Here is a 121896-nt window from a genome sequence, read left to right as displayed (position 1 = left end):
ATCAGATGACCTGGCCTCCACAAATCACCCGACCTTTGGGATGAGTTGGACTGCAGAGTGAAGAAAAAGCAGCCAACAAGTGTTCAACATATGTGGGAACTCCTTCAAGACCGTTGGAAAAGCATTCTAGGTGAAGCTGGTTGAGGGGATGCCAAGAGTATGCAAAGCTGTCATAAAGGCAAAGGGTGGCTACTTTGAAGAATTTCAAATATAAAATATATTTTGATTTGTTTTACCATTTTTTGGTTACTACATAATTCCATATGTGTTATTTCATAATTTTGATGTCTTCATTATTATTCTACAACGTAGAAAATAGTACAAATAAAGGAAAACCTTTGAATGAGTAGGCGTGTCCAAACTTTTGACTGGTACTCTTAAGTGCAGTTGAAATTTGGCCATAAAATCAATGACAGAAAAATATGTATTTTCAATATCTGTAAATTACATATTTCATTCAGCACCTAAAATGCGCCTGATTTCAACGTCTGGAAAAGACATCTAAAATATGTATTTTCAACGTCAATTTGCTTACTGGGATCTTTGTATTTCCACACGCCATACATTTTCACTGCAATAACAACACATATAAAACAGACTATACAGTTGCACGGCCCTTTTTATATTTTTGGATCTTCAAGGCTTTCAGAAATGTTCTGGGGAAAAAAGTACATTTGTGGTGCTTTTCCAATTAGACTTACCCCCACACCAGTGGGTCACCACTGTTTTATGTTCATGTTTCCTCTAGTGTTATTGTGTTTCCGTCAGGAGTGTGACACTCAAGGCTTGCGGTGAGCAGAAGCAGCAACCTCCGCATCATTCAAGACTGTTGCTTTGTGAGAAGGTGTTGAAGTTCACGGTTAGCCATTGTGATGTCAATGCCAGTTAAAGTACCAGTGGCCTGGCTTTGGTCCTAAGCTAGAGCTGGTCCGCCGGAGCCATGCACGGGTGCCAGCCTGCGTACTGTAGATGGAAACAGAAAAGTCTGAGCCTTTTGGGTAAAACACAGGGGTAAATCTTCATTGGAAATGCACCATTACTAAACTCAGTTTACGCTTACAGTCAGCCAAGGATGGAAATGCATCATGCACAAATTGTAGCAAATGATGAGTACACAGAACCTGTCATGTCACATTGCTATGGGACTGAATGGAAGGGACTGCTACCACTGTTCAGTTCATCAGTACGTCACACTGCATTCTCCCCCATGACTGATCAACTCTGACGTGTGTTAGAAGTGCTGTCTACGTTTTCTTCATGTTTTCATGCTGTTTTTTGATGATTGCACGCACTAGACTGCAGGTGAAATCGAGCAATAAACACTTGGTGCGGGTGGGTATCGTCCCAATTTCACAATCCCAGACAGCATGATGTGAGGGTCCCTCAGGTGAGGACATGGCCAGCCTGACTCTGTGTCACCCTCTGGTGGCGGAAATACTGTATTACCCAAGCTTGACAGCTTCAGGTCAGCATGTGCAAGATAATCAAAAAAGAGCATGGGCAAGCTATCACCTTCACACACATATACACCTGACATGACTGAATAAAAATCAGAAGTGGGTGGACAATATATGATGAAATGTTCCTTCTCTTTATCTTTTTTTTTTTACAAGGCCTAGCTCTACTTAAACACATGTTCATCAATGCGAATGTCAGTCCATTAGCCAGTAAATATGAATGAGTCACATAATAACAGATGTGCAGCGTTTTCTCATTGATACTTTTCTTGTCTCAGAATCTTTAGCAGGGAGCCTGCTCACTCGTCATGTGGGTGGGAAGCTGTTGTGGGGGCTGTGATCTCACAAAGGCAGCTTTTCCGCCAACCAATCCCTCCCTTGCTTTTCGGACCCTAGCACGGCCCCCTCCTCCTCTCTTCCCTATTTTCCCTCTCTCCATCCTCAGTTGTAGCAGGAATTTTCCACTCAGCGGCAGGCAAACATCGCAACCAGCTGTGCTGTCAATTCAAGTATATGCACGCATGTGTACGCGCATACAGAGGCTTCACCTCTCTCTCGTACACTCCTCCCCTCTCTCACTCGCTCGTTCTCTGACACAAACACATCGCCATACTGGACATATAGCACCACTGTGAATCCACTTCCTGCCTGTAGGTCAATGGCACATTTGTTTGGAACCCCATCTTGCCGCTCTTTTTTTGCCCCACGCTCACTAATGTAGCAAAGAGCTCGGATGAAGTGACAAGAAATAAACACGGGGGGAAAAAACCTGCATTCCATCCACTTTTTTTTTTATGTAAGAGTGCGGGGATCTTTTCCCATGATGGTTAAACAGGGGAATGTAAAAACAGACACGGAGATGACTGCCTGTTGCCCGCCCCCCCCCCCCCCCCCCCCCCCCAGATGGTTGTAAACAATCAGGAAAGAATGTACTCTGACAGTGGTACTCTCTCTCTTTCACTCCTTCCCTCGCTCTTTCTCTCTCTCTCGCATACACATAGGCTAAACCCACACAGGTATAAGTCCATTATGAAAGAGTACATAGGAATATGTAGGTTACACCATGCTGGAAAAGTGAAGAGGGAAGTGGGGGATGATTATACAAGCCCTTGGCTGGGACCTAAGCAGTGAGCCAGGGGGTAGAGAATTGAAGGGGATAAAGGATACACAAATCTTTAATGAAGGAGGAGAGGAAAGAGACTTTAGAAGAGGAGGGGGAGCAAGTGGGTCTTGAAGGGAAGGAGATGGTTCTCAGAGACGGCAGTGCAAAGAAAAAGTTTGAAATTCAGGGCAGTTGGGTAACTCATCATACATAACAAAGTAAGACAAGGAAACCTATTCAACCAACTCTAGAGTTATAGAAACCCATTCAAAGAGTGTGTCGTAAGAGAGATGATGCACTTGTGGAAGCAGCTCTTCCTAGATAACAGTGATTCAGTGCAGCTGCGTGTTCAGGGTTGGGCAGGTTGCTTTCTAAATGTAATCCGTTACAGTTACCTGTCCAGAATTGTAATCAGTAACAACTTTTGGATTACCCAAACTCATTTATGTAATCTGATTACTTTCAGTTACTTTCCCTTTATTTAACTAGGCAAGTCAGTTAAGAACAAATTCTTATTTTCAATGACGGCCTAGGAACAGTGGGTTAACTGCCTTGTTCGGGGGCAGAAGGACAGATTTTTACATTGTCAGCTCAGGGATTTGATCGAGCAACCTTTCGGTTACTAGTCCAACGCTCTAACCACTAGGCTACCTGCCACCCCAAGAGGCATTAGAAGTCAAAAAGGATCCATCAAATGCATTTGGTGTGTCATCATAGTGGTCTCTGACCTGTGGTCAGACTCGCTCAGGTAGAACAAACTTAAATGTGTCAATGTATTTAAAAGTGTGTCATTTCTGATTTTAAAAGTCATCCAAGAAGTAATCATCTAGTTTTTCAATGTGTCATCATTTCTGAATATAAAAGTAATCCAAGAAGTAATCATCTAGTTTTTCAAAAGTGTCTAATCTGATGACAATATTTTTGCTTGTAATTTAACTGATTACATTTAGTTTTTTGTAATCTGAATACAGTACATCAGTTACTTCCCAACCCTGTGTGTGTTTATGAATAAGTTATGGCAATATGCTAGACGGGGCATAAGGCGTTTATGGCCCAAGGAGAGAGAGGATAAGTAGACAGACAGATGAGAGGAAGCAGGGGTCCTGGGACTGAGTCAATGGGTGCGGACGTGCAGAGAGAGGAAGCACAGGAGGGTGGGTTATGGTTAGGACGTGCAGGAAGGATGACATGTCTGTCAGGTTACATCATGCTTGCAACATCTCCCAGCCATCTATTACATAACATGGAGAGGGAGAGAAAGATATGTAGAGAGAAGAATGTACAGCTCTCTCTTTTTGACAATGTAATATGTGGCTTTTTCTTGTCATCAGGGCATGAGAGGCCACAAAAAAAAAAAAAACAGAACTGCTCTCAAAAACTACAATGTATGTCACACAGTTAGCTGTGTCCTGTAATTCAAGGCCATGTGTGAACTGACTAGAGCTGTAAAGCAAGGTGTATGTCTGTCATTGTGGCAGTCATAACATTCTGTCAGTGCCCATAGAGACAGTGTCCATCTTGGGAGAGCCCTAAAACCACGCCCCTCGATACAGTTACTTCTTTTCGTAGCAGATTAGGAGGATTTACGCAACAAATTAGGTTTACGCAAGAAATTAGGATAATTAGGTTAAAATTAGGACTAGCGAAAATTCTCTGCTAACCTTACCTGCTACGAAGTGCCTTGTATCGAACTGGAGTGTTTTTAGGTAGTCCCCTTTTTGGAATGGTTTTAGCACCACCAGGTGACAAAATTGAAGAACTACACCACACACTAATTTCCGGCAGAACCGGAAATGATGTCATACTCCATCAAATATGTCTGCGGCTGTTTTCTTCTGAAAACAAAACAATCTCGTGGAGAATGGCAAACATCGGAGATAACGAGCTAGAACAGCTCGAATACCTCTCGTTAGTATCCAAAGTGTGCACAGAACTCGACAACCATCTGGGGATAAGCGATAAAGATCTAGGTATGTAAACTGCAAGTTGTTGTTTAGCAGCTAACTAACCAGCTACATGTTAACTGTCTACAGGCTTATACCCAAAACGAGTCCCAGTAAGTCACTTGGCACTGTTGTGGTTGTCTTGTTGCCAATACAAATTTATCCGGACTAACGTTAGTTAGCTAACTAACACAGCAATGACATCTGTCTGACCTAGCTAGCTAAATTAGTTCTCAAACTCAAGGCGGCATTCTGGCTTCTCCCTGGCTACAGTTCTTAGCCAAAATTAGCTTCGCCCACGACTGCCTCATGTGAAATGCAATCCCGACGCTGTTTTAACGTTTAGAAACTTCAATAATCATTGGCATTTGTCTTCCATAAGCGATAAAGAATCCTCAAATTAAAAAAATATACACTTTACGGTATCAGTTTTGGACAGACCCATAGGTGTAACGTTATGGATGACTCAATTTACGACACACTTCCGCTACACTTACACAGGTGTTATGCGAATGCTAGATTGTCGAACCGCCTGTTGTCTTCTGTCTGTTATTTTTTATAATGTTACATGGATATGGCTGTGTGAAAACTAACTATATCAAGGTTTGCATCAATGTAATAATTTATGTATATACACTACCGTTCAAAAGTTTTGGGTCACTTAGAAATGTCATTGTTTTTGAAAGAAAATCAAATTTTTGGTCCATTAAAATAACACCAAATTGATTAGAAATACAGTGTAGACATTGTTAATGTTGTAAATGACTATTGTAGCTGGAAACGCCTGAATATCTACATAGGTGTACAGAGGCCCATTATCATCAACCATCACAACTGTGTTCCAATGGCACGTTGTGTTAGCTAATCCAAGTTGATCATTTTATAAAGCTAATTGATCATTAGAAAACCCTTTTGCAATTATGTTAGCAGAGCTGAAAACTGTTGTGCGTATTAAAGAAGCAATAAAACTTGCCTTCTTTAGACTAGTTGAGTATCTGGAGCATCAGCATTTGTGTGTTAGATTACAAGCTCAAAATGGCCAGAAACAAAGAACTTTCTTCTGAAACTCGTCAGTCTATTCTTGTTCTGAGAAATGAAGGCTATTCCTTGCGAGAAATTGCCAAGAAACTGAAGATCTCGTACAACGATGTGTACTGCTCCCGTCACAGAACAGCGCAAACTGGCCCTAACCAGAATAGAAAGAGGAGTGGGAGGCCCCGGTACACAACTGAGGAAGAGGACACGTACATTAGTGTCTAGTTTGAGAAACAGATGCCTCACAAGTCCTCAACTGGCAGCTTCATTAAATGGTACCTGCAAAACAAGTCTCAACGTCAACAGTGAAGATGCGACTCCGGGATGCTGGCCTTATAGGCAGAGTTCCTCTGTCCAGTGTCTGTGTTCTTTTGCCCATCTTAATCTTTTATTTTTATTGGCCAGTCTGAGATATGGCTCTTTCTTTGCAACTCTGCCAACCGAACATTTCAAGAACTTTTAAACTTTCGTCAAGTACAGTCGCAAAAACCATCAAGCGCTATGAAGAAACTGGCTCTCATGAGGACCGCCACAGGAATGGCAGACCCAGAGTTCAAATCAAATTTTATTGGTCAAATAACGTGTTTAGCAGATGTTATTGTGGGTGTAGCGAAATGCTTGTGCTTCTAGCTCCGACAGTGCAGTAATATCTAACTAGTAATATCTAACAATTACACAATATATACACAATACACACATCTAGTAAAGGAATGGAATTAAAAATATATGGACGAGCAATGTCAGAGCAGCATAGTATAGGATACAGTATATAAACTCAGCAGAAAAAGAAACGTCCTCACTGTCAACTGCGTTTATTTTCAGCAAATGTAACGTGTAATATTTGTACGAACATAAGATTCAACAGCTGAGACAAACTGAACAAGTTCCACAGACATGTGACTAACAGAAATGGAATAATGTGTCCCTGAACAAAGGGGGGGGGGGGGGGGGTCAAAAGTAACAGTCAGTATCTGGTGTGGCCACCAGCTGCATTAAGTACTGCAGTGCGTCTCCTCATGGACTGCACCAGATTTGCCAGTTCTTGCTGTGAGATGTTACCCCACTCTTCCACCAAGGCACCTGCAATTTCCCAGACATTTCTGGGGGGAATGGCCCTAGCCCTCATCCTCCGATCCAACAGGTCCCAGACGTGCTCAATAGGATTGAGATCCGGGCTCTTCGCTGGCTGTGGCAGAACACTGACATTCTGGTCTTGCACGAAATCATGCACAGAACGAGCCGTTTGGCTGGTGGCATTGTCATGCTGGAGGGTCATGTCAGGATGAGCCTGCAGGAAGGGTACTACATGAGGGAGGAGGATGTCTTCCCTGTAACGCTCAGCATTGAGCTTGTTGTCATTGCAGGCAGTCTGATGCTGCGACACACCGCCCCCAGACTGTGACGGACCCTCCACCTCCAAAGTACAGGCCTCTGTGTAACGCTCATTCCTTCGACGATAAACGGAAATCTGACCGTCACCCCTGGTGAGACAAAACCGTGACTGGTCAGCGAAGAGCACTTTTTGCCAGTCTTGTCTGGTCCAGCGACGGTGGGTTTGTTCGCATTGGCGATGCTGTTGCCGGTGATGTCTGGTGAGGACCTGCCTTACAACAGGCCTACAAGCCCTCAGTCCAGCCTCTCTCAGCCTATTGCAGAAAAGTTTGTATATATATGGAAGATAAGGTCAAAGCTTTTTATCACTAACCCAGTGCTTCTCAATTATTTTCTGTTACGCCCCCCCTAGGAAGAAGTAAACATTTCGCGCCCCCCAACTCTCCGTCGCGACTGTAAATAGTATCATTTGTCTATAAAATTGTTATAAGTACACCTCTGCATAACATTGTATCCTTATTAACATTAAAGAAAACAAAAAAAGAAAGAAATATAGATGAACTTACAACAAAGAATAACTTTATTAACATCGTTTTTTAGTCTGTAACAGAAAAGACTTAGTGCATCGATTTGCCTGTAATTAAATTCAAAAAATTCAAGCCTTATTTAAACTGTAAACATTTTTTTACCATTTGATACTATAAAATTAAATATAATAAATAAATAATACATTCAAATTGATCAGCAACATGAACTCAGGAGCACAATATATGAAACACTTTGACCTATAAAACAAAAATGAATAAAACAATTTGTGCTGTTTAAAAAAAATATATATATTTTTTTTTTAAATCCAAATGAGGAAGTCATAGTTTTTATTTTTGCAGCACTTGCGTCATCCAGCATGACAGAGACCATGTCTAATGCTGCAGGCAGTATCAGCTCCTCTGCTATGGAGTGTTTTTTTTGTTGTTGCACTGAGCAATTTGGTACGCCACCTTATATGATACTAACAGTGCTCGCTTGTTTACTGAAGTAGCATTCACAAAGCGGGACGATTGTTGGCAATATTCGGCACGTTTTCGCTGAAAAAACTCAAGCGGCTTATCAGCGTGATTGGGGTGTAATGTCTAAGTGACGCCTTAATTTATTTGGCTTCATGCTGTCCGCTGTCAACATTTTTAGACACAGTAAACATACCGGTCTTTCCTCGTCTCCCACCGTAGTCACAGTGAAGCCAAGCGCTACATACGCGTCGTCATATTTCCTCGTCTTAGCTTTCGGGAGACTTACGTTTGTCTCATTATCTCCGTCTCTCCGCCTTTTCATCCCTGTTAAATATTTTTCCATGGTGTCTCTTAAGGGTTTGTTATCTGCACTTCATATCTCCTGCTCTGTGCTATGTGCTCTTGTTTGGTGAAAAAAAAAAAACTACTCCCTGCGGCAAAAAAAAGCATGTTCCCCGGGGTCACACTGGCATCGCTCCGAGCCCTCCCAGGGGGGCGTGCCCCACTATTTGAGAAGGACTGCGACTAACCCAACAGACCAGAGCCTGTCATTTCCAATGGGAGCAAATTAATCATAGTGGGCAGAACAAGCAAGGAGGTGGGCCCATGCCAAGCACAAGCTAGTGAGATCCCACTGGCACGTTCTAGCATTTATTTGCATATTTCCGTTAGGGAACGCCTACCCTGATGTGTGCAATAACTCAATTCGCCCTTGCACTCCTTCTAAACAATGCAATGTTTTGAAACTTTAGCAAAGAGTGAAGTCTACAAAACACAGTCCACTCTGTTACAGATTCTGGTTTTGGAAACAGAACTGTATCGCGATCAAATGTTTCATCGATGAGTAAATTTGCAGAATGTTGGCCAAATTCCATGTTCTCCCACTGCCGGCCACTTGGCTTCCTCATCACAATATTTGGTAGTGAGTGGAAACGCCACCTGGAAGCTTCACATTTTATATATCCATTGAACGATCTGCCTCCTTGTTCTATCTGTGATGAGGTCCTTATGCTTCCAATACCCTACCGCAAGCAACGAGTGTTAATGGTCTTATACAAAACGTCCCTGTAAGAGGATGTCTTCGTCCAATGACTCTTATGTGTAATGGAACTGAGTCATGTTCAAGGGCTATGTCTGACCTTAAAGGTGGCTAGCTAGCTGGCGTGATAGCCCCGTTTTAACAAGCAAATAAGGCTACATTCTTAATGTTTAGGAGTAACATTACTTGGCTAATCAGGTTAATCCTGAACTAATGGGTCGTTTCTTTGCCACACAGCCGAGTTTGTCATCAGCCTTGCTGAAAAGCAACCAACGTTTGATGGCTTTAAATCACTTCTATTGAAAAATGGCGCTGAATTCACAGTAAGTACTGTCCACTGCTATCTACTGTAACTAGCTAGATAGCCAGCAGATCTGACCCGCTTGTGTACAGCTGCACTAGGGTTGTACGGACTTTCTGTGTAGATTAAGACACTGCGGAGCCTCCGCAAGATGTTAAGGTTTGGAAAAAGTACCTCAATCCAGGGATAAGAAATGCGTGTGCTGTTACACCGAGAAGGTTGAACTACCATTTTCATCCTCATGCTAACTAGCAGTAGCCACAGCAGCCATTATGGAATCGCATGTCTCGTTGAACAACAAAAGAGTTGATTGGCTGACACTATCATTCCAAAATGGCTGCTATGGCTTCTGCCACCTATCATGAGGACGAAAAGGGCAATTTTACGTAAAAACTAGCAGCCGTTCAATCTTCTTGGTGTAACAGTTGGGTTAATGAAACAAGTCGGGAGTACAACACATTTCTCATCCCTGGATTGAGGTCCGTTTTCCAAACCATTTCTCGCTCCGTGGTGTCTTAATCTACACACAACGTCTGTTCGACCCTAGTGCAGCTGTAAGCTAGCGGGTACGATCTGATGGCTATAGTTGAAGTCGGAAGTTTACATACACCTTAGCCAAATACATTTCAACTAAATTTTTCACAATTCTTGACATTTAATCCTAGTAAAAATTCCCTGTTTTAGTTTAGGTAGGATCACCACTTTATTTTAAGAATGTGAAATGTCAGAATAATAGTAGAGTGATTTTATTTCAGCTTTTATTTCTTTCATCACATTCCCAGTGGGTCAGAAGTTTACACACTCAATTAGTATTTGGTAGCATTGCCTTTAAATTATTTAACTTGGGTCAAACTTTTCAGGTAGCCTTCCACAAGCTTCCCACAATAAGTTGGGTGAATTTTGGCCCATTCTTCCTGACAGAGCTGGTGTAACTGAGTCAGGTTTGTAGGCCTCCTTGCTCGCACATGCTTTTTCAGTTCTGTCCACAAATTTTCTAAAGGATTGAGGTCAGGGCTTTGTTATGTCCACTCCAATACCTTGACTTTGTTGTCCTCAAGCCATTTTGCCACAACTTTGGAAGTATGCTTGGGGTCATTGTCCATTTGGAAGACGCATTTGCGACCAAGCTTTAACTTCCTGACTGATGTCTTGAGATGTTGCTTCAGTATATCCACATAATTTTCCTCCTCTTGATGCCATCTATTTTGTGAAGTGCACCAGTCCCTCCTGCAGCACCCCCACAACATGATGCTGCCACCCCCGTGCTTCACGGTTGGGATGGTGTCCTTCGGCTTGCAAGCCTCCCCCTTTTTCCTCCAAACGTAACAAGTGTCATTATGGCCAAACAGTTTTATTTTTGTTCCATCAGACCAGAGGACATTTCTCCAAAAAGCAAAATTTTTGTCCCCATGTGCAGTTGCAGACCATAGTCTGGCTTTTTTATGGCGTTTTTTTGGGGGGGGGGGGTGGTTTTGGAGCAGTGGCTTCTTCCTTTAGCAGTGGCTTCTTCCTTTTCAGGTTATGTCGATATAGGACTCGTTTTACTGTGGATATAGATACTTTTTTTTACCTGTTTCCTGCAGCATCTTCACAATGTCCTTTGCTGTTGTTCTGGGATTGATTTGCACTTTTCGCACCACAGTACGTTCATCTCTAGGAGACAGAGCGCGTCTCCTTCCTGAGCGGTATGACGGCTGTGTAGTCCCATGGTGTTTATAGTTGCGTACTATTGTTTGTACAGATGAATGTGGTTCCTTCAGGCGTTTGGAAATTGCTCCCGGGGATGAACCAGACTTGTGGAGGTCTACAATTCTTTTTTTCTTAGGTCTTGGCTGATTTCTTTTGATTTTCCCAAGATGTCAAGCAAAGGGGCACTGAGTTTGAAGGTAGGCCTTGAAATATATCCACAGGTACACCTCCAATTGACTCAAATGATGTCAATTAGCCAATCAGAAGCTTTTAAAGCTAGGACATTTTCTGGGATTTTCCAAGCTGTTTAAAGGCACAGTCAACTTAGTGTATGTAAACTTCTGACCCACTGGAATTGTGATACAGTGAAATAATCTGTCTGTAAACAATTGTTGGAAAAATTACTTGTCATGCACAAATTAGATTTCCTAACCGACTTGCCAAAACTATAGTTTGTTAACAATACATTTGTGGAGTGGTTGAAAAATGAGTTTTAATGACGTCCGACTTCAACTGTATGTTCAATTTATTTTCGATCTTTCAGGATTCACTTGTTGGCAATTTGCTCAGACTTATTCAAACAATGCGGCCTCCATCAAAGGCATCTACAAACAAAGGTATGTGAGCTATATTCCACCTATAGCGTCTAATTTATGGTGATGTATGCTTTTCACTTACAATTGCAAAGGTATGGGCTATGTGCAGTGCATTCGGAAAGTATTCTGACCCCTGCCCTTGACTTTTTCCACATTTTGTTACTTTACAGCCTTATTCTAAAATGGATTAAGTACATTTTTATTCAATCTACACAATATAAAAAATGAACAGATACCTTGTGTAATTTTCAGACCCTTTGCAATGAGACTTGAAATTGAGCTCAGTTGCATCCTTTTTCCATTGTTTATTCTTGATGTTTCTATGTCTTGATTGGCGTCCACCTGTGGTAAATTCAATTGGTTGGACATGATTTGGAAAGGCGCACACCTGTCTAAATAAGGTCCCACATTTGATGGTGCATGTCAGAGCAAAAACCAAGCCATGGGGTAGAAGGAATTGCCCGTAGAGCTCCGAGACAGGATTGTGTCGAGGCACAGAGCTGGGGAAGGGTACCAAAACAATTCTGCAGCATTGAAGTTCCCAAACTGAGCAATCAGGGCAGAATGGCCTTGGTCAAGGAGGTAACCAAGAACCTGATGGTCACTGACAGAGCTCCAGAGTTCCTCTTTGGAGATGGGCAACTATCTCCACAGAACTCCACAAATCAGGACTTTATTGGTTGAGTGCTCAGTAAAAGGCACATGACAGCCCGTTGGGGTTTGCCAAAAGGCACCTTAAGGACTCTCAGAAAGTCAGACACAAGATTCTCTGGTCTGATGAAACCAAGATTGAACTCTTTGGCCTGTGATGCCAAGCGTCACGTCTGGAGGAAACATGGTACCATAGCCGTATTCTAAAATTGATGGGAAAACCCACAATTTAATCCATGTGGGAAATATCATAGCGTCTGAATACTTTCCGAATGCACTATTTATGCTATTGTTACTATGTGTAGACTTGCTGACTCTACTCTGATTCTAGCGTCTGAGCCTGTGGTCAAGCAGAAGAGTGAGAAGGACAAACTGAAGGAGTTGTTTCCTGCATTATGCAGGCCAGACGATCCTGCTCCCGAGGTAAGTCTTCTATCTACGGTTCATTTGCAGGTCAAATATACATTATAGACTACTTTGGTTGACTGTGTGACCTACTGATATTTGGCCTACCATTTCTGACCCACCCACCCCCCACCCCCCCAGGCCATACTAGACGAAGACGACGTGAAGATCGCAGACGCCGCCATGAAGGAGTTGGAGATGTTCATGCCCAGTGTGAGTAGATCAGACTCAAAGAGCAAGAGCAGGTAAAGAGATATCCCCAATTAAACTATTTTTGGCTTCAAGTGTACATTTTCCTCGGTTACATAGATTGGAGCTCATAGATTGCATTCCTCAGGTCGGACAAAAAGAGGCGGCACAGCAGAAGTCGGAGCCGAGACCGGGACAGGAGGAGGCGTAATCGTTCTCGGTCCCGCTCTAGATCTCGATCTAGGGACCGCGATCGTCAGAGAGACAGAGACCGTGAGAGGGACCGTGACCGTGGTAAGAAACGCGCGTCTCGCTGGAGTGAGCGCAGTCGCACCCCCAGCCCCCACAGAGACCGAGACAAGGACACCAAGGAAGGTTCTGATCGGTGGAAGGACAAACACGTGGACCGCCCTCCACCAGAGGAGCCTACCGTGGGAGACATATTCAACGGAAAAATCACCAGCATCATGCAGTTTGGCTGCTTCGTGCAACTGGAGGGGCTGAGGTCAGTAAAAGAGTTGTTACTGCTTCGGCAAAAGTCATTAGTTCAATGTAGCGAACTTGGTTCGCGTTTGAGTGAGCAATGTTGAAAGCCTTATCTGTTTTGCGTTGTAGGAAACGCTGGGAGGGGTTGGTGCACATCTCTGAGTTACGCAGAGAGGGACGTGTTGCCAACGTGGCTGATGTGGTCCAGAAAGGTCAACGAGTCAAGATCAAGGTGCTGTCCTTCACTGGCTCCAAGACCAGTCTCAGCATGAAGGTGAGTGTATTCTACCATATTGAGCCAATGTGCCGTCAGAAAGTATTCCTACCCCATCAAATTGTATTGGTCACATACACGTGTTTAGCAGATGTTAATGCGGGTGTAGCAAAATGCTTGTGCTTCTAGCTCTGACAGTGCACTAATATCTAACAAATTACACAGCATATACCCGATGCACACACGTTTAGTAAAGTGATGGAATTAAGAATGTAAAAATATATGGACGAGCAATGTCGGAGCGGCATAGAATACGATACAGTATATACATATGAGATGGGTAATGCAAGATATGTAGACATTATTCAAGTGACTAGTGTTCCATTTATTAGTGGCCAGTGTTTTCAGGTCTACGTGTATATAGGCAGCAGCCACTGTGCTAGTGATGGCTATTTTAACAGTCTGATGGCCTTGAGATAGAAGCTGTTTTTCAGTCTCTCGGTCCCTGCTTTGATGCACCTGTACTGACCTCGCCTTCTAGATGATAGCGGGGTGAATGGGCAGTGGCTCGGGTGGTTGTTGTCCTTGATGATCTTTTTGGCCTTCCTGTGACATCGGGTGCTGTAGGTGTCCTGGAGGACAGGTAGTTTTCACCCTGTGATGCGTTGGGAAGACTGCACCACCCTCTGGAGAGCCCTGCTGTTGTGGGCGGTGCAGTTGCCATACCAAGCAGTGACACAGCCTGTCAGGATGCTCTCGGTTGTGCATCTGTAGAAGTTTGGGGGTTTTAGGTGACAATCCTGGGGTTGAAGAGGCGCTGTTGCGCCTTCACCACACTGTGTGTGCGTGAACCATTTCAGTTTGTCAGTGATGTCTACGCTGAGGAACTTGAAGCTTTCCACCTTCTCCATTGCGAGACTGCAAATGTGGATGGGGGGTGCTGTTTCCTGAAGTCTACGATCATCTCCTTTGTTTTGGTGAGTGAGAGGTTATTTTCCTGGCACCACACTGCAAGAGCCCTCATCTCCTCCCTGTAGGCTGTCTTGTCATTGTTGGTAATCAAGCCTACTACTGTTGTCATCTGCAAACTTGATGATTGAGTTGGAGGTGTGCTTGGGCACGCAGTCATGGGTGAACAGGGAGTACAGGAGGGGACTAAGCACGTACCCCTGAGGGGCCCCTGTGTTGAGGATCAATCTAGTGGAGGTGTTTCCTACCTTCACCACCTCGGGGCAGCCCATCATGAAGTCCAGGACCCAGTTGCACAGGGCGGGGTTCAGTCCCAGGGCCTCGAGCTTAATGATGAGCTTGGAGGGTACTATGGTGTTGAATGCTAAGCTATAGGCATTCTTACATATGTATTCCTCTTGTCTAGATGGGATAGGGCAGTGTGATGGCGATTGTGTCGCCTGTGGATCTAATTGAGAAAGTAAGCAAATTGAAGTGGGTTTAGGGTGACGGGTAAGGTAGAGGTGATATGATCCTTGACTAGTCTTTCAAAGCACTTCATGATAACAAAGTGAGTGCTACGGGGCGAAAGTAATTTAGTTCAGTTACCTTTGCTTGCTTGGGTTCAGGAACAATGGTGGCCATCATGAAGCATGCGGGGACAGCAGACTGGGATAGGGAGAGATTGAATATGTCAGTTAACACACCAGCCAGCTCGTCTGCGCATGCTCTGATGACGCGGCTAGGGATGCCGTCTGGGCCGGCAGCCTTGCGAGGGTTAACACGCTTAAATGTCTTACTCACATCGGCCACAGAGAAGGAGAGCCCACAGTCCTTGGCAGCGGGCCGCGTCAGTGGCACTGTGTTATCCTCAAAGCAGGCAAAGAACGACGTGGCTGGTTTTCCTTTTGTAGTCCGTGATTGTCTGTAGACCCTGCCACATACTTCTGCTGTCTGAGTCGTTGAATTACACTGTTTGTATTCTGCCATATTCCCAGTCACCTTGCCATGGTTAAATGCAGTGGTTCGCGCTTTCAGTTTTGCGCAAATGCTGCCATCTATCTACGATTTCTGTTTAGGGTAGGTATTGAGTACAACATCTCCTATACACTTCCTGCTAAACTGAGTCAGTGTATTCGTCTATGTTGTTCTCGGAGGCTACCCGGAACATATCCCAGTCCGCGTGATCAAAACAATCTTGAAGCGTGGATTCCGATTGGTCAGACTAGCGGTGAATAGTCCTAAGCACGGGTACTACCTGTTTGAGTTTCTGCCTATAGGAAGGGAGGAGCAAAATTGAGTCGCAGTCAGATTTGCCGAAAGGAGGGCGGGGAGGGCCTTATAGGCATCCCGGAAGTTGGAGTAACTGGTCGAGTTTTGGCAGCGCAAGTCCTACATTGCTAGAATTTTGGCATCCTTTTTCTCACATTTGCTTTTTTTAAATCCCCAGCTACAATAAATGCAGCCTCAGGACATATGGTTTCCAGTTTGCATAAAGTCAGCTGGAGTTCTTTGAGGGCTGTCGCGGTATCAGCTTGAGGAGGAGATATACACGGCCGTGACTATAACCAATGACAATGATGATACGGTCTGCATTTGATTTGAGGTATTCTAGATCGGGTGACCAAAAGGACTTGAGTTCCTGTATGTTATCACAATTACACCATGAGTCGTTAATCATGAAAAACACCCCCGCCCTCCTTCCCAGAGAGATATTTATTCCTGTCTGTGCGATGAACTGAGATTCCAGCTGGCTGGACCGATTCGGACAGTATATCCCGAGAGAGACATGTTTCCGTGAAGCAGAGTATGTTACAATCCCTGATGTCTCTCTGGAAAAAGACCCCCTCCCTGAGCTCGTCAACTTTATTATCCAGATAGTAATATGCTTGGAAGCGGTGGGTGATGTCTTTTAAGTCGGACTCAAAGATCACTCCGAGTACCTCTCCTTCGCCGGAGTTGTTTTGGGTTCTGGAATCAGTTAATTTTCCCTGGGGGGTGCAAACAATGGATCTGCTTCGGGAAAGTTGTGGTGCTGATGAATTACCGGCGCTCTGATATCCAATAGTTCTTCCCAGCTGTATGTAATAACACAACATTGTCTGGGCTAACAATGTAAGAAATGGTACATATATATTTTTTTAAATACTGCAGAGTTTCCTAAGCGCAAGAAGCGAGGCAGCCCTTTCTGTCAGTGACATTTTTGACTTATTCAGAAGGTTGTTACAGCCTGAGTTCAAAATGGATTAAGTGGATCCCCCCCCCCCCTCACCTATCTACACACAATTCCCAATAAACTTGTTTTTAGAAAATTTAGCAAATGTATTTATTTCATTAATCTAATTTACATAAGTATTCACACGCCTGAGTTAATAAGCACTTTTGGTGGCGATGATAGCTTCTTTGAGTCGTCTTGGGTATGTATATCAGCTTTGCACATCTGGATTTGTGGATTTTCTCAAGCTCTGTTAAGTTACAATAGATGGAGAGTGGTGGTGAACAACAATCTTCAAGTCTTTCCACAGATTTAATGGGATTCTAGGCTTTGGTGGGACCACTCACTTTCACATTCTTGTTCTGAAGCCATTCCAGCTTTGCTTTGGCTGTATCCTTGGTGTCATTGTCCTGTTGGAATGTAAATCTTCACCCCAGTCTAAGTTCATTTACACTCGGAAGCAAGTTCTCATGAAGGATTTGCCTGTATTTGGCGCCATTCATTGTTCTCCCTATCCTTACCAGTCTCCCAGTCCCTGCTGCTGAAAAGCACCCCCATAGCATGATGCTGCCGCCACCATGCTTCACAGTAGGGATGGTGTTAGACGGGTGATGAGCTGTGCTTGGTTTTCTCCAGACATAGTGCATTTTTTTCAGGCGAAAGAGTTCCATTTTGGTCTCATGGGACCAAAATGGAACTCTTTCGCCTGAAAAAAATGTGGGGCAAACCCTGTGGTATCACGATACTACTTGGTATCACATCATTAGTAAATGTTGGTGTTGTGACAAACCCACTGAAAATAGGCAAATTTCCGTGTGAAAAATGTATCACCTTTTTGGGCGCTCACCAGTTTGCATCCCTGTAATCATGTTGGTAAAAATATGGGCATTTAAAGTACTTTTCCTGTCGAAAAAATTTATATTTATTATCCTAAAAATGTATATTTATTTTTTGACAACTGCAAACTTCAAGGTGTTGGTTTGTCATCGACCACCCCCTTGCTTGAGGAACAAAAAAGCCCCCCCCCCCACACTTGGGTGCTATGGCATGACTTACCTGGACCACAGATTGAGATGTACCCTTTTTGTTAAGAAATCAGCTGTTAAATGAGGTGAAAAGGAGACTGGAGTGCCAATAAGTTTTAAAGACTTTGGAGCTTTTGGAAAGCACTATGAAAGACATGTTTAATTATTACTGAAACACTGGCTCTCCTCTTGGTTGACAGGATGTAGACCAGGAAACGGGGGAGGACCTGAACCCCAACAGGAGGAGGAACCAGGGCCCTGATGGTGAGGAGGAGAAAATCATGAGGAACCCCGACCGCCCAACCAACCTCAACCTGGGCCACGCCCCTGAGTTGGAGGATGACACACTGGAACGCAAGAGACTGACCAAGATATCAGACCCTGAGAAGTGGGAAATCAAACAGGTGTGTTTGGGTTTTTTATCAAGACCTCTTGACTGTTATTAATGTGATTTTTTTAAAAATCTAATAATGCTATTTTCATCTGTTCTCAGATGATTGCTGCTAATGTTCTTTCTAAAGAGGAGTTCCCTGACTTTGACGAGGAGACTGGTATCCTCCCCAAAGTTGACGATGAAGAAGGTAAAACACGACTTATGTTATTGTGTGTTCTACAGCGGGTTGGTGAAAACAAGCTTTGTGATTTGGTTGAGACGATTTCTAAGCCATACAAAAAAACAGTTTAGCACGGGTAAGCCTATCATGCAAAAATGGGCGTCTCGTTTTCTGTTCCATCTGAGAAATCCCTGCCCATCCACTGTCTCATCGGCCCAGCCAGCCAATTCATTAACTTGATCTCAACTGGATAAAAAAAATGTATGGAGACATTATTCCCTCTTGCTTCTAGCCTGTCATTTGGTTTGCAACAACAGGGATTTGTATAAGCGTTGCTGTCAGTCTCTCGATATTTGCATCAATATTGAAATTCGATCTCCACTGTCCTAATGAGAATGAACGTGTCAGGATGAGACAGTCATCTTTTCCCAGTCGGTCATGAATCGGCATAATTTTTATGTGTATACACACACACACACACACACACACACACACATATATATATATATATATATATATATATATATATATATATATATAGCAGCTACTTTGCTATTTTAGCATAGTTTGACGTGACTGTGTTAGTTGTAGTTGGCTAGCTAGCAAGCAAGGGATAATAGCGTTGCCAGCCAGCACGGCAATGGAACATTTAGAACAAACGAAAGGGTCGCATCTCTGGCAACCTAACTGATTGGAAAATATATATCTTTTTTTATTTGACTCGTAACCCATTGTAGAAAAGCAATTGTACACTTGAGGTTGTGTAAAAAAAAAAAAAACTTTGCACGATTGTGCTAATCTACGGTAGTCTGCTCCGCCTCGTACCTAAGGCCGCAGCACAGCCGTGCTAAAAGAGTAATTTACTTGTACATTTGCTTCATAGAAAACCACTATCGGTTTAGATTCACATCAATGTATTGGATGCTGATTTGCCCATGTCTTTCTTTCAGATGAGGACCTGGAAATTGAGCTGGTGGAGGAGGAGCCTCCGTTCCTGAGAGGACACACTAAACAGAGTATGGACATGAGCCCTGTCAAGATTGTTAAGGTATGTTTCCATGTCCTCTTGATCACCCTACTTTCAAGGCAATCTTGTTTGAGTGCTTTCATCCTGTTTAGTAGTGTGAACAATCGCAGCTCACTTTGTTTCCCTCTGTCAGAATCCAGACGGCTCGCTGTCCCAGGCTGCCATGATGCAGAGTGCTTTGGCTAAGGAGAGGAGGGAAGTGAAGCAGTGTCAGCGAGAGGCCGAGATGGACTCTATCCCCATGGGCCTGAACAAACACTGGGTAGACCCCCTGCCTGATGGTAAGTCTGTATGGAAGCACACAGTAATCCAAAACACAGTCCGGTCTGAGCCACTACATCAGACTTCCTCCAGTGTAGCAGCAGCTGCCCTCAGGGTTTTCAGGGCTGGAGATGGTTGTCTGGTTTCCTTTAGCATCCTAACAGGCCGGATAGAGTGGCCTGCTGTAGTGTGCCGTGTCCTCCATAGCCCAGGGTTATAGGGGAGGCTGTGTGGGTGTAAAGGTTCCTCCCAGGGTCCTAGACTGGGTCTGGATCACCAGTCATCTGAAGTGGGTGGAGGTTAAATATCATGCCAGTTCATCTCAATTAAAGACGCTTCTCTCTTACACAGTTGATGGAAGGCAGATTGCAGCCAACATGAGAGGAATCGGCATGATGCCAACTGACATCCCGGAGTGGAAGAAACATGCCTTTGGGGGCAACAAGGCCTCTTATGGCAAGAAGACAGCAATGTCCATCCTGGAGCAGAGAGAGAGCCTGCCCATCTACAAGCTCAAAGAGCAGCTCATACAGGTTTGTGCAAAAGTTTGCAAATTATATATCGCTAATTATTCCTATTTCAACATCAGCTGTTTTTATCATTTATGGCATAACATTTTGCTCACATCTCTGCTTCTCTATTACAGGCTGTCCACGATAACCAGATCTTGATTGTTATTGGCGAGACTGGTTCTGGGAAAACTACCCAGATCACCCAGTACCTGGCCGAGGCGGGCTACACCACTCGGGGGAAGATCGGCTGCACTCAGCCCCGTCGTGTGGCAGCCATGTCCGTGGCCAAGAGAGTCTCTGAAGAGTACGGTTGCTGTCTGGGTCAGGAGGTGAGCGATCTCGCCACACTGCGTATCTTAACACTTGACCATGAGATGATGTCGAACACATCTGATTGCAGAACAATCTCAAACGTCTGGCCCTAGTTATTTCTAACTTGTTCCTTCGTTCTTCTACACCAGGTGGGCTACACCATCCGTTTCGAGGACTGCACCAGCCCTGAGACGGTGATCAAGTACATGACAGATGGTATGTTGCTGAGAGAATGTTTGATAGATCCGGACCTTGGCCAGTACGCCATCATCATGTTGGATGAGGCCCACGAGAGGACCATCCATACTGACGTTCTCTTCGGTCTGCTCAAAAAGGTATACCAGGGTCTTGTGTCCCCTTGACTTCAGGGTCTAAACATCGTTAATATTTTAAAGGAAAGTTTTGTATTAAGCTAACTCCCTGTTTTCAGACGGTGCAGAAACGCACAGACATGAAGCTGATTGTCACTTCAGCCACGCTAGATGCCGTCAAGTTCTCCCAGTACTTCTACGAGGCGCCCATCTTTACCATCCCAGGACGTACCTATCCAGTGGAGGTGCTCTACACCAAAGAGCCTGAGACGGACTACCTGGACGCCAGTCTCATCACCGTCATGCAGATCCACCTGACCGAGCCTCCAGGTACGGTTTTAACGAAGGTTATACCCAGTCTATAGTCTTAACCTTAATTCATAGTCATTGACCTAAATCACTGCATGAATGCAAATCCATTGCTATAAAATGTCAGTTTGAGATTCAACCTTGATTGTAAAGAGTTATCAACCTTTATGTCCTCTCTCGCTCCTTGTGACTGAACTCCTTGATTGACATCCGTAGTTAAGGATTTGGCCATCAGTGACTCATTGTCCTCTCTCGCCCCTTTTTTGCAGGTGATGTCCTGGTGTTTCTGACGGGTCAGGAGGAGATTGACACAGCGTGTGAGATCTTGTATGAACGGATGAAGTCTCTGGGACCTGAAGTGCCTGAACTCATCATTCTACCTGTCTACTCTGCGCTGCCAAGCGAGATGCAGACCCGTATCTTTGACCCTGCTCCCCCCGGCAGCAGAAAGGTTGTCATTGCCACTAACATTGCTGAGACGTCTCTGACCATTGACGGGATCTACTACGTTGTGGACCCAGGATTTGTGAAGCAAAAGGTGTACAACTCCAAGACTGGTATTGACCAGCTGGTGGTGACTCCCATTTCACAGGTAGGCTGGTTAATCACTCCATTCATATTTATATTCTAAATGTACCCAGATTGTAACCCTTCTGTCACTCAAGCCCTTTGCATACCTTGCAATTAGGATTTGATATGCCAATATAACTTCTGTTAGGCCCAAGCCAAGCAGCGGGCTGGAAGAGCTGGAAGAACTGGTCCAGGGAAGACCTACAGGCTGTACACAGAGAGAGCATACAGAGACGAGATGCTCACCACCAACGTGCCTGAGATCCAGAGAACTAACTTGGCCAGCACTGTGCTGTCCCTCAAGGTATGCACACAGTAACAAAAGGGGCTAGACCTTGTTTCACTGTACATGCGTCTGTGATCTAGACTTGTCAGACCTACTCGTCCCGTGACATCCCCTGACTTCCCTTTCTCCTTATTCCTTCAGGCCATGGGCATCAATGACCTGCTTTCGTTTGATTTCATGGACGCTCCACCCATGGAGACGCTGATCACAGCCATGGAGCAGCTCTACACTCTGGGGTCTCTGGACGATGAAGGGTTGCTCACTCGTCTAGGACGCAGGGTAAGAGTTTATACCAAAAAAGGAGACTGTTGTTAAGAAAGGCAAAAGTGAGGATTAATTACCAATTCATTATTTCCATCTCTCTGTCAGATGGCTGAGTTCCCTCTGGAGCCCATGCTGTGTAAGATGCTGATCATGTCCGTCCACCTGGGCTGCAGTGAGGAGATGCTCACCATCGTCTCCATGCTGTCTGTGCAGAACGTCTTCTACAGGCCCAAGGTATGGCAAATCACAAGACTCATAAACGCAAATGGCGTCGTATCACTCCTCTGGGTATCGTGATTAGATCTTTTTTTTCCTTCTTTGCGGCACAGTTGAATGTTTTGTTGAGGTTTACCATTATGGTTGGAGACCTCAATGAGGCAGTTGTATGGTGTGCCGTTGTTGATCATTTGTTGACTAACGGTGCTTTTATTCTGTGTCTCAGGACAAGCAGGCCCTGGCTGACCAGAAGAAGGCCAAGTTCCACCAGGCCGAGGGAGACCACCTTACTCTGCTGGCTGTCTATAACTCGTGGAAGAACAACAAGTTCTCCAACCCCTGGTGCTACGAGAACTTCATCCAGGCCCGTTCCTTGCGTAGAGCCCAGGATATCCGCAAACAGATGCTGGGTATCATGGACAGGTAGGTGCCACTGTCCATTTGATGATCAAGGTAATTGTATATCTGGTAAAGAAACCTCACTTCCTAGAAATCTTCTCACACAAATCCCAAAACCTTTTACCTCTTTTCAGACATAAACTGGATGTGGTGACTTGTGGAAAGGCCACAGTGCGTGTGCAGAAGGCCATCTGCAGTGGTTTCTTCCGGAACGCAGCCAAAAAGGATCCCCAGGAGGGTTACCGTACCCTCATTGACCAGCAGGTGGTGTACATCCACCCCTCCAGTGCCCTGTTCAACCGCCAGCCTGAGTGGTGAGTCAACCCTCCTTTCTGATTACCATGGGGACTAATGGATTAGTCACTAGTGTACATTGAATGTCAACTGTTACTGAGCCATCCTGGACATCCTTTTCCTCTTGCCTGATCCTCTTATTTCTCTCTCCACAGGGTGGTGTACCATGAGTTGGTGCTCACCACTAAGGAGTACATGAGGGAGGTGACCACCATTGACCCACGCTGGCTGGTAGAGTTCTCGCCGGCCTTTTTCAAAGTGTCCGACCCCACACGCCTCAGCAAACAGAAGAAGCAGCAGCGCCTCGAGCCCCTCTACAACCGCTACGAAGAGCCCAACGCTTGGAGAATCTCCCGCGCCTTTCGGCGGCGCTAGGATGTGCATCCTGTATCGCAACACAGGAAGAGAGGGACACATTCCTATATCAGCTGGTTGAGAAATACCATGGAGAGACATTGTCTGCCAACAGGCCTTGTTAGCTGTAACATGCGATTGATAAAGCTGGGTCATTATCTACTTGTTTTGGACATGTGTCAAGTATGTGTTATGTGTGCTCAGCTGTTTTCTATTAACTGCAATTCTAGCATTTTGAGCTGAATTCTGGTAGGCTGAATTATTTCACTTGACCTGTATAGCAGTCAACTAGTAAAATGAGGTCATTGCTCTCCTGTCCTTACAGGCTTACCTGGGTAACATGAATAAAAATGTATCATCCCCTGAGGAGAATCAATCTTATATTTGAGTATCATGGACAACGAAACATGTTTGTTTTACTTGAATGTCACATGTGACCTGTGTGTAAACTTCTGAAAAATAAATTGAATAGGAAGGGGACTGGGCAGTAATTTGACAGTGAACGTCTTTGTTTTAAAAGCAGTGCTCTGAGACAGCCTACTATAAAAGACAAACTATCTTTTTATACAACGAAGGGAAATACCAGGATGGAACTTAATACTTGGACATTAATATTAATTAATTAGTAATACTTGGACAAGCTTTGATTTAGCTTTGAGTGATTGCTTTACTGTGCTAGTGAAATCCTAACATTTTCTGCACTCATTAAATGTATCGCTCTCTTACTTTTTGTTGCTAATGTTTCATTTAGAAATGTTTTATTGACAGCCACACTGGAGACCACAATGTCTGTTTTGGGGCTCTTGAGTGGCACAGCGGTCTAAGGCACTGCATCTCAGTGCTAGAGGTGTCACTACAGCCCCTGGTTCGATTCCAGACTGTATCACAACCGGCCGTGATTTGCAGTCCCATAGGGCGGTGCACAATTGGCCCAGCGTCGTCCAGGTTAGGTGGTCATTGTAAATAAGAATTTGTTCATAACTGACTTGCCAAGTTAAATAAAGGTTTAAAAAAAATTGCTTTGAGTTTAGATTGTCATATTGGCAATGAGTTTACCCCCACCTGGTGACCAATAAAATAATTACCCGGAAGTGTGGTCTAAGTTCGAAGTTCATAACGTAACGTGCGTGTTACCAATGCCTGCGTTTTCTGAAAACAAAACAAACACTGGACACAATGGCAGACTTTGGAGTTGAAGAGCTTAAGCGGCTTGAATACCTGTCCTTGGTGTCCAAAGTGTGTACAGAACTTGACAACCATCTTGGTATTTGCGAGAAAGATCTTGGCAAGTTGAATCGACACACACTCCTTTTGTCACCCCACATTTGGAATAATCTTACGAGCTTGCTGCTAAGCTAGCTATCTTAGCTACCTTTGGTTTTAGTTAGCTAACGTTAATAATTTTACTCCAGTGTTTGACAACCAGAATTCCGATTGTAAAACGTATTTTTTTTGTCATAACGTTATCTATTGTACAGGAGATGGTTACTTTGCCTTGAAAGTGTGGTGGGTGGTGTGGACCCCATAACATGTTTAAGTATTTGACATTTCCCTGAGTTCCATAAAAGCTAGCTAGTTTAGTTTCATGTGAGCATTCTTGGCAAAACAAGAAAAAAGAACTTGCTGCTAATCAGTTATTTATTTTAGAGGCATAACGTTAGTTATCTTAAGAGAATATAGTAGGCTACCATTTTTCCCCTCTTCTGAAGTTCATTATTCTTGCTTTCTCTTTTTAGCTGAGTTTGTCATCTGCCTTGCTGAAAAGAAACCGACATTTGATGGCTTCAAATCACTTCTGCTGAAAAATGGAGCAGACTTCACAGTAAGTCTTATAGTGTGATGTAGCTGTTTGATATGTTTAAAATTAGCCCGCCATTCAATGCACTTTCTGGTTTTGAATCCACTTTCACTCTTTCATAGGATTCTCTCATCAGCAATTTGCTCAGACTTATTCAAACTATGCGGCCGTCAAAAGAATCTGCGAGCAAAGGTTAGTTGATCATATTTCTGTATATAACTCTGGTTAGTGTCGAATGCAGCTGATGTCTGACATTCAAGTATGATTTATACAATGCTGGTATACAATTTGATACACTGCATCTGATTATTTGAACTATTTCAAAATGTCATACTGAATCTCTTTAATTTTATGGCGGTAGCCTCTGAGCCTGTGGTCAAACAGAGTGAGAAGGACAAACTGAAGGAGATGTTTCCTGGATTGTGCAGGCCAGACAATCCAGCTCCCGTAAGTCTCTCAGAAATGAGTACATACATAGTGGCTAAACAAGTACGATTAAACAAGACACTGCTATTACGTCCCACTCCCCACACACAGCATATGGTTGTCAGTAGACCAATGCTCTCTAACAACACCCACAGATTCCGCTCGAAGAAGATGATGTGAGGGTAGCAGATGCTGCCATGAAAGAATTGGAGATGTTCATGCCCAGTGTCAGTGGAACAAACTCAACGAGCAGGTAAGGACATTTTGATAATTCACAGGGTTTGCAACAAAGTTTTACTGGTGCGCTATGAATAGCAAAACCCTGAATTGGATGAAAAATAGGTATTTTTTTAAATTTATATGGCTCTTGTTTTAGGTTGGACAACAAAAGGCAGCGAAGCAGAAGTCGGAGCCGAGACAGGAAGAGACGCTCACGCTCTCCGTCTTGTGACCGTGAGAGGGACAGAGACTTCAAACGCGGTCGAAAACGTGTTTCCCGCTGGAGTGATCGCAGTCCGAGCCCCACCAGGGATCGAGATTTTGAGGTTGGTTCTGACCGCTATAAGGACAAACACGTGGACCGGCCCCCACCAGAAGAGCCTGCTGTAGGGGACATATTCAACGGCAAAGTCACCAGCATCCTGCAGTTTGGCTGCTTCGTGCAACTGGAGGGACTGAGGTCAGTAAAGAGAATTGGAAAATAATCGATGTATGTATCCAACACGTTCTGTCTCTTACGGTGATCCAATGTTTTGAAAACCCGATGTTGAAAACCTTTTTTGTTTTTCATTATAGGAAACGCTGGGAGGGGTTGGTGCACATCTCTGAGTTACGCAAAGAGGGACGTGTTGCCAACGTGGCTGATGTGGTCCAGAAAGGTCAACGAGTCAAGATCAAGGTTCTGTCCTTCACTGGCTCCAAGACCAGTCTCAGCATGAAGGTAAGACAGCAACACAGAGCAGGAATGAATTCAAAGCCTACTGCCCTTTGGTAAGCATAATGAAGGACATGAAGCTAAATTAAATTATAACTGAAACTTATACTCTACTCTTGGTTGCCAGGATGTAGACCAGGAAACAGGGGAGGACCTGAACCCCAACAGGAGGAGGAACCTGGGCCCCGATGGTGGGGAGGAGAAAATCATGAGGAACCCCGACCGCCCAACCGACCTCAACCTGGGCCACGCCCCTGAGTTGGAGGATGACACACTGGAGCGCAAGAGACTGACCAAGATATCTGACCTCGAGAAGTGGGAGATCAACCAGGTATGTGTACACATGTAGGGTTCATCAAGACATCTTGGCTCATTTTATTAGTGTTATGTTGATCTATACATGTTTTTTTCCCCTGTCCTCAGATGATTGCTGCTAATGTTCTTTCTAAAGAGGAGTTCCCTGACTTTGACGAGGAGACGGGTATCCTCCCAAAAATTGATGATGAAGAAGGTAACATTTTAGCATGTTTTTTTTGGGGGGGGGGGGTGCAGTGATCTACTGAAAGCATTAGGTGTGTAATGATTCATGGATACAGATCGGAATCTGGTTTAATTGTTTAAGATGCATCGGTCAAAAACAATCCAAATGTAGCATGAATCAGTATGAAAATCTATTCAAAGTTACAACCGCCGGTTCACTAACGTTTTCACTAATTGTACTTTCTTTCTACCTTATGAAAACACTTCTCATCTTTTGGGGTGTGTCCCCAAACTGTGTACGTTTTTGACAAACTCCCTAGTCCCTGCCGGTGACCAGCATACCCATAACATGATGCTGCCACTACAATAATTGTAAATACGGAAGATCAACAACATTGCATTCACTCCATATTACTGGCTTGTATGAAAAATGTAAAAGAAGGAAGCCTGTGTTAAAAAATACACTTAAAATCCCCCATTCTGTTTGCGATAAGGCCGTTAAGTAATACTTAGGGCTCAGCGACTAGCAAACATTTCTGTTATTTTGTGTTTTTTAAACAACTAAATGACCGACGTCGGTTCAATTATTTGAATTCCATTTCGTTCAGTTTTTTTCCATGAGCTCAATGCGCACATTGCAAAGTTTCTCCACAGAGTTTCTAAACCCAGAGGCGCAACATCGTGAGACTTCCGGAAAAGCTTGTGAAGCAGATCAAGAAGACCAGGCTGGGGTTTGGGTTTTGTCAATGAGTGAAGTGAAATATTCTTCCTTAGTTGTTAATTTTCTCGAAATCTAAAGGCACAACCTAGATTCGAACCAATGTCTTAAGTAGTTGAACATGTTATTACTCCAACCTCGTGGTCGTGACAAACTGACACGTTTTCAATTCCGTCAAAAAACAACTTTATATCGAAGGAGTGCCTTTGATTTGACGGCCTGCACATGCTCAGTTCGGCGTGACCAGATGTCATATTTCTACGCATGAGCTTAGCTAGCCAACGTCGCCATGACATCGCCTACATGTGTGATCTATTGGAGACGCAGTTTCAGCCTGTCTTCATACTGTACTCTCTTTGGATTCTCTACAGATAAATCAGATCCAGCCTGAACTGTGTGATGATGTAGTTTCCAACAGGCCAATATTCTACATAGTTTAGCGCATAAAACGTGGTAATTAACTAGGACCATAATCCATTGCTCATCTACTTGTCCGTTCTGTTTCTTTTATGCCTGCTACGGAAGAGAAAAGAAGGCGCGATCGTGAGGGGATTTAGAGAGCAGCTGTTGATATTCAGCAGTCATAAAAGTATGCCTTATTTACTTTGAAGAACTACGAAATAGTGATTTTGTCAGACAGGATAGGCAGTAGCTCTAGAAATGAGAGGACTTGGAATTAAATGATTAAGTCATCAAAACAAATGTAATATACACAACAATTTAAATATTTTATTTAAGTAATGTGAATAAATGATGGTTAATAAGTGATCAGCAGTAACGGGCAGTCACTACCTTTATGGGACTTTTATTAATTGTTTTATTCTGTGTTACAAGTATTCAACCCAAATAATCGAAACCGAAATCGAAAACCGTGAGTGTTTTTATAATCGCACTGACCTCAAAAAGCACTAGTCGCTCAGTGCTATTAATACTGCAAGACAACACCGCAAATAAAATAAATAAAAATTGCCAAAATTAAAGATTTGGGTCAAATCCAATACAACACAGAATGAAACCCTCTCTATTTTTAGGTATTGTAGAGGCAGCATTATGTTATAGGTATGCTTGTCACCAGCAGGGCCTGGGGAGTTTTTCAGGATCAAAATAAATATGAAAGCTCAGGTAAAAATGTAGAGGAGAAATCACCTCAGTCTTCTGAAAACCTAATCCTGGGATAGTTATATTTTTCAGCTGAACAATTTAGACACATTTTAATGCCAAAAACACACTTGAATGGCTTTTCAAGAGGTTTTGAGTGGTCCAGTCTCAGTCCTGTCATAAATTTCCTTGAAAATCAGAGAAGGTTTGAATTTTGCTGACTATCAATTATTCCTTACCAAATGTAGTGCATGAGCAATTTTGACAAAAGCAATGGATTAACAGTGCCTTCAGAAATGATTCACCCTTGACTGTTGCACATTTTGTTGTTACAGCCTAAATTCTAAATCGATAAAATACATAATCGCCCAATAATGACAAAGTAAAAACATGTTTTTTGAAAATGTCCCATTTACACACCAGTGGCGGTCGGTGCCGTTTAAGATGAGGGAAGACGATTATTTTTTGGGGTGCATGGCCTTATTTCTATTACAGCCTATTGGATGACTGTCATTCATATTCCATTCACCCTGCTCAGTGTAACATCAATTGGTTTAGGTTATTACATGATACTCACATTTTCCCTATACCCATCATGTTGCGCCAACCTATCCTATGAATGAAAGTTTTCAACGTAGATACACAGGTCGAGAGAAACGTTTGAGTAGCCTAATCAAAGTGACAGATGGTGACATATTCAATACCGCCTTGCACACTCTTCACTGCATCTAGCTGATCTAGGGTGTAATCATTAGCCCAACAGTTTTAAATTTGAGTTTCTATTGGACAAATTCAGGTATGTTTATCCCCATTTTGTCAGTTTGCTTCCGTTAAAGAAACATTTTTCAACAAAATTGCCCGAATGAATACACTCCTGATCACACGCAAACACAGTTCACTTTCATACTAGCCACATACAAACAGCATGATCACTTTGCTCGTTAATTCCTTCTTGCATCTACATGCTCTCCTCTCACCTTTTCCCTTCGCTTCAGTGCACTACACATCAGCTGTCTGTGAACAGGCGAAAAAAACTTTCCAAGCCAAACCTTCATATCATAACCACTAACCACTACACACAGCTTACATCGTTGTCACCGTATTAGCTGACGTCAGTCAACATAGCTACTAGAACTAATGCATTAGTATACTCGCTACAATCATGCAGTACATTGTACAGTTAGCAAGCAGTTTAGCAGTTACTCCGGCGGGCTCCGGAGGCAATAAATTAATAAAACCAAAAGCTTACTTTGGATAGCCATAGCTAACATGGCATCCCTCTCTGTTTGGGTTGGCTAAACTAGCTAGCTAAGTAAGTGAAAGTCAAAAAGAAACCCCCCCCCCCCCAAAATATATAGCTAGCTCTCTCTCTTGCTTCTCCTTCATTTTTTAAGAAATTAATTTGTTCAAAACTGTTCAACTATTGTCTTTCTCTCTCTTTGAGTCAACTATTCACCACATTTTGTACTGTAGACCTTCATTGCAAAACAGTGTGTTTTAATAAATTATTGGTCACGTGACTAAATTTAGTATACTTTTATCTAAAATTGATAACTTTTTATAACTTTCACTATTTTTATTTTTATGAAATTCACTGAGGAGGATGATCCTCCCCTTCCTCCTCTGAGGAGCTTCCACTGATTCACACCCCTGAGTCAATACTTTGTAGAAGCACCTTTGGCAGAGATTACAGCTGTGAGTCTTTCTGGGTAAGTCTAAGAGCTTTCCACACCTGGATTGTGTAACATTTGCCGATTTATAAAAAAAAATATTACTAATAAAATAAAAAAACAATTTAAAAAAATATATATATATATATATATATATTTTTTTATTATTATTTTATATATATATATATTTTTTTTAAATGTATTTTTTTATTTAAAAAAAAATATATTTTCTAAATTCTTCAAGCGCTTTCAAATTGATTGTTGATCAATTCTAGACAACCATTTTCAAGTCTTGCCATACATCTTCAAGCAAATTTAAGTACAAACTGTAACTCGGCCACTCAGGAACATTCACTGTCTTCTTAGTAAGCAACTGCAGTGTAGAGTTGACCTTGTGTTTTAGATTATTGTTCTGCTGAAAGGTGAATTCATAACCCAGTGTCTGGTGGAAAGCAGACTGAACCAGATATACCTTTAGGATTTTGTCTGTGCTTAGCTCCATTCCGTTACTTTTTTTATTTTGAAAATAACTCCTCAGTCCTTAACGATCACAAGCATACCCATAACATGATGCAGCCACCACTATGCTTGAAAATATGGAGAGTGGTACTCAGTAATGTGTTGTATTGGATTTGCCCCAAACATAACACTTTGTAATCAGGACAAAAAGTTAATTGCATTGCCACATTATTTGCAATATTACTTTAGTGCCTTGTTGCAAACAGGATGCATGTTTTGGAATATTTGTATTATGTATAGGCTTCCTTCTTTTCATTCTATCAATTAGGTTAGTAACTACAATGTTGTGATCCATCCTCAGTTTTCTTCGATCACAGCCATTAAACTCTGTAACTGTTTCAATTGGCTTCATGCTGAAATCCCTGAGCGGTTTCCTTTCTCTCCCGCAACTAAGTTATTTATTTTATTTAACCTTTATTTAACTAGGCAAGTCAGTTAAGAACAAATTCTTATTTACATTGATGGCCTACCAAAAAGCTGAAGGCATCCTGCGGGGACGGGGGCCTGGGATTTTAAAAAATATATATAGGAAAAAAACACATCAGGATAAGAGAGACAACACTACATAAAGAGAGACCTAAGACAGCAACACATGAAAACACAGCATGGTAGCAACACAACATGGCAGCAGCACAAAATATGGCACAAACATTATTGGGCACAGACAACAGCGCAAAGGCAAGAAGATAGAGACAACAATACATCACACGAAGCAGCCACAACTGTCAGTAAGAGTGTCCATGATTGAGTCTTTGAATGAAGAGATGGAGATAACTGTCCAGGTTTGAGGTTTTTTTTTTGCAGCTCGTTCCAGTCGCTAGCTGCAGCAAACTGAAAAGAGGAGTAACCCAGTTCAAGAAATAGTTAAGGGCTTGTAAGCAGGGTTGCACATTTTGGGTAATATTCAGAGGTGGAAACGTTCCGTGGGAATTAACGGCAATATATGGTAATTAACGGAAATATATGCAAATTAATATTGATACCATTTAAATGTAGATGTTTTTTGCATTGGTTATATTTACCATATCATATGGAGACAGAAACATAAACCGTTTACCTTATCATAAGTTAGACATAATTGCAAATGATTAAATCCTTCCAATAGAAATAAAAATAACTTAGTAATTTAGTTACGAATTGAACTTTAGTTAAATTAGTTGACTCTTCACATGGGATGATTTCACTGAACAACAAAAGAGAATATTGAATGATCCCCAATGATCAATCGCATCTCCCCCCAAAAAATGTCAACATACATCTGTAAAATGATAGTCTAGAAACTAAAGCTTTGGTTGTCTTCCTCTCAGGCTTCCATGTCTTCTCTCTGGACCTCCTCAATGTCCACCTCTTGAACATCAGACTCTGAGGCCTCATCTTCACTTTCACTTTCCAACCTTGTTGAGGATGGCTCGTTGTCAGGCTCAAAAAGCCTCAAATTTGCCCGGATGGCTACCAATTTTTCAACCCTTGTATTGGTCAGCCTGTTGCATGCTTTGGTGTGCGTGTTCCCAAACAAGGACTAGTTGTGCTCTGAGGTGGCTGATGTTGGTGGGATTTGGAGGATGATGGAGGCAACAGGGGAAAGAGCCTCAGATCCACAAAGTCCCTTCCACCAGGTGGTTGATGAGATATGTTGGCATGACTGCCATGTATCTCTATCCCAAAGCCCTTGCTTGGAAGTGTACTTCGCCAGACTGCCAAGAACCATGCCCTCATCCAGGTCAAGGTGGCGAGACACGGTAGTGATGACACCATAGGCCTTGTTGATCTCTGCACCAGACAGGATGCTCTTGCAGTATACTTGGGGTCCAACATGTACGCTGCGGCGTGTATGGGCTTCAGGCAGAAGTCTTCACGATTTTTGATGTATTTCAAAACTGCAGTTTCCTCTGCTTGGAGCAACAGTGAAGTGTGCAGGGTAGTACGGATTTCTTCTCTTACATCTGCAAGCAGAGTCTGAACATCAGACAGGATGGCATTGTCTCCCTCAATCCGTACAATGGCTACTGCTGTAGGTTTCAGGCTGCTTACCACTCTCTCCCAAAATACATAATCCAGGAGGATCCTCTCGATGGGGCTGTCCATATCAGAAGACTGTGATATGGCCATTTCTTGGAGAGACTCCTTCCCCTCCAGGAGACTGTAAAACATGATGACAACACCACCCCAAACAGGTGTTGCTGGTTAGCTTCAATGTGGTGCTCTTATTCTTCTCACTTTGCTTGGTGAGGTAGATTGCTGCTATAACTTGATGACCCTTCACATACCTAACCATTTCCTTGGCTCTCTTGTAGATTGTATCCATTGTTTTCAGTGCCATGATGTCCTTGAGGAGCAGATTCAATGCATGAGCAGCACAGCCAAAGGGTGTGATGTGAGGGTAGGACTCTTTAGACCAAGCAGCCTTTACGTTTGCAGCATTGTCTGTCACCAGTGGAAATACCTTCTGTGGTCCAAGGTCATTGATGCAATGAGTGTGTCTGTTGTCCCTTGTGTCTGTGCTCTTGTAGAATATTGGTTCAGAGGTGGAGATTATGTAGTTAATTATTCCTTGCCCACGAACATTCGACCACCCATCAGAGATGATTGCAATGCAGTCTGCTTTCTATATGATTTGCTTGACCTTCACTTGAATTCTGTTGAACTCTACATCCAGCAAATGAGTAGATAAAGCATGTCTGGTTGGAGGGGTGTATTCTGGGGGAGGAACATTCAGAAGTCTCTGCCAATACACATTGCCTGTGAGCATCAGAGGTGAAACAGTTGCATACACTGCTCGAGCAAGACATTCATCAGCATTTCTCTGACTAGGTTCCTCCATTGAGTCAAAAAAAACTTCTGATTCCAGGAGGACCATGAGCTGTTGCTATCGATAAGGTGTCTGATTCATCATTTTCACCTCGAATAGAAGTAGAGGGACTTTTGTCAGAGGTTGCTTGTTGTGAGCGCTGAGGGAACTTTATGCACTTGGACAGATGATTCTGCATCTTTGTTGCATTCTTCACATGATTTGGCACAGTATTTGCAAATGTACACAGCTTTTCCTTCTACATTAGCTGCAGTGAAATGTCTCCACACATCAGATAATGCCCGTCGCATTTTCCTGTAAAGATGAGAAAAAATGAGTAAAAAAACAAATACAATTCCTTGTACAGATAAATAGTTAAGCAGTTAGATTAAACAACTCCTTTGTAAGATACATGTTTTAAAATGAAACATGTATGGAAACAGGTGAATTAACACTCCTCAGTTAGCAGGCTCTAGCAAGCTAAAACCCACATGGTAGCAATAACTAACTAGCCGAAATTGTTAACAAGTTATAAATGATTTAAACGGACTTTGCTGTGTGCTACTATTTACTAGTTAACAAAAAATCATGTATGTCATATATATGTATATCATGTATGTCATATAAAATATAAAATATACCCAGCCAGTATTGTAATATAAATTTACCAGAAAGCATGTAGTCCATGGCTCAGACAGTGTCGTAGTGTGGGCTCAATAGCATCTCAGTGTGCAAGATCTTGAGAATCAGCTGTACATGTGATGGAAGAGTGCACTGTGCATGTAGAGGGTTGCAATTCCATTGAATTGGGGATAGTTTAACCAAAATATGCCACAAGACCTAGAATTGCCTTACGTGTATCCCACAAAAAAGGTTCACTGTTATAAGCCACATTTTTTGATGAATTTAAGCAACATTTCCAAAATTCCTGGGCGTAACTTCCCATGGAAAATTTCCGGGGAAAATTACCAGAACTTTTCCGACCCTTTGCAGCCCTACTTGTAAGTAAGCTTTTCACAATAAGGTCTACACATGTTGTATTCGGAGCATGTGACAAATAAAGTTTGATTTGATGTGGAGGATGAGGGCTGCAATAGGTATTTCAGATAGGGGGGATTGAGGCGTTAGAGGGTTTTATAAATAAGCATCAACCAGCGGATCTTGCGATGGGTATACAGAAATGACCAGTTTACAGTGGAGTATAGAGTGCAGTGATGTGTCCTATAAGGAGCATTGGTGGCAAATCTCATGGCCGAATGGTGAAGAAGATCTAGCCGCTCGAGAGCACCCTTACCTGCAGATCTACAAATTCCATCTCTGTAATCTAGCATGGGTAGGATGGTCATATGAATCGGGGTTAGTTTGGCAGCTGGGGTGAAAGAGGAGCGATTACGATAGAGGAAACCAAGTCTAGATTTAACTTTAGCCTGCAGCTTTGATATGTGCTGAGAGAAGGACAGTGTACCGTCTAGCCATACTCCCAAGTACTTGAATGAGGTGACTACCTCAAGCTCTAAACCCTCAGAGGTAGTAATCACACCTTTGGGTAGAGTGGCATTCTTCTTTCCAAACCACATTAACTTTGTTTTGGAGGTGTTCAGAACAAGGTTAAGGGCAGAGAAAGAGTGTTTAACACAAAATCTGGGGAGGGTCCAGCTGAGTAAGACTGTATCATCTGCATATAAATGGATGAGAGCGCTTCCTACTGCCTGAGCTATGTTGGTGATGTAAATTGAGAAGAGAGTGGGGCCTAGGATCGAGCCTTGGGGTACTCCAGTGGCTTAGACAGCAGATGTTCTGACTTAATACACTGCACTCTTTGAGAGAGGTAATTAGCAAACCATTCCAAAGACCCCTCAGATACACCAATACTCCTTAGCCGGCCCACAAGAATGGAATGGTCTACCGTATCAAAAGCTTTGGCCAAGTCAATAAAAATAGCAGAACAACATTACTTTGAATCAAGGGCAATTGTGACATCATTTAGGACCTTTAAGGTTGCAGTGGCACATCCATAACCTGAGCGGAAACCAGATTGCATACTAGAGAGAATACTATAGACATCAAGAAAGCCAGTCGGTTGATTATTGACAAGTTTTTCCAACACTTTAGATAAGCACGGCAAAATAGAAATTTGCCTATAACAGTTAGGATCAGCTTGATCTCCCCCTTTAAATAAAGGACACACCATTGCTGCCTTCCAAGCAATGGGAACCTCCCCAGAGAGGAGAGACAGGTTAAAAAGAGATGGGCTTGGTGAGGATAGGCTCAGCAACCTTAAAGAAGAAAGGATCTAAACCATCTGACCCAGATTTTTTGGGGGGGTCAAGTGTAAGGAGCTCCTTTTTTTTAGCACCTCGGAATCAGTGACTACCTATAGGGAGAAACTTATCAGAAGGGGCAGGGGAAAAAGAGGGAGGAGCATCGGGGCTAGTCGCATTAGAAAGGGTGGGAGATGAGGAAATGTTGGACGGGCAAGGAGGCATGGCAGAGTCAAATAGGAATCCTGACTTAATGAAGTGGTGATTGAAGAGCTCAGCCATGTGCTCCTTGTCAGTTACAACCACATCATCAACATTAAGGTACATGGGCAGCTGTGACGAGGAGGGTTTATTCTCCAAGTTCTTTAACCGTTTTCCAGAGTTAGGAAGGACACCTGTATCTTTGTAGTGACTGGGTGTATTGATACACCATTCAAAGTGTAATTAATATCTTCACCATGCTCAAAAGGATAGTCAATGTCTGCTTTTTTTATTTTTACACATCTACCAATAGGTGCCCTTCTTTGTGAGGCATTGGAAAACCTCCCTGGTCTCTGTTTGAAATTCACTGCTCGACTGAGGGACCTTACAGACCTTACAGTATGTGTGGGGTACAGAGATGAGGTAGTCATTCAAAAATCATGTTACACAATATTATTGTACACAAAGTCCATGCAGCGTATTATGTGACTTGTTAAGCAAATGTTTACACCTGAACTTATTTAAGCTTGCCATAACAAAGGGGTCGAATGCTTATTTACTCAAGATATTTCAGCTTTTCATTTTTTAAATTAATTTGTAAAAATGTCTCAACATAATTCCACTTTGACATTATGGGGTATTGTGTGTAGGCCAGTGAATTTTTTTGAAATATATTCCATTTTAAATTCAACACAAAATGTGGACAAATTTAAGGGGTATGAACACTTTCTGAAGCCACTGTATGTTGCCCTAAGAGTTGTGCAAAGTAGGTAGAATCTTTAAAAAATTATTCTCCGCTGTAATGGCTGCCAAAAGTGCTTCCACCAAGTATTAACTCTGGGGTACGAAAACATACGCAATCCAGACATTTAACATTTTTAGGTTCTATAACTTTTCTTTCACTTTGAAAATGTGTAGATTGTTCGGGGGGGGGGGGGGGGGGGGGGGGCGAATTATAATCCCTTTTTTAGATTGAATTTTAAGCCCGCAAAAATGTGAATACTGTGCAAAGGAAGTAGACTTTCACTTGCAACTGTAACTGCGTATGACAGTCGTTGATCTACAAGTCAATGCATGCCGAGCAACCTCAATGCCTATCAGTAGCTCTGTACAACTTTGCGCAGAGTGCGCGCTGTCCAACAAAAGGTAGGCCTCTCTCTGATCTACCTGCTGATTTTGGGATTTACGTCATTTTGATTTGATTTAGATTGCTCAGGTTCACCATCAGAAATAGCTTTTGGTAGTGTTGCCTTAAAGGTGCAGTCTGCAGTTGCTTCATCCATTTTAGGATGATTAATGAAATGAATTCTTGATTAAGAAAATTGATTCTTGAAGAATATAACTTATAAATAAATGGCTCATTAGTACCCCATCAGAACCCAAAATATAAGCTTGAAAAAAAAATAAGCGTAAACAAACACAATATAGCCTCAAAACAAGATCAAAACTATAGTTTTGATATCATGGATGGTCAGTCCTTGCATCCAATGCTCTGTCCGTGAATTTGAGTGGTTACATTTCTCCAGCTTTTTTACTGAAACGGGTGGGGAGAACACTTTGTTTTTGTTCCAAATTCTGATTACCACTTTAAACCGTCGGTGTATATGGTCATCTTTACATGAATAGGCAAAGTTGGTAGCTCATTTTGTAAAAAGGACAGCAATCATTTTTGTTAGCCCAACTGCATTGTTGGAGCAGGAGGAAAATAGAAGCTCACTCTGTACAACATTTACTTGAGATGTTCGACTTCAAGAACAACATATTTCAGCTTTTTGGTATAAGAACCGTGTTGGTTTCACTTTAAAGTTATGGTTAGACGTACCTCTGTCCTTTGAACACACACTCTCCTGTCCTCATTACTACCTGTTCCATTTTAAGACTGGGTGTTCTCTCTGAGTCAGGGAAAATTCCGTTCTGTATGCAGCTACAGCCATGCTGCATTCTCATACAGGCTTTCACAAATAACCCATAACGCACACACCTAACTTTCCATCAACTGTGAAATCAAGTCTCCATTGTGTGGGTAGAATGGGTTAATTTAGTAAAATTGCTACAATTTAGGCGATAAAAGGGGATTTCAACAGTATCCCCTTTCAACCTTGTCAACGGTCTTTGTGGCTTTAGAATGCAGGTGATTGACTGAGAATTATACCTGCAGTGATATTATGCTTAAAAGAACATTAAATTGATACATTATAATATATTTAAAGAGGCAGACAATTTTTTTTTTTTCTATGGATGAATAGAATCAGCCACCAATGAAACAACCTGGGGTCTGTTCATTAGTCGCTCACCGTAGCAAAAGTTTTTTTTACTCGGGTAAAACGGGTAATGTTAAACGGGTAATGTTTTGCCATGTTTGTCACATTTCCTCATCTCCCCACCCACTAGTGCCTACTGCCCAGTAAGCTATTTGCTCATACTAGAAAGCGCAACTTTGGCTATAATGTTAACCTTATAGAGCAACGGACACAATCAGGACTAACTCACAGAAATTCAACAGTCAAGTCTCCATTGTATGGATAGAATGGTTTAATTAGTCAAATTGCTACAACTTAGACAATAAAAGTGAATTTTATCGCCTGACCATTACCTGCTGTGATCTTTGTGGCATAAGAATGCAGGTGATTGACTGCAAATTATACTAACCTGCAGTGACATTATGCTGAAAGAACATTACATTGACTCATGATGATATTTGCCTACCATTTAGTGGCGGAGGAAAGAATTGACATGAAATGGAAAATATTTCTTCAACAACAAATATGAACATTTTTGTAGCTTTATGGTATAAGAACCATGTCGGTTTCACGGTTTAGACATTCCTCTGTCCTTTGTAGCATGACCAGATAGTAGAAACTGGCAACCATGTCCACATCCAGGCTGTTCCATACACACTCGCTCAGAGAAGTCCCCTCAGAGAAGTCCCCTCAGAGAAGTCCCCTCAGAGAAGTCCCCTCAGAGAAGTCCCCTCAGAGAAGTCCCCTCAGAGAAGTCCCCTCAGAGAAGTCCGCTCAGAGAAGCTCTAGCTCAGAGTAGCCCAGCTCCTGAGCTCCATCAGAAGCAGATTTTAATTTTCGAATGGAAAATGAATGTCTTCATGCAATCAATTTCCTCCTCCTAATCAAACTGGATCGCTTCAAACTACAACGTATCGTTTCTGTATCGTATTGGAGCCCGTGTATCTAGATGTGTATCGAACCGTCTTTGAAAGGTGAAGATGCACACTCCTAGAAAGCATACATTGACTGCAGTGTACTAATTGCAAATTTTATTTCATTCAGATCAGGACCTGGAGATTGAGCTAGTGGAGGAGGAGCCTCCGTTCCTGAGAGGACACACTAAACAGAGTATGGACATGAGCCCTGTCAAGATTGTTAAGGTATGTTTTATATTCCTCTGCACTACGCTACTTTCACCCTACCTTTTTTTAGGCCTAACTGTTTTCTATTGTCCCGTGTAGTGTGAACAAATGCCGTTCTCTCGGTTTCCCTCTGTCAGAATCCAGACGGCTCGCTGTCCCAGGCAGCCATGATGCAGAGTGCTTTGGCTAAGGAGAGGAGGGAGGTGAAGCAGGCTCAGCGAATGGCTGAGATGGACTGCATACCTATTGGCCTCAACAAGCACTGGGTCGACCCTTTGCCTGACTGTAAGGACCTGGACCACACACAAACAGTGCATTAGGGATGCCAGACATACAGTATGCTTTCCAACCATGTGGTTTATCATGCTTTCCTTTCTGCCCTCCACAAGGTCACTACCACATAGTAAAGCACAGTCCGGTCCAGTGTTCCTCCTCGGCTACTCTTCCTGGGGTTCACATGAAACTTGACATAATACCGACCATTAATAGACAAGAACAGCACTACATCAATGGTTGTCTGGTTTCCTTTAGCATCCTAACAGGCTGGATAGAGTGGCCTGCTGTAGTGTGCCGTGTCCTCCATGGCCCAGGGTTATAGGGGAGGCTGTGTGGGTGTAAAGGTTCCTCCCAGGATCCTAGACTGGGTCTGGATCACCAGTCATCTGAAGTGGGTGGAGGTTAAATATCATGCCAGTTCATCTCAATTAAAGACGCTTCTCTCTTACACAGTTGATGGAAGGCAGATTGCAGCCAACATGAGAGGAATCGGCATGATGCCAGACGGCGTCCCGGAGTGGAAGAAACATGCCTTTGGGGGCAACCAGGCCTCTTATGGCAAGAAGACAGCAATGTCCATCCTGGAGCAGAGAGAGAGCCTGCCCATCTACAAGCTCAAAGAGCAGCTCATACAGGTTTGTAATAGTAATTTCCCTATAGGGAGAAATAAAGTTGTCAACATTGCTTTATTTCTAATGTTACCCTACTTCATTATGACTTCAACAGTTTCAATGATACATTTTATCTGACTTTGTTCACCTCTCTTTTCCATTATTAGGCTGTCCACGATAATCAGATCCTGATTGTGGTTGGAGAGACTGGCTCTGGGAAAACTACCCAGATCACCCAGTACCTGGCCGAGTCGGGCTACTCCACTCGGGGGAAGATCGGCTGCACTCAGCCCCGTCGTGTGGCAGCCATGTCCGTGGCCAAGAGAGTCTCTGAAGAGTACGGTTGCTGTCTGGGCCAGGAGGTGAGTGAGCAGTTTTACCTTGGTATTCCTTATAATTTGCTTGTAAACAATGACTTCCTTTCTTGAGGGACCTCTCACCTCTCAATTCTTTTCCACACCAGGTGGGCTACACCATCCGTTTTGAGGACTGCACCAGTCCTGAGACGGTGATCAAGTACATGACACATGGTATGCTGCAGAGGGAATGTCTGATAGATCCGGACATGGGTCAGTACACCATCATCATGCTTGACGAGGCCCACGAGAGGACCATCCATACTGATGTGCTCTTTGGTCTACTCAAGAAGGTACACCAGGGTCTTGTTCAGAACAGTCTAAATATTTCCTTGACTGTGTGTTAATTCCTTTTGAATTCTCTCTGTCAATTTCAGACAGTGAAGAAACGGCCAGACATGAAGCTGATTGTGTCCTCAGCGACGCTAGATGCCGTCAAGTTCTCCCAGTACTTCTTCGAGGCACCCATCTTTACCATCCCAGGACGTACTTTCCCAGTGGAGGTGCTCTACTGCAAAGAGCCTGAGACGGACTACCTGGACGCCAGTCTCATCACCGTCATGCAGATCCACCTGACCGAGCCTCCAGGTACGGTTCAAACACGGTTACAATGCATACATCCGCAATGACTGAACTCCTTGATTGACATCCGTAGTTAAGGATTCGGCCATCAGTGACTCATTGTCCTCTCTCGCCCCTTTTTCGCAGGTGATGTCCTGGTGTTTCTGACAGGTCAGGAGGAGATTGACACAGCGTGTGAGATCTTGTATGAACGGATGAAGTCTCTGGGACCTGAAGTGCCTGAACTCATCATTCTACCTGTCTACTCCGCGCTGCCAAGCGAGATGCAGACCCGTATCTTTGACCCAGCTCCCCCCGGCAGCAGGAAGGTATCAGAAGTGCCCACCCAAACACAAACCAGAACGGTCCCAAAAACACACACACAATCTCCTGCTGCCACACATGCCCGATATCAGGTAGGACTAAGCCTAATCATTTTGTGTTATTTGATTCTGCAGGTAATCATTGCCACTAACATTGCTGAGACGTCTCTGACTATTGATGGGATCTACTATGTGGTGGACCCAGGCTTTGTGAAGCAGAATGTCTACAATTCCAAGACTGGCGTCGACCAATTAGTGGTGACCCCCATATCACAGGTAGGTTGAATAAGACGTATGCAGATATCATTATCGTACATGGAGAAGGAACACTGAAAACGTTATAAACACCTGCTCTTTCTATGACAGACTGACCAGGTGAATCCATGTGAAAGCTATGATCCCTTATTGATTTATTTTGTTAAATCCACTTCAATCAGTGTTGATAGACGGGTTAAATAAGTATTTTTAAGCCTTGGGACAATTGAGACATGGATTGTGTGTTTGCTATTCAGAGGGTGAGTGGGCAAGACAAAAGATTTAAGTGCCTTTGAACGGGGTATGGCAGTAGGTGCCAGGGGCACCGTTTTGTGTCAAGAATTGCAACGCTGCTGGGTTTTTCACACTCAACAGTGTACTTTGTGTAGTCGAGAGCATTGACATCCAATCTAAATTAATTGCTTTCACTATATTTCTCAGGCCCAAGCTAAGCAGCGTTCTGGTAGGGCTGGAAGAACCGGCCCTGGGAAATGCTACCGGCTATTTACAGAGAGAGCCTACAGAGACGAGATGCTCACCAGCAATGTGCCTGAAATCCAGAGAACAAACCTGGCCAGTACCATGCTGTCTCTCAAGGTACGTAACACATACAGACAGACACTGACTGGCCTACAACGTTTCTGTAACCATGGGCCCTCATTAACAAACCTTTTTCTTAAAATATATATTATATATTTTCTTGTATTATGCCCCAAGACCCCACTCTCCTGTTTGGAGGACTAGGTGGAAAACATATTGAATGTTAATACACTGCTCAAAAAAATAAAGGGAACACTTAAATAACACAATGTAACTCCAAGTCAATCACACTTCTGTGAAATCAAACTGTCCACTTAGGAAGCAACACTGATTGACAATAAATTTCACATGCTGTTGTGCAAATGGAATAGACAAAAGGTGGAAATTATAGGCAATTAGCAAGACACCCTCAATAAAGGAGTGATTCTGCAGGTGGTGACCACAGACCACTTCTCAGTTCCTATGCTTCCTGGCTGATGTTTTGGTCACTTTTGAATGCTGGCGGTGCTTTCACTCTAGTGGTAGCATGAGACGGAGTCTACAACCCACACAAGTGGCTCAGGTAGAGCAGCTCATCCAGGATGGCACATCAATGCGAGCTGTGGCAAGAAGGTTTGCTGTGTCTGTCAGCGTAGTGTCCAGAGCATGGAGGCGCTACCAGGAGACAGGCCAGTACATCAGGAGACGTGGAGGAGGCCGTAGGAGGGCAACAACCCGTAGGACCGCTACCTCCGCCTTTGTGCAAGGAGGAGCACTGCCAGAGCCCTGCAAAATGACCTCCAGCAGGCCACAAATGTGCATGTGTCAGCATATGGTCTCACAAGGGCTCTGAGGATCTCATCTCGGTACCTAATGGCAGTCAGGCTACCTCTGGCGAGCACATGGAGGGCTGTGCGGCCCCACAAAGAAATGCCACCCCACACCATGACTGACCCACCGCCAAACCGGTCATGCTGGAGGATGTTGCAGGCAGCAGAACGTTCTCCACGGCGTCTCCAGACTCTGTCACGTCTGTCACATGTGCTCAGTGTGAACCTGCTTTCATCTGTGAAGAGCACAGGGCGCCAGTGGCGAATTTGCCAATCTTGGTGTTCTCTGGCAAATGCCAAATGTCCTGCACGGTGTTGGGCTGTAAGCACAACCCCCACCTGTGGACGTCGGGCCCTCATACCACCCTCATGGAGTCTGTTTCTGACCGTTTGAGCAGACACATGCACATTTGTGGCCTGCTGGAGGTCATTTTGCAGGGCTCTGGCAGTGCTCCTCCTTGCACAAAGGCGGAGGTAGCGGTCCTGCTGCTGGGTTGTTGCCCTCCTACGGCCTCCTCCACGTCTCCTGATGTACTGGCCTGTCTCCTGGTAGCGCCTCCATGCTCTGGACACTACGCTGACAGACACAGCAGACCTTCTTGCCACAGCTCGCATTGATGTGCCATCCTGGATGAGCTGCACTACCTGAGCCACTTGTGTGGGTTGTAGACTCCGTCTCATGCCACCACTAGAGTGAAAGCACCGCCAGCATTCAAAAGTGACCAAAACATCAGCCAGGAAGCATAGGAACTGAGAAGTGGTCTGTGGTCACCACCTGCAGAATCACTCCTTTATTGGGGGTGTCTTGCTAATTGCCTATAATTTCCACCTTTTGTCTATTCCATTTGCACAACAGCATGTGACATTTATTGTCAATCAGTGTTGCTTCCTAAGTGGACAGTTTGATTTCACAGAAGTGTGATTGACTTGGAGTTACATTGTGTTGTTTAAGTGTTCCCTTTATTTTTTTGAGCAGTGTATATACAGTGCATTCAGAAAGTATTCAGGCTTTCTCCTTCCCTTTTTCCACATTTTGTTAAGTTACAGCCTTATTCTAAAAATGGATTAAATAAAATAAAAAATCCTCATCAATCTACACACAATACCCCATAATGAAAAAGTGAAGAGATTTTTTCACATTTGTTATTAATAACAAACAGAACTTATTTACGTAAGTATTCAGACACTTTGCTATGAGACTCGAAATTGAGCTCAGGTGCATCCTGTTTCCATTGATCATCCTTGAGAAGTTTCTACAACTTGATTGGAGTCCCCCTGTGGTAAATTCAATTGATTTGACATGATTTGGAAAGGCACACACCTGTCTATATGAGGTCCCACAGTTGACAGCGCTTGTCAGAGCAAAAACCAAGCCACGAGGTTGAAGGAATTGTCCGTAGAGCTCCGAGACAGGATTGTGTCGAGGCACCGATCTGGGGAAGGGTACCAAAAACATTTCTGCAGCATTGAAGATTCCCAAGAACACAGTGGCCTCCATCATTTTTATATGGAAGGAGTTTGGAACCACCAAGACTCTTCCTAGAGCTGGCTGCCAAACTGAGCAATCGGGGGAGAAGGGCCTTGGTCAGGGAGGTGACGAAGAACCCGATGGTCACTCTGACAGCGCTCCGATGTACCTTTTGTTGAAATGGTAGAACCTTCCAGAAGGACAACCATCTCTGCAGCTCTCCACCAATCAGGCCTTTACGCTTGGCGTTTGCCAAAAGGCACCTAAAGACTCTCAGACCATGACAAACAAGGTTCTCTGGTCTGATGAAACCAATATTGAACTCTTTGACCTGAATGCCAAACGTCATGTCTGGAGGAAACCTGGCACCATCCCTATGGTGAAGCATGATGTTGTCAGCATCATGCTGTGGGGATGTTTTTCAGGGACTGGGAGACTAATCAGGATCGAGGGAAAGTTGAACTGAGCAAAGTACAGAGAGATCCTTGATGGAAAACCTGCTCAGGACCTCAGACTCGGGCAAAGGTTCACCTTCCAACAGGACAACGATCCCAAGCACACAGCCAAGACGACGCATGAGTGGCTTCGGGACAAGTCTCTGAATGTCCTTGAGTGGCCCAGCCAGAGCCTGGACTTGAACCCGATCGAACATCTCTGGAGAGACCTGAAAATAACTGTGCAGCGATGCTCCCCGTTCAACCTGACAGAGCTTGAGAGGATCTGCAGAGAAGAATGGGAGAAACTCCCCAAATACAGCTGTGCCAAGCTTGTAGCGTCATACCCACGAAGACTCTGGGCTGTAGTCCCTGCCAAAGGTACTTCGACCAAGTACTGAGTAAAGGGTCTGAATACTTATGTAAATGTGTTATTTCAGGCATTTAAAAAATATATATATTATAAATTAGCAAAAATTTCTAAACCTGTTTTTTCTTTGTCATGATGGGGTATTGTCTGTAGATTGATTTTAGAAAAAGGCTGTAACAAAATGTGGAAAAAGTCATGGGGTCTGAATACTTTCCCAATTGAGATGGTTTGGGATGAGTTAGACTGCAGAGTGAAGGAAAAGCAGCCAACAAGTGCTCAGCATATGTGGGAACTCCTTCAAGACCGTTGGAAAAGCATTCCATGTGAAGCTAGTTTAGAGAATGCCAAAAGTGTGCAAAGCTATCATCAAGGCAAAGGGTGGCTACTTTGAAGAATCTCAAATGTATAATATATTTTGATTTGTTTAACACTTTTTTGGTTACTACATGATTCCATGTGTGTTCTTTCATAGTTTTGATGTCTTCACTATTATTCTACAATGTAGAAAATAGTAAAAATAAAGAAAAACCCTGGAATGAGTAGGTGTGTCCAAACTTTTGACTGGTAATGTGTGTGTGTATATAGAAAAAGGTATGTGGACACCCCTTCAAAATAGTGGATTTGGCTATATCAGCCACACCCGTTGCTGACAGGTTTATATAATTGAACACACAGACATGCAATCTCCATAGACAAACATTAGCATTATAAATGCCATACTGACAAGCTCATTGACTTTCAATCTGCCACCGTCATAGGTGCCACCTTTCCAACAAGTCAGTACGTCAAATTTCTGCTTTGCTAGAGCTGCCCGTTCAACTGTAAGTGCTGTTATTGTGAAGTGGAAACGTCTAGGAGCAACAATGGCTCAGCTGCGAAGTGGTAGGCCACACAAGCTCACAGAACACGACCACCGAGCATAAAAATCGTCTGTCCTCGGTTACAACACACTACCAAGTTCCAAACTGCCTCTGGAAGCAACTTCAGCACAAGAACTGTTTGTCAGGAGCTTCATGAAATGGGTTTCCATGGCAGAGCAGCCGCACACAAGCCTAAGTTCACCATGCGCAAAGCCAAGCGTCGGCTATAGTGGTGTAAAGCTCGCCGCCATTGGACTCTGGAGCAGTGGAAACGCGTTCTCTGGAGTGATGAATCACGCTTCACCATCTGGCAGTCAGATGGATGAATCTGGGTTTGGCGGACGCCAGGAGAACGCTACCTGCCTGAATGCATAGTGCCAACTGTAAAGTTTGTGCCCCGAGGTCCATACAGAAATGTTTTGTTGAGATCAGTGTGGAAGAACTTGACTGGCCTGCACAGAGCCCTGACCTCAATTCCATCAAACACCTTTGGGATGAATTGGAACGCAGACTGTGTGCTAGGCCTAATAGTCAATCAAGTTGTAGAAACATCAAGGATAATCAATGGAATCAGGATGCACCTGAGACTCAATTTCGAGTCCCATAGCAAAGGGTCTGAATACTTAAGGTATTTGTTTTCCTTTGTCATTATGGGGTATTGTGTGTAGATTGATGAGGGGAAAAAAACAATTTAATCCTATTTAGAATAAGGCTCTAACGTAACAATGTGGAAAAAGTCCAGGGGTCTGAATACTTTCCGAATGCACTGTGTATGTGATATATTTTATTTATTTAGATGTGTGTATAAGTGATAATGCCCTCGAATCCGGTGTTTGGAGGATATTGTAATGAAACAGCAGGGAGCAGGTCTCGAACCCGAGGTCCGGCGCGCTATCGACTGTGCCGCAAAAGCATGCTCAAACGGCAGAGTCGATTTCTGCACTTATAAACCCAGGGTCGTTACACTACTCCCTCCTTTCAAAGAGCGCGTCCTCTAGCGACTCTACGTCTTACAGAAACGCGCTCACCGACAGCAGGGAGCAGGTCTCGAACCCTCCACCTTCTAGCCCGAGGTCCGGCGCGCTATCGACTGTGCTACATTCGTTCTAAATGTTCCATTGCCATACTGGCTGGCAACGTTCTTATCTCTCGCTTGCTAACTTAGTCTCGTCAAAAAGTGCAGCCAGAATAACTGCAACGTAGCTGCATTTGTTCAAGCGGTTTTCTAGTGACATTTATCTAGATACACCCATAACAATGAGCTAATGAGGTGCAATTTTGCCTGGCATAGAAAATGTGCGCACTCATCAAGACACTTTTGTTCAGAGGAGCTAGCCAACAACACAACTAACAGAATCACTTCAAACCGAAGCTGGAAAGACTGCAAACTAGCTGCACTTCGTTTTACCTTTTTTCAATTGGCATTTCTTCTGGCTGAGAAACGCTGTCTGCCTGCCTGTCCCGTCCCGACACGTTAATTACTATGGGACAGCTGGAGATCGAATTTGAATATTGAAACAGTGTTACAAATGTCAGAGAGACAGACAGACAAGATTTATACAAATCTCTGCTGTTGAAAACTAAATGTTACTCTAAAAGAAATGTGAGAATGTCTAGATGCTTTTTATAGTGGAGATCAAGTTTATAAAGTGCCTGGCTGGGCTGATGAGAAAGTGTATTGCGCAGTCAGATGGAACAGAGTAAGTAGGCATTTTAACGTCATAGATTTAGCCGGTGGTAATTTGTGGAATAGACATCAACTGGAATGCAGTTTTAACCAATCAGCATTCAGGATTAGAACCACCCGTTCTGTGTATGCATGTACAGTTGAAGACGGAAGTTTACATATACCTTGGCAAAATACATTTAAACTCAGTTTTTGACAATTCCTGACATTTAATCCTAGTAAAAATTCCCAGTTTTAGGTCAGTTAGGATCACCACTTTATTTTAAGAACGTGAAATGTCAGAATAGTAGTGGAGAGAGTGATTTATTTCAGCTTTTATTTCTTTCGTCACATTCCCAGTGGGTCAGTAGTTTACATACACTCAATTCGTATTTGGTAGCATTGACTTAAACAATTTAAACTTGGGTCAAACATTTCGGGTAGCCTTCCACAAGCTTCCCACATTGTGTGTGTGTGTGTGTGTATATATATATATAATATATATTATATATATATATATATATATATATATATATATATATATATATATATATACAATACTCTGTTCTTCCAATGCCACCCCTTTACTTTCCCCTCTATACTTCCTTCAGGCCATGGGCATCAATGACCTGCTATCATTTGATTTCATGGACGCTCCACCCATGGAGACAATGATCACAGCTATGGAGATGCTCTACACTTTAGGGGCTCTGGATGATGAGGGGTTACTCACTCGCCTTGGACGCAGGGTAAGATGGAGTATGGAACAACAAGCGATCTATTCAATATATTGAAGATGAAAATCAGGCAAGCAATTATATTTGAATTGATGCCGTAGTTAATATAAAAAATTTAAAAACATGTATTCAAATTTGGAAGTTCATGGTCAGTGAATTGTCTGAGTTAAAATTGACTTGACCACAATATTGTTGTAATGAATTAAATGTTATACACTCTTCCCCATTCCTCTCCCTCTGTCTCTATGTTTGTATCAGATGGCTGAGTTCCCTCTGGAGCCCATGTTGTGTAAGATGCTGATCATGTCCGTCCACCTGGGCTGCAGTGAGGAGATGCTCACCATCGTCTCCATGCTGTCTGTGCAGAACGTCTTCTACAGGCCCAAGGTACGGCAAATCACAGGTCCATAAATACTGTGTAACCATGGCTATGTCCAGGCCAGTGTGTTAACTGAAATATTACATAAAAACCATGCACGGAAAAAATAAATAACCTTCTGCAGCTCGACAATGATGGTAGCTATTCAAATTGGAATATATTTCTCTACTGTGTCTGCAAATACTGTTTTGTAATAAAACATTGACGCCAAAGTCATTTTCAATGTTGTTAGCTTTCAAGCTAGTCAGCTAACAAGTTACCTATAAGTCAGCCTCACATTCTGGTAATTTTGACTGCAAATATTGAATGTTACATTACTTAATTAGATCCATGTCTGTCTCAGATTGGTTTCAAATGTGCACATCTCAGCTTTGTTATACAGCACACATATTAGCTAATAGCTACCGATGCTAGTCCGCTAGGTAGCAGAAGCCAAGCTAGCATCAAAGTAAAATGTTATTCAAATCAATCCCGAGTAGCGCAGCTGTCTAAGGCACTGTATCTCAGTGCAAGAGGCGTCACTACAGTCCCTGGTTCGAATCCAGGCTGTATAACACCCGGCCGTGATTTGGAGTCTCATAGGGCGGCGCACAATTGGCCCAGCGTCGTCCGGGTTTGCCCGGGGTAGGCCGTCATTGTAAATAAGAATTTGTTCTTGACTGACTTGCCGAGTTAAATAAAATAAATGTGTATTTGTCACATGCTTCGTAAACAACAGGTGTATACTAACAGTGAAATGCTTACGGGGTCCTTTTCCAACAATGCAGAGATAAAGGTACTATATACATTTGAAGTCAGAAGTTTACATACACCTTAGCCAAATACATTTAAACTCAGTTTTAACAATTCCTGACGTTAAATCCTAGTAAAAATTCCCTGTCTTAGGTCAGTTTCTTAGGTCAGTTAGGATCACAAGAATGTGAAATGTCAGAATAATAGTAGAGAGAAAGATTTATTTCAGCTTTTATTTCTTTCATCACATTCCCAGTGGGTCAGAAGTTTACATACACTCAATTAGTATTTGATAGCATTGACTTTAAATTGTTTAACTTGGGTCAAACGTTTCAGGTAGCCTTCCACAAGCTTCCCACAATAATTTTGGTGAATTTTGGCCCATTCCTCCTGACAGAGCTGGTGTAACTGAGTCAGTTTTGTAGGCCTCCTTGCTCGCACACACTTTTTCAGTTCTGCCCACCAATTCTCTATAGGATTGAAGTCGGGGCTTTGTGATGACCACTCTAATACCTTGACTTTGTTGTCCTTAAGCCATTTTGCCACAACTTTGGAAGTATGCTTGAGGTCATTGTCCATTTGAAAGACCCATTTGCGACCAAGCTTTAACTTCCAGACTGATGTCTTGAGATGTTACTTCAATATATCCACATAATTTTCCTTTCTCATGATGCCATCTATTTTGTGAAGTGCACCAGTCCCTCCTGCAGCAAAGCACCCCCACAACATGATGCTGCCACCCCCGTGCTTCACGGTTGGTATGGTGTTCTTCGGCTTGCAAGCCTCCCCCTTTTTCCTCCAAACATAACGATGGTCATTATGGCCAAACAGTTCTATTTTTGTTTCATCAGACCAGAGGACATTTATCCAAAAAGTACAATCTTTGTCCCCATGTGCAGTTGCAAACCGTAGTCTGGCTTTTTTATGGCAGTTTTGGAGCAGTGGCTTCTTCCTTGCTGAGTGGCCTTTCAGGTTATGTCGATATAGGACTCGTTTTACTGTGGATATAGATACTTTTGTACCTGTTTCCTCCAGCATCTTCACAATGTCCTTTGCTGTTGTTCTGGGATTGATTTACACTTTTCGAAACCAAAGTACATTAATCTCTAGGAGACAGAACACGTCTCCTTCCTGAGCGGTATGAGGCTGGTGGTCCCATGGTGTTTATACTTGTGTACTATTGTTTGTACAGATGAACGTGGTACCTTCAGGCGTTTGGAAATTGCTCCCAAGGATGAACCAGTCTTGTGGAGGTCTACAAGTTTTTTTCTGAGGCTGATTTCTTTAGATTTCCCCATGATGTCAAGCAAAGAGGCACTGAGTTTGAAGGTAGGCCTTGAAATACATCCACAGGTACACCTCCAATTGACTCAAATGATGTCAATTATCCTATCAGAAGCTTCTTAAGCCATGACATAATTTTCTGGAATTTTCCATGCTGTTTAAAGGCACAGTCAACTTAGTGTATGTAAACTTCTGACCAACTGGAATTGTGATACAGTGAATTATAAGTGAAATAATCTGTATGTTAACAACTGTTGGAAAAATTACTTGTCAGGCACAAAGTAGATGTCCTAACCGACTTGCCAAAACTATAGTTTGTTAACAAGAAATGTGTGGAGTGGTTGCAAAACGAGTTTTAATGACTCCAACCTAAGTGTGCAGTCATGGCCAAAAGTTTTGAGAACGACACAAATATTAATTTCCACAAAGTTTGCTGCTTCAGTGTCTTTAGATATGTTTGTCAGATGTTACTTTGGAATACTGAAGTATAATTACGAGCATTTCATAAGTGCCAAAGGATTAACTTCTTACGGCTGCAGGGGCAGTATTGAGTAGCTTGGATGAAAAGGTGCCCAGAGTAAACTGCCTGCTCCTCAGTCCCAGTTGCTAATATATGCATATTATTATTAGTATTGTATACATTTACATTTAAGTCATTTAGCAGACGCTCTTATCCAGAGCGACTTACATTTAACCTTTTTTTATTTTTTATTTAACTAGGCAAGTCAGTTAAGAACAAACTCTTTTTTTTTTTTTTTTTTTTCAATGACGGCCTAGGAACAGTGGGTTAACTGCCTTGTTCAGGGGCAGAACGACAGATTTGTACCTTGTCAGCTCGGGGATTTGAACTTGCAACCTTTCGGTTACTAGCCCAATGCTCTAACCACTAGGCTACCCTGCCGCCCCATAGAAAACACTCTGTTTTCTAAAACTGTTTGAATGATGTCTGTGAGTATAACAGAACTCATATGACAGGCATAAACCTGAGAAAAAAATCCAACCAGGAAGTGGGAAATCTGAGGTTTGTAGGTTTTCAACTCATCGCTTATCGAATACACAGTGGGATATGGGTCAGTTTGCACTTCCTATGGCTTCCACTAGATGTCAACAGTCTTTAGAACCATGTCTGATGCTTCTACTGTGAAGTGGGGCCGAAGGAGAGGAGAATGAGTAAGGTCTGCCATGAGCTGACCATGCGCGTTCATGTGAGAGCGAGCTCTGTTCTATCGCATTTCTGAAGACAAAAGAATTCTCCGGTTGGAACATTATTGAAGATTTATGTTAAAAACATCCTAAAGATTGATTCAATACATCGTTTGACATGTTTCTACTGACTGTTACGGAATTTTTTGACATCGTCTGCTTTTAGTGAACGCGCTTCATGACTTTGGATTTGTTTACCAAACGCGCTAACAAAAGTAGCTATTTGGACATAAATGGACATAAACAGGCATAAACCTGAGCAAAACAAAACGTACATTTCTTGTGGGAGTCCTGGGAGTGCATTCCGACGAAGATCAGCAAAGGTAAGTGAAGATTTATAATGCTATTTATGACTTTTGTTGACTCCACAATTTAGCGGGTAACTGTATGGCTTGCTTTTGTGGCTGAACACTGTTCTCAGATTATTGAATATTGTGCTTTTGCCGTAAAGCTTTTTTGAAATCTGACACAGCGTTTGCATTAAGAACAAGTTTATCTTTAATTCTATGTAAAACATGTATCTTTCATCAAAGTTTATGATGAGTATTTCTGTTATTTGATGTGGCTCTCTGAAATTTCTCTGGATATTCTGGAGGCATTTCTGAACATGGCGCCAATGTAAACTGAGGTTTTTGGATATAAATATGAACTTTATCGAACAAAACATATATGTATTGTGTAACATGAAGTCCTATGAAGATCATCAAAGGTTAGTGATTCATTTTATCTCTGTTTCTGCTTTTTGTGACTCCTGTCTTTGGCTGGAAAAATGGCTGTGTTTCTGTGATTTGGTGGTGACCTAACATAATCGTTTGTGGTGCTTTCGCTGTAAAGCCTTTTTGAAATCGGACACTGTGGTGGGATTAACAAGAAGTGTATCTTTTTAAAATGGTGTGAAATACTTATGTCATGCAATAAAATGCTAATTAATTACTTAAAAATCATACAATGTGATTTTCTGGATTTTCCGTCTCTCACAGTTGAAGTGTACCTATGATAAAAATTACAGACCTCTACATGCTTTTGTAAGTAGGAAAACCTGCAAAATCGGCAGTGTATCAAATACTTGTTCTCCCCACTGTATATACACTGCTCAAAAAAATAAAGGGAACACTAAAATAACACATCCTAGATCTGAATGAATGAAATATTCTTATTAAATACTTTTTTCTTTACATAGTTGAATGTGCTGACAACAAAATCACACAAAAATTATCAATGAAAAATCAAATTTATCAACCCATGAAGGTCTGAATTTGGAGTCACACTCTAAATTAAAGTGGAAAACCACACTACTGGCTGATCCAACTTTGATGTAATGTCCTTAAAACAAGTCAAAATGAGGCTCGGTAGTGTGTGTGGCCTCCACGTGCCTGTATGACCTCCCTACAACGCCTGGGCATGCTCCTGATGAGGTGGCGGATGGTCTCCTGAGGGATCTCCTCCCAGACCTGGACTAAAGCATCCGCCAACTCCTGGACAGTCTGTGGTGCAACGTGGCGTTGGTGGATGGAGCGAGACATAATGTCCCAGATGTGCTCAATTGGATTCAGGTCTGGGGAACGGGCGGGCCAGTCCATAGCATCAATGCTTTCCTCTTGCAGGAACTGCTGACACACTCCAGCCACATGAGGTCTAGCATTGTCTTGCATTAGGAGGAACCCAGGGCCAACCGCACCAGCATATGGTCTCACAAGGGGTCTGAGGATCTCATCTCGGTACCTAATGGCAGTCAGGCTACCTCTGGCGAGCACATGGAGGGCTGTGCGGCCCCCCAAAGAAATGCCACCCCACACCATGACTGACCCACCGCCAAACCGGTAATGCTGGAGGATGTTGCAGGCAGCAGAAAGTTCTCCACGGCGTCTCCAGACTCTGTCACGTGCTCAGTGTGAACCTGCTTTCATCTGTGAAGAGCACAGGGTGCCAGTGGCGAATTTGCCACTCTTGGTGTTCTCTGGCAAATGCCAAACGTCCTGCACGGTGTTGGGCTGTAAGCACAACCCCCACCTGTGGACGTCGGGCCCTCATACCACCCTCATGGAGTCTGTTTCTGACCGTTTGAGCAGACACATGCACATTTGTGGCCTGCTGGAGGTCATTTTGCAGGGCTCTGGCAGTGCTCCTCCTTGCACAAAGGTGGAGGTAGCGGTCCTGCTGCTGGGTTGTTGCCCTCCTACGGCCTCCTCCACGTCTCCTGATGTACTGGCCTGTCTCCTGGTAGCGCCTCCATGCTCTGGACACTACGCTGACAGACACAGCGAACCTTCGTGCCACAGCTCGCATTGATGTGCCATCCTGGATGAGCTGCACTACCTGAGCCACTTGTGTGTGTTGTACACTCCGTCTCATGCTACCACTAGAGTGAAAGCACCGCCAGCATTCAAAAGTGACCAAAACATCAGCCAGGAAGCATAGGAACTGAGAAGTGGTCTGTGGTCACCACCTGCAGAACCACTCCTTTATTGGGGGTGTCTTGCTAATTGCCTATAATTTCCACCTGTTGTCTATTCCATTTGCACAACAGCATGTGAAATGTATTGTCAATCAGTGTTGCTTCCTAAGTGGACAGTTTGATTTCACAGAAGTGTGATTGACTTGGAGTTACATTGTGTTGTTTAAGTGTTCCCTTTATTTTTTTGAGCAGTGTATATATATATATAGTGACACAAGGAATATACAAAAAATACAAATTTGTCTGACAACTGTTGGTTGTCTCACAAAATATGTTATTACAACTTGGCGATGTGGGTTTTGTTAGCTTACCAAATTGTAATGTTTTTCACTCTACTGTAAATCGCAGTTAAGGGTTCACCTTGGGCGCAAATGTGAAGGCTTGAGCCATTTATGCGCATGCACCCTCTGTAGGATTAGAATACCCTTGGGCAGGGGGTGGTTTATGGGTTTACAACAAGAATCAACTGCTATCACATTTGTTGATGGTAGTGAATTATGGTTGACTGACTTTCCTAACTTGTCATATGTTGTTTGAAACCTCCAACCATAATGTGACAGTTGTAGCCTAATGTGATTTTAATGTTGATCAGTTGGTGGCCAGTCCTTATAGTCAATTTATTCTCTGGTGCCCTAGGACAAGCAGCAGATGGCTGACCAGAAGAAGGCCAAGTTCCACCAGGCCGAAGGAGACCACCTTACTCTGCTGGCTGTCTATAACTCCTGGAAGAACAACAAGTTCTCCAACCCCTGGTGCTTCGAGAACTTCATCCAGGCCCGTTCCTTGCGAAGAGCCCAGGATATCCGCAAACAGATGCTGGGTATCATGGACAGGTAGGACACTCATCATAAGCGTATGTGATTAATTCTATATCCGGCAAAGTTCTCAAAGACTCAAGGAAGCAATCTCTAAGGCCTAAATTTAACCTTATCTACAGTGCATTCGGAAAGTATTCAGACCCCTTGACTTTTCCCCCCTTTTGTTATGTTACAGCCTTATTCTGAAATGTATTCAATTAGTTTTTTCCCTCATCAATCTACACACAATACCCCATAATGACAAAGCAAAAACAGGTTTTTAGAATGTTTAGCAAATTTATTAAAAATAAAAGACCTGAAATCTCAGAGCCTTTACTCAGTACTTTGTTGATGCACCTTTGGCAGCGATTACAGCATTGCGTCTTCTTGGGTATGACGCTACAAGCTTGGCACACCTGTATTTGGGGAGTTTCTCCCATTCTTCTCTGCAGATCCTCTCAAGCTCTGTCAGGTTGGATGGGGAGCGTCGCTTTACACCTATTTTCAGGTCTCTCCAAAGATGTTCGATCGGGTTCAAGTCTGGGCTCTTGCTGGGCCACTCAAGGACATTCAGAAACTTTTCCCAAAGCCACTCCTTCATTGTCTTGGCTGTGTGCTTAGGGTCGTTGTCCTGTTGGAAGGTGAACCTTTGCCCCAGTCTGAGGTCCTGAGTGCTCTGGAGCAGGTTTTCATCAAGGATCTCTCTCTGTACTTTACTCCGTTCATCTTTCCCTCGATCCTGATTAGTTTCCCTGCCACTGAAAACATTCCCACTGCATTATGCTGCCACCACCATGCTTCACCGTAGGGATGGTGCCAGGTTTCCTCCAGATGTGACGCTTGGTATTCAGGCCAAATAGTTCAATCTTGGTTTCATCAGACCAGAGAATCTTGTTTCTCATGGTTTGAGAGTCCTTCAGGAACATTTTAGCCTGCTTGGAGTTGGCCGTCATGTGCCTTTTACCGAGGGGTGGTTTCCATCCACTCTACCATACATGCCTGATTGGTGGAGTGCTGCAGAGATGGCTGTCCTTCTGGAAGGTTCTCCCATCTCCACAGAGGAACTCTGGAGCTTTGTCAGAGTGACCATCTGGGTTCTTCGTGGTTCCAAACTACTTGATTTTTAAGAATGATGGAGGCCACTGTTCTTGGGGACCTTCAATGCTGCAGAAATGATTTGGTACGCTTCCCCAGATCTGTGCCTCGACACAATCCTGTCTCGGAGCTCTACGGACAATTCCTTTCATCTCATGGCTTGGTTTTTGCTCTGACATGCACTGTCAAATGTGGGACCTTGTATAGACAAGTTTGTGCCTTTCCAAATCATGTACAATCAATTGAATTTTACCACAGGTGGACTCAAATCAAGTTGTAGAAACAACAACAAATAAGGTATCTCTTTTTTTTTTATATACATTTTCGAAAAATTCTAAAAAGCTGTTTTCGCTTTGTCATTATGGGGTATTGTGTGTAGATTGAGGAAAATAATAATTGTAATACGTACAAAAATATAAATGCAACGTGACAAATTCAACAATTTTTTACTCATTTACAGTTCATATAAGGAAATCAGTCAATTTAAATTAATTCATTATGCCCTAATCTATGGATTGCACAGGGGTGCAGCCATGGGTGGGCGTGGGAAGGCCCACCCACTGGGGAGCCAGGCTCAGCCATTCAGAATGAGTTTTCCCCCACAAAAGTGCTTTATTACAGACAGAAATACTCCTCAGTTTCATCAGCTGTCCAGGTGGCTGGCCTCAGATGATCCCACAGGTAAAGATGCTTGATGTGGAGGTTCTGGGCTGGCGTGGTTATACGTGGTCTGTGGTTGTGAGGCCAGTTGGACGTACTGCACTCCCTCAAAACTTGAGAAATCTGTGCCATTGTGTTTTTGTGACAAAACTGTACATTTTAGTGGCCTTTTTATTGTCCCAGCACAAGGTGCGCATGTGTAATGCTCATGCTGTTTAATCACAGCTGTCAGGTGGATGGATTATCTTGGCAAAGGAGAAATGCTCGTTAACAGTGATCTAAACAAATATGTGCACAAAATTTGAGAGAAATTAGCATTTTGTGCATATGGAACATTTCTAGGATCTTTTATTTCAGCTCATGAAAAATGGGACCAACACTTTTTGCATTTATATTTTTGTTCAGTTTACTTCATAGAAATCTACAGGCCTTACTGTATCAAAATGTCAGACATAGGATTCCAATAATTCACCCTTACTTTGACCTGTTCTTTCAGGCATAAACTGGACATGGTGTCTTGTGGAAAGGCCACAGTGCGCATACAGAAGGCCATCTGCAGTGGTTTCTTCCGGAACGCAGCCAAAAAGGATCCCCAGGAGGGCTACCGTACCCTTATTGACCAGCAGGTGGTGTACATCCACCCCTCCAGTTCCCTGTTCAACCGCCAGCCTGAGTGGTGAGTCTATACCCGTGGGGGTTTTAGGCATAGTCTCAAGTTTACATTGACTATCGTCAATTGTTACTCGTAAAGGTTTTTGACATCCTTGCCTCTATGTAGTAGAGTCATTGTATAGATCAAACATTGTTGGAAAGTAAAGAGTACTGTATAAGTTTATAGACTGATACTTTTTAGATATATATGATCAGGCAATAGAGCTCCAGAAAGATTAAAAAACGTGCTCTTCTGTACACTAATTTCCCCCACTCCTTTCATCCCCATATCGCCAGGTTAGTGTACCATGAGTTGGTGCTGACCACTAAGGAGTACATGAGGGAGGTGACCACCATTGACCCACGCTGGCTGGTAGAGTTCTCGCCGGCCTTTTTCAAAGTGGCCGATCCCACGCGTCTCAGCAAACAGAAGAAGATGCAGCGCCTCGAGCCCCTCTACAACCGCTACGAAGAGCCCAACGCTTGGAGAATCTCCCGCGCCTTTCGCAGGAAGTAGAGGTGTATCTCTATACCCTTACGCACAGGCTCACACCACAGCAGGAGAGAGAGGGAGACTGTCATTGACAACTGGTTGAGAAATACCAGTCCATTGTTCCTTTCTGTGTTCCTTCCGAGTCATTTGGCTTCATGGTCAATGTCAGTTAACTTACCTCCCATCAGACAGAAATCAAAAGTGCCCATATATTACCAAAAAGTTTTTTTTGCCCAATGTATAAATTATCTCAAAACAGAACATTACGGATTCCCTCAAAGAAAATGACTATTAAGTGATTAGGAAGGAGACTGGACACTTTAAGTGGGCAGTAATCTAATCAGTCAGTGGAAGTCTGTCTGTTTATGAGGACACAATGCTGAGAGTCCATTTAGTCTAGAGATCTCATGTAATATAGTTTATATCTAGGGAAATAGATCGGACTTTGATTGTGGTCAACAATTACCAGATCTGTGGTTTCATTAAGATGACGGAAATGTAAGCGAACTGAAATGAGTGATATCTAAATGACCATATTCTTCCATATTAAATATTGGATGGTCTCATGTCTGCTGTTTTTGTCTTGTTGCTGTTATAATTAAACTGTCTTGGTCCGCCAATGATAGGAATGGAAAGGATAGTACAAACAAGTTACAGAATTGGCCCTTGCAGAACTACAAAAGTAGTCAACTGATTTTCAAAAGTCAACTGATTTTAATTTATGAATGTTAAGGTGTCCCATTACGGCTGTGTGCAGATACAGTGCATTTGGAAAGTATTCAGACCCCTTGACTTTTTCCACATTTCGTTACGTTACAGCCTTATTCTAAAATGGATTAAATAGTTTTTTCCCCTCATCAATCTATGCACAATACCACATAATGACAAAGCAGAAACAGGTTTTTAGAAATGTTTTAGAAATAACATTTACATAAGTATTCAGACCCTTTACTCACTACTTTGTTGAAGCACCTTTGGCAGAGATTACAGCCTCGAGTCTTCTTGGGTATGACGCTACAATCTTGGCACACCTGTATTTGGGGAGTTTCTCCCGTTCTTCTCTGCAGATCCTCTCAAGCTCTGTCTGGTTGTATGGGGAGCGTCGCTGCACAGCTATTTTCAGGTCTCTCCAGATATGTTTGATTGGGTTCAAGTCTGGGCTCTGGCTGGGCCACTCGAGGATATTGAGACTTGTCCCGAAACCACTCCTGCGTTGTTTTGACTGTGTGCTTAGGGTCATTGTCCTGTTGGAAGGTAAACCTTTGACCCAGTCTGAGGTACTGAGCACTCTGGAGCAGGTTTTCATCAAGGATCTCGCTGTAATTTGCTCCGTCCATCTTTCCCTCGATCCTGACTAGTCTCCCCTGCCGCTGAAAAACATTCCCACAGCATGATGCTGCCACCACCATGCTTCCCCATAGGGATGGTGCCAGCTTTCCTCCAGACGTGACGTGACGCATGGCATTCAGGCCAAAGAGTTCAATCTTGGTTTCATCAGACCAGAGAATCTTGTTTGTCATGGTCTGAGAGTCCTATAGGTGCCTTTTGGCAAACTCCAATGGGCTGTCATGTACCTTTCACTGAGGAGTGGCCTCCTTCTGGCCTCTCTACCATAAAGGCCTGATTGGTGGAGTGCTGCAGAGATGGTTGTCCTTCTGGAAGGTTCTCCCATCTCCACAGAGGAACTCTGGAGCTTTGTCAGAGTGACCATTGGGTTCTTGGTCACCTCCCTGACCAAGGCCCTTCTCCCCCGATTGCTCAGTTTGGCAGGGTGGTGGTTTCAAACTATTTATATTTAAGAATGATGGAGGCCACTGTGTTCTTGGGGACCTTCAATGCTGCAGAAATGTTTTGGTACCCTTCCCAAGATCTGTGCCGCGACACAATCCTGTCTCGGAGCTCTACGGACAATTTGTTTGACCTTATGGCTTGGTTTTTGCTCTGACATGCACTGTCAATTGTGGGACCTTATATAGACAGGTGTGTGTGCCTTTCCAAATCATGTCCAATCAATTGATTTTACCACAGGTGGACTCCAATCAAGTTGTAGAAACCTCCCAAGGATGATCAATGGAAACAGGATGCACCTGAGCTCAATTTTGAATCTCTTGGCAAAGGGTCTGAATACTTAAATAAGGTACACTAACAGTTAAAGGTTGTAGAACACCTACTCATTCAAGGGTTGTTTTTTTAAACTATTTTCTACATTGTAGATAATAGTGAAGACATCAAAAAGATGAATTAACATATATGGAATCATGACCAATAAAGTATTTATATGTATTTTATATTTGAGGTTCTTCAAATAGCCACCCTTTGCCTTGATAACAGCTTTGCACACTCTTGGCATTCTCTCAACCAGCATCACCTAGAATGCTTTTCCAACAGTCTTGAAGGAGTTCCCACATATGCTGAGTACTTGTTGTCTGCTTTTCCTTCATTCTGCCGTCTGACTCATCCCAAACCATCTCAATTTGGTTAAGGTCGGGGGATTGTGGAGGCCAGCTCATCTGATGCAGAACTCCATCACTCTACTTGGTAGAATAACCCTTACACAGCCTGAGGGTGTGTTGGGTCATTGTCCTGTTGAAAAATAAATGATAGTCCCACTAAGCCCAAACCAGATGGGATGGTGTATCGCTGCAGAATGCTGTGGTAGCCATGCTGTTTAAGTGTGCGTTGAATTCTAAATAAATCACAGACAGTGTCACCAGTAAAGCACCCCCACACCATAACACCTGCTCCTCCATGCTTTACGGTGGGAAATCCACATGCGGAGATCATCCGTTCACCCACACTGCATCTCACAAAGACATCGCGGTTGGAACCAAAATTCTCCAATTTGGACTTCAGACCAAAGGACAAATTTCCACCGGTCTAATGTCCATTGCCTGTGTTTCTTGGCCCAAGCAAGTCTCTTATTCTTATTGGTGTCCTTTTAGTAGTGGTTTCTTTGCAGCAATTCGACCATGAAGGCCTGATTCAGTCTCCTCTGAAAAGTTGATGTTGAGATGTGTCTGTTACTTGAACTCTGTGAAGCATTTATTTGGGCTGCAATTTCTGAGGCTGGTAACTAATGAACTTATCCTCTGCAGCAGAGGTCATTCTGGGTCTTACATTCTTGTGGCGGTCTTCATGAGAGCCAGTTTCATCATAGTGCTTGATGGTTTTTGCGACTGCACTCGAAGAAACTTTAAAATTTTCCGTATTGACTGACCTTCATGACTTAAAGTAATGATGGACTGTCGTTTCTCTTTGCTTATTTGAGCTGTTCTTGCCATAATATGGTCTTTTATCAAATAGCCCTATCTTCTGTATACCCCCCTACCTTGTCACAACACAACTGATTGGCTCAAATGCATTAAGAAGGAAAGAAATTCCACAAATTAACGTTTAAGAAGGCACACATGTTTATTAAGATGCATTCCAGGTGAGTACCTCATGAAGCTGGTTGAGAGAATGCCAAGAGTGCAAAGCTGTCATCAAGGCAAAGGATGGCTATTTGATTTGTTTAACACTTTTTTGTTTACTACATGATTCCATATGTTATTTCATTTCATGTCTTCACTATTATTCTACAATGTAGAAAATAGTAAAAATAAAGAAAAACCCTTGAATGAGTAGGTGTTCTAAAACCTTTGACCAGTAGTGTATGTCTGTTTTTTAAATATTTTTAATACATTTGCAAACATTTCTAAAAACATGTTTTTGCTTTGTCATTATGGTGTATTGTGTGTAGATTAATGAGGAAAACATTTATTTAAGTCATTTTAGATTAAGGCTGTAATGTAACAAAGTGGAAAAGGCGTCTGAATACTTTAGGAATTCACTGTATTAGGAGTGGAACAGTCTGACCTATAAGAACCTTCGTAGTAATCATGTTTCCTAGTTCACATAAGGTGTGACCACTGATAATGTCAGCATGTGAGGTCGGAAATGCATGTGCTCTTTTGTCAACGACTTTGGGAGAATCTCAATTGCATACTCCTCACGTACTCCCCTCAACCCATTGGATGAGAAAGCCAGAGGAGAGAGGACGCAATTGAGAGTCTCCCATAGACTGAAGTTTGAACTGATTTTCGTGCTCAGGATTTATACTGTAAATTACTCCATGCGTTGAAATAACACCCCTTCTCCCTCTGTGTAGCCATTCCAAATCTGTCACAATGTTATCAGAGAAAGAATATATGTCTTGGCACATAGTAGTAGTAATATTGTGTCTTTTATTAAGCAATCTCTTTAACCACAGTCATGTGTATGGATTAAATAGGCCTCAGAAGTGAGAGGAATGCAGCTCTTAAAAACTCAAAGAAACACCATAGCCTTTTTATATACAAGTGGATGGGGTGGGCATGTGCAATAGGTGAAGGGGCCGGGGTAGGCAACTAGATTAGATTCAGCCGCGGGCCGATTTTTTCCGGAGCGGATGGTCGGGGGGGCCGGAACATAATAATTTGTACACTGCAAATTGACCACAACTAAGCCCAAAAAGAGATTGTATTTGAAAAAAAACAACTTTCATACCTTGATTACACTGAGACATTATCACCTCTTTTTTTTTTTTTTTTGGGAATACTTGGGAACAAATGTCCTAAATTAAACAAATGTTGGGCTGAATTCCTGGTGATTTTAGGCTTTGACAAAACGAAACCCCCAAAACTTTTGGCCCCCCCTCAAAAAAAACCCGCTTGTCGGTCGGTTTTGGCCCACGGGCCACCTGTTGCCAACCCCCGACAGAGAGGATAGGGGGTGGGGTGGTGGCATTAGTACATGTAACCTTTGGAGTAGGGCTGGGCGCCCATGTTTGGTGGGGCTTGTTCAGTGGGGTAGGAGGCCCCCTCGTCCATGTGGGACAGGGGCACAGTGTCCTCCTCGTTGACGTAGCGCTCAAACTCTGCCTTCAGGCTGGGCCGCTGGTTGTCGGGGAAGGCCAGGGAGATGAGAGCCTCGGGCTCGCACACAAACTTGTAAACATAGCGCTCCCCTGCCACCTGGAAATACGAAGGAAAGGAATTCCTTTGTTAGATATGCTCATTAGTCGGTGTCGATATACTAATGCAAGTGTCGAACAAATCTAATCAAATGAATCAGATATACACATTAGCCATTTTAATGTAAAACATTGCTTCTGAATTAAATGGAAGAGCCAACCATATGATAGGCAGACCCATCGCTCTGAGACACATTTGAACTACTGAATAAAGCATATGGTACAGCTAGGTTTATAAATGCCTTAGTTTGTACCTTCTGCATAATTCCCTTCTCGTAGTAATAACGCAGAGAGCGACTGAGCTTGTCATAGTTCATGGCTGGACGGTTCTTCTGCATGCCCCAGAGCCTGGCCACCTGAGGAGAGATGGAACGAGAGAGTGGAGGGAGGGAGAAGAGCAAGAGGTGGTTACATCTGGGACTGTTCAGCTCCAGGCCCTCTGCTCTTCACGGGTGAATGAACACACATTAAGGAAGACAAAGTTTTTAGCATCTGCCAAAGAACACTATCATATTATTTTATGGATTGAGGTCAGATGGAGTGAGGACTTGCTCTCTGGAGCAGTGTTTCCCTATATTAATTTAGCAGGGGTGGCACACCGCTGCTTAATTGTTGCCCCCTCTGCCCAATTTTTTGTGGGGGCTATATATGTATTTTTGCGGAGACACACTTTTAAATGGATAGTCGTTGGCTCAATGACTGGAAGTCTATGGGAACAGCTAGCATGTCATTGCGCAATGTAATAGCTAGCATATAACTGCGCTAACGCTCGTAGTAATGTTAGCCTCCCCCGGCCGCTACCCTTGCCACCACTGCAGAAACAAATCCTAGGGGAAAAGCTGCTGGAGCCAATAGGAATGAATTACAAAAAATTTGCCCTGGAGGGAACAACACCTTTTTTCTTCTTTCTGCCTGCAAATCTCCAATGCCTTCACTAGGGGAGCCTCGGTGACCAGTTTTGAGGCTCTTTCTCTGAGCTAACTGGCTCATCATATCAAAAGTCCCCACATGTGGATTCACTTCCTTTTTATATAACCCATCACCACTTTTTAATGCAACCAGAGTCCCACAGTGTGCGCAGTGAAATGAGCCTGGTGCCAGGTTGTCATAGAGGCAGCATCGTGAAATATTGTCTCAACCTCAAGTTGAACTCCCCACTGACAGCCTGCTAATTCCGATACCTACGAAATGTCTCGCATCTCCAAACGAGACCAGAATGGAACCGCGTGTTGATGACAAACAGCCTGGTCACTATAGGAAGACTTGAGTGTAGATAGAGGACACGTAGAGAAGGCGTAGTTGACTCCTGACTTAGGGGTTTAGGGAATGCTGATTTCCCTGAGCAGACTACTCTCTCTGATCCTGAGTGGACACTCAACCGTAGCTGCTCTTGCAGTATGAATAATTTATGTACAGTAGCCAGATAATGGAAGTATCATTGTATCAGAATGTTTTATAAATGTCTTGTAAATTCAGTTATCTGTTTGAATAAACTTCAAGTCAACAGCTCAACTTCAAAAGCATCTCTCAACCAGTCCATTTATTTATAGGTGATGTGGAGTGAATATGAGGTGGTGGAGCTCATCTTCCATTTTGTGTGTGTGTGTATCTCCTGTTATTACGTGTGGTAAATAATGCATGGAGGTTAATGGGTAACTGGCAGTTTAGATCAGTGCATGGCCCCGGAGATGGTTTCGAAGGGTGGAGGGGGGAGCAATCTCAAACATTGAAACCTTATTCTAGAGAATGCTCAATCAGCGTTAAAGGAGCAATCAGTGCTTGAAACAATAACAAAGTGTACTCCTCTCCCCTGTTTTGGTAAAAAAGCTGGGGTTGGAGAAATCCAACCACTCTCAAATTCATAGACAGAGCTATGGACTTACCATCCATGATATCAAAATGATAGTGTTAGCCACGTTTTGAGGCTATAGACCCACATTAAAAAATACTACAGTTTACTATAGAATACTACAGTACTTACTATAGAATTATGTAGTAAACTGTAGAATACTATTCTAAACACTAGTATACCTATAACATGTGTAGTACTTACTAGAGAATGTTGTAGTATACTGTAGAATACTATAGTAAATACTACAGTATACTACGTTCCAAAAAACACTACAGTAATGTCTGCATAAACACTACAGTATTTAATTTGCATATACCCTGCCCATTCCCCTCCCCATATCCAAATTTGTGCCACCCATAAGTGAGAACCCTAAATGCCAATAATAGACCATATATTGTGTTCCCTACAGGTTATCAAAAGAGCAAGAGCTCTGAACTGTCCGTTTAGACCTAAGTTCTACCCAGCTACAGATTGGGAAAATTTGCTCTTTCAATTATTTTGTCCAGTAGGTTTTCTTCGCTATGTCAAAGATAATAAAACAAAAACACTATAGTAAATACTACAGTAATGTGAGCAAATACTCTACAGCAAGTACTACAGTCCATACTACAGTATACTATAATACACTATAGTATATACAGTGCCTTCAGAAAGTATTCATACCACTTGACTTATTCCACATGTTTGGTGTTACAGCCTGAACTCCCCCAAAAATGTGTCACCCGTCTACACACGTTACCCCATAATGACAGAGAACATGTTTTTAGACGTTTTTGCTAATTTATTGAAAATTAAATACAGAAATATAAATATTCATACCCATTTGCTCTAATGCTCATAATTCCTTTGATCATCCTTAAGATGTCACTACAACTTGATTGGAGTCCACCGGTGGCCAATTCAATTGTTTGGACATGTTTCAGAAAGAAACACCTGCCTATATAAAACCCCACAGTTGACAGTGCATGTCAGAGCAGAGACTATACCATGAAGTCCAAGAAGGTGTTTGTAGATCTCCGAGATAGAATTGTGATGAGACACACTGTACATCCTTGGTCCTTCGTACAAAATGAATTGGCTGAGATGGGAGAACTTGCCAGAAGGAAAACAGTCTCTAAAGCACTTCACCAATCTGGGCTTTATGGGAGAACGGCCAGATGGAAGCCACCCCTGAGGAAAAAGGTACATGAGCACGCCTGGAGTTTGCAAAAAGGCACGTGAAAGACTGAGCATTAGCTAAAAGAAGCGCCCACCTAACACCATCCCTACCGTGAAGCATGGTGGTTTCAGCACCATGCTATGGGGATGCTTTTCGACTGCAAGGACTGGGAGACTGGTAAGGATAGAGGGATCAATGAATGGAGCCAAATACAGGTAAACCCTGGATGAGAACCTGCTTCAGAGTGCAAATGACCTAAGACTGGGGCGAAGATTTACTTTCCAACAGGACAATGACCCCATGCATATAGCCAGCAAATCTGGAATGGTTTCAGAACAAGTATGTGAAAGTCAGAATTGAAAATCTGTGGAAAGACTTGAAGATTGCTGTTCACCACCGCTCCCCATCTAACGTAACAGAGCTTGAGAAAATCTGTTAACATTTCTAAAAACATGTTTGCACTTTGTCATTATGGGGTATTGTGTGTAGATGGGTGAGCTTTTTTTTAATCCATTTTGAAATCAGGCTGTAACAAAACTGTGGAATAAGTCAAGTGATATGAATATCTTCGGAAGGCGCTGTACTACAGTTTTTTTCTTACTACAGTATTTATACTGAACAGAAATATAAATGCAACATGTAAAGTGTTGGTCCCATGTTTCTTGATCTGAAATAAAAGATCCCAGAAATGTTCCATATGCTCAAAAAGCTAATTTCTCTCAAATGTTGTGCACACATTTGTTCATGTCCCTGTTAGTGAGCATTTCTCCTTTGCCAAGATAATAATGTATTTTTTTGTTCAGTATATATTCTAGTAAACTGTAAATACTACAGTAAAGTCTGTAAAAACACTACAGTGAATAATACTATAGTATTTAAACATTGTATACGCTAGTATTTTTTTCATGTGGGTAGTGTTTTTAACATTTTTACATTTACAGTGTTTACAAACATTGGAGTAAAACAGGCTTGTATTTTGGGTTCTGATGTGGTACGACAGTTGAACTAAGCTCATGAGGCGTTTATAAGTTAAATTATTCAAGACTCAAATGGGTCCATATTCATTTATAAGTCCAGAAAGGAATGTAGCAACTGCAGATTGCCCCTTTAAATACCTCTTACGTCTGACACTGCAGCACATAGCAGAGGGAACTTAGCCTACTTCTAATGGTTAAGCCTATAATGTTTCTGAACAAAGAGCAAAGATCCCAAATTGGGAGATGCCATTACAAGGCACAAACCGCATTAAATACCTCTTATGTCTGTCTCTGACCTCCCAAACAAGCGAACTTAGCTTTGTTCTAACAATTCTTTCCAAACAGGACATGATACATTTTGTTACTGTAGATATAGCTCCATTAGAGATGTCCTTACTGTAGTTCTAGTTACTCTAGATCTTCGACTTGTAGGTTGGGCCTTACCTCCTCAGGCTCGATGAGTTTGAACTCCATGCCGCGGCCGGTCCAGGCGATGAAGTGGGCGTTGCCCGGGTCGTCCAGCAGGGCCACCAGGAACTGCCAGAGCTGCAGGGATCCCCGGCGCTGGTAGGGGGCCCCATCACGGAACACGCTACCCCCCTCCTGCTTCACCTCACCTGGAGAGGAATAGGGACACCGGAGGTTGGACTAGGCTGTAGGCTCAGGCTGGTTTAAGGAAGTAGGCAGATACCATTGACATACGACCACTACTAACAAGCATGGTAATGTGGGCAAAGCTTGTTTACCATTACTAATAGGATATGGATAAGACTGTCATTTTGGGTTGAGTCCAATCAATGGCTGTCTTGACATGCTTAAGACACTGTAGTAACTGCAACCATGTGAGGGATAGTTGATAAGATGATTATCTTGAGAGTCAGGGAATGGTGCGGATGAGTACCATGATGGTGCATTTCCACTGAGGATTTACCCCAGTGTTTTATTCTATTTTTGGGGGTTTCCATCTATGCAGGCCGGTACCCGTGTCTCACTGGGTCACGGTTCCGGCGGACCTGCTCTGACTTCAAGGCAAGGCTCTGGGTACTTTTCAGCTTTCATTTACATAGCAGCGGCTAACTGTGAACTTTATTCAACACCTTCTCACAAAGCAACAGTCTTGAATGATGCGGAGGTTGTTGCTTCTGCTCGCCGCGAGTCTTTAGTTTGCCACCAATGCTCCTTATAGGACACATCACTGCACTCTATACTCCTCTGTGAACTGGTCATTTCTGTATACCCGTCGCAAGACCCACCGGTTGATGCTTATTTATAAAACCCTCTTAGGCCTCACTCCCCCCTATCTGAGATAGCTACTGCAGCCTTCATCCTCCACATACAACACCCGTTCTGCCAGTCACATTCGTTAAAGGTCCCCGAAGCACACACATCCCTGGGTCGCTCCTCTTTTCAGTTCGCTGCAGCTAGCGACTGGAACGAGCTGCAACAAACACTCAAACTGGACAGTTTTGTCTCAATCTCTTCATTCAAAGACTGAATCATGGACACTTTTACTGACAGTTGTGGCTGCTTTGTGTGATGTATTGTTGTCTCTACCTTCTTGACCTTTGTGCTGTTGACTGTGCCCAATAATGTTTGTACCATGTTTTGTGCTGCTACCATGCTGTGTTGCTACCATGTTGTTGTTATGTTGTGTTGCTACCATGCTGTGTTGTCTTGTGTTGCTGCCTTGCTATGTTGTTGTCTTATATCTCTCTTTATGTAGTGTTGTGTTGTCTCGTTGAGATCTTTTGTCTTATATTTATATTGTATATATGTTTTTAATAATCCCAGCCCCCCGTCCCAGCAGGAGGCCTTTTGCCTTTTGGTAGGCCGTCATTGTAAATAAGAATGTTCTTTACTGACTTGCCTAGTTAAATAAAATAAATAAAAAGTGTCACACTCCTGATGGAAACACAATAACACTAGAGGCAACATTAACATAAAACAGTGGTGACCCACTGGTGTGGGGGTACGTCTAATTGGATAAGCACCGTATGTGTGGGAACTTGGGTCAAGCCGCTATAAGTAAATGGTGCTCTAACTCAGTGTGTTTCGCTGGTTCAACCTGTGCAGTAGCCCTCAGGCTCTCCCCTCACGTCAATCACCCCCCAGCGCACAATGGGAAACTGACTGTCACCTTGCTCTCCATGACACAGGAGCCTGGTCCCTACCTCACGTACAGGGGAAACAAAACCCGCTAACTCAGCTCCAACCAAGAGCCTGTCACGCAAAAAAAACAACTCTAAAGCTTATTGTTCAGTCAGCAACACTCTATCTGATACTATTGGCACTTATAGTGTGCTGATACCAAACGGAGAGACACGTGATTTGATTAAATGGATTCTGTTTCTCTCCTATAGAGAACGGACAGTGGACTCCCTCAGTGCCATCACCCATAACCATTATCTGATCTCAGGGACACTTATTGAAGTGGATTGGAGTGTGCGAGTTTTAGGCTCTGTGTCTTGAGCTGACTTCTGGACAGTAGATAGCAAGTTGTAAGGCTCACCTTCGAATTTCTCCGGAACGACACAGGAGTCGTTTTCAAAGAGATAGCCTGTAAAACAAGACAGGTGTTATAATTAGTTCTTCAAGTTGTCTTGGGTGGCTTTAACTTGTATGCCGAATCTTGAATCACATCATGGCAAAATGAACGAGTATGAATATGGTGAATTCGCCCATGACACATGTTGAAGTGGTTGAGAAGAGTACACTCTTTATTGGATGTACTTATCCACCTCAACACAAATGAGTAGAGTACATAGTGAGAAGCGGAGGATTCCTTCATGTAAATATCTCAAAAGGACTCCATCTTCCTTCTTCCTTTTGTTTTAATATTTTATTTGAAGTGTTTAATACTCTGACGATCCTTAATAATACAGTCTGTCTTGGGAATGGCTGTTCAAGAGTAGTTCCTGAGTTCTCACTAATTTAAGAAATGGTCCTGGACAATAACTAGAATGGTGTGACAAACAAAGGGAGTGAAGAGGAGGAGTGTTTTTCTTTTCTCAAGGAAAAATACACAGGCTTTTTCCAGTAGAAATGTTTATCCAGAGATCCTTGAGGCAGGAAAAGGCCAGAGCCTCTGCCAATGGAAACATAGCGACACCTCCGGTTAGCCAATGGAAATACGGACACTGGGCTGGTTAGCCTATGACCGCAATGCTACAGCCGGTAGCAAGGCCTCATTTAAATAAATAAAAAATGGGAGAGGGAGATTCGGTACATGTAGTATGCCCCTCCCATCTACAGTGCAATGAACCGGTGGCACAGACTTTTGGTAATAAGGCACGCATGTAAAAAAACAAACATGCTGCAGTCATAATGCATTATAACATTAGTCATACGTGTCTATGAAGTATCTATGAAGGGTTTATACATGCTTCTGACAAGTCATTATTCATATAACCTAGCTACCAGAGTTTTTGCTTACCTTCATTGTTGTGCTGGGGGTTGGGGTACCCCTCGCTGTGGTGGTACATTGAAGGACATCCAGGCACGTCTGCAGGACAGAAACACAAGCATACACCTATTGCTCAATGCAGTGTAAACTTTCTCAATGTACAGATGGGTTTTCTTCCTCACTCTATCAATACCAGGCCAATGTCCACAGGGAGAGAGAGTATTAATGTGCATATTTTGGTTTGATCGCCTCGAGCCCTGCAAGGACAAAACCTTCATTTGTCATAATATCACCTGTCCTCGAAAGTATTTTTAGGCCATGAGTAAGCACCTAGTGAGGAGCAGCAGTATAGTGTAGTACAGTGGTAGAGAATGGTGAGTCTGAGGTGTCAGCACTCTGTCCATCCACCTGACATTTGTAATACAGGTCAGTAACTGGACACACCCTTACAACCAGCCACAGCGCAAATGGATGAGATCTTTGTATATCTATCAATCCCTAATCAAATGTTTTATCACATTTCTATTTCCTGAAGTTGTATAAATTGAAAACCTCTCTAATCAGGGGTGGGTGGTGGATGTTTCTCCTTATTGCTAATGGTTGTGGTCCGGTTGGTGACGACCTGGTCTCATCTCATATACAGTATAGTGTATGTGTGCCTGTGTGAGTGAGTGCATGCACATGCATCTGTGTGTTTGTTTGTATGAGTGGCTGAATGGCAAGAGCAGGCAAGAGTGGGTGAAGCTCTAGTCTCCTGCACCTCAGTAGTGTGGTGAGTTTGGTGACTCACTCCTGGGGAATTCAGTTGCAGTGCTGTGGCTCTGATAAGATGTCACTGGGGGAAATCAGACTCTTCATTCCCGGGCCAGCACTCTATCACACTGTAAATAATATCACTGCCAGCCAGTGATGGGGAGATTTGAGGCGATCGCACCAGTGTCAATTGTGTGCTGGCTGGTGTAGCTAGCTTTTGTAAGCACACATTATTTTACGAGACGGAAATGTAAATGTAAAAAATACTTTATTCGCAAGCCTGAACCACATACAGTGGGGCAAAAAAGTATTTAGTCAGCCACCAATTGTGCAAGTTCTCCCACTTAAAAAGATGAGAGAGGCCTGTAATTTTCATCATAGGTACACTTCAACTATGACAGACAAAATGAGGAGAAAAAAATCCAGAAAATCACATTGTAGGATTTTTAATGAATTTATTTGCAAATTATGGTGGAAAATAAGTATTTGGTCAATAACAAAAGTTTATCTCAATACTTTGTTATATACCCTTTGTTGGCAATGACAGAGGTCAAACGTTTTCTGTAAGTTTTCACAAGGTTTTCACACACTGTTGCTGGTATTTTGGCCCATTCCTCCATGCAGATCTCCTCTAGAGCAGTGATGTTTTGGGACTGTTGCTGGGCAACACGGACTTTCAACTCCCTCCAAAGATTTTCTATGGGGTTGAGATCTGGAGACTGGCTAGGCCACTCCAGGACCTTGAAATGCTTCTTACGAAGCCACTCCTTCGTTGCCCGGGCGGTGTGTTTGGGATCATTGTCATGCTGAAAGATCCAGCCACGTTTCATCTTCAATGCCCTTGCTGATGGAAGGAGGTTTTCACTCAAAATCTCACGATACATGGCCCCATTCATTCTTTCCTTTACACGGATCAGTCGTCCTGGTCCCTTTGCAGAAAAACAGCCCCAAAGCATGATGTTTCCACCCCCATGCTTCACAGTAGGTATGGTGTTCTTTGGATGCAACTCAGCATTCTTTGTCCTCCAAACACGACGAGTTGAGTTTTTACCAAAAAGTTCTATTTTGGTTTCATCTGACCATATGACATTCTCCCAATCTTCTTCTGGATCATCCAAATGGTCTCTAGCAAACTTCAGACGGGCCTGGACATGTACTGGCTTAAGCAGGGGGACACATCTGGCACTGCAGGATTTGAGTCCCTGGCGGCATAGTGTGTTACTGATGGTAGGCGTTGTTACTTTGGTCCCAGCTCTCTGCAGGTCATTCACTAGGTCCCCCCATGTGGTTCTGGGATTTTTGCTTACCGTTCTTGTGATCATTTTGACCCCACGGGGTGAGATCTTGCGTGGAGCCCCAGATCGAGGGAGATTATCAGTGGTCTTGTATGTCTTCCATTTCCTAATAATTGCTCCCACAGTTGATTTCTTCAAACCAAGCTGCTTACCTATTGCAGATTCAGTCTTCCCAGCCTGGTGCAGGTCTACAATTTTGTTTCTGGTGTCCTTTGACAGCTCTTTGGTCTTGGCCATAGTGGAGTTTGGAGTGTGACTGTTTGAGGTTGTGGACAGGTGTCTTTTATACTGATAACAAGTTCAAACAGGTGCCATTAATACAGGTAACGAGTGGAGGACAGAGGAGCCTCTTAAAGAAGAAGTTACAGGTCTGTGAGAGCCAGAAATCTTGCTTGTTTGTAGGTGACCAAATACTTATTTTCCACCATAATTTGCAAATAAATTCATTAAAAATCCTACAATGTGATTTTCTGGATTTTTTTTTCTCTTTTTGTCTGTCATAGTTGAAGTGTACCTATGATGAAAATTACAGGCCTCTCTCATCTTTTTAAGTGGGAGAACTTGCACAATTGGTGGCTGACTAAATACTTTTTTGCCCCACTGTAACTGCCTAAGGCCTAGTGGCGCATTTATCTATCATTTTGATTTGATTTGGTCACATTAGGACTATGAGGTCCTTGTGATAGAAAGTCTGAGCAGGCAAAATAGCTGGCCAGCTCTTATTTGTGGCACAACACTCAGGCAGGCCCACCAGCCCCCTCAACTCCTCCTCCTCCTACCAAAAGAGTCCAGTTTATCCACAGACGTCCTTTTTATTTCCTCTAAGACTGTCCGATTCCTTCAAGCACCAAGTTGAACTTTCTGAGCACTGTCCGGCTTCTATCAAAACATTAAAAAGTCCAAAGAATTTAGATCGTCGGTCTTATTGTATTGAGAGGTATGCGGGTTTCAGCGCCGGGAGGCTCACTTTGTAGCTGTGTTTGTCCACTGTGTCCATAAGACCCAAGGGAAACACGACAAAGACAGCTCTGCTCCCAGTTGACTGTCACTTATATGCACAACATCCATGCCGTATGTCACTTATACACCGTATTGCATTTCCAGCCCTTGTGTTTGCATCCTAGCACTGCTTAAAGGGAACCGCCAGGGCTTTGGGGCTGTGCTGTGGTGGTAGGGCTGGTTCTCAGTTTGTTGTTGCCAAGGCCCATAGCTACCCCCACCCTCTCCTTCCCCCTCCCCTCACCCCTCCCCTCCACATCCCAGCCAGTGAGAGGTTCGAGTTACTGCGGCCACGCTCATTTTTCCATTATGAGTTCATCTGCCTGCAGAAAGGAAACTGCTGTTGCAACCCAACACCCCAGAGTGCTCCACTGGGGACTCTAGTCTTTCCAGTGCCCTCCATTTTCTCAATGAAATTCCTCTGCCTTCCTTTCGGTGAGACGAGCGAGCGGCGAGAGGGAGCGGGGAGGAGTGTAGAGGAGGGGGGAAAAAAACTGAATTACAGACAAGAGTCAGAGACCTTTTTTTGCAAAGTGTCAGGGAGTTGAAAGGAGGAGTTTGGAGGTAGAGAGGGGGTAGGGAAAAAGTCTGTTGTAGATATAGAAGTGTCTGTTTTTGGACATTTTGTTCGAAGGTTAGCCATACACAGGTTGGCTCAAAGGAACTTTTGTAGGACCGAGAGCAAAAGCCACAAAGCAATATGTACATAACATTTCAATGCATAGGTAATTGGGTTGTATACATCTTATGTCCTACAGAAGGCCTACATGTTCTTTTGAGTGACATAGGATTAGTTTGGGTATGTTTTGCAGTGTTCAGTGTGCTGATTTGTCAGGGAGGAATGATGCTCGGCGACTTCCATTAGAGATTAACTTCTCTCAACAAAAAAAACATTAGCTATTCATTATAGATAGACTATTTATACTACAGGGATTGCTGACAGTCAAAACATTCTCATACTGTATCTCTGTCATTCCGCTCTCGGGCCCACCATGATTTAATCACTCACCAGGCTCATAGGTGTAGTCAGTCGGCTCCTGCTTCACCATCATGTGGGCAGGGGGGAACCTGTGAGGATGGGGGTGGGAGTTTTGGGGTTGGTGAGGTGGGTGAGGTCCGTGCCTTGATCCATGCCCTGGCCCAGGCCCGTGTCCTTGTCCTGCCATGTGGGCAGCCCTCTCATACAGAGGGTCCAGATACTCCTGCTTGAAGCTCTGCTGCAGGTAGGGCAGACAGGGGTCTGAGTGCTGCCGATGGTAGCCACCCCCGCCACCACCACCACCACCTCCACCCGGTCCTCCACCTCCTCCTCCACCGCCACCACCTCCGGCTGGGGCAGGGTGCATTCGCTGGAAGGCCTGCCCTTGAGGGGGGAACCCCGGGGGGCACATGTCTGCTGAGGGGGCCTGATAACTGGAACTGAGAGAAGGGAAGAGAGGGCAATGAAAAACTATCAGTATCAAATCAAACTTTAGTTGTCACATGTGCCATATACAACACAGTGAAATGCTTACTTACAAGCCCTTAACCAACAATGCAGTTCAAGAAAGAGTTAAGAAAATATTTACCAAATAAGCTAAAGTAAAAAATAATAAAAGGTAACACAATAAAATAACAATAACGAGGCTATATACAGGGGGTACCGGTACCGAGTCAATGTGGTACAGGTTAGTCAAAGTAATTTGTACATGTAGGTAGGGGTAAAGTGAATATGCATAGGTAATAAACAGTGAGTAGCAGTAGTGTAAACACAAATGGGTGGGTTGGGGGTCAATGTCTCCCGGGTGGCGCAGTGGTCTAGGGCACTGCATCGCAGTGCTAGCTGCGCCACCAGAGTCTCTGGGTTCACGCCCAGGCTCTGTCGCAGCCGGCCGCGACCGGGAGGTCCGTGGGGCGACGCACAATTGGCATAGCGTCGTCCGGGTTAGGGAGGGTTTGGCCGGTAGGGGATATCCTTGTCTCAGTATGTAAATGTAATAAAATGTATGCACTCTACTGTAAGTCGCTCTGGATAAGAGCGTCTGCTAAATGACTAAAATGTAATGTAAAAAATGTAAATAGTCTGGGTGGCCATTTGATTAATTGTTCAGCAGTCTTATGGCTTGGGGGTAGAAACTGTAAAGGATCTTTTTGGTCCTAGACTTGGCGCTCTGGTACCGCTTGCCGTGCGGTACCAGAAGAGTCTATGATTTCGGTGACTGGAGTCTTTTACCATTTTTTGGTCTTTCCTCTGACTCTGCCTAGTATATAGGTCCTGGATGGCAGGAAGCTTGGCCCCAGTGATGTACTGGGCCATACACACTACCCTCTGTAGCACCTTACGGTCAGATGCCGAGCAGCTGTAGAACTTTTTGAGGATCTGGGGACCCATGCCAAATCTTTTCAGTCTCCTGGGGGGGAAAAGGTGTTGTCGTGCCCTCTTCACGACTGTCTTGGTGTGTTTGGGGCATGATAGATCATTGGTGATGTGGACACCAAGGAACTTGAAACTCTCGACTCGCTCCACTACAACCCTGTTGATGTTAATGGGGGCTTGTTCGGCCCGCCTTTTCCTGCAGTCCACGATCAGCTCCTTTGTCTTGCTCATATTGAGGAAGAGGTTATTGTCCTGGCACCACACTGCCAGGTCTCTGACCTCCTCCCTATAGGCTGTCTCATCGTTGTCGGTAATCAGGCCTACCACTGTTGTGTCGTCAGCAAACTTAATGATAGTGTTGGAGTTGTGTTTGGAGACGCAGTTGTGGGTGAACAGGGAGTACAGGAGGGGACTAAGCACACACCCCTGAGGGGCACCAGTGTTGAGGATTAGTGTGGCAGATGTATTGTTGCCTACCCTTACCACCTGGGGGCGGCCCGTCAGGGAGTCCAGAATCCAGTTGCAGAGGAAGGTTAGTCCCAGGGTCCTTAGCTTAGTGATGAGTTTTGTGGGCACTAAGCTAAGGGGTTTGTGTTGAACGCTGAGCTGTAGTCAATGAAAAGCATTCTCACATAGGTGTTCCTTTTGTCCAGGTGGGAAAGGCCAGTGTGGAGTGCGATTGAGATTGCGTCATCTGTGGATCTGTTAGGGCGGTATGTGAATTGGAGTGGGTCTAGTGTATCTGGGATGATGCTGTTGATGTGAGCCATGATGTGAGTGCTACAGGGTGGTAATCATTAGGCAGGTTACCTTCGGTACCTTGGGCACAGGGACTATGGTGGTCTGCTTGAAACATGTAGGTATTACAGACTCTGTCAGGGAGAGGTTGGCAGTTGGTCCATGCATGCTTGGTAATCCATCTGGCCCCGCGGCTTTGTGAATGTTGTTCTGTTTATTAAAGGTATTGCTCACATCAGCTACCGAGAGCGTTATCACACAGTCGTCCAGAACAGCTGGTGCTCTCATGCATACTTTAGTGTTGCTTGCATTGAAGCGAGCACAAAAGGCATTTAACTCATCTGGTAGGCTCGCGTCACTGGCAGCTCGTGGCTGGGTTTCCCTTTGTAGTCCGCAAAAGTTTTCAAGCACTGCCACATCCGAAAAGCGTCAGAGCCGGTGTAGTATGATTCAATCTTAATCCTGTATTGACGCTTTGCCTGTTTGATGGTTTGTCTAAGGGCGTAGCGGGATTTCTTATAAGCGTCCGGATTAGTGTCCCGCTCCTTGAAAACGGCTGCTCTAGCCTTTAGCTCGATCCGGATGTTGCCTGTAATCCATGGCTTCTGGTTAGGATATGTACATAAGGTCACTGTGGGGACGACGTTGTCAATGCACTTATTGATGAAGCCGATGACTGAGGTGGTATTCTCCTCAATGCTATTGGATGAATCCCGGAACATATTCCAGTCTGTGCTAGCAAAACAGTCTTGTAGCGTAGCATCCACATCAAAAGCACATTATTATGTCACCCACCAAAGGCATGCACTTTTTTGGCACAAGTTTAAGTATTTCGTACAGTACAGGGGGTAATACCTGGGGTTCATGGGGTAGTTGTTGTGGCTGGGCAGTGGCTGGGAGACGGCAGGGTGGTTCATGTTGTAGGCCATGTTGTCAGGCCTTCCACCAGCGCCTCCGACTTGCTTGGGGGAGTAATGGTGCTGCATGGGGGACATGGGTGTCCCTTGGGTGCAGGAGCTCTTATTTGGTCCTGCAGCCCTCTTCTGCTCGTAGGCACTGGAAAAAATACACACAAACATGGTTTATGAATCCCAATGTGGTTTATGAGCACTACCATGGCATCAGTAGTAGGCCCTAGCATTAATAATACAGGTCAGTAAGCCAAACTGGGCTTATGGAGGACGGCTGTTTTGTAGTTACTGGCGTTGTGGTCAATAGCTTGTGGTCTAGTCATTCTCTTTGCCGCACTGACTTATGTCCGATAATTGACTGTAATTGGCTGACTAGTGACTTGCTATGGACCGTCTAACTCTAAAATGTTTGTAAACGGGCCATAATTAGCTGTGTACTATACAGTGGCAAGACAAACTATGTGAACCCTTTGGAATTACCTGGATTTTTGCATAAATTGGTCATCAAATTTGATCTGACCTTCATCTAAGTCACAACAATAGACAAACATAGTGTGCTTAAACTAATAACACACAAATTATTTTATTTTTCTTGTCTATATTGAATACATAATTTAAATATTTACAGTGCAGGGTGGGAAAAGTATGTGAACCCTTGGATTTAATAACTGGTTGACCCTCCTTTGGCAGCAATAAACTCAACCAAACGTTTTCTGTAGATGCGGATCAGGAATTTTGGACCATTCATCTTTACAAAACTGTTTCAGTTCAGCAATATTCATAGGATGTCTCGTGTGAACCACTCTCGAGGTCATGCCACAGCATTTTAAATTGGGTTGAGGTTAGGACTGACTGGGCCACTCCAGAAGGCACATTTTCTTCTGTTGAACCCATTCTGTTGATGATCTCCTTCTGTATTTTGAGGCAGTGTCCTGTTGCATCACCCAACTTCTGTTGAGCTTCAATTGGCAGACAGATAGCCTTCCATTCACCTGCAAAATGTCTTGATAAATTTGGAAATTAATTTTTCCGTCGATGATAGCAAGCTGTCCAGGCCCTGCAGCCCTAAACCACGATACTCCCTCCACCATACTTTACAGTTGGGATAAGGTTTTGATGTTGGTGTGCTGTGCCTTTTTTTCTCCACACATAGTGTCATGTGTTCCTTCCTTCCAAACAACTCAACTGTAGTTTCATCTGTCCACAGAATATGTTGCCAGTAGCGCTGTGGAACATCCAGGTGCTCTTTTGCGAACTTCAGACGTGCAGCAATGGTTTTTTTGGACAGCAGTGGCTTCTTCAGTGGTGTTCTCCTATGAACACCATTCTTGTTTAGTGTTTTACGTATCTTAGACTCATCAACAGAGATATTAGCATGTTCCAGAGATTTCTGTAAGTCTTTTTAGCTGACACTCTAGGATTCTACTTAACCTCGTTGAGCATTCTGCACTGTGCTCTTGTAGCCACTCCTAGGGAGAGTAGCAACAGTGCTGAACCTTCTCCATTTATAGACAATTTGTCTTACCTGATGAACATCAGGCTGTTAGAGATGCTTTTGTAACCCTTTCCAGCTTTATGCAAGTCAACAATTCTTCATCTTAGGTCTTCTGAGTTCTCTTTTGTTCGAGGCATGGTTCACATCAGGCAATGCTTCTTGTGAATAGCAAACTTACATTTTGTGAGTGTTTTTTTTATAGGACAAGGCAGCTCTAACCAACATCTCCAATCTCGTCTCATTGATTGGACTCCAGGTTAGCTGACTACTGACTCCAATTAGCTTTTGTAAAAGTCATTAAGCTAGGGGTTCACATACTTTTGCCAACCTACACTGTGAATGTTTAAACGATGTGTTCAATATAGACAAGAAAAATATAATAATTAGTGTGTTATTAGTTTATGCACACTGTGTTTGTCTGTTGTTGTGACCAAGATGAAGATCAGATCCAATTATATGACTAATTTATGCAGAAATCCAGGTAATTCCAAAGGGTTCACATACTTTTTCTTGCCACTGTTGTGCTGACATGGGTACCTGGCGTAAAGGCACTGCTCTCCATTGGGGTAGGTGAAGGTCTGCTTGTGGCTACAGGATTGGCTGGGGTCGGAACCTGGGCTCTGTGGTTCCTTCTTGATGGTGACTGGCGGGCTGTGGAATGCCACCGCTGTAGAAGAACAGAGGCAGAAAAGGAGGTTGGCGCACATGGATCATTTTCTTTCCCCCTCTGTGGTGTCGTCAAGCTCAAAAGGCAGAGCAAATACTTCTGTCCACACAGGAATCTCTAATACGAGCCAGAACACTTAGGTGACAGTCAATTGAAAACAAGGGATGCAGACAGACACATCTAAGCACACGTAAGACACATGTGCGTACACACATTCCTGCAGTTCATTTGGAAGCCGTTGGTGTCCTCGCCCACTTTTGTCCTCTCCTCCAGACACAACACCAGCCATAACATCCTGTGTACCAACACAAAGGCAAGCCAAACCTAAACCACGACACTGGCCAAGACACTGTCTTTGGATGAGCAACAGGCAATGTAACATTTTGGTCAGCATGATGTTCGACTGAGACATAATACATTCTTTATTTCCTTGGCAAACAATGCTATATCATTTTTTTGGTATTTCAGTTTAAGAACTTTCTTCTCCAAAGGGAAATGGCTAGATAAAAATGTTTTGTCTTGGTTTAGTTCTTCGTTTGCGAACATTCTGAGCTGTTTACCAGACGCTTCTTTTCTGCGGTCTATATATTTTCTTCATGTTCAATCCAAACTCCACCTAAGATGTCTACTGTCTATCAAGCTCCTCTCTTGGTGAGGACCTTTGTCTAAAAGGCCACACAAATCACCAAAAGTGGGGCTTCAAACTGTGCCGAGGCTGTGTTTATTATGTGAGGGGAGGTTTTCACCGACTGTACAGCACAGGATGTTTTTCTGGCCCTGAGAGGGTAAACAGCAGCAGCTGTGCACTTCCAGCTGGGGAGGCCTGTGTTTATGTGTGTGTGTGTGTGTGTGTGTGTGTGTGTGTGTGTGTGTGTGTGTGTGTGTGTGTGTGTGTGTGTGTGTGTGTGTGTGTGTGTGTGTGTGTGTGTGGGTGGGTGTGTGTGTGTGACTGCAGTGGGTGTGGTGCTGACAGAACAGGCCCCGCTGAAACCCGACACCAGGTAATTACATACTGTCTGTATCCCATTCACAAAAAGGGAGGAGAAAAAATGCAGCGACTGACTGTAAAAGGCGGCGAAAGGGACTTCTACAGCTATTCAAAGAGAGCAACACAGTAGAAGAGAAGGCTAGAGAGGAATGGAGAGGCCAAAAGAAAGAGACAATCGGGGAGAAATGTAGACAGAATGAAAGAGACTGAGAAAGAGAGGGAGAAAGCGACACACAGAAAGACAGGCAGGCAGACAGACAGGAAGGCAGGCAGGCAGGCAGGCAGGCAGGCAGGCAGGCAGGCAGGCAGGCAGGCAGGCAGGCAGGCAGACAGACAGACAGACAGACAGACAGACAGACAGACAGACAGACAGACAGACAGACAGACAGACAGACAGACAGACAGACAGCTTGTAGAACAGAGGGAATCCTATTATTTTAGTCTCCCCTCCTTGACAAACCCGGGCAGGTGAGGAAGTGTTGGCTTTAGAGTGCGATCAGAAAGGATTAGAAAGTATTTACCCAGATCTCCCACACAGACACATTAAGATTGCAGCCCTCCAAATCCTTCTGCTCTCTTCACTTCTCTTAATACCCAGGGCGGCACATGACTGACTGACTTTCGAACACGTCTATGAGAGTGTGGGATGTGTTTGTCTCACATATTGACCCTCTCACTTTGTGCCACAGTCATGAATGGCAAACAATCCATGGTGTGTCGTGTGTACTGTAAACAAGTCCAGTCACAATGCAGCTCAAGTGGGGCAGACATATTGCCTTTTGATGTGGCCCCGCTTCTGAGGACAGCCCTCAGAACATGTTTAATTTCAAAACCTGCATACTGCTCCGAACAGCATCGAGCCAAGAGCATGGGTCGCTGTTTGAGAATGAAGCACAGCACTGTTCAATAGTGAATCGGTGGAGATTCGTCTGTCAGGATCTACAATATGAATTACTCTTGTAAATGAGCACGGGATGGCTGTGAGTGTGTGTGATTGCTGCTGTTGTTGTCTGGCACATTTCCTCAATTAGCAGAAGTTGGCTGACTTCCCCGTTAACGAAGCCCTAATGAATCAAATGATTTATCAAGCCCAGGATCAAAGGACGGGAGACATTGGATTAGTCTACATCCCTTGATGCTTATAGAAATATCCCAACATTTGAGCATATGAATTGTTTCAGTTGTATTTGATATCTTCTCTGGCCTGGCACTGCAAATGTGGCACCAGCTTCCCCCTGAAGCTAGGACAGCAGAGTCCCTGCCCATTTTCAGAAAACTTCTGAAACTCTACCTCTCCAAAGAGTATCTTAAATGAATGACACGGCAGAAAAATGTGGATTTATTTCAAATAGAAAAAGGTTGATTCCTAAAATGTGCGGTTTCAAAACGGTTTAACAAATGACGGTTTTACAAATCTTGGAAAAAAGTTATATTATTGAGGTTAATCCAGTTCAAATTATATCAAATTTGCCCCCAAAGTTTATAAAGTAGTGGCAGTCATATAAACAGTTTGGACAGCATTGCCCTTCCCTGTTGGTTTCATTTTGGGACATTTGACCCCAGTTTACAGGCGCTGGTTTCTCTCTCTGCAGCTCTGTTAGTAGTTACATCCCTTTTTCTCCAAGATCCTCATATTTTACTTCAATGAGTTTTTTCTAAAGGGGTGTGGTGAACTTAAACATAATGTACTGTATAATACCCTAGAGAAGTGTTTAGATCTTTCTGGACAGATACTGTACCCATAAGGTACCCAGTGTTAAAGCAGAGAGGGGATGAGTGTGTCCTCTCTTAATATTTGAAATGGGTGTTGGGGGGGGGGGGGTACCGTATATGTGAACACATCCTAACATCTCAACATCCTTAGGTAGGGGTCGGTAACTTTAGAGACGTTCACTGCTGATGCGCTTGTCTTATTCTCCCCACAAAATATACGGAGTAGGGCTATAGGGCATGTGGAAAGTATTCTTCTTGTGATGAAAGTTGAACGTTTGAATCGTTTGTATCTTTCGATTGATGCTTTCTCTGGTGTCTCACCATTCACTCCCATTCTGACCACCCCTATAGGCAGGATGACCCAGGTTGGGGATGGGGGGTGGAGGGAGGAGCAGGCGGACTTTACATATGTAAATGATGAAGATTTGGGGGAGGATGCAGGGTGAAAGGTGATGGTCATGGTTGAGTGCTTCAGGAAGTGGCGGGATTATTATGGAAGGGGGGCTGTATTCAGTCAACACCCACCGCAAACAAAATGTCAGGACCGGAGACCTCCAACCCCTTCAAAACTCCACCCCCCCCCCCCTCCCCCCCGCCCACACAAAAGGGTCTTCAGCTGGAACACATGGGGGTAGTAGTAGGAACTCCTCAGGACTGAGGAGCCGCCAGAAGCTCGTCTGAAATGGGACATTCCTCTGAGGCTTAAGACAGGAAGTGCTAAAGAAATACCTTGTCACAGCCATGCTACTACATTGTGTAACGCAAAGAGGAATTCAGGGTTAAGAGTGTTGCGTCATCAGGAGACTTAAAGTTGAAAACGTAAAGTATCAAGAAAGAATAAAAGAAATAGGGTATGTATCTCGTCTCACTATCCTCTTGTGATCTTCAGTTTGTTCAGGATTCCAATCATAGCTTGGTAGCTAATGGCAATGATCAAACAAGTGGCAGCCAGGTTTGAATGCCAGGTAGGAAACTCCCCTCCCCTGTAAACTTCTCAGTTTATTTTATACAGAGCATTTCCTACCATTAAAGGTTCTCCTCTAGGGGAATTTAAACCTGAACTCAATGAGAGAGGATCTGGAGAACTTTACATTGGGGTGTTTATCTCTGGGATGGGAAGTCTCTGGAAGTCTGCAGGCCGTGACAGCTTCTGTACCCGCCAGCCAGCTAGTGAGCTTCCCAGTGACTTATCATTCTGGTTCAGGGCCGGTTCCAGGCATAAGCGACATAAGCGGTCGCTTAGGTCCCCAGGCCGCTAGGGGGCCCCCCCAAAACTCAGTCAGGGTCTCAACTTACTGTTGAGAGTTAGAATAGTAGAATACACAAGTTCGAAATTTGGTTGTGCACCAGCAGTCAGTAATGTCAGTCACTGGAAGTCACTCAATTAGCCATTTTAGCTAATTGAGTGACTTCCAGTGACCGCTTATGTCGCTTATGGCTGAATACCGACCGGTCACATGCCCAGGGGCCCTGACCTCTAGGGAGCCACTATTGATTTTGTTAGTCCCTCTCGCCTAAACATAATTAACATGGTATAAGTCATGGCAAAATGTGTAGAATTGCAGGAAATTTACTTTAAAACATACATTTGTATTTTCACCGTCAAGAGGGGGGGCCACTAAAATGTTTGGCCCGCGGGGTGGGGGAGGGGGGCAATGTCAAATAGGGTGAATAGTATTGCAAACTACTGCCATAGGTAAACCATGAGAATGAATGGAGGTGTATTTCAACTGTCACAGGACTTTTCCTTGAATGTTAATGATATAGCATTTCTTGCATTGGTATTAGTATTACTCTTTCTAAAAAGCCAGAGAGAGAGAGAGAGACCTGGTCCCCCACCGGCCAATTGATCCCAACGATGACAGATCCATAAAAACAACAAGGATTATAATATCACAATGGCTCTAAAGGTTTTGAAGGGAACTAAATTGTTTTCTGAGATATGTTATATAGCATTCCTCTGTCTGACTCTGTGGACCGGCTCAACAATAGTTGTATACGGTATGTTATGATGGCAAAGGTCAAATATATCAACACATGCTGCTTCACCTACAACTAATTCTGGCACCTTTTCTGTTGAAGTGATTCTTATTTTCAACTGGGCTTGTTGCCACTGCTGTAACTTTCAACCCTATCAAGTACAGAATAATGGCATTCAATTTCACTCACTGTAAACATTTAGGTGAAATTTAAATGCTGACATTTTCATTCCAAGTATGTTGGCCCACACATTGAAAGTACTGTATGTATAATGTATACTGAACAAAAATATAATCGCAACATGCAACAATTTCAAAGATTTGACTGAGATACAGTTTATATAAGTAAATCAGTCAATTGAAATTGTCACGTTCTGACCTTTATTTTCCTTTGTTTTGTCTTTATTTTGTATGGTCAGGGCGTGAGTTGGGGTGGGCAGTCTATGTTTTGTGTTTCTATGTTTAGGTTTCTGTTTCGGCCTAGTATGATTCTCAATCAGAGGCAGGTGTCGTTAGTTGTCTCTGATTGAGAATCATACTTAGGTAGCCTGGGTTTCACTGTTGGTTTGTGGGTGTTTGTTTCCGTGTTAGTGTTTTTTCACCACACGGTACTGTTTCGGTTTTCTGCACATCATTTATTGTTTTTGTATTTCAGTGTTCGATTTTAATAAATCATCATGAGCACTTACCACGCTGCGTATTGGTCTGATCCTTGTTACACCTCTTCAGAGGAAGAAGAGGACGACTGCCATTACAGAAACACCCACCAACCAAGGACCAAGCAGCGTGGTATCGGGCAGCAGCGATCGCAGGACTCCTGGACCTGGGAGGAGATTCTGGATGGGAAAGGACCCTGGGTACAGGCTGGGGAATATCGCCGCCCCAAAGCAGAGCTGGAGGCAGCGAAAGCTGAGCGGCGGCGATATGAGGAGGCAGCGCGACAGGTACGAGAGGCAGCCCCAACATTTTTTTGGGGAGGGGGGCACACGAGGAGTGTGGCTAAGCCAGGTAGCAGACCTGAGCTCACTCCTCGTGCTTATTATAAGCAGCGGGTTACTGGTCAGGCACCGTGTTATGCGGTTAAGCGCACGGTGTCGCCAGTACGTGCCCATAGCCCGGTGCGCTATAGGGCAGCCCCCCGAAAGTGTCATTTGAGTGTGGGCATCCAGCCAGGGCGTATTGTGCCTGCTCAGCGTGTCTGGTCTCCGGTACGCCGTTTCGGTCCAGGGTATCCTGCGCCGGCTCTGCGTGCTGTGTCTCCGGGGCGCTGGGAGGGTGCAGTGCGTCCTCTGCCTGCGCTCCGCTCGTGCCGGTCAAATGTGGAAGTGGAGCCTAATGGAGAGGTGCGCGTAGTAGGCACTAGATCTCCAGTGCTCACCCACAGCCCGGTTCAACCTGTGCCTGCACTCTGGAGGGTCCGGGCTAGAGTAGTTATCCAGCCTGGGGGAGTGGTGTCAAGACTTTGCACCAGAGCTCCAGTGCTCCCCCACAGCCCGGTCCTTCAGGTGCCTCCTCCTAACACCAAGCCTCCTGTAGGTCTCCCCAGCCTGGTGGGTCCTGTGGCAGCCCCACGCACCAGGCTGTCTCTCCGTCTCCTACCTACATGTGTGCCCGTCTGCCCAGCGCCGCCTGCGCTGCCCGTCTGCCCAGCGCCGTCTGAGCCGCCCGTCTGTCCTGAGCCGTCAGAGCCGCCCGTCTGTCCTGAGCCGTCAGAGCCGCCCGCCAGCCAGGAGCCGCCAGACAGCCAGGAGCCGCCAGAGCCGCCAGCCAGCCAGGAGCCGCCAGCCAGCCAGGAGCCGCCAGCCAGCCAGGTGCCGCCAGAGCCGCCAGCCAGCCAGGAGCCGCCAGCCAGGAGCCGCCAGCCAGCCAGGAGCTTCCAGAGCCGCCAGCCAGCCAGGAGCTGCCAGATCCGCCAGCCAGCCAGGAGCTGCCAGAGCCGCCTGTCACGCCGGCGATGCCGGAGCTGCTCTTCAGTCCGGAGCTGCCCCTCAGTCCTGAACTGCCCCTCAGTCCTGAGCTGCCCCTCAGTCCGGAGCTGCCCCTCAGTCCGGAGCTGCCCCTCAGTCCGGAGCTGCCCCTCAGTCCGGAGCTGCCCCTCAGTCCGGAGCTGCCCCTCAGTCCAGGGGGGCCTTTTAGTAGGGTTGCCAGTCCTAGGTTGGCGGCGAGGGTCGCCGTTCCTAAGAGGCCACGGAGGCGGGCGAAGAGGCGCATTAGAACTAGGGTGAAGTGGGGTCCACGTCCCGCGCCAGAACCGCCACCACGGACAGACGCCCACCCAGACCCTCCCCTATAGGTTCAGGTTTTGCGGCCGGAGTCCGCACCTTGGGGGGGGGGGGGGGGGGGGGGGGGGGGGGGGGGGGGTACTGTCACGTTCTGACCTTAATTTTCCTTTGTTTTGTCTTTATTTTGTATGGTCAGGGCGTGAGTTGGGGTGGGCAGTCTATGTTTTGTGTTTCTATGTTTAGGTTTCTGTTTCGGCCTAGTATGATTCTCAATCAGAGGCAGGTGTCGTTAGTTGTCTCTGATTGAGAATCATACTTAGGTAGCCTGGGTTTCACTGTTGGTTTGTGGGTGTTTGTTTCCGTGTTAGTGTTTTTTCACCACACGGTACTGTTTCGGTTTTCTGTACATCGTTTATTGTTTTTGTATTTCAGTGTTCGGTTTTAATAAATCATCATGAGCACTTACCACGCTGCGTATTGGTCTGATCCTTGTTACACCTCTTCAGAGGAAGAAGAGGACGACTGCTGTTACAGAAATACATTCATTAGGCCCTAATCTATGGATTGCATATGACTGGGAATACAGATAAGCATCTGTTGGTTACAGATACCTTTTAAAAGAAAAATAGGGTCGTGGATCAGAAAACCAGTCATATCTGGTGTGACTACCATTTGCCTCATTCAGCGCAACACATTTATTTCGCATAGAGTTGAGCAGGCTGTTGATTGTGGCCTGTGGATTGTTGTCCCACTCCTCTTCAATGGCTGTGCGAAGTTGGTGGATATTGGCGGGAAGTGGAACATACTGTTGTACACATCAATCCAGAGCATCCCAAACATGCTCAATATGTCTGGTGAGTATGCAAGCCATGGAAGAACTTGGACATGTTCAGCTTCCAGGAATTGTGTACAGATCCTTGCAACATCGGGGTGTGCATTATCAAGCTGAAACATGTGGTGATGGCAGAGGATGAATGGCACGACAATGGGCCTCAGGATCTCGTCACGGTATCTCTGAGCATTTAAATTGCCATCGATAAGATTCAATTGTGTGCATTGTCCGTAGCTTATGCCTGCCCATACTATGACCCCACCGCCACCATGGGGCACTCTGTTCACAACGCTGACATCACCAAACCTCTCGCCCACACGACGCCATACACGTGGTCTGCGGTTGTGAGACCAGTTGGACGTACTGCCAAATTCTCTAAAACGACATTGGAAGCGGCTTATGGTAGAGAAATCAACATTCAGTTTTCTGGCAACAGCTCTGGTGGACATTCCTGCGGTCAGCATACCAATTGCACTCTCCCTCAAAACTTGAAACATCTGTGTCATTGTGTTGTGTGACAAAACTGCACATTTCAGATTGGCCTGTTATTGTCCCCAGAACAAGGTGCATCTGTGTAATGATCATGTTGTTTAATCAGCTTCTTGATATGCCACACCTGTCAGGTGGATGGATTATCTTGGCAAAGTAGAAATGCTCACTAACAGGGATGTAAACAAATTTGTGCACAAAATTTGAGAGAAATTTGTGCGTATGGAACATTTCTGGGATCTTTTATTTCAGCTCATGAAACATGGGACCAACACTTTACATGTTGCGTTTATATTTTTGTTCAGTGTAATAGTGCATCAGTGGAAAATCCAGTGGAATGGCGAGTCAACGACGACGATTCAATGTGTTCCACATCATTGAGACTAGAGAGACAATCCAGCAGCTATGCCACTGGCACATGGAAACATGTGCTGGACATGTGTGCTTCTCAGGTCAATGCACAATCAGAAAGAGCAGAGAGAGCGATGGGCGAACTGACAACTCGGCATCTTTAAAAGCCAACGCTTGGTCCATTTAACCATTCGTTTCTCCTATCTGATTTACGGGTCCCCCTTTCTGATCGGATATTGTTTTTACGACTTGACTTCCTTGAATATATAAAGCATTGTTGTCAGATACCTGCCAAATGAGCCTGACACGATAGATAGACAGTACTGTAGTATTAACAGGAAGCAATTGGAAGGTGAAGCGACATGGCAGGTCCCTTTATCTCCCTTGGCTTTGTTGCTTCAAAACCGATTAACTATGTGAGAGATATCAAGACGCTTTAAGATAAACGGAAGTGTCAGATGTATTTTGGTTTCATATTAGCTTGATGTTGTGTTGGGTAAGAGGATGTGGCGGACTTGAATGAAACTCAGTACATGTGACCAGAGTATGGAGTGTCACACGTCCCATCATCCAAGTTTCACTTCTTACTTCTAGATCATTTGAACATTTTGTCAGGTTGACTTTTTTTGACCGTGGAAATTCCCTTTTCATATCCCGTGTGCTTAATATGTTAAATGAAATGATGTCACCCACCAATGACTGTAGCATACTGTACATAGCCTTAGGACAATAGGCCTGTAGGACCTGCATGAGAAGCTAGAACAGTTCAGGAGTAGCCAGTGAAGAGACGTTACCGTGAATCAGAATGTGTGTGTGCATGTGACTGTCATGTCCATCCTGTGTTCAAGACACGGAGGCGTGGACACAGGATTTAGAAAAGGCAGCTCTTCCACCAGAATGATCCCGACCCTACTTCGCCTCTTCTCGATGAATGAACCTAATAGCGATTAGCACTGACACAGGACGTGTTGTGGATAATAGCATGGTAAACAACATGTACAGTGATACAGAATCAAAGTTTACGCGGCTGCACTGAAATCTAAGTTGGATCAAAGTTGGCCATTGCCTTCCTATTGACAAAAAACATGACCTGTATCTCTTTAAACATTTAGATTAATCACACTTCATCCATTGTCCATTTCATCCCCAGTGCGTTGCGGTGGTATTCTATGAATGGCCATTGACCGTCTATAAATCTTTCTCCCCCATTGCTGTTTAGTGGACACAATACAATACATCCCCATCCCAGGACATGGGCAGCGAGTGGGTCGTTCCATCGCAGAAAGCAAGGGGTGTGATTAATGTGGCACAATATTGACTCTTCACTCTCGATCCCTCAGTCCCCAATATAGCTGCCCCCTCTTAATGTTTAATGTGCCGATCGATTCCCGCCCCCCCCTGCCATTACTGAAATGATATAATGAGCTCCCACTGACCTGGCTGATATCCATCTAGTGCTGAAGTGAGGGAGGGAGGGATGGGATGGGGGAGGGAGGGGAGGAGATATGGGGGCAGACCAGGCTTATCGTGACTGGAGATAGATAACACGTGCTGCACTGTTCCCATCAAGTCCTAGTAGAAAGCCTGGCCGGACACCTCCCTGTAATTATCAGAGCACATGCCACATCCACAGATCCTCTCGCCCTATCGCTCCCTTCAATCTCTCTATTTCTTCCTCTCTCTCTCTCTCTCCCCTTTCCTGATTTATCCACACTTTATCCTTTCATCTATCCCTCCGCCTCCCTCTCTTCCTCCCCCGTCTGGGGAATCTTTAGGATCAATACAGCTCTACTAGGTTCACTCCACACACACGTCCTGTCCTCTGTCAGCAAGTCACTATAGCAAGACCACAGCCTCAGCCATCAACCATCCCGTCTTAAAGTCACATGTGGCGGTTGTAAACAATGAGCAAACCAGGGTCATGTTTTAGTAAGACACATCTGTGTTCTTATTGGTGTTCTTAAGTTCAGGTACAGGTCCCAGTTTCACTTCTTTTCAAAACGTTTTCTACCTATTGAACAGGCCCCAGCTATGACTGACTCAGTCAAGAAGAGAAAATAGAGGGATAGCCCTAGTTGCCTGTCTTGGCAAAAACTATGGCATCACCAATTAACGCTGGTGCTATTTTGTGATGCCATGTGTGGTTTGCTGACGTGCTCTCCTTGCTTCTCGTCGGTCATGTAGTATTGCTTAACGTGGAACTAACTGGCCTCATCCCTGCCTGTGTGTTCCCCCTTGTTTTTCACCTTAGAAAGAGAAAACATTCCAGCTGTGGAGAATGTTAAAGCACAGCCGTGCCTCGAGCCCCCCTTTCTCTCCCTCTACATGCACCCCCCCCCCCCCCCCCCCCCCCCCTCTTCTGTAATAAAAAACACACTACTGCCCATTCAGAAGGTTGAGCTGACACTCCGTTAGAGCTGGCTCAATCTCTACATATACAGTCCCTGGTCTGCAGGACTGGTCTGAATCAACATTTACTCCATCCACAGAAGCCAGTTTTTATTGAGTATTATGTGGCAAAAGTATTATGTTAGTGTGTGCATTATAAGAGGGGAAACAACTGTTGATTCTTTCAAATCCCGACATCTAGAAGACATAAAACACTTTTTGGAAAATATATTTAAGTCCTTTGTAAAGAATGTATAACTGAAGGATTACATTAGCAGAAACCAAATGGAAAGAGATAAAGCATTTCAATTGTTCTCCCTCTCTTTTTGTAGTGTTAGTAGTAGAATAACGGCCCTCCAATTCATGAATTGAGATTCCCTCTCCTTGACCCAATGTGCTGCTTCAGCCAGTCTCTCACAACCAGCCCATTCATAAAACTGTGGGGCTGAAGTGTGTGCAGAGTGTGTATGTGTGTGTGCAGAGTGTGTATGTGTGTGTGCGTATGTGTGTGTGCGTACCATGTGTAGGTGGGCAGGATGCATGTGTGTTTGGAGAGAGAAATGACCTATTCACTCGTATAACCACACGCGCGCATGGACGCATACACATTGAAGAGGAATCGTCCTCCCAGGGCGAATGGTACCCATGCATATCTGGCAGTCGCCTGGATGTTTTTGCAGACTTTGTTGCGTAGCAGCTGTATTTTGGAAAGTTGAGAACACTGGGCTGCATATTTATTTTCGTTTGAGTGGAGAGGAGAGCAAAGAGAGGGAGAGGCTCACCAATTCACTCTCCCTCGGCTTCAAATGGCGACTGATTGGGCCAGCTCTGAACGAATGAGTGAGCAGGGGGAACACGACAACACAAACAAGAGAGAAGGTCGAAAATGAATGTCGAGGCAGAACGCTTCCGACCGATGAGACAAACTGCTGTGAGCGTTCGCACTCAACTGCGCTCCCTATCTCTTTCTGTCTCTTTCCGTTCTCTCTCTCCGTTTCCCCTTTTCTATCTAAAAGACTGGAACGGCATCTACAGCCACAACTTCCTATATAATTACTACAAGGCCCGAAACTAAACAATCGGCCCACACAGCTCCGAAATGACTGGATCAGCTCACATCTTGGAACACTCAATGTGTAGAGAAAGAGAGAGGGTAGAAGGGAGGAAAGGAGAGAGAGAGAGGGAGGGGGGTAGTTAGGGGTGTCCAGATTTAAAACTCGGCTTAGTTTGTACAGAGGCAGGAAGAGGGAGGGGTCAGAGAATCCACTCGTAGAGCGGGGGGGTCACAAAGGGGGTAACGTACTACTGTGGCACTTTTTTTATGAATGGGGAGAGGGGGAGACACGCTTCCTCTTACACTCAGGAGAAAATGTATGAATGGGATGTGTCTGTTGGGCTGCTCTCCATCTGACGGAACCCAAAGAACTATTGCTTGCCACCCAACTTGTATTTCAGTAACACATTTATCAATGGCTTATTTATTCTCTCTTAGACAATTCTCAAAACCTTAAAAAGTAGAAACTAAGTAAACATTCAGTGTGTGGAAGATTTGATTGACATGCGACTGAGTTCCCTCCCTGCAGCCAGATACATTGAGAACAAATGGGCCTGTCAGTATTCAACAGCCTCATTACAGATCAGATAGGGGGATTTGTCAAACCCCCAAAAGTCAACATCCCCCCTCCTTTTTAACTATCGCGAGCTGAAAGTCATCCCGTCTTTATGATTTACTTCATTTCATAACGGTATTCAGTGAATCATATGTTAAGGAACACACATGTGTTGTATTAAAAGCGTGAAGGTCAATTTCCATCAAATACACAGTATAAGTCAGAGGTAAAGGACATGTGTTTACATAACCATCCCTCGGTGGAACTCTGCAGACAGAGCATGCTTGTTATCTGTTATTGAGGGAGAAGGGAACAGATAGATTTACCAGATGTGCAGGTATTGCACAATAACTTATTGTCCCCCCCTCCTCCCATCTCCTTCATCTAGCATTCCAGTGTCCCAAAGCCTGGCGCTCTGTTTTTACTCTCTCCATCCCTCTCGCTCTCTCTGTCATTCTCGCTCCCTTTCCCTCTATCTTCCACACCCATACAGGTAACAGCCTGACTCAGAAAACAACTTTTGATTTGCTGTGGCGCCTTTTCAATACGGCCTCCAGAAAATGTTGGGACTTTGTTTGCCAGCTTTGCGCCCTGTAGTCTGAGTTACCATAACATCTGACTCACCTGTTTAGAACTATATTACAAGGCTGAAGAGTGATGAGTTCGATGGAATAATGCATAACTGGGTATGGGAACAGACAAGGCTTTCATTTAACCCGCAGGGGGCTTCAATAGACTCGCTCCCAGTCACAACCCCAAACACGTAGAAGAATATCTTTATGTCAATGGCAGCCTGTCTACTTGGAGCTTCCCATCACATCATGTTGAATAGAGAAGCCCAAAAGAGTGTTCTGGCCATTGAGTACGAACAGCAGGAGCTAGCAGGAGCGCTGTCTGTCAACCTCAGCCCGTCTCTGCTCAGACTACTGCATAAAAGTGAGCTGCCTGTCAAAGTGAAGCCCCAATGACCCTACGGATCATACCAGGGTCAACCATGGGCAGCAAGCTGGCAGTGATTGGCTGGGTTAGCCTAGGGTTAAGTAGACATGACCCTTGCGTGCCCTATGGTTCAACGCCACTTCCTCCTCCTCATTGTTGCTCCACAGACAGGAACACTATGTTTCACTGAGCATGTGTCACTGGGGCTAATGGGTTTTGAGCAGGGCCAGGGGGAACTCCGTTGCTAAGTTTCACACTATAAAACTTCTGACTTATTTTCAGGTTTAAATTATGTTCAAAACATGTTTAATTGAGACTTTATCCATTGAAATTGCCATGTTAATTCTGCATCAAATTTTCTGTTAAATATACCAATGTCCTATTCGTCATAATTTTGAACGGACTCACCCATAAGGGCCTATTCAGATTGACGAAAATTGGAAGAGAGTCTGAGGAGCCGACTGGTGAAGATTCACTACATGGCCAAAAAGATGTGGACACCCCTTCAAATCAGTGGATTCGGCTATTTCAGCCACACCCGGTCCTGATAGGTGTATAAAATCACACAGCCACACAATCTCCATAGACAAACATTGGCAGTAGTATGGTCCATACTGAAGAGCTCAGTGACTTTCAACGTGGCACAGTCATAGGATGCCACATTTCCAACAAGTCAGTTTGTCAAATTTCTGCCCTGAAAGAGCTGCCCCGGTCAACAGTAAATGCTGTTATTGTGAATTGGAAACGTCTATGAGCAACAACGGCTCAGCCGCAAAGTGGTTAAATGCATAGTGCCAACTAAAGTTTGGTGGAGGAGGAATAATGGTCTGGAGCTCTTTTCATGGTCCGGGTTAGGACTCTTAGTTCCAGTAGAGGGAAACGCTACAGCATGCAAAGCCATTCTAGACGATTCTGTACTTCCAACTTTGTGGCAACAGTTTGGGGAAGGCCCTTTCCTGTTTCAGCATGACAATGCCCCCGTTCACAAAGCGAGGTCCATACAGAATTAGTTTGTCGAGATCGGTATGGAAGACCTTGACTGGCCTGCACTGAGCCCTGACCTCCACCCCATCGAATACCTTTGGGATGAATTGGAACGCCGACAGCGAGCCAGGCCTAATCGCCCAACATCAGTGCCCGGCCTCACTAATGCTCTTGTGGCTGAATGGAAGCAAATCCCTGCAGCAATGTTCCAACATCTAGTGGAAAGGCTTCCCAGAAGAGTGGAGGCTGTTATAGCAGCAAAGGGGGGACGAACTCCATATTAATGCCCATGATTTTGGAATGAGATGTTCGAAGAGCAGGTGTCCACATATTTCTGGCTATGTAGTGTATTTAGATTTTTCAAATGACATTACATCCTTGCTTTACCTTTCGTCGTGGCTGGCAATGTGACATTCTTGCTTTTTAGCTCCAAATTTACCGTAAATATCACAGTAGACACTAGCCAGTAAGCATGCAAACTATTCAACAATGCAAGCAACTTTTCATTTAGTTAAAACATATTAGCTACACTCTTAAATAATGCAACCCTAGCATATTACTCTCTCAAATCAAATTTATTTATATAGCCCTTTTTACATCAGCTGATATCTCAAAGTGCTGTACAGAAATAATGCAACCCGAGCATATTACACTCTTGAATAATGCAACAATTCACAAGCATGTGCAGACAATTAAAGGGTTTATTTTCTTGTTCGTACACACATTAAATGTACCTAGCACGTAAGACAATAGCACAGTTAGCTAAGCTATCACTAGCTAGTAATGTTAGCATATCAAACATGAACATTTACCTGTCTCATACGAATATAAAATAACATTATCATACAGTGTCATTCATAGTATAGTATAGAGCTTGCTTGGAAGCAAACTAAACAAAATCATTTCTGTATTCTCATTAGCTATCTACATCATAATGGCTAGCTACTAACGTTAGCCAGTTAGCTGAATGCTGAACCATAGCTAGATTGCTAGCTCTTAGTTCTACATTACAATATCAGCGTATTAAAGTTCCCTTAAAACTGGGGTCTTCAACCTTCTCTTTCCCAGGGAACCCCCCACCCCAGGCAAACCCGTGACCCAGGGACCCCCATCATATGTTTGCAAAAAATAATTTTCACATCTTGTCTTATCCTCAGGTGAGAATGATAATGACAAGGAGAGAGGTAATCAACATTTTAAAATGAATAGATTTGGTAAATATATTTTCATTATTCTGACCTCCCCACATTATAATTGGAAGAGGAAGTGTAAACTTTAACATAGCCTATTAGCTAGAAAGGTAACTCCAAACCCGTTTTTGCTAAGAGCAGCTGTTTAGCTCGTTAAACAAACATTTGGCCATGTGTTGGCAAACATTTATGTCCCAAGTCAAGAAAGCTTACCAGCAGCCAGCGGCACTTGCCGCAGTGGTAGCATGTTCGTGGGTGGTTTTTCAAAGCCTATGTCAGATATTCCAGTAAGTGTAATACCAAAGACAGTAGAAACTCTGTGTAATTTGCTCAATATTAGGAGTTAAGAAAAGAAGTTGACATCATTAGAAATAAGATATTCTCCTTTTATGCTGTATGTATGTAATTCTACATTTGTTTATTCTGTTGTTGCTATCGATATATTCATAAAAACATTATTTTTTTATTTTTTTTGCGGACCCCCTGCGGGACCCCTGGTTGAATACCCCTGCCTTAGAACAAACCAGGCTTCATTTGATCAACACCATGGAAGTCATTATATGAGGTAAACACAAATTGCGACTAAAACGTTGATCATTTCCTGGGGAGCTGATCAGGTCTTGCTTGCATAGCTAGATCAAATGGCTTCTTGCCTGGAAGGTGGCTCAGTGCAGGGCAGCCAAGCAAGATTATTTTTCTTAAAGCTACGGCTCCAAATGTAGAATGTAACAGGCTGTTACTGCAATTTCAGGTAAAAACTCTCAAATATAAGGAAAATGTCTATGCATTTCAGCTGTTCCAAAAACATTGTTCTGCTATTGATATTTTTACTGTAGGAATGCTGGACTCAATGAGACAATTCTGTTTACACTGCCCTGGGTTGTGCGCTACCCCTGAAGGTAGCTAGCGGTCGAGACATGAGCAATTCACAGCTTTAAATTCCATTATTAATAAGTATATATTCTCAGGATTTATTTCGATACCTCTCGAGAATCTCCTCTCGAGAATCTCCAACTTTCGTCAATATAAAAAGGGCCTAACTCTATGAATGGCTTTAAATGAAAAGGGCACGGAGGACGCTGTTTGTAAAGCGCACACTCCCCTACAGATCCTGAATCACCATTGTCTAGAAACACAACAAAAAGGGAAAATCATTCAAATACTAGCCATGCAGTTGTGTAGTACAGGAATTTGCTTTCCCCTCTTACACCTCAGACATACACAAAAGGGAATCTTTGTACCTGGACTCTGAATGATCTTTTACTGGTTTCCTGGGTCGATCCATTCAGCTTTCATAACTATGCAAATGGATGGAGGAGGACAATAGTAGCATCCAAATTCACACCTGATGAGTCGGTCGTATTAAGTATTTGTCTTGGAAATGCTTTGTTTCCCAGGCAAAGATTACCGTAACTTTGACAATTACAGTAGCTCCGCCCAAGCCTTGAACAGTTTAACAACCCAACGCTGACCCCGTATCTAAGTCTCTCTCTCTCTCCCTCACGCACACACACAGAATTCTTAGCAGTGACACATGCATTTTTTTTCTTACAGTTTTCGGAGTGGAAATCAGGAACAAACTGCTCATCACTGTCAGGAACTTGAGCTGAAATCAGAAAAGAAAGAGAAACCGTTAGTCATGTCATGGGTTGAGCATAATGTAGCTAGCCTTGCTAGCCTTGGTGGTCTGTCAATTTATCTAGAGAGAGCGAGCACTATGCTAGCCTGCTATGCTAGCCTTTCTAGGCGAGTGAGCACTACGTTAGCATGCGCGCTTAGCCTGTCTGATGCTAGCTACATCTCTCCATTAACTGAGACAGTCTTAGTTCTTCATGCTGTCCAGCAGCCTTGCCAGTGTGGAAGCTCAGCTCAGCCTGCCCATGGTCCTTGGCGGTCACGGCGCTGGGCCTCGTCAGACTCTTTCCTTGGCCATGAAACCTGAGTCACTGCCTGGGTCCAGCCAAGCAACCTTCACTTCCACACTTTCCAGTGTGCCAGCACTTTTCCATGAGCGACAGATCAATACCACATAGTCAAGGGAGGAATGAAGCTTAGCTGTTGGACTCAGTCACAGCTACATGCTACCTCGCTCTCCTCGTTTCATGTGGCATTTAACGTCTTGATGGCACAAACACTGATTTATTCGTTAACCTTTCGAGCTGCGCCTTGGCAGGGTTTAACCTCAGTTATGCCTTGACCGCAGTCAAGCATCGTTACTGTGATTATTGACTGTCTCATTTTTGTTCTGACCTCAATTAGTGTCAGGAGTTTTTCCTGACCTCATGACCTGACCAGGAAAAACTCTGGGTCCCTTCTGATAACGTATTTTGGTATGAAGGACGATGCCCTGACCAGTAGCAGTGCGTGGGTAAAATACCTGGCGAAGCCAAGCCAGAAGAAAAGCCATATTACAACCTATGTGTTGTGATAATTGTGTTGTTTGCTCTATAACCTGTTAGTTCACATGCCTTGCTACAGTGATATATAAGCCTAAAGGCTGAGACAATAAGAATAAATTCAACCACAGCTAAGTGTCATCACAAAACCGGAGAGCAAACTCTGTCCGGTGAAGTCCACAAAGCATATTGCATGTAACAAACAGTTACATGACCTACAGCATGGTCAAGAAAGTTCATGTTTCCGACATTTTTGGACTACTAAACAAGTATTGACTTAGAACCACGGAGAGTTACAGCAAGTCGCAAAGAAAACAGGAGCTGCCTCCACTATTCCAGCACCATTTCAACTTCAACAAATCACTTCTGCTTAGTCTAATACATTGACAACTAAAAGATACCAAAAACAGTTTAGTCCAATCAACTTAAGCTAAATAAGATGTGGCTGTCCATGGTTATAATTTCTGTGTGTGTGTGTGTGCGTGCAAGTAGAGAAAACATGTTGACTCACCCTATTTGTAGAGAAATGCCAATGCCATCCTCCTCTCTTTCATGTTGACGAAACGGTCTATGATTCTGTCATACAGTACACAATTTTATTTTTTGTTGTCCTGGGCTATCTGCCTAAAATGCTTGCTCGCTAGCTAGCCTAACTTCCTTTTTATGGGCAACGTTAGCTAGTAAACATTAGCTTCTACATCTAGCTACATATTGAACTTCCATCCTCTCAGGCCAGGGGCACAATGTATGAATTTATGGTTGGATCAGATTTGCCGTTATAATCACTGGCCACTGGGAGAATTAAGTAAAACCACAAGTCCAAATCCCTATCACCATCCATGGCTAATTTAGGAGAGGGACAATTTTAGCTAGCTAAGTAGCTAGCCACCAGATGCAACAATTCAAGTTGTTTCTGTCAATGACGTATTGCTCTCGATGTGATGTGATTTGAGGGAAGCCAAATCCAAACTGGCTTCCTTTCACCATTTCTTTTTGGTGCGCTAGGACCATTCACAGTTGAGCTCACTCAATTCAACTAAACTGTGATTGGCTATTATTTTTTAAATGATCAAGGCTGGCCAAATGCTCGCTGGCTTCCCTTGCATTCAATGCTACGGGTGGCAATAATGTATACTCTTTGGACCAGACCAGATCAGATAGATGCCTTACACATACAGAGACAGAGGAGTGCTGTTTCGCTTGCTCGGATGCTTTCTCCGGTGAGATAGAGTCAGCCTCTTGCAAATTGAAGGAAAATTAAGAAAGATAAATTATTATTATTTTATTGAGGGGGGCATGACTTCCCTTGGCATCCATGAACACATGCCACTGGCTCTGACATGAGGCCTAACGATGGCAGCACAGGGTGATTTAAGACCTTAAGAGGTGCACTTACAGTGGAGACAGGGTTACTGTCACTCACGCAGACTAGCTATCGAACGAAAGTGGTGATTAATGGATCAGTTCAGAGGTGGAGCAGCCTTCCTTTCCTCCACCCACGGATCCCATTTCAAGATATTCAGTTGGAATCGTATTCTCTTTGTAAATCCTGGCCAAATATCCACAGAGATATGTTTTGCCCTCGTTGATGTGAATCGTGACAAGACGTCAGCGGCATGTAAAATGTGTGCATGTTGTTTACTTGTGTCTGTGTACTTTCCGTCACAGAGCACAGAGAGACTAAACAGGCTTTTTAAACAAGGAAGGAAATGAGATGTCTTCTGTCAGTCTTACACCCATTTAGTGGAGCTAGAGGACATTCTTGGTCAATCTAGATGCTCTGCGGCTAGTGAAGTGTTCTGGAATTCGTCACCTGCTTTGAAGCCTTTGAGAAATTGTTCTTAAGGTCAAGCTAGAGGTGGTAGGAGGACGAGGAATTGAGAGAGAAGTAGGGGGAGCTGAGGGCAAGTTTAGGTTAGCACTATTTAGATCTTGGTCACAAGGCCACTAGCGTGAATGAGTGATGTTTTGTTGAATAATTCAATCATAAAAACATCAAAAATCTTCAACATTTATAGAAACACCGGACCTGGTGAAATAAATATTAATGTATTCATACTTGATTTTAACTTGCAGTCAGTTTAATTTACACTCTTATTATTGACATTATAGTCAAATTAACCCTATCCTACCATCTAGGCCGTATCTGACTGAATTGTCGCAGTCGTTTTGCAAAACCAGCCCATTATGTACGGGTGCAACAGGGCTTGATAGTATTATACTTTTCTGTTTGCTGAGATGCTCAGATCCAAATACATTTCCGATGTCAATTGTCCTCCCAAGCACTGGACTTTGAACCACACAAACAGGTTAGGAAGTCCAGATTAGTGGACTGCCAATGCCCCAAAGGGTGAAAAGGTCAAATTTACCCAGTGAGACATGAGCACACTGGCATCTGATTCGCTACCCGTGGCTGAATGGCCTAAATCTCGCCTGCAGCCAGGTCTAGAAACCTTTACAACAGGCATGACTCCAATTTGAAAGGTTCCTGCTTTTTCATAAGCCTTTTAATTGCTTTGGTCTTGCACTTACGTAATGGTGCACGTCAATTCTTAGGAAAAGTTGATGGTTTCGAACGAAAACAAAATGCCACCACATGGGAAGCACATGCACATCCACTCTAAAATGGTTTAAGATAATGAGAATATGGAAAGTGAAATTGTATAGTATTATAGGAAACCAAATCGGAAGTTTAATTTACTAACATTAAAAAGTCTCTCAAATTGAAACTCAAATTTGGCATAACCAAATATACTTAACACTTGGCTTTTTTCCTTAAACAGAGCAAGGGCAACTTCATAGAACCCACAAAGAGAAAATTAGTAAGTGCCAGCGCCTGTGACATCACCCAGCCAAGTTAAAGACCCAAACCTAGCCAAAAGGCCCCCTGTCTCACTTCAGCTAACAGACCACAAAACAAAGCAGGGAAAACGGAGCGAAAATAGGAAATAAGAAATTCAAATCCACTTTCACGTATTTCCGCCACGCTTCCTGTGAGGAGGAAACCGGATGACGGCGTCTTGGAGCATGTTCAGATAAATGACATTGATTTCTTATATAATGCTGCGTCCTGTTCCTATACGGTAACACTATTACCCCCTTTTAACTTTTGCCCTAAGGTGAAGGATAAAGCTGCTTTATGAGAAAGAGCAGAGGCCAATATTTAGTCCACCAGATCAAACAATAAATTGTTTCCACCAGTTTCAACGTGTCTAAAATGGAACACGTTGGATCGAGCTAAGAAAAAGGAAGAGAAGAAAGGAAACATTAAGGATATCTGAGCGTCAGTGCGACTGGCTCGTAGACAAGAGCACAACCCTGTGCTTAGGGAGACAGAGGGAGAGTGTGTGTGTGTGTGCGTGAACGTGTGCACGTGTGTGTGCGCGTGTGTGTATCCGATTTGCTTCCAGGAACACCTCGTCAAAGGCTTTGAGATGCAAGTCAGCACAAGACAGAAAATGTGTTTATATGAGCGCAGACACATTTCCTTTTTTTTTGTTTTCAGGCACCTTGAATTACTTTTTTTTTCCTCAATGGGAGATCTTGGGAGGAGCATAGAACTCTGTCATAAACGCCAATGACAAGATGTGACAAGCTCCTGAACACTCTCTCTCTCTCGTAACCTTCCTGTCTCCTCTATTTCTTCCACACTCTCTAGCAGAAAACTCCCTCCAGCTATCGAGTTTTTACAATGCGGGTGAATCCCTTGCAACCACAATCAGTCACAATGATAGGCCTCTAATTAATGCAACAGGACAGAGGGGTTCTGCCAGAACAGCTCAAAAACAAGCTACTATTTAGGGTTAAATAACACCTTGATAGTTACGCCACTGACTTCCACTCAGGCAGCTCGGCTTTTTAATTCTCTCTATAGCCCAGCAAGTCCTCCTCTTGGCAATCTGTTGATTGCCAAGAGGAGGACTTGCTGGGCTATAGAGAGAATTAAAAAGCCGACAGAACCCCATATTTAAAAAGCCGACAGAACCCCATACAACAGAACCCCATATTTACTGCTCTGCTATGGATGTTACCTTTATGGCTGACTAAATACAAATAAAATGTACATCAAAGGGACCAGACTTTGGGGTGGTTCTCATTGTTGGCCCTTTTATTGGCGTTGGCTCTGTCTTTGTCTGTGGAGCGTGGCGGTGTGAACTTGCCAGTTTGACGCTGCATGAGAATAGGTGCCGAGGCCGAGATACAAAGAGAGCATTGTTTGCTGGGCATCTTAAACAATCATTTTTCATAAGAGGGAGGCCCATTTGAATGACTTGAAGCCTTTTCACGCTAGCGTGCCGACCCGAACTGTACTGTGTTGGCTCGGGTATTTTCTTTTCACATTGGCCTTTCCAGCACAGTTCCAGCAATTATGGTGGATGCGTAACCAGGCCAATACAGTACAGCTCGGCTCAGTAGTGTGAAAAAGGTGTAGCTCAACTCAAGCATCCACAACAACTTCCTTAAAGTAGTTTGTGTCGATAATACTTGACTTCTCACAGGATCTGGTTATAGATTTTGGTCTTGTGTGACTCATGGTCAATACTAAGGATGCTACTGTGAACTGTCCTCTACCATGAAAAAATGGTTACTTCAAGATAAGCAGATAAGCTGTGTCTAGGGATAGTCATGCAAAAAATGCATAACTTTAGAAATCCCCTTTCCTCACAACAACAGTCTGGAAGTACCTCCCATGTAATCACTAGTGTACCCACTACTCTTTTACAATGAACACAGCACTGGCAATTGAAGACTCCTGTACATGTACTTATGGACATTAACTTTTTGCTTTTCATTTAAGGCAATAAGATACCCTCTTGAGCCAAACAAAAGAATGTTACATAAGTTATCTGGTTGTTTTGTTATGTACATCATGTATACTGTAAACCAGTCTCGGGTCTGAAAGGATTTGAGGTGCACTTGATTCAGCTTGGAGTTTGCACTTTTGGGACTTTTCTATTGGCTCCATTACGCAAAGAAAATCAACTGAAGCTCAAGTATTTGAAAGCATTTGACATACATGTGTATTTGACCCAAGTCTGCTACAAATCACAGGATATCAATTTGGCTGGTTCAAGATGGCAGGCATTTTGTAGCAGGTTTCATTTCTTGTTTAGGGGTTGTTTAAGTGTTACATATTGCCCTTCCATTTCTGGGCCCCAGATTTACCAAACATTACCAAACATGCATGAGTCATTCCTTAGTGTTGTTGTCCCGTCCTAACATATAATTGCTTCTTTAGAGCGCACGTCATATCGTACCTTTAAACTCCACACTAATGACAATTGCGGATGCCTGCCTAGGTCCATTTCATCGTTATGTGCTTTTAGTGACACGGGCCTAACATGCTGTTTGTTTGCATTGGCTGGGCTTATTGGCACGCAAGGACACTACATGCCAACATGGCCAAAATAGGGAATGTTTACAGTTTATCATGTCCTGTCTATGTTCACCAAGGAAATGTTTCTGTCGTAACATATCACTAATGACCATGTGAATTGCAACATAATGTTTTAACTCCCCGAGCCTTTCTTCACCTCTTAAAGTGAAACGGTTCTTGTTTTACTGCCTACATTTTTACTGAAACTACGTTTTGCTACTCCACCGTGTGCTGTGTGTCTAACGCTCACTAAAGCGGTGGTATTCAAAGTCGGGGTTACGACCCCTAGTGGGTAAATAATAATATATTTTTTATATTTTTGGGGGAACAAAAAATGAAGAGTACAGATTATTGAATGGGACAATATACAAACGTTTTTCAAAAAGATAATTTGAAAAAGATAATTTTATTGAGTATTTATTGGTTTCTTTTCATTTTGATAAGAGATGAAAATGCAATTAAATTAAAGTTATTTAAAAATGGAAATTTACCGATTTAAAGGTTATGAAGTTAGATTTAGGGTGAGGTGTGGTTGCGAGAAGTTCCCGTGAAAAAAATGGTATCCCCAAAAATTCTGGTCGAAAAAATTGTGTTTAAAAAGTTTGAATATCACCGCAGTAAAGTAAAATAGGCCTTTCCTGATGTCAACTAAATATTTGGTACAGATGACCAGGGGTGCAACTTTCACCGGGGACGGGTCCCCCACATTCTGGAATTGCATTTTTTTCTCCCCCAGTTTTAGCATTGGAATGTGGTACAAAACGAGGCAACAGTGCTTATTTTATCCGACTGGAGTGTTTTTTTCGACTAGATAATAAAATAAAAAAAATCTCTGAAAAAATCTCCCCCCCCCCACTTCTAAAACCAAAGTTGTGTCCCTGCACATGACTAATAGTCAAATTAATTGTAATTATCATACTGTACATTCTTTCAGTCCCACTCTATATTAATAAGTCTGTAGGGATTTAATAAATACTTGTATAAATATACTTCTCGAGAAAAGACCTCGATCATGATCGAGAGTTGTTTGAAGCCATTGCTGCTTCGTGGTGGTATGTGTTCTCATCAACCTAGCAGTCATCAACTGAGAAATTGAGATCAAACACACTCACAACTATATCAATAGACTCCTTTTGTAATGGATCATTTCCATATTAATATGTCTGACCAAGGTTGGTCCTCCAGGATATCAATATCACTAATGTTCAACAGATCAAACGCATATTTAAACATACTACCTAACACATTAAAATATTGTTGACCTTTCCCTAGTCTCTGTTGCGATATGATATATCATTGCCACTCTCACTGAAACATAGCAATTAATAAAAAATAAAAAACGAATTTAAGTAAATGCTGCAGGCAGTCAGTCTCACCTTCTGTGAGCCATGTCTCCTGAAGTTGGCTTAAATCCTGAAAGAGGTCTGAAAGAGGAAGAAAAAAAAAACCATCATTACCACAGAACGACAAGATCAAAGAGCAGTGCTCACAAGATGGTCTGGTCATGTCGGCTAGATCAAGTTTAGGCAAGTTAAGTCATATTTATCAATCCATAAATAGAAGCCATACATCTGCATGATGCTTTGGTAAGCAGACCATTGACGAGGTAAACGTGTGTCACGTAAAGGGAACATTGAGAGCTTCCTTTGGAGTTCTGACTTTACCTTCAGATTCCCGAGGGGGTAATTCCGTGTCCATGTATTTCCTTTTTGCAGCCATCAACAGTCTATTTAGGGGCCCATTTCCTTGTGACTTCTGCAAAGCATCAGAAATATTACAGAAGTGGGGAATACACTCAAACATGACATGTAGCCTACCTTTGATGTCATAAGCTACCTAGAACATTCCCACTGTCACTAATTGGTTTAGTTAATTAGTCAATATGGCAATCAATACCAAAATAATCACATATTACATTATAAAAAGGATATTAAAAGGATGGAATTCTCCTATTCTTTTTATTAGTAGTAGTATCCAAATTATTATTATAGAGTTGTAACTTTCAGCGTTTTTCTTTTTTTGTTATCATTCCAGACTGAACAAATATTGTCCCTTCAAATACCATTGAGAATTACTCTCATATAACCTATTATCAACCCAATACAACCACAACAGAAAACCAACGCAGCTTGTCGCCGTAAACTGCAACAGTGTTGCAACACAAACGCGCTCTATCGTTCCATTTGCCCTCTCAAATTGTTAACCCATTTGCTAGGTGACACCGTTAACATGTTCTGTCTAGAGACAAGCAATGTGTTAATGAACAGGGTAAAATAAAAGCTCTCATTTAGTTTATGTAGTAAAACAATTGTGCAGAACTTTTGATAGTTTAGAAGCGAATGAAAATAGTTTTCTTCGCGCACACAATTGCTTCAGACAAATCTCATGCAAAGGGCGATCAGAGAGAAAGCCCGGTAGCCAAGTCCTAAAAACTGAGCACAGCATTTACAAATACATTACTTTATCCATGCGTACATTTGCTAAAGTGTAAGGCACTTGCTGGTCCAAATATCCATCCATTTTATAATCCATCCGTTAACCGTTTGTGGTCATTTAGGCTGAGTTGAATGATATCCACGCAGCCTGCAGGGAGAGAGGGAAGAGGGACAAGAGGAGCGATAGTTGTGAATGGAGCTGCGAGAAAGCTGCATACATAATGAGCTCCATTCACTAAAAATGCAGAGGGAAGCGACGGCGAGCTATTACTCAAGGAGCTGCTGCCCCCTTTACAACGGCCATCTCTAGATGTAATACAACTTTGTCAAATTGCCATCGAAAGTGTTATTTTGGGGGGAGGGTGCATTTTAGCTAACCCTAAGCCTTTTCATAACCTTAACCCAATTCTCCTAACCTGCTTGGTAAATCCTCCTAAACCTGCAACGAAAATATTTTTTTTTTTACAAAAGCTGTATCCCTTCTAGACTAAACCCTTTACTGCTGGTTCGTGATAGATCTCGCACAGTCGTCAGATACCGCACAAAATTCTCTCAACAAGTAAGCCTATGCAATGTGCCTCTTCTTTGCTCTTATAGTTATAAAATGTGATTTGTTGTGTATAAATGGCTTTATATAGGATTTATGGAAATAATAATGGGTCACACTTTATTTGGATAGTCTGGATCATACTATCATACTATCTGTTGATAAGCAACTGCTTGCTAAGGTTACGGTTAGGGTTAGGTTTGGAATAAGGGTTAGTATAAAGGTTAAGGTTATGGTCAGGGTTAGGGTTAGTAGATAGTTAGTTGAAATGTTTCTGATAGTCTGTAGAGCATCTACAGATGGACTATCCAAATGAAGTGTTACCTAACAATGTTGGATTTTCATTTGTAAAATCGACATGCAAACCAGTAAATTGTGTTTTTATAGGACCATGCACTTATAAAAATAGGCTTTTCTTACAAAAACAAGTAGCTTATACTTCATATTTACACGAACGGCGCGAGAGGAAATGGAACTGTGGATAATGTGAAAATTAACAAATGTCGCGTCTCGACTGTACAGGCTACAGGGCAACTAAATAACTCTTGCTTATAAGAGTCAACTATAATCAAACTGAAAGCTTGATGAGTGTGTTATCAGCTTGGGTCGGAAATGCCCCCAAAAAACAAGGGTGTAGTCAATTATTTTCCCGACTTGAGTGTTGATTTGGACTACATAGACTTGCTTTCAGACGCATGCTCGGGCCAAATGACTTGGTGATTGGTGGATTTCCTCTTTCAAGGGGTTGAATTTCTACTTTGGCCTAATGAATGACCTGATTTATGAATGAAAACTAGGTTCCCTCTTTGAACCAATCGGCTATGAGACTGTCCAGGTCCCTAGCAACCATGGGTGGAGTTAGAGGAGTGGCAGCCAATCAGAGCTTGGGACTCAGAGAGCCTTTATACTAGATTTTCCTGTTGTTTTTCATTCACAAAGAGAGAGAGAGGTAAAGAGGTAAAAACTTCCATTCATAAAAACCAGCCCTAGCTTGAATGTCCCTCCTGCCCAGACACTGTCAAATAAGTTAATTTGTTTACCTTCTTACACTCTTTCTCCTCACTTTTAATGACTAGGCTACATAACACGTTTTACAGTATGTAATGTACAACTAGAAATGACTTTGTTCACTGACTCAGTCAGAGGTCAGCTATTTGGAGCACCTTTTGAATAGAAATGTCACAGGTTGCGTTTAAACCAAACATCATACTGAGCTGGAAGGAAAATGTCACTGTCGTGTTATTATGTTTTCTGACGCAATTTAAAACAAATATTCTATTCAATTCAATTCTATCACATGCACTCTAAAATGAAAATGAAAATGAAAGGGGAAAAATTGGTATAAAACAAGCTTTCTGTGGCTTAGTGTGGTCGTTCATTTCTGAAACTAATGGAGATGTTTCATTATCTTAAAAGTACTCATATAGCCTATCTAATTTCCAAAACATTTGCTAATAGCCATGTATGCTTGTCTGAGTCTGATATGTGTCAGCGGGGTTAAGAAGAGTCCACAGAGAGCGAAAGGAGGCTCTTTTAATGCTCTCTGTAGAAGGGATGCTGTTTTTAATACAAAATAGAACATAAACACACCGGCATTTTATCAAATGCTCACTCATATTGAGATGTAGAAAATTGATAAGTAAGCATTTCACGGTAAGGTCTACACTTGTTGTATTCGGCGCATGCGACGAATAAAGTTGGATTTTGATTTGATTTTGACGATGTTCTGAAATGACGTACTTGTGCAACTATTCTTTGTACCGCTCATTTGATCGAAAATCATTCTTATTTTCCACCAAATATTTTATTCATTTGAGCAGTGCCAGGCTACGTGTTTTTTTATTGTGTCTATGAGACAGCTTGCCCTGGGTCGAGTCGGTGGCTCCGTGGTGGGACAGGTTGACCCTCTACCATTACCCCCACTGGGAATCTAATGAGTCCCCATACCAGAGTCGAACCATGCCAGACCAGACCATGCCAGAACTAAACCATTTGTGCTACTCAAGAGATCTCTGCCAATACCCCCCCCCCCCCCCCCCCCACCCCCCCCCACCCCCATATACATCCTCTTGTCCTTGATCACATCTCAAAGAGTATTGTATTATGTTACTGTGTTACAATAACCGTAATATCGACGAATTCTATGTTCATAATAAATTGACACTAAGCATTTACGATTTATAAACCGTGTCGTTTTCATTCTTTAATCTTCGTTCCCCCAAATAGTGACACATTTATAACGCTACGTATACAATGCTTCATCTAATACATCAATGCCCGTGAGGATGTCCATTCATTTCATTGACCCGTGCATGACATCCATGTTTCTCATCCATAGAAGGGGGGCATCTCTGGGCCATTAAAACAAACAGGACATACTCTCTCAGGCAGTGGGCAGAGGGCAGACAAGACAGGCAGCCCTGGCTGTTTGCAATAGGGACGAGGCGTTCGAGGAAGAGCAGCTTGCTCTCACGTGCCATGTCAACTGGAAGATGATTCCCAGTCCAAACAGTTGCCGTGTGAAAGAGGTGCAGGGGAAGTGTGTGTGAGTGTCTCTCTCTGTGTGTGTGTTTGTGTGTCTCTCTCTGTGTGTGTGTGTGTGTGTGTGCGCGCTAAACAAACGTTTCCAGTGAAATAGCAACTAAAAATACACTCTACACATTTGGGCATGGACTTATCGCACATCCTTTTTGTGCCAGGCTGCCAAATGTGGATCCAGGCTGCCCTGCCCTATGTCCTGACTCCTCTGGGCCAATGGCGTCTCCATTAATTTCCGGACTTCCTCCATCCTCCTGAACAGCAAACAATGCTCACCTGAAAATAACTCAAGCATAAACCAGAGCCAGTTATGTTTATTAAGGCCAAGAGGTCAGATGCAATAGGTGTCGACACTACACAAATACAAATCAGGGTTTTGAACCCTCACCCTTGAGCGTTGTTTTGTCTCTGTCAGTGTCTGCCGCTGCCTGTCAGTCAGGCACTTTTTCCTGTTATGAATACACCTGAATAGTGAACAGATTTGCCCCAAATATAGAAGGGAGTGAGAGTCACTTGCGGTGTACTTTCTCTGATATGAACGCTTGTAAGTCATGAGCTGGCGCAGTGGCTGATTTATGTCTCCTGGCTCGGGCCTGGTGCAGGGATTGTCACTGGCTGCTGGCTTAGACCGCAACACATAAATTGATTTCCCACCGCCAACCCTGTGGAATGCCTGGCACTGCAGTTCACACAGACCCCAGACAGGCTTAGCTCAGCCTGCCTCCCCCACAACAACAGATGAGCTTTAACGGCTGTGTGTGTGTGTGTGTGCATTCATCAGTGTGTGTACTGTCTATCTGTGTGTGTGTTCTCTATCTATGTGTGTATACTGTCTGAGTGTGTGTGTGTGTGCTCTGTACCCGCCGGTGGCCTATTATTAATTCCCCCAGGACATAGCTTCGTTGCTGGGATGCCTGCTTGTGTATAGGCACAGGCAGGAAATGTCACCATTGGCATCTGAGGAGGACTAGCGCGCCAACCCAAGCATGCTCAGCACCTGCAGTCTCAGTCTCCTGCCACAGACACTGACTTGCTTGTTTGTCAACCCCACCATCCATGCCCCACCAAAGCCAGCCTGTATAGCCTGCACTGCCCTATGAAAGATCAATCAGGTGAATACAATCATCTCCTCGTTTATGGGGGTGTTTTCAGAAGCCGGCTGAAATTCCCCATGCAGCTGCACTGGCCCAGCTGAGGTTCCAGATAAGAGACAAAGCAAACCCCCCTTTATTCAAGGTTTAGACTGGCCCTCTCCAGTTTTCTCAACGAGCCAACAGCACACATCAGGAGCCCATAGAGAAGAGCTGGGACTGGGAGAAGTTATTTTTTTTTTTAGGGCGGGATGGCTCAGATGAGACACAGAGGAGCCTTGTTGCTGTCTCTGTCTCTCCACAGCACTGGTTTTGTGTAAACTCTCTATTGTCGCTCCAACCGACTCGCCCACATTTTCATTTATATCCCAGATTCCACTTCATTTCTATGCTAATTTGGGGATAAAACCAAAATCCCATTTACTTCAGCTATAGTAATCCAGCTGCATCATCTAGGCACATGGGGAAAGCCAATGGTTTGGCTTTGGGGCGTGTGCTGTGCCTCATCATCCCTGTCTTAGTCTAATCAAAAGGCTATGTGGATAGGAGGAATATTCACTGTTGTGGAATGTTTATCATGAATTTTACAGTGGAAAATGAAAATGTGAAATCATGATGATTGAGTATGGGTCATTATTGATTAGAAGTTGATATTTTGAGAAATAATTGTAAAATAATACATTTTTTAAATCATTCTATAGATGTGCGTAATGTACAAAAAAAACCTGCAGGGCTCTGTCCACTTTCAATGCTACTCAGACAGACATCAAAGCTCTACCCTCGAGCATGTTGAGAAAAGAATACACTTCTCACAGATTCCCTGATCAGTGGTGTCTCAGATTTAACCAGTCTTCTCACCCATCCTCACCTCTTCTCTTTTCCTAAATAATATCGTTGAGGTTTCGTGATTTAGCATCACTATAGTTTTGTTCCCACAAGGGAGCCTCACTAATTATGTCCAAATTCTTGTTTTAGTTAGTTATGAACCCTGCACGTTTAAACAATGCCCCTAGACCTTTCCCCTCAAACACGAGAGCCTGTGTTGGGATTCCAAACAACTGGGCGGTAGTGTTTAGTTTGGGTTTATCCGGTTTGGGCTGACCTGATAAGACAAGGTCACTCAGCTTGACCACAGATTTACTGCACGACAGAGCACTCTCATAAAGTTTATGTCAAGAAATATCAAGACTGTCAAGAAATACTGTAGTTCTGGCTTGGACTTTTGCAGCTGGTAGTTTTTCGTTTCTTCATACTGTATATTTGACTGTAATTCATGTTGACTCAATGCTTATGTAACTTGCAATCCCACGTTTGTTAGAAAGCACTCTTAGGAAAACAGAGGTATGGACTTAAGCAAAGCAACTAAGCTCAATCGAACATCCTGTATGCGTATTACATCATGCATCAACGTGAAATCATATAAATATAGCGATACGGTATGTGGACATATACAAGTTAAACACACTGTCCTATTAGTTAAATACTCTTACAAATCTTACGCACCCACCATCAACCTCAACAAGATTATACAGATGCTGAAGATAGAGGCGACCTTTTGCAGCTACAAGTGTACCAAGCTAATACCAGGCTTATAGGCCACACGTGGAGAATGCCTGGCACTCCACCTTTCTCTTTGAAGAAAGATGGATGTGACACTGGCGCTAGAGCCATCAGGTGCCATCTGGGTATTGGTGAGGCCTGGTATATGAATGACCTCCTGTTGGGATGAGCCGGGTATGTGGGACTGACAGATCAGTGGCAGTGTGGACATGCTTTATTGCCATTAGACATAGGAGATAACGAAGATGTACCCAGTGGACAGGGGTGGAAATGCCAGTGGGTTAATGGGAGGATTCTAACTGATGAATTGTAAAAGAGTGAGAGTGGTGGGCATTTGGTCCCGTGTGGCTCAGTTGGTAGATCGTGGCACTTGCAACGCCAAGGATGTGGGTTTGATTCCCACGGAGAACCAGTATAAACAATTATGAACATGGATCCACTCACTAGTGTAAGTCGCTGTGGATAAGAGTGTCTGCAAAAGTATGTAAATGTGAAACATAGCTTTAGCGGTGGCCTGGATTTGAATAGGAAACAGCTTTGAATAGGTTTGGTTTGAATAAAATAGTTAGAGGTCTATCTACTTCTCTATTGAGATAAAGTCAATGTATGAGGGAGGGAGAATCATTATCTGTGTCATTTTGAAATTACAATTGCCATCTAATATATTGGCACCCTTGCACATTTAAAAAAATATTTCACTATTTCTTCTAAAATGTGTAGAAATGGACACCTTTGGTGTTTTCTTGTGTATTTGTTCGATTTACAACTGCACAGAACCAAGAAATAACTAATCTAAACTGCCCTGTACTAAATTATTCTGAATTCCTGTGGTTGGAGGCAGGTGATTGTCATTTACTGTGTAATTGATCTACTCTGTGGTAAATTGCAGGTGCTTACAGGGTAGAAATAGCCATTTAAACAGTTATGAAAAGAGGAAACAGAACATTCTGCTTCCTCCATTGCACTCCATCTAGAATGACGCCGGAGGGGTTGGCTGCCGTTTTACGGGCTCCTAATCAACTGTGCTATTTTGTTCGTTTCTTTTTGCGTTGTAACTTATATTTGAACTTATTTTGTACATAATGTTGCTGCTACCGTCTCGAATGACCGAAAATAACTTCTGGACATTAGAACAGCGATTACTCACCTCGAACTGGAAGTCTGACACGAAGGATATACTGCTTTCTCGGGAACGGGCCCAATCCCCGTCATTTGCTCGAAGAAAAGACGGGAAAAAAGGGGACGGAGGTCGGGTTGCCTTCTGAGAATTCGTAGGCGAGTGAGTAAACCTCCAATACCATCCGTTCTATTGGCCAACGTGCAGTAATTGGAAAACAAAATGGATGATATACGATCAAGACTATCCTACCAACGGGACATTAAAAACTGTAATATCTTATGTTTCACCGAGTTGTGGCTGAGCGATGACAGAGATAATATAGAGCTGGCTGGATTTTCCATGTAATGGCAGGACAGAGAAACGCACGACAGGTGCTCGGCTCTCCATTAAAGTGTTCCGGGGGAGGTAAGCGGGGCTCCCGGGAAGGTGGAGTGGCCGGTGGGGCGGCGCTGCTACCCGCCGAGTTACTGAGGGGTGGTGGGTTTACCACCGTGGAAGGCTGCCTCCCAGACAACCCACGGAATTGCTCCAGCAGCATGTCCAATGCCCGTTTATGGGGCTCAGCCGATGTTTGGACCCCCTCTATAAGACCACAAAGAAAATTCCTCGTGCCTACCAATGGAGGCTCCTTGGGAGGAGATGGCGTTGCACAGCTGGCCCGGGTCTGCTGGGTCAGTCATGGCCAGTTCGTACTATCAGGATAAAGGTAAGACCCAGAAGCAGACTGTGTCAAAGTAACAATGTTTATTACAGGTACAGGACGGCAGGCAGGCTTGGGGTCAGGGGCAGGCAGAGTGGTCAGGCAGGTGGGCTTAGTCAGGACAGGCAAGGGTCAAAACCAGGAGGACGAGAAAAGAAAGACTGGGGAAAAGCAGAAGCAGATCTAAAGAATGCTGATTGACTTGACAAACAAGATGAACTGGCAACAGACAAACAGAGAACACAGGTATAAATACACAGGGGATAATGGGGAAAATGGGCGACACCTAGAGGAGGGTGGAGACAATCACAAAGACAGGTGAAACAGATCAGGGCGTGACAATTTACCAAGATAATTTTCATCTATATTTTTCAGAGCTGTCTATTTACCACCACAAACCAATGCATGCATTAAAACCACACTCGTTGAGCTGTATAGGGCAATAAGCAAACAAGACAATGCACATCCAGACGCAGTGCTTCTCGTGGCCGGTGATTTTAATGCAGGGAAACTGAAATCCGCTTTACCTCCTTTCTATCAGCATATCACCTGTGCAACTAGAGGCAAAACAACTCTAGATCTCTTTTACTCCACACACAGAGACACAAACAAAGCTCTCCTTCACCCGCCATTTGGCAAATCTGACCATAACTCTATCCTCCTGCTTCCTGCTTCCTGCTTACAAGCGAAAACTCAAACAGGAAGTACCAGTGACGCACTCAATACGGATGTGGTCCAATGAAGCGGATGCTAAGCTACAGGACTGTTTCACTAGCGCAGACTGGAATATGTTCCTGGGATTCATCCGATAACATTGAGGAGTTTCCACACCAGTCATCTGCTTCCTTAATAAGTGCATCAATGGCATCGTCCCCACAGTGACAGTATTTACATATCCTAATCAAAAGCTTATAAGAAATCCCACTACGACGAGCCATCCAACAGGCAAAGTGTCAATGCAGGACTAAGATCGAATCCTACTACACCTGCTCTGACGCTCATCGGATGTGGCAGGGCTTGCAAACTATCACGGATTACAAAAGGAAACCCAGCCACGAGCTGCCCAGTGACGCAAGCCTACCAGACGAGCTAAATGTCTGCTATGCTTGCTTTGAGGCAAGCAATACAACAGATCCACACATGATGCACTCCACACCGCCCTCTCCCACCTGACAAGAGGAACACCTATGTGAGAATGCTGTTCGTTGACTACAGCTCAGCATTCAACACCATAGTGCCCTCCAAGCTCAACACTAAGCTCAGGAACCTGGGACTGAAGACCTCCCTCTGCAACTGGATCCTGGACTTCCTGACGGGCCGCCCCCAGTCAGTGAGGGTAGGCAACAACACATCCGCCACGCTGACCCTCAACACGGGGGACCCTCAGGGGTGTGTGCTTAGCTCCTCCTGTACTCCCTGTTCAGCCACGACTGTGTTGTGGCGTACAACTCCAACACCATCATAAAGTTTGCTGACGACACGATGGTGTTGGGCCTGATCACCGACCTGACAGTGTGGTGCCAGGACAACAAACTCTCCCTGAAAGTCAGCAAGACAAAGAAGCTGATAGTGGACTACAGGAAACGGAGGGCCGAGCATGCCCCCATCCATATCGACAGGGCTATAGTGGAGCGGGTTGAGAGCTTCCACATGACTATAGAATTAACATGGTTCACACACAACAACACAGTCATGAAGAGGGCACGACAACACCTCTTCCCCCTCAGGATGTTGAAAAGATTTGGCATGTACCCTCAGATCCTCAAAAAGTTCTATAGCTGCACCATTGAGAGCATTTTGACAGGCTGCATCACCACTCGCTATGGAAACCGCAAGGTGCTACAGAGGGTAATGCGTACGGCCCAGTGCATCATCGTTGTCGAGCTCCCTGCCATCCAGGACCTCTATACTAGCCGGTGTCAGAGGAAGGCCCTAAAAATGGTCAAGGATTCCAGCCAGCGGTACCGATGCACCAAGTCTGGAACCAACAGGACCCTGAATAGCTTCTACACCCAAGCCATAAGACTGCTAAAAGTTAACCAAATAGCTACCCGGACTATCTGCATTGACCCTTTTTGCGCTAACTCTTTTGTCTCATCACATACGCTGTGGTTACTGTTTATTATCTATCCTGTTGCCTAGTCACTTTACCCCTACCTATACATGTACTGTTTGTACAACTGACTTGTTGGAAAGGTGGCATCCTATGATGGTGCCACGTTGAAAGTTACTGAGCTCTTCAATAAGACCATTCTACTGCCAATGTTAGTCTATGAAGATTGCATGGCTGTGTGCTCAATTTTATACACCTGTCAGCAACGGGTGTGGCTGAAATAGCGAGATGCTGCAGGTCCACTTCACTCTAGATCGTTAGATGAGCCTAAAACAGCCCTGCTGATGTTTTCTCACCCTCATCAACCAACCTCCAGACACACATGCAGTAAACTCACAGGTACACACACACGCTTTCTCGCTCTTTCTCTCTCTCTCTCTCTCTCTCTCTCTCTCTCTCTCTCTCTCTCTCTCTCTCTCTCTCTCTCTCGCTCTCTCTCTTTCTCTCTCTCTCTCTTTCTCTCTCTCTTTCTCTCTCTCTCTCTTTCTCTGTCTCTCTCTCTCAATTCAATTCCATTTAAGGGGCTTTATTGGCATAGGAAACATATGTTTATATTGCCAAAGCAAGTGAAATAGATATTAAACATAGGTAAAATGAACAATAATAAGTAGAAAGAAAGAAGAAAGACATGTCAAATGTCATATTATGTCTATATACAGTGTTACAATAATGTGCAAATAGTTCAAGTACAAATTGGGAAAATAAATTAACATAAATATAGGTTGAATTTACAATGGTGTTTGTTCTTCACTGGTTGCTCTTTTCTTGGGGCAACAGGTCACAAATCTTACTGATGTGATTGCACACTGTGGTATTTCACACAATAGATATGGGAGTTCATCAAAATTGGATTTGTTTTCAAATTCTTTGTGGGTCTGTGTAATCTGAGGGAAATATGTGTCTCTAATATGGTCATACATTTGGCAGGAGGTTAGGAAGTGCATCTCAGTTTTCACCTCATTTTGTGGGCAATGTGCACATAGCCTGTCTTCTCTTGAGAGCCAGGTCTGCCTTCAGCGGCATTTCTCAATAGCAAGGCTATGCTCACTGAGTCTGTACATAGTCAAAGATTTCCTTAATTTTGAGTCAGTCACAGTGGTCAGGAATTCTGCCATGGTGTACTCTCTGTTAAGGGCCAAATAGCCTTCTAGTTTGCTCTGTTCTTTTGTAAATTCTTTCCAATGTGTCAAGTAATTATCTTTTTGTTTTCTCATTGGTTGGGTCTAATTGTGTTGCTGTCCTGGGGCTCTGTGGGGTCTGTTTATGTTTGTGAACAGAGCCCCAGGACCAGCTTGCTTAGAGGGCTCTTCTCCAGGTAAATTTTTCTGTAGGTGATGGCTTTGTTATGGAAGGTTTGGGAATCGCTTCCTTTTAGGTGGTTGTAAAATGTAATGTCTCTTTTCTGGATTTTGATAATTAGCGGGTATCGGCCTATTTCTAGCGAGTATCGGCCTATTTCTGCTCTGCATGCATTATTTGGTGTTTTACGTTGTACACAGAGAATATTTTTTCAGATTTCTGCATGCAGAGTCTCAATTTGGTATTTGTCCCCATTTTGTGAATTATTGGTTGGTGAGCTGACCCCAGACCTCACAAACATAAAGGGCAATGGGTTCTATAATTGATTCAAGTATTTTTAGCCAGATCCTAATTGGTATGTCAAATTTGATGTTCCTTTTGATGGTATAGAAGGCCCTTCTTGCCTTGTCTCTCAGATTGTTCACAGCTTTGTGGAAGTTACTTGTGGCGCTGATGTTTAGGCTGAGGTATGTATAGTTTTTTGTGTGCTCTAGGGCAACAGTGTCTAGATGGCAACTGGACTTTTTTTGGAACACCATTCTTTTTATCTAACTGAGATTTACTGTCAGGGCCCAGGTCTGACAGAATCTGTGCAGAAGATCTAGGTGCTGCTGTAGGCCCTCCTTGGTTGGGGACAGAAGCACCAGATCATCAGCAAACAGGAGACATTTGACTTCAGATTCTAGTAGGGTGAGGCCGGGTGCTGCAGACTGTTCTAGTGCCCTCGCCAATTTGTTGATATATATGTTGAAGATGGTGGGGCTTAAGCTGCATCCCTGTCTCACCCCTGGTGATGTGTAAACATTACACTCACAAAAGTTATTTATTTCTCTCTCTCTCTCTCTCTCTCTCTCTCTCAAACCAGGCCCCCTAATCTTGTATTGTCTAGGTTAGGGACATAACCACCCCAGTTAGTCACCATCATGTGGTCTTCTGCCTTTACCCCCCCTCTCCTTCACTGAAGGGGAGATATATGACACACCTACCCCACTCCCACATACACATACACACACACACTCACTCCCCCTCCCCACCAACCTTACCCATCATCACAGCATGACATCACCCTATCCTGGGTTACACGGCCTCCTGAGTGTCCTGATGGAAGAGATAAGGCAGGAAAGTCACTGATTAGCCTGGAATCTCGTTACACTAGAGCAATGGATCCCTCCCTTCCTCTCCGGCCACTGACAGCTGCATGAGCAGGCCCACAAACCCAGGCAGGTGAGCTGAAACCAGCTCCATCCACAACGCTGATCTTAGATACTATAGAGAGAGATGCTGTGGTAAAAGCATATAGAGATGAGTTATCATCTAACATTATTCCATCGCACCTGGTTCATTTCCTGCTACTCTCACGAGACACGTGTAATGTTGCAGGAATGTTGCAGGAATGTTTCCTGGATGTTGTGAGGGTGTTGTGTTGGGCCCTTTGTCTTGGGAACAAGGGGACAGGGGAGAGGGCACATGCTTGAGGGAGCACCCTTTAAGACTCAATCACTCCTTTGGTGGGGTTCACTGACCCAGAAAATGGTCTCCCACCACAGAGGAAATGATAGCCCAGTAACCACCTTACTGCGAATAAGACCACCACAAAAAGAATCCAAAGAAATGTACCACACACCGTAAGGTGGTGAATATACAGAACCATTGAAAAACGAGGAGTAGGATTAAAGTGTCGATTTGACTTTCAAAGTGAAAATGTTTGAAAGACCTCATAGCGGTATCTATAATACAGTACCAGTCAAAAGTTTGGACACACCTACTCATTCAAGGGTTTTTCTTTATTTGTACTATTTTCTACATTGTAGAATAATAGTGAAGACATCAAAACTATAAAATAACACATATGGAATCATGTCGTAACCAAAGAAGTGTTAAACAAATCAAAATATATTTTCGATTTTAGATTCTTCAAAGTAGCCACCCTTTGCCTTGATGACAACTTTGTACACTCTTGGCATTCTCTCAACCAGCTTCACCTGGAATGTTTTTCCAACAGTCTTGAAGGAGTTCCCACATATGCTGAGCCCTTGTTGGCTGCTTTTCCTTCACTCTAAGGTCCAACTCACCCCAAACTATCTCAATTGGGTTGAGGTTGGGTGATTGTGGAGCCCAGATCATCTGATGCAGCACCCCATCACTCTCCTTCTTCATCAAACAGCTCTTACACAGCCTGGAGGTGTGTTGGGTCATTGTCCTGTTGAATAACAAATGATAGTCCCACTAAGAGCAAACCAAATGGGATGGCGTATCGCTGCAGAATGCTGTGGTATCCATGCTGGTTAAGAGTGCCTTGAATTCTAAATAAATCACCAACAATGTCACCAGAAAGCACCTCCACACCATCACACCCTCCTCCTCCATGTTTCATGGTGGGAACCACACATGCAGAGATCATCTGTTCACCTACTCTGCGTCTCACAAAGACACGGCGGTTGGAACCAAAAATCGCAAATTTGGTCTCATCCGACCAAAGGACAGATTTCCACCGGTCTAATGGTTACTACATGATTCCATATGTGTTATTTTATAGTTTTGATGTCATCACTATTATTCTACAATGTAGAAAATAATCCAAATTAAGAAAAATCCTTGAATGAGTAGGTGCGTCCAAACTTTTGACTGGTACTGTATATTTTGCATCCAACATTACTTGGCCTTTGATTTTTTTTCCCACTTTGAATTCTCTCTTTTCATGCAGAAGCCATTTAAGCCTAAATATATCTTGTATTCTTCAAGTCTCTTACATATGGGTATATTGTTTGGGTTCTGAGCATGCTGTTCTGTTGACTTGTTGTTCCCACACATTCCTACCATATGGTCATACAAGGGTGTCATGTTGAGCTGAGGGCTGGATCGTATTTCTCTCAACGTTCTCATGGGAGCTAGCCAGGGTGGCGCTGTCAGATCTGAGATACCGTATAGATGCTGTCGTCCTTTGGAGGCGCATCATAGGTCCACTATCTTTCTCCCTGGCTGAGACATGAGGCATGTACCCACTGAAGAGGTCTCTACCATTATAGCTAAGTGTCTAGTCAAGTAGCAACATAGATCAAACTGGCCAGATCAACCCTTTCTAAATGCCAACGAACCACTCTTATAAGATCAGAGAAGACTTTGACTTGCATGTGAATAGATCTGCTTGTCCCCGGGGCTCATAATGTTATGGTGAGATGCGTAGGGCATTGATACGGGTGGGGCTGGCCGGGGCGAATGAAAACATTTTCCCTATGCTATCTGTTACACATGCCATTGCGTAATCATGTGTGATTTCCAAAGGTGCCTTTCAGAGACTTGTTACGTAAGCTCTCTCCAGCAATCGCAGTCAATCTAGGTTAGGATCCGTTACAGATTCTGAATGAATGAAACGTTTTCCCATTATGATATCAGCCAAATGGTAGAGATACACCGCAGATAACTTCCCTGTCAAATGAAACTCAAACTCATATTTCAGTAGTATTCTATTTTAGGCCTTTTAGGAAACTACTGGTGTTGCAGACCCCCCCCCCCCCCCCCCAAACCAAGAGGCCAAGCATCCTTGATGAAGTGCGTCTTAGCACGTTGGACCCTCTTTGTATTCCTAATGGTCAAGGATGTCATAACGGCAAATCATATGCAACATATTAGCCGAATAGAACCAGTGTAGCAAAATCAGGCCACCTCATGGACATTTCCGGAAATTAGAGGTTGGATATGTGCAGATGGATAGAGATATATTCACATTGTTAGCACTCTCTCTTTCTTTCTCTTTCCGCTGAGTGCCCATTTACTGTAGGTGGCTGTGGCCCACAACAGATGGGTCAGTGGGGGAGCTGAGAGGAGCAGATAAGGTTTATGGAGATATCTCTCAGCAACATGACGTAGGTAAAATACAAATCGGGACCTGTGTTTGTTGGACGTAAATATTTTGGTGGCCTAGAAGGTGATTTGCTGGAAAGCACCTGATGGCTCCATATTTGAGGTGCAGTCAAGTGAAATAGGTCATTATCGGTGCTGCTCAATCTAGGATAGCCTACTACTTGTAAAATGTGCTTTAATGAGACATAGATCATGATTCAAAGTGAATGTTTTAAGAGTTGTTTTTCTACTAGGAGAATAGCTCTTCAGTGACGCAAATGGCCATTTTGTTGTCAACTACACCACCATGTGGTCATTTGTGGTACAGCTTAGGCGCTGGAAACCATCTGTTGACTGTACCGGGTGACTCTCTCGGTTTACACTAGGTGGCAGTAAAGACCTAAAAATCTGCTGCGGCAGAACGCTGCACTGTGATGTTGTTCAAGTCACTCAGTCACTGAAGTCACTGAACCCGATAATCATTATTCATTTTAGAATCAACTGCCTGCCTGTGACTGCAGCCACACAGCCTACCTACCTATCTTAACATTAACGCTCCGTCAACTCCTTGTATGAAACATTTAGAATATGCACCTGCAAAGTAATGAGCCATCGACTCAAGAGGTCTGCTTGATGGATCGGGCAGAACAGGTAAACAAACACATGCAATACATATATCGGAAGGCAAAAGCCAACAGTAATGCAACATATTTTTGCTTTTTGTTGATCATTTGATTAGTCTCGTAAGTCATACAATCGTCAGTGGTGTAAAGCCTGCACCAATGGGTCCACTATTTTGGCCTATTGTATAGTAACTACTGTAACCTATTTCTACACTGTTACTAGTTAGACAGGGAAATGGTAAATAGCTGGTATTGGTAGGGTGTGGAGCAGTGAGCAAGGCCAGGGCACATCATTGGGCATGAATCCACTTCACTCAGCACACTACAGCGCTGTATTTCACTCATATCCATTTGTTTGACTGGCAGTAAAAACTGTAATGATGTAACTTTTCCGAGACTATC

General features: G+C 43.7%; 3 protein-coding genes across 6 annotated transcripts; 2 read left to right on the top strand and 1 right to left on the bottom strand.

The window, feature by feature from the left end:
* The first annotated feature begins 4373 nt into the window (after positions 1-4373).
* Positions 4374-23794, top strand: LOC120029883 (ATP-dependent RNA helicase DHX8-like). The gene is made up of 22 exons (XM_038975188.1): positions 4374-4529; positions 9153-9238; positions 11450-11522; positions 12484-12575; positions 12699-12802; positions 12895-13251; positions 13362-13506; positions 17835-18038; positions 18128-18215; positions 19139-19236; positions 19349-19496; positions 19828-20009; positions 20123-20317; positions 20450-20635; positions 20731-20941; positions 21190-21512; positions 21639-21794; positions 21918-22055; positions 22146-22274; positions 22483-22679; positions 22790-22969; positions 23105-23794. The coding sequence occupies exons 1-22, from the start codon at positions 4421-4423 to the stop codon at positions 23322-23324; spliced, it is 3621 nt and encodes a 1206-aa protein (XP_038831116.1). The 5' UTR covers positions 4374-4420; the 3' UTR covers positions 23325-23794.
* A 632-nt stretch (positions 23795-24426) lies between these two features.
* Positions 24427-59141, top strand: LOC120029884 (ATP-dependent RNA helicase DHX8). Of its 4 annotated transcripts, none has more exons than XM_038975189.1 (23): positions 24432-24588; positions 25040-25125; positions 25224-25293; positions 25463-25548; positions 25683-25780; positions 25904-26206; positions 26323-26467; positions 26589-26792; positions 26885-26972; positions 39481-39578; positions 39698-39845; positions 40290-40471; positions 40615-40809; positions 40911-41096; positions 41181-41391; positions 41512-41693; positions 41823-41963; positions 42384-42539; positions 48701-48838; positions 49085-49213; positions 55516-55712; positions 57928-58107; positions 58380-59141. In XM_038975189.1, exons 1-23 carry the CDS (start codon positions 24480-24482, stop codon positions 58597-58599), a joined length of 3552 nt encoding a protein of 1183 aa, XP_038831117.1. In that variant the 5' UTR covers positions 24432-24479; the 3' UTR covers positions 58600-59141. The 4 variants fall into 4 exon arrangements, with proteins under 4 accessions (XP_038831119.1, XP_038831117.1, XP_038831118.1 ...); XM_038975190.1 differs by having other exon boundaries at positions 24479-24539; positions 58380-58599; XM_038975191.1 differs by lacking the exons at positions 55516-55712; positions 57928-58107; positions 58380-59141 and having other exon boundaries at positions 24427-24588; positions 48701-48896; positions 49085-49193.
* Positions 59142-63114: 3973 nt separating this feature from the next.
* LOC120029885 (ETS translocation variant 4-like) lies at positions 63115-106270 on the bottom strand. Its single transcript, XM_038975193.1, has 12 exons — positions 106104-106270; positions 105293-105383; positions 105005-105052; positions 97408-97461; positions 80041-80170; positions 77953-78153; positions 75013-75422; positions 70987-71055; positions 70063-70110; positions 67998-68170; positions 63820-63921; positions 63115-63566 (listed from the first exon to the last, which is right to left on the bottom strand). Exons 1-12 carry the CDS (start codon positions 106158-106160, stop codon positions 63339-63341), a joined length of 1611 nt encoding a protein of 536 aa, XP_038831121.1. The 5' UTR covers positions 106161-106270; the 3' UTR covers positions 63115-63338.
* Positions 106271-121896: the final 15626 nt, after the last annotated feature.

The sequence above is a fragment of the Salvelinus namaycush genome, chromosome 35 (genome assembly GCF_016432855.1).
Source record: "Salvelinus namaycush isolate Seneca chromosome 35, SaNama_1.0, whole genome shotgun sequence".
NCBI lineage: Eukaryota > Metazoa > Chordata > Actinopteri > Salmoniformes > Salmonidae > Salvelinus > Salvelinus namaycush.
Note: the sequence above shows the minus strand (reverse complement) of the source record. Positions and strands in the feature narration are given on the sequence as shown.

What these genes read in the sequence shown, in the direction of transcription:
- LOC120029884 (XM_038975189.1), top strand. Translation starts at nt 24,480, where the DNA reads ATGGCAGACTTTGGAGTTGAAGAGCTTAAGCGGCTTGAATACCTGTCC. An exon ending in GGAACAAACTCAACGAGCAG is followed by an intron (nt 25,781 to 25,903) that starts GTAAGGACATTT and finishes CTCTTGTTTTAG; the next exon opens with GTTGGACAACAAAAGGCAGC. An exon ending in CCACCTGACCGAGCCTCCAG is followed by an intron (nt 41,392 to 41,511) that starts GTACGGTTCAAA and finishes CCTTTTTCGCAG; the next exon opens with GTGATGTCCTGGTGTTTCTG.
- LOC120029883 (XM_038975188.1), top strand. Translation starts at nt 4,421, where the DNA reads ATGGCAAACATCGGAGATAACGAGCTAGAACAGCTCGAATACCTCTCG. An exon ending in AAAATGGCGCTGAATTCACA is followed by an intron (nt 9,239 to 11,449) that starts GTAAGTACTGTC and finishes TCGATCTTTCAG; the next exon opens with GATTCACTTGTTGGCAATTT. An exon ending in TGGTGACTCCCATTTCACAG is followed by an intron (nt 21,513 to 21,638) that starts GTAGGCTGGTTA and finishes AACTTCTGTTAG; the next exon opens with GCCCAAGCCAAGCAGCGGGC.
- LOC120029885 (XM_038975193.1), bottom strand. Translation starts at nt 106,160, where the DNA reads ATGGATTATAAAATGGATGGATATTTGGACCAGCAAGTGCCTTACACT. An exon ending in GAGCAGTGCCTTTACGCCAG is followed by an intron (nt 78,154 to 80,040) that starts GTACCCATGTCA and finishes TATTTTTTCCAG; the next exon opens with TGCCTACGAGCAGAAGAGGG. An exon ending in AGAAGGGAATTATGCAGAAG is followed by an intron (nt 63,567 to 63,819) that starts GTACAAACTAAG and finishes TCGTATTTCCAG; the next exon opens with GTGGCAGGGGAGCGCTATGT.